Source organism: Drosophila novamexicana, unplaced genomic scaffold (genome assembly GCF_003285875.2).
Source record: "Drosophila novamexicana strain 15010-1031.04,08,12 unplaced genomic scaffold, DnovRS2.1 tig00001986-arrow-arrow-pilon, whole genome shotgun sequence".
Classification (NCBI taxonomy): domain Eukaryota; kingdom Metazoa; phylum Arthropoda; class Insecta; order Diptera; family Drosophilidae; genus Drosophila; species Drosophila novamexicana.
The window spans coordinates 1,226-145,404 of record NW_020824919.1 but is presented as its reverse complement, the minus strand read 5'-3'; the positions used below and the strand labels follow the sequence as shown (position 1 = coordinate 145,404).

The window sequence follows — 144,179 nt, the reverse complement described above, 5'->3', positions numbered from 1 at the left end:
CCCATCTCAAACCGCTCAACGGCCTAACAATACCTGCAAGAATAACGAATATCAGCAAAAACGTCCAGCCATCAAGCACACAGTCTCTGAATCAGAGCTGACGCCAAAAAAACCATGCAGGTACTTAGCTTCAACCTGGGATCTACAATTATCCCAACAGCGACTACAGCTCGGCAAACGGCACCATGTGGACCCCGCTTATGCTGATCCTCCCTCGCCAAAGAGAAGCCGAATGCAACAACAACGGCATGCCAATAAGCCAGCGTGCATACTTATCCACTACACTAGTGGCAAATGGGTAGTACAATGGCCAAAAATCTTGGGGGTATGGTTACTCCTATCCAGCATCGGCCTAAGGGCACAGCATCAATCCATCACCTGGAAGGCGCTCGTCACATCCGTGGCCACAGAGCGCATATGGCTGCAGGCTCAGCCTGCCAAGCGACGACCTGGTCTCCATGGGATCCAAATTACCCACTCCAGGGCAATAGCCAGGCGACCTGCGCACCGCAAAGCGGTGCGATACAAAGTAGATATAGAAATCAAATTAAACTAGCCAATAATTTTGTTAAAATTAATAATATTCAAATACTTACATGCGAGCAGCATGCTTCCTAATACACATGTACTTGCCAACACTGCGTCAGCATTGCCAACTGATCGCAAAAAATTTCCCCCATGTTAAACTGACCTACACTAAGAATGTTAATCGTACTCATTTTGGCACTGTTAATAAGTAGGTTAGTCGAGAATCCATGTTAAATGTATCTCAATGTTAATCAATGTCAATTGTCTCTGCCTCACAATCCAGAGAGTATATGTCTTGTAAATTATAAGAGTCACCCAATGTTGTCAAAATTTCTGATTTGTGACGCATAGTTTAAGTAGAAATGGACAACAATAAAGCATTTTGAAGTTCTTGTGGTTGGCTCGTCGTGGACGGACGTGCTTTCGCCGAGCTCCAGACAGCCGGCCGGCCAGCGCCCGCGCCCGCGCGCAACAAGAACACTCAAACTAAAAAAAATTTTTACAAGTGTTTTTAATATTTTCCAATAAAATAAAAATTAAATTAAATTAAAATCAAATAAAGGAAAATGCTTGGGTTAATAAATTAAATTAAAATCAGTTTAATAAATGAAAATTAAACGCCAATCAGCATTTTTAAATGCTTAAAACACCAAAGACAATTAAAATGGAAATTAAATGGAAAAATGACAGTCAATAAATTAATTAAATAATATTATTAAATAAATTAATAATGCCAATCAGCATTTTTAAATGCTAATAAATCAATAAATAATATTATATAAATAATAAAGTAATTAAATATTGTGACTTGTGCAAGTGCAGTAATCTTTTTTGTTAATAATATTAACAAGCCAACAATTTGAGGAGAGACGACCAGACGAGGAGACAGACAGAGGGAAATCTACGCCCAAAAAAAAAAAAAACATACATAAATTATACATATAACTACGTATATGCAAATTTTGGCAAGTATATAAGCAAAGTATATAAGCGAAAAAATGCGCGAAAAGGCGGCGTCTAAAGCGGAGGCGGCCATCGCTGCAGCGAAAGTTGCCCCCCATACCCCGGCACCTGTAGCCATTGGCACTCCAATACAGCTGAATCAGCATCCACACCAACACCAGCAACGGCAACCGCTACATCATCAGAAGCAGCAACAACATCAGCAGCAGAAGAAGAGAAAGCCGAAGCCGAAACATAAGCGAGCGACTCCGCTCTCTGCAGCTCAGTCGCTGTCGGCGCTTGCGTCGGCAGAGGCTCCACTTGATCGTTTGAGTGGCGGTGGCAGCGGCAGCAGAGCAGCAACTGAGCTGAGTGAATTCAACAGCGACAGCAATGGACTGAGTGAGAGCGAACATGGCAACATGTTCGATACGAACTCAGAGCCAAATGTTTGGAGCGAGAACATGGGGCGTCAGCAACATGTTGCTAGAGCGCAAGTACACGGCAACATGTATACTGACAGCCCAGCCAATACTGACACAGACTCGCACTGTGCCCATAAACATCTCATCCCACGGGATAACACAGCAACTTTAAAAAATAATGCTGAGATACAATCACTGGACATACTATGCCCAGCCACCTTAATGTTAGCTAGCATCATTGCTAGCTCATTCAATGCCGCCAATGACCTTAAAAATGTCTAACAGCCAATTCGTTAATATAAACAATACCAATGCCAACACATTAAATAATATTAATAATAATAACAATTTAGACACTACTACTATACAAACTAGTAATAATACCTTAGCCAATAACACTAGGAATCATGCCAGTAGCAGACAATGTGGCCACCCATTCAAAATGGCCTATTGGAACGCTGCTGGAGTATCCAACAAGTGCAGAGAAATGGAAGCCTTTATGTGCCATCACAATGTTGACATTATGATGGTCATTGAATTACGCCAAAGAGCCAGCCAGTCAGCATCTAACTCAGTCAGAGGACCATTTGCGAACAACGTCTCACCAAGCATAGATGGCTATCACACATATGTGGCAACACGTAAAGCACCAAATCAAAGATTTGGAGGTGTCGCCATACTCATCAGACATGGCATCAAGCATATTGCTCTGGAACCAATAATGCAAGATGCCTGCCAATGCGCACCAGTTGCCATCACCTTATCAACACAGGAAACCATTTTAGTCGCTCCGATATATTGCCCACCGCAATATAAATGGACGTCAGAAAACTTTGGCAAACTACTTAGCCACATTGATAGCCTGAGTCCGCAGGGATTCATAATATGTGGCGACTGGAATGCCAAAAGCACTTGGTGGGGCAATATGCGACACTGCCAACGAGGGAGGGAGCTATTGAGGACAATACACTCGAACAAAAAATATAACATATTAGCGACGGGCGGAACCACGCATTATCCCTACGCAAGAGGGAATCAACCATCCGCAATCGACTTCGCCATCTATGGAGGCATTGGAGACAGGCGTCTACGTACATATTCGATAAACGACCTAAACTCTGATCACCTGCCAATACTTATTGACCTGGCTATCGGTCAGGCACTGAATAGAAACAATGTAAAAAATAAAATTTTGCCAAGGAATGCAAATATCAAGAAATTTAAGAGAATACTTAATCAAAATCTACGATTAAACATCGAAATTAATTCGGGAACTGACATAGAGGATGCAATCGACATCCTGTATAGAAAAATAGAGAATGCAGCCTCAGCTGCAACTCCCCCCCTCCGCCGAAGATGGCAGCAATTAAGTCGCACGAGATATGGCCGAAATAAATTAAGCGCAAGCACTCTGAGGCAAATAATAATAAAAAGGCAACTAAAATCTTCATATATGCTGCTACGCACACCGTTAGCACGCAGCCAATACAGACAGGCTCAAAACCGTCTAAATAGATTACTGCGCCGTGATAAGAATGATAATCTTAACCGGCAAATAGCAAAGATAAACGAAACGGACACAAATCGGATACAACAATTATGGAGGACCACAAACTTCATAAAACGTCAGCCAGAGCCGAATCGCCCATTAAAAATTATCTCTGGCACCACTACGTCCAATGGCAATGGTATACAAAATCATAATAGAACTATTGAATGGACAAAAACGAATGAGCAGAAGGCAGAAGTCTTTGCAGCATACCTTGAGCAAAGATTCAGCCTAAACTTAACAAATACGGCTGAAGAGCGATCACAGACCAGCAATGAGGTGACTCAGTTTATGCAACTACAGCAACAACAGCAGCATGGGCAGATAAATACACCGCCATTCCGCCCAGTCACAGACAAGGAGGTATGTCAACTGATTGCCGCCTTGACATTAAAAAAGACGCCGGGCATTGATAACATTGACAATCATGTTATTAAGTCACTTCCGCATAAAGCGATACTATATCTCACTCACATTTACAACTGCATACTTAGACACGGACATTTTCCGCGCCAATGGAAATGTGCAGAGATTAAAATGATCCTAAAAACGGGTAAACCAACGGAAAAGGCTAGCTCCTACCGGCCAATAAGTCTGCTGGCAGGGTTCAGCAAGATATTCGAACGAATCCTTATGACGAGGATGTTTGAATGCAAAAACTTTGCCCAGTCAATACCGAACCACCAATTTGGATTCCGCAAGGAACATGGCACAGAACAACAATTGGCGAGAGTAACGCAATTCATACTGAATGCGTATGAAAAGAAACAATACTGCTCGGCTGTGTTCATCGACATCTGCGAAGCATTTGATCGTGTCTGGCACGAGGGTCTGCTAAGCAAACTGGCCAAATTACTACCTGCAGTTTTGTGGAATGTACTCAAAAGCTATCTCACTGACCGTACATTTATTGTAAATGGAAATGAGGGAACTAAATCGAGAATTGGACATATTAGCGCTGGAGTACCCCAGGGCAGTGTATTGGGACCGATACTGTACACAGTATACACATCGGACATGCCACTCCCCTCAACTGCGTTGAGGAATTTATGGGCCACAAATGAGCCTACAACAACAACATCTGCATCTGCAGATACAACACTAACTCCCAGTATGCTGCTCTCCACATTTGCCGACGACACGGTAGTAATGTGTGCAGCGCCATTTTCCGATATAGCTGTCAATAGAAATGATAGATATCTGCAAGCGTTTGAGAAATGGACAAAACGTTGGTGCATACAAGTAAATGTGAGCAAAACAGCACATGTCATGTTTACATTGCGCACGACACTACGACAAAGCCAGACAGTAACTTCACCAAGGCTAAACGGTCAGGAAATAGCCAACAAATCAAGACACCAATATTTGGGAGTTCAGCTGGACAAGAAGCTGAACATGAAACAACACGTCACTACGCTATGTGCACGCACTGGTGCACTGTGCAAAAAATTGGATTGGCTTATTGGTGCCAAGAGCCCGCTAAATATCGCATGCAAAATGACGATATATAAGCAAATGATTGCACCAATATGGCGCTATGCACTCCCAATTTGGGGTGCATTATTATCATCAACACAATTCAATCGCCTTGAAGTTGGTCAAAATAAAATTCTACGCAGAATAGCCAAGGCCACAAGATACACGCGCAATCAGACAATACGGGAATCCCACGGCATAGACACGGTGGATGAAATCTACCAACAGGCTAGCGAAAGGTTTGCTAGAGCCCTCAGCAACCATCCAAATATAAATGCTCGCAAACTAATAAGCGAACCATATACGCCAATACGCCTAAATAGGCCCTTATACTCGCTCCAGCTTGAACGTCACGTGCGCCCCTTGCAACAATTGCAGCAGCAGCACCTAACAACCGATGACCAAGAAATGGAGGACAGACTGCCAACACTCCTGCGACTTGAGCATGAGGAACAGGAGGCAAGGAGACAAGCCAATGCGCCCAGTCTAAATACAGATACATACGGACAGCGGCCAAGACCTACCATTCGATTCGGCGAGGGACAAATAAACACGCTTAGACGTCGCTACAGAAGTGGACTCATGTCAAGCGAAAATCTAATTGATTTCATCCGGGATCAACCAGCCATCATACAAAAACTAATCCTGTCTGATATACAAATAGCGCAAACACCACCACCAACTGGCCAACAGCAACAACAACAGGAACACCTAAACAACAACAATGATGAACAGCAACTAAGCCAACGTTTGGAACAAATCAGAATCCAAATTGAACGCGAAATAGATGAGATGCAGCAACAAAGCCACAATGAGCAACAGAGGATTCAAACAGCCCACCAATCAGCCCAACGGACAATATATGACCTGACGGCAGACGATTCCAACAATGATGATGATGATGACTCTGTCATTTGGATCAACAGCAGCCCCAGTGGCGTGGACAATAACACACATTCTTTTATTTCACAGATACCTACCTCTGGTAATCAGCTAATCCGGCTAAATGAGCAGCCTACCGGCCTGATGGCACCAATCCACGCAGATGACGACAATGAGCCGCCACAGCAGCAGCAGCCTACGCAGACAGCCCAGACGGTGCTTTCACAGCAGAAACTGCAACAATCAATTCAGCTGCTGGATACCCGGCAGCTACCAGCCACTCCGCAGCCGCAGCAACAGCAGCTCCAAGACACGTCGCCAGCCAATAGGCTGAAACGGAAGAGAATCCCATCTCAAACCGCTCAACGGCCTAACAATACCTGCAAGAATAACGAATATCAGCAAAAACGTCCAGCCATCAAGCACACAGTCTCTGAATCAGAGCTGACGCCAAAAAAACCATGCAGGTACTTAGCTTCAACCTGGGATCTACAATTATCCCAACAGCGACTACAGCTCGGCAAACGGCACCATGTGGACCCCGCTTATGCTGATCCTCCCTCGCCAAAGAGAAGCCGAATGCAACAACAACGGCATGCCAATAAGCCAGCGTGCATACTTATCCACTACACTAGTGGCAAATGGGTAGTACAATGGCCAAAAATCTTGGGGGTATGGTTACTCCTATCCAGCATCGGCCTAAGGGCACAGCATCAATCCATCACCTGGAAGGCGCTCGTCACATCCGTGGCCACAGAGCGCATATGGCTGCAGGCTCAGCCTGCCAAGCGACGACCTGGTCTCCATGGGATCCAAATTACCCACTCCAGGGCAATAGCCAGGCGACCTGCGCACCGCAAAGCGGTGCGATACAAAGTAGATATAGAAATCAAATTAAACTAGCCAATAATTTTGTTAAAATTAATAATATTCAAATACTTACATGCGAGCAGCATGCTTCCTAATACACATGTACTTGCCAACACTGCGTCAGCATTGCCAACTGATCGCAAAAAATTTCCCCCATGTTAAACTGACCTACACTAAGAATGTTAATCGTACTCATTTTGGCACTGTTAATAAGTAGGTTAGTCGAGAATCCATGTTAAATGTATCTCAATGTTAATCAATGTCAATTGTCTCTGCCTCACAATCCAGAGAGTATATGTCTTGTAAATTATAAGAGTCACCCAATGTTGTCAAAATTTCTGATTTGTGACGCATAGTTTAAGTAGAAATGGACAACAATAAAGCATTTTGAAGTTCTTGTGGTTGGCTCGTCGTGGACGGACGTGTTTTCGCCGAGCTCCAGACAGCCGGCCGGCCAGCGCCCGCGCCCGCGCGCAACAAGAACACTCAAACTAACGAAAAACGCCCGCGCCCGCGCGCAACAAGAACACTCAAACTAACGAAAATTTTTACAAGTGTTTTTAATATTTTCCAATAAAATAAAAATTAAATTAAATTAAAATCAAATAAAGGAAAATGCTTGGGTTAATAAATTAAATTAAAATCAGTTTAATAAATGAAAATTAAACGCCAATCAGCATTTTTAAATGCTTAAAACACTAAAGACAATTAAAATGGAAATTAAATGGAAAAATGACAGTCAATAAATTAATTAAATAATATTATTAAATAAATTAATAATGCCAATCAGCATTTTTAAATGCTAATAAATCAATAAATAATATTATATAAATAATAAAGTAATTAAATATTGTGACTTGTGCAAGTGCAGTAATCTTTTTTGTTAATAATATTAACAAGCCAACAATTTGAGGAGAGACGACCAGACGAGGAGACAGACAGAGGGAAATCTACGCCCAAAAAAAAAAAAAACATACATAAATTATACATATAACTACGTATATGCAAATTTTGGCAAGTATATAAGCAAAGTATATAAGCGAAAAAATGCGCGAAAAGGCGGCGTCTAAAGCGGAGGCGGCCATCGCTGCAGCGAAAGTTGCCCCCCATACCCCGGCACCTGTAGCCATTGGCACTCCAATACAGCTGAATCAGCATCCACACCAACACCAGCAACGGCAACCGCTACATCATCAGAAGCAGCAACAACATCAGCAGCAGAAGAAGAGAAAGCCGAAGCCGAAACATAAGCGAGCGACTCCGCTCTCTGCAGCTCAGTCGCTGTCGGCGCTTGCGTCGGCAGAGGCTCCACTTGATCGTTTGAGTGGCGGTGGCAGCGGCAGCAGAGCAGCAACTGAGCTGAGTGAATTCAACAGCGACAGCAATGGACTGAGTGAGAGCGAACATGGCAACATGTTCGATACGAACTCAGAGCCAAATGTTTGGAGCGAGAACATGGGGCGTCAGCAACATGTTGCTAGAGCGCAAGTACACGGCAACATGTATACTGACAGCCCAGCCAATACTGACACAGACTCGCACTGTGTTTTAACAAGCCAGGAAGCTGGAAATGAGTTAAACAATGCCGATTCCAACTTATCGGCTAGCCAATGCGTCCGCAATGAGGACATTATTGCAAATAATTATGCTGCAAATATGCCAACAAATTTAATGGAAATTTCTGGATTTGAAAATGAGGCGAGCGGACAGCCACCAATTGATATAATGGATATTATTTTGGGGTTCGAAATGCCTGAGCCAACAAATGACAATACGGCTGCCAAGCGGCCACAAAAACAAAAAATAGCGACTAAGCAAACACTTAATAAGCGCCCAGCTAAAAGTGGTGGCTCGAATGCTGGCAATATTAAGAATGCTACCTTCACAGCCACAGTCAACAACAACAACAACAACAACAACAACAGGGTCAGCGATAGTGAGAATGATGACATGGAAGTTGAAGAAACGGCCTCCAACTGTATGTCGAATACAGACTCCGGCCAGCCAATCCAGCAGACAACAGCTCATAGGGTCAGAGTGCCCACAATTTATCTGCCCAATGTGGATGATATTCAACAGTTAACTGCAAATATCACGAACAATTTGGGTGCCAATAAATTCGCCACCAAATGCACTCAGGCAGGTGGTGTGCGAGTACAATGTGCCGATATTGAGGCATACAATGCAGCAATCAAGCTGCTTGATGCATCAAATATATACCGGCATACCCATCAACTGCGCAATGAGCGCGGAGCACGGTATATTATACGCCACCTGCACTATTCAACGCCATGCGATTGGATTCGCATGGAGCTGAGAAGATTGGGACATGTGGTGAGATATGTGGACGTTTTAAAACAACGCTACACGGCCAAGCCAATAAATATTTTTGAAATAGAAATTGAGCCGAAAGCGGACACTAATAATAACATACTGGAAATAAAGCATCTTGGCAGCCAGGAAGTTAAAGTGGAGAGGCAGCGGAAGCGCACTGATCCTGTTCAGTGCCACCGTTGCCAGGCATATGGTCACAGCAAGAACTATTGCCGTCGACCGTTCATATGCCTCAAATGCGGGCTAGGACACCCCACAACAATGTGCACCAAGGCAAGAGGCGCGCCTTCTAGGTGCGCCAACTGCCAGGGTGAACATATTGCCAGCTATAAAGGATGCAAGGCCTTTAAGGATGAGCGAGCTAAGCTAGCTGCTAATAGATTACGTACATCAACTAATCAGCAGCAGCAGCAGAAGCATCAGCTAGCAGTCAATAAGCGCACTAAAGTAGCGCATAATGAGGCGTCCAGTCAACAACAAAAGCATAAAAATATGGTCAACTCCACTATGACATACAGTCAGGTGGCTAGAGGGCATGCCAATTCTGGCCGGGCACGTAATCCGGCCACTAAACATCTTCAACAATTCCAGCAGAGGCTCCAGCTGGAACACAAACAGCAGCAGAAGAAGCAGTCGGGCCAATCAGTGGCAGAGAGGGCTACAAATACATCAATATCTACCCATCAGCAGCAATACAAACGACAGCAACAACAACAACAACAACAACAAAAACAGCTAAATGGAGAAATTCCGGCCAATAATGCAGCTATAGAAGCTTTTACAAGCGATATGGCTGCAATGCATCAAATGGCCCAAAAATTGGATCAGGTAGTTGGCCTACTATTACAAATAGTAGCCAACTCAAATATTTCTATGCCTGCAACAAATTTGCACGGCTCAGCCACACGGACGCTATCTAGATCACAGATTGATAGCGCCCGTCAAGACGCCAATGATATACAAAATGTATAAAACAAGAAGAGACACTAAGAGAAACGGCCGTAGAGTTTGGGAGAACATAACAAACACTCGGAACGAACAAACTGCAATTAATGTATTAACATGTAAAGCCACTCCTTACTCATGCAGACAGGTAAATCGGCTATCAGCCTTCAATTTCGCTAGCATCAGCGATAATAATACAGATTTGGCAATCGACCAGACAACCAATAAGGCAACAGCCCTCAATTTCGCTAGCATCAGCGATAATAATACAGATTTGGCAATCGGCCAGACAACCAATAAGGCAAATAAACGCCATAAGCAATATATAGAAGCCGTCGATGAGCTTCAAAAATACATCTTAGATGATATACAAGCAGCCTTAGAATCAAATTTTGATTTTGATTCTGAGGATGCATTCGAATTCATGAATGATATATACAATCATGCAGAATATGTTTCTCCCCAACTCAGCCGTAGCCGAAAAGGTACCTCTATGTCTAAAAAGAAATATAGAGGGCACACGCTGCTACGTGCAACACTAGCGCGTAGTAAGATAAAATACAGCGTGCCCAAAACATGCACTCTATGGCATAATAATCAGATGGACAACCTAGAGTTGCCATCAGATAGCATTAATCAGGAATTTAATTTCTCTATCCAACAGCCATTAATGCACAATGTGCAACAAAAACAACAACAAGAACAACTACAGCTGACTGATGAAGAGCAACAGCTAGAAGACAACATCTATGAGGACATAATTGATGCTATGTTCTTTATAGTATGTACTGAGACCACTGATATTGATTTAGAAGAGCGTAATTATATAGATGATATATGGATGGAAATGATGCATATAGCACTTAAAGAAAAATTACCTCAGCCACTAACTAACAGATCAATTTATCCGCCACTAATAAAGAGACTAACAAAATCGGACCCCGATAAGAACAGAAAAATTAGAGAAATTTTAAGTCAATTTCAGTTCTCACTTACCGGTGATCGGCTCATCCGGTTGACAACACGGCAGCAACGAGGCATATGCGAACAGCTCCAGCCGACGGCATCCAATCCGGCCTCCTATGGCCTCCATGAACATCCGCAAATCCAGCAGCAAGCCCCCTGGGGGCAACAAAAGCAACAGCAACAGTCGATGGCAGCCAATCCGGCCTCCTATGGCCTCCATGAACAAGCAACAATCCACCAAGATGGGCAGCAGAGCCAACAACAACATCACCAACCGACGGTGGCCACGACGGCCTCCAATGGCATGGCACAACAGCAACCAATACGGCAGACGGACCAGAAGGATCACCAGGGACAGCATCAGCTGTCAATGGTGACCATAGAGGCTTCTCCTGACCAGCACCAGCATCTCCAAATTGAGTTGCCGGCCCATATGGGCCAGCAGCACAAAGCGAGTACAGTCACTACGGCCAAACAAGACCAGCATTCGGCCCAATGGGGGCAGCGGCTCCAGCAAGAATGGTCGATGGTTGTCAAATTGGCCTCCAGTGGACACCAGAAGCACCAGCCAATCCAGCAGCACCTGCTTGCAGGCGAGCAGCTACAGGAAAAGCGATTGACGGCGAGCATGACGGCCTTTCCTGACCGTCAAACGCATCCGCCAATCCAGCTGCCCGCTTACAAGCCGGAGCAGCTACAGAAGCTATGTTCAACGTCGGCCTCCACGGGCCAGCGGCAGCAGCAGCAACAGCAGACATACGCATCCAATCCGGCCTCCTATGGCGCACGTCAACACCAGCAAATCCAGCAGCACGCCCTATGGGAGCAGCAGTTTCAGCAACAAGGGCCAATGGCGGCCTCAAATCAGCAACAGCATCCACTAATTGAGCGGCAAATCCTCCGAGGACGACGGCGCTCAAATAACCGATCGACGGTGGCCACCACGGCATCCCAGGGTATGTCACAGCATCCACTAATACGGCAGACAGACCAGAAGGATCACCAGGGACAGCAACAGCTGTCAATGGTGACCATAGAGGCTTCTCCTGACCAGCACCAGCATCTCCAAATTGAGTTGCCGGCCCATATGGGCCAGCAGCATCAAGCGATGCCAGCCACTACGGCCTCTCAGGGCCAGCAACAGAAGCCGAAAATTGGTCAGCCTGTTGTTGAGGGACAGCAGGCGCGTATACAGAGATCGACGGTGGCCAAAATATCCATGGATGGCCACGGTACGCATCCGCAATTCCACCGACCTGCCTATACGGGAAGGCGATGTATGCAGAGGCGACTACCGATGGCAGCCCAGAGGCCATTAAAACAACGCAGAAGCTGCCACTACCTGAAAAAGAGCAATTTGAATCACCATGGCAAAAAGAAAACAAAGCCAATTGCGTACATACCTGCACAGCCGGACATGCGCGACAAACAGCGATCAGCGAAGGAGACTTGGCAACTCGTCAAGCGACACCCACTCGATGCTGAGTGGCCGGTGTCTGCTCCACCTGATCGCCCTATAATGATGCAGCGCAAGCTGCACGTCAATAAGCCTCCGGGCAATATTAAGCGTAGAAGGCGTGACAGCAAGGAGGCGATCAATTGGTCACGCATCCTGGGCGCGTGGCTTATGATGTCCACCATTGCTGGCCAGCAGATCCAGCAGCAACAGCAGCAGCACCAAAAAGCATCTAACACGATGCAGACTCCAGCGGCAGAAGCGGCGGCCAACAAGCAATTCAAATTGCAATGCAATTGCTCAACAAGCGTGCCAAGTCGACGATGGTGGAAGAATACCCACCGCAAGGCCAGAGGCAGGCGTCCAGCGCACCGAAAGGCGGTGCGTTATAAAATTTAATTATTTAATTTTATTTTTGCCACAAAATTATTAATTTAAATTCAAATTTTCACTTGCACGCTTCTAGCGTGCCGATAAGTATTTTTCCCATATGTATGTATGTGTATACTTGCCAACACTGCGTCAGCATTGCCAACTGATCGCAAAAAAAAAATTTCCCCCATGCTAACTGACCTACACTTAGAATGTTAATCGTACTCATTTTGGCACTGTTAATAAGTAGGTTAGTCGAGAATCCATGTTAAATGTATCTCAATGTTAATCAATGTCAATTGTCTCTGCCTCACAATCCAGAGAGTATATGTCTTGTAAATTATAAGAGTCACCCAATGTTGTCAAAATTTCTGATTTGTGACGTATAGTTTAAGTAGAAATGGACAACAATAAAGCATTTTGAAGTTCTTGTGGTTGGCTCGTCGTGGACGGACGTGCTTTCGCCGAGCTCCAGACAGCCGGCCGGCCAGCGCCCGCGCCCGCGCGCAACAAGAACACTCAAACTAAAAAAAATTTTTACAAGTGTTTTTAATATTTTCCAATAAAATAAAAATTAAATTAAATTAAAATCAAATAAAGGAAAATGCTTGGGTTAATAAATTAAATTAAAATCAGTTTATTAAATGAAAATTAAACGCCAATCAGCATTTTTAAATGCTTAAAACACTAAAGACAATTAAAATGGAAATTAAATGGAAAAATGACAGTCAATAAATTAATTAAATAATATTATTAAATAAATTAATAATGCCAATCAGCATTTTTAAATGCTAATAAATCAATAAATAATATTATATAAATAATAAAGTAATTAAATATTGTGACTTGTGCAAGTGCAGTAATCTTTTTTGTTAATAATATTAACAAGCCAACAATTTGAGGAGAGACGACCAGACGAGGAGACAGACAGAGGGAAATCTACGCCCAAAAAAAAAAACATACATAAATTATACATATAACTACGTATATGCAAATTTTGGCAAGTATATAAGCAAAGTATATAAGCGAAAAAATGCGCGAAAAGGCGGCGTCTAAAGCGGAGGCGGCCATCGCTGCAGCGAAAGTTGCCCCCCATACCCCGGCACCTGTAGCCATTGGCACTCCAATACAGCTGCATCAGCATCCACACCAACACCAGCAACGGCAACCGCTACATCATCAGAAGCAGCAACAACATCAGCAGCAGAAGAAGAGAAAGCCGAAGCCGAAACATAAGCGAGCGACTCCGCTCTCTGCAGCTCAGTCGCTGTCGGCGCTTGCGTCGGCAGAGGCTCCACTTGATCGTTTGAGTGGCGGCGGCAGCGGCAGCAGAGCAGCAACTGAGCTGAGTGAATTCAACAGCGACAGCAATGGACTGAGTGAGAGCGAACATGGCAACATGTTCGATACGAACTCAGAGCCAAATGTTTGGAGCGAGAACATGGGGCGTCAGCAACATGTTGCTAGAGCGCAAGTACACGGCAACATGTATACTGACAGCCCAGCCAATACTGACACAGACTCGCACTGTGTTTTATCAAGCCAGGAAGCTGGAAATGAGTTAAACAATGCCGATTCCAACTTATCGGCTAGCCAATGCGTCCGCAATGAGGACATTATTGCAAATAATTATGCTGCAAATATGCCAACAAATTTAATGGAAATTTCTGGATTTGAAAATGAGGCGAGCGGACAGCCACCAATTGATATAATGGATATTATTTTGGGGTTCGAAATGCCTGAGCCAACAAATGACAATACGGCTGCCAAGCGGCCACAAAAACGAAAAATAGCGACTAAGCAAACACTTAATAAGCGCCCAGCTAAAAGTGGTGGCTCGAATGCTGGCAATATTAATAATGCTACCTTCACAGCCACAGTCAACAACAACAACAACAACAACAACAACAACAGGGTCAGCGATAGTGAGAATGATGACATGGAAGTTGAAGAAACGGCCTCCAACTGTATGCCGAATACAGACTCCGGCCAGCCAATCCAGCAGACAACAGCTCATAGGGTCAGAGTGCCCACAATTTATCTGCCCAATGTGGATGATATTCAACAGTTAACTGCAAATATCACGAACAATTTGGGTTCCAATAAATTCGCCACCAAATGCACTCAGGCAGGTGGTGTGCGAGTACAATGTGCCGATATTGAGGCATACAATGCAGCAATCAAGCTGCTTGATGCATCAAATATATACCGGCATACCCATCAACTGCGCAATGAGCGCGGAGCACGGTATATTATACGCCACCTGCACTATTCAACGCCATGCGATTGGATTCGCATGGAGCTGAGAAGATTGGGACATGTGGTGAGATATGTGGACGTTTTAAAACAACGCTACACGGCCAAGCCAATAAATATTTTTGAAATAGAAATTGAGCCGAAAGCGGACACTAATAATAACATACTGGAAATAAAGCATCTTGGCAGCCAGGAAGTTAAAGTGGAGAGGCAGCGGAAGCGCACTGATCCTGTTCAGTGCCACCGTTGCCAGACATATGGTCACAGCAAGAACTATTGCCGTCGACCGTTCATATGCCTCAAATGCGGGCTAGGACACCCCACAACAATGTGCACCAAGGCAAGAGGCGCGCCTTCTAGGTGCGCCAATTGCCAGGGTGAACATATTGCCAGCTATAAAGGATGCAAGGCCTTTAAGGATGAGCGAGCTAAGCTAGCTGCTAATAGATTACGTACATCAACTAATCAGCAGCAGCAGCAGAAGCATCAGCTAGCAGTCAATAAGCGCACTAAAGTAGCGCATAATGAGGCGTCCAGTCAACAACAAAAGCATAAAAATATGGTCAACTCCACTATGACATACAGTCAGGTGGCTAGAGGGCATGCCAATTCTGGCCGGGTACGTAATCCGGCCACTAAACATCTTCAACAATTCCAGCAGAGGCTCCAGCTGGAACACAAACAGCAGCAGAAGAAGCAGTCGGGCCAATCAGTGGCAGAGAGGGCTACAAATACATCAATATCTACCCATCAGCAGCAATACAAACGACAGCAACAACAACAACAACAACAACAAAAACAGCTAAATGGAGAAATTCCGGCCAATAATGCAGCTATAGAAGCTTTTACAAGCGATATGGCTGCAATGCATCAAATGGCCCAAAAATTGGATCAGGTAGTTGGCCTACTATTACAAATAGTAGCCAACTCAAATATTTCTATGCCTGCAACAAATTTGCACGGCTCAGCCACACGGACGCTATCTAGATCACAGATTGATAGCGCCCGTCAAGACGCCAATGATATACAAAATGTATAAAACAAGAAGAGACACTAAGAGAAACGGCCGTAGAGTTTGGGAGAACATAACAAACACTCGGAACGAACAAACTGCAATTAATGTATTAACATGTAAAGCCACTCCTTACTCATGCAGACAGGTAAATCGGCTATCAGCCTTCAATTTCGCTAGCATCAGCGATAATAATACAGATTTGGCAATCGACCAGACAACCAATAAGGCAACAGCCCTCAATTTCGCTAGCATCAGCGATAATAATACAGATTTGGCAATCGGCCAGACAACCAATAAGGCAAATAAACGCCATAAGCAATATATAGAAGCCGTCGATGAGCTTCAAAAATACATCTTAGATGATATACAAGCAGCCTTAGAATCAAATTTTGATTTTGATTCTGAGGATGCATTCGAATTCATGAATGATATATACAATCATGCAGAATATGTTTCTCCCCAACTCAGCCGTAGCCGAAAAGGTACCTCTATGTCTAAAAAGAAATATAGAGGGCACACGCTGCTACGTGCAACACTAGCGCGTAGTAAGATAAAATACAGCGTGCCCAAAACATGCACTCTATGGCATAATAATCAGATGGACAACCTAGAGTTGCCATCAGATAGCATTAATCAGGAATTTAATTTCTCTATCCAACAGCCATTAATGCACAATGTGCAACAAAAACAACAACAAGAACAACTACAGCTGACTGATGAAGAGCAACAGCTAGAAGACAACATCTATGAGGACATAATTGATGCTATGTTCTTTATAGTATGTACTGAGACCACTGATATTGATTTAGAAGAGCGTAATTATATAGATGATATATGGATGGAAATGATGCATATAGCACTTAAAGAAAAATTACCTCAGCCACTAACTAACAGATCAATTTATCCGCCACTAATAAAGAGACTAACAAAATCGGACCCCGATAAGAACAGAAAAATTAGAGAAATTTTAAGTCAATTTCAGTTCTCACTTACCGGTGATCGGCTCATCCGGTTGACAACACGGCAGCAACGAGGCATATGCGAACAGCTCCAGCCGACGGCATCCAATCCGGCCTCCTATGGCCTCCATGAACATCCGCAAATCCAGCAGCAAGCCCCCTGGGGGCAACAAAAGCAACAGCAACAGTCGATGGCAGCCAATCCGGCCTCCTATGGCCTCCATGAACATCCGCAAATCCAGCAGCAAGCCCCCTGGGGGCAACAAAAGCAACAGCAACAGTCGATGGCAGCCAATCCGGCCTCCTATGGCCTCCATGAACAAGCAACAATCCACCAAGATGGGCAGCAGAGCCAACAACACCATCACCAATCGACGGTGGCCACGACGGCCTCCAATGGCATGGCACAGCAGCAACCAATGCGGCAGACGGACCAGAAGGATCACCAGGGACAGCATCAGCTGTCAATGGTGACCATAGAGGCTTCTCCTGACCAGCACCAGCATCTCCAAATTGAGTTGCCGGCCCATATGGGCCAGCAGCACAAAGCGAGTACAGTCACTATGGCCAAGCAAGACCAGCATTCGGCCCAATGGGGGCAGCGGCTTCAGCAAGAATGGTCGATGGTTGTCAAATTGGCCTCCAGTGGACACCAGAAGCACCAGCCAATCCAGCAGCACCTGCTTGCAGGCGAGCAGCTACAGGAAAAGCGATTGACGGCGAGCATGACGGCCTCTCCTGACCGTCAAACGCATCCGCCAATCCAGCTGCCCGCTTGCAATCCGGAGCAACTACAGAAGCCATGTTCAACGTCGGCCTCCAAAGGCCAGCGGCAGCAGCAGCAACAGCAGACATACGCATCCAATCCGGCCTCCTATGGCGCACGTCAACACCAGCAAATCCAGCAGCACGCCCTATGGGAGCAGCAGTTTCAGCAACAAGGGCCAATGGCGGCCTCAAATCAGCAACAGCATCCACTAATTGAGCGGCAAATCCTCCGAGGACGACGGCGCTCAAATAACCGATCGACGGTGGCCACCACGGCATCCCAGGGTATGTCACAGCATCCACTAATACGGCAGACAGACCAGAAGGATCACCAGGGACAGCAACAGCTGTCAATGGTGACCATAGAGGCTTCTCCTGACCAGCACCAGCATCTCCAAATTGAGTTGCCGGCCCATATGGGCCAGCAGCATCAAGCGATGCCAGCCACTACGGCCTCTCAGGGCCAGCAACAGAAGCCGAAAATTGGTCAGCCTGTTGTTGAGGGACAGCAGGCGCATATACAGAGATCGACGGTGGCCAAAATATCCATGGATGGCCACGGTACGCATCCGCAATTCCACCGACCTGCTTATACGGGAAGGCGATGTATGCAGAGGCGACGACCGATGGCAGCCCAGAGGCCATTAAAACAACGCAGAAGCTGCCACTACCTGAAAAAGAGCAATTTGAATCACCATGGCAAAAAGAAAACAAAGCCAATTGTGTACATACCTGCACAGCCGGACATGCGCGACAAACAGCGATCAGCGAAGGAGACTTGGCAACTCGTCAAGCGACACCCACTCGATGCTGAGTGGCCGGTGTCTGCTCCACCTGATCGCCCTATAATGATGCAGCGCAAGCTGCACGTCAATAAGCCTCCGGGCAATATTAAGCGTAGAAGGCGTGACAGCAAGGAGGCGATCAATTGGTCACGCATCCTGGGCGCGTGGCTTATGATGTCCACCATTGCTGGCCAGCAGATCCAGCAGCAACAGCAGCAGCACCAAAAAGCATCTAACACGATGCAGACTCCAGCGGCAGAAGCGGCGGCCAACAAGCAATTCAAATTGCAATGCAATTGCTCAACAAGCGTGCCAAGTCGACGATGGTGGAAGAATACCCACCGCAAGGCCAGAGGCAGGCGTCCAGCGCACCGAAAGGCGGTGCGTTATAGAATTTAATTACTTTTTAATTTTATTTTGGCCAACAAATTGTTAATTTAAATTCAAATTTTCACTTGCACGCTTCTAGCGTGCCGATAAGTATTTTTCCCATATGTATGTATGTGTATACTTGCCAACACTGCGTCAGCATTGCCAACTGATCGCAAAAAAAAAATTTCCCCCATGCTAACTGACCTACACTTAGAATGTTAATCGTACTCATTTTGGCACTGTTAATAAGTAGGTTAGTCGAGAATCCATGTTAAATGTATCTCAATGTTAATCAATGTCAATTGTCTCTGCCTCACAATCCAGAGAGTATATGTCTTGTAAATTATAAGAGTCACCCAATGTTGTCAAAATTTCTGATTTGTGACGTATAGTTTAAGTAGAAATGGACAACAATAAAGCATTTTGAAGTTCTTGTGGTTGGCTCGTCGTGGACGGACGTGTTTTCGCCGAGCTCCAGACAGCCGGCCGGCCAGCGCCCGCGCCCGCGCGCAACAAGAACACTCAAACTAACGAAAAACGCCCGCGCCCGCGCGCAACAAGAACACTCAAACTAACGAAAATTTTTACAAGTGTTTTTAATATTTTCCAATAAAATAAAAATTAAATTAAATTAAAATCAAATAAAGGAAAATGCTTGGGTTAATAAATTAAATTAAAATCAGTTTATTAAATGAAAATTAAACGCCAATCAGCATTTTTAAATGCTTAAAACACTAAAGACAATTAAAATGGAAATTAAATGGAAAAATGACAGTCAATAAATTAATTAAATAATATTATTAAATAAATTAATAATGCCAATCAGCATTTTTAAATGCTAATAAATCAATAAATAATATTATATAAATAATAAAGTAATTAAATATTGTGACTTGTGCAAGTGCAGTAATCTTTTTTGTTAATAATATTAACAAGCCAACAATTTGAGGAGAGACGACCAGACGAGGAGACAGACAGAGGGAAATCTACGCCCAAAAAAAAAAAAAACATACATAAATTATACATATAACTACGTATATGCAAATTTTGGCAAGTATATAAGCAAAGTATATAAGCGAAAAAATGCGCGAAAAGGCGGCGTCTAAAGCGGAGGCGGCCATCGCTGCAGCGAAAGTTGCCCCCCATACCCCGGCACCTGTAGCCATTGGCACTCCAATACAGCTGAATCAGCATCCACACCAACACCAGCAACGGCAACCGCTACATCATCAGAAGCAGCAACAACATCAGCAGCAGAAGAAGAGAAAGCCGAAGCCGAAACATAAGCGAGCGACTCCGCTCTCTGCAGCTCAGTCGCTGTCGGCGCTTGCGTCGGCAGAGGCTCCACTTGATCGTTTGAGTGGCGGCGGCAGCGGCAGCAGAGCAGCAACTGAGCTGAGTGAATTCAACAGCGACAGCAATGGACTGAGTGAGAGCGAACATGGCAACATGTTCGATACGAACTCAGAGCCAAATGTTTGGAGCGAGAACATGGGGCGTCAGCAACATGTTGCTAGAGCGCAAGTACACGGCAACATGTATACTGACAGCCCAGCCAATACTGACACAGACTCGCACTGTGTTTTATCAAGCCAGGAAGCTGGAAATGAGTTAAACAATGCCGATTCCAACTTATCGGCTAGCCAATGCGTCCGCAATGAGGACATTATTGCAAATAATTATGCTGCAAATATGCCAACAAATTTAATGGAAATTTCTGGATTTGAAAATGAGGCGAGCGGACAGCCACCAATTGATATAATGGATATTATTTTGGGGTTCGAAATGCCTGAGCCAACAAATGACAATACGGCTGCCAAGCGGCCACAAAAACGAAAAATAGCGACTAAGCAAACACTTAATAAGCGCCCAGCTAAAAGTGGTGGCTCGAATGCTGGCAATATTAATAATGCTACCTTCACAGCCACAGTCAACAACAACAACAACAACAACAACAACAGGGTCAGCGATAGTGAGAATGATGACATGGAAGTTGAAGAAACGGCCTCCAACTGTATGTCGAATACAGACTCCGGCCAGCCAATCCAGCAGACAACAGCTCATAGGGTCAGAGTGCCCACAATTTATCTGCCCAATGTGGATGATATTCAACAGTTAACTGCAAATATCACGAACAATTTGGGTGCCAATAAATTCGCCACCAAATGCACTCAGGCAGGTGGTGTGCGAGTACAATGTGCCGATATTGAGGCATACAATGCAGCAATCAAGCTGCTTGATGCATCAAATATATACCGGCATACCCATCAACTGCGCAATGAGCGCGGAGCACGGTATATTATACGCCACCTGCACTATTCAACGCCATGCGATTGGATTCGCATGGAGCTGAGAAGATTGGGACATGTGGTGAGATATGTGGACGTTTTAAAACAACGCTACACGGCCAAGCCAATAAATATTTTTGAAATAGAAATTGAGCCGAAAGCGGACACTAATAATAACATACTGGAAATAAAGCATCTTGGCAGCCAGGAAGTTAAAGTGGAGAGGCAGCGGAAGCGCACTGATCCTGTTCAGTGCCACCGTTGCCAGGCATATGGTCACAGCAAGAACTATTGCCGTCGACCGTTCATATGCCTCAAATGCGGGCTAGGACACCCCACAACAATGTGCACCAAGGCAAGAGGCGCGCCTTCTAGGTGCGCCAATTGCCAGGGTGAACATATTGCCAGCTATAAAGGATGCAAGGCCTTTAAGGATGAGCGAGCGAAGCTAGCTGCTAATAGATTACGTACATCAACTAATCAGCAGCAGCAGCAGAAGCATCAGCTAGCAGTCAATAAGCGCACTAAAGTAGCGCATAATGAGGCGTCCAGTCAACAACAAAAGCATAAAAATATGGTCAACTCCACTATGACATACAGTCAGGTGGCTAGAGGGCATGCCAATTCTGGCCGGGTACGTAATCCGGCCACTAAACATCTTCAACAATTCCAGCAGAGGCTCCAGCTGGAACACAAACAGCAGCAGAAGAAGCAGTCGGGCCAATTAGTGGCAGAGAGGGCTACAAATACATCAATATCTACCCATCAGCAGCAATACAAACGACAGCAACAACAACAACAACAACAACAAAAACAGCTAAATGGAGAAATTCCGGCCAATAATGCAGCTATAGAAGCTTTTACAAGCGATATGGCTGCAATGCATCAAATGGCCCAAAAATTGGATCAGGTAGTTGGCCTACTATTACAAATAGTAGCCAACTCAAATATTTCTATGCCTGCAACAAATTTGCACGGCTCAGCCACACGGACGCTATCTAGATCACAGATTGATAGCGCCCGTCAAGACGCCAATGATATACAAAATGTATAAAACAAGAAGAGACACTAAGAGAAACGGCCGTAGAGTTTGGGAGAACATAACAAACACTCGGAACGAACAAACTGCAATTAATGTATTAACATGTAAAGCCACTCCTTACTCATGCAGACAGGTAAATCGGCTATCAGCCTTCAATTTCGCTAGCATCAGCGATAATAATACAGATTTGGCAATCGACCAGACAACCAATAAGGCAACAGCCCTCAATTTCGCTAGCATCAGCGATAATAATACAGATTTGGCAATCGGCCAGACAACCAATAAGGCAAATAAACGCCATAAGCAATATATAGAAGCCGTCGATGAGCTTCAAAAATACATCTTAGATGATATACAAGCAGCCTTAGAATCAAATTTTGATTTTGATTCTGAGGATGCATTCGAATTCATGAATGATATATACAATCATGCAGAATATGTTTCTCCCCAACTCAGCCGTAGCCGAAAAGGTACCTCTATGTCTAAAAAGAAATATAGAGGGCACACGCTGCTACGTGCAACACTAGCGCGTAGTAAGATAAAATACAGCGTGCCCAAAACATGCACTCTATGGCATAATAATCAGATGGACAACCTAGAGTTGCCATCAGATAGCATTAATCAGGAATTTAATTTCTCTATCCAACAGCCATTAATGCACAATGTGCAACAAAAACAACAACAAGAACAACTACAGCTGACTGATGAAGAGCAACAGCTAGAAGACAACATCTATGAGGACATAATTGATGCTATGTTCTTTATAGTATGTACTGAGACCACTGATATTGATTTAGAAGAGCGTAATTATATAGATGATATATGGATGGAAATGATGCATATAGCACTTAAAGAAAAATTACCTCAGCCACTAACTAACAGATCAATTTATCCGCCACTAATAAAGAGACTAACAAAATCGGACCCCGATAAGAACAGAAAAATTAGAGAAATTTTAAGTCAATTTCAGTTCTCACTTACCGGTGATCGGCTCATCCGGTTGACAACACGGCAGCAACGAGGCATATGCGAACAGCTCCAGCCGACGGCATCCAATCCGGCCTCCTATGGCCTCCATGAACATCCGCAAATCCAGCAGCAAGCCCCCTGGGGGCAACAAAAGCAACAGCAACAGTCGATGGCAGCCAATCCGGCCTCCTATGGCCTCCATGAACAAGCAACAATCCACCAAGATGGGCAGCAGAGCCAACAACACCATCACCAATCGACGGTAGCCACCACGGCCTCCAATGGCATGGCACAGCAGCAACCAATGCGGCAGACGGACCAGAAGGATCACCAGGGACAGCATCAGCTGTCAATGGTGACCATAGAGGCTCCTCCTGGCCAACACCAGCATCTCCAAATTGAGTTGCCGGCCCATATGGGCCAGCAGCACAAAGCGAGTACAGTCACTATGGCCAAGCAAGACCAGCATTCGGCCCAATGGGGGCAGCGGCTCCAGCAAGAATGGTCGATGGTTGTCAAATTGGCCTCCAGTGGACACCAGAAGCACCAGCCAATCCAGCAGCACCTGCTTGCAGGCGAGCAGCTACAGGAAAAGCGATTGACGGCGAGCATGACGGCCTTTCCTGACCGTCAAACGCATCCGCCAATCCAGCTGCCCGCTTACAAGCCGGAGCAGCTACAGAAGCTATGTTCAACGTCGGCCTCCACGGCCAGCGGCAGCAGCAGCAACAGCAGACATACGCATCCAATCCGGCCTCCTATGGCGCACGTCAACACCAGCAAATCCAGCAGCACGCCCTATGGGAGCAGCAGTTTCAGCAACAAGGGCCAATGGCGGCCTCAAATCAGCAACAGCATCCACTAATTGAGCGGCAAATCCTCCGAGGACGACGGCGCTCAAATAACCGATCGACGGTGGCCACCACGGCATTCCAGGCTATGTCACAGCATCCACTAATACGGCAGACAGACCAGAAGGATCACCAGGGACAGCAACAGCTGTCAATGGTGACCATAGAGGCTTCTCCTGACCAGCACCAGCATCTCCAAATTGAGTTGCCGGCCCATATGGGCCAGCAGCATCAAGCGATGCCAGCCACTACGGCCTCTCAGGGCCAGCAACAGAAGCCGAAAATTGGTCAGCCTGTTGTTGAGGGACAGCAGGCGCATATACAGAGATCGACGGTGGCCAAAATATCCATGGATGGCCACGGTACGCATCCGCAATTCCACCGACCTGCCTATACGGGAAGGCGATGTATGCAGAGGCGACGACCGATGGCAGCCCAGAGGCCATTAAAACAACGCAGAAGCTGCCACTACCTGAAAAAGAGCAATTTGAATCACCATGGCAAAAAGAAAACAAAGCCAATTGTGTACATACCTGCACAGCCGGACATGCGCGACAAACAGCGATCAGCGAAGGAGACTTGGCAACTCGTCAAGCGACACCCACTCGATGCTGAGTGGCCGGTGTCTGCTCCACCTGATCGCCCTATAATGATGCAGCGCAAGCTGCACGTCAATAAGCCTCCGGGCAATATTAAGCGTAGAAGGCGTGACAGCAAGGAGGCGATCAATTGGTCACGCATCCTGGGCGCGTGGCTTATGATGTCCACCATTGCTGGCCAGCAGATCCAGCAGCAACAGCAGCAGCACCAAAAAGCATCTAACACGATGCAGACTCCAGCGGCAGAAGCGGCGGCCAACAAGCAATTCAAATTGCAATGCAATTGCTCAACAAGCGTGCCAAGTCGACGATGGTGGAAGAATACCCACCGCAAGGCCAGAGGCAGGCGTCCAGCGCACCGAAAGGCGGTGCGTTATAGAATTTAATTACTTTTTAATTTTATTTTGGCCAACAAATTGTTAATTTAAATTCAAATTTTCACTTGCACGCTTCTAGCGTGCCGATAAGTATTTTTCCCATATGTATGTATGTGTATACTTGCCAACACTGCGTCAGCATTGCCAACTGATCGCAAAAAAAAAATTTCCCCCATGCTAACTGACCTACACTTAGAATGTTAATCGTACTCATTTTGGCACTGTTAATAAGTAGGTTAGTCGAGAATCCATGTTAAATGTATCTCAATGTTAATCAATGTCAATTGTCTCTGCCTCACAATCCAGAGAGTATATGTCTTGTAAATTATAAGAGTCACCCAATGTTGTCAAAATTTCTGATTTGTGACGTATAGTTTAAGTAGAAATGGACAACAATAAAGCATTTTGAAGTTCTTGTGGTTGGCTCGTCGTGGACGGACGTGCTTTCGCCGAGCTCCAGACAGCCGGCCGGCCAGCGCCCACGCCCGCGCGCAACAAGAACACTCAAACTAACGAAAAAAATTTTTACAAGTGTTTTTAATATTTTCCAATAAAATAAAAATTAAATTAAATTAAAATCAAATAAAGGAAAATGCTTGGGTTAATAAATTAAATTAAAATCAGTTTAATAAATGAAAATTAAACGCCAATCAGCATTTTTAAATGCTTAAAACACTAAAGACAATTAAAATGGAAATTAAATGGAAAAATGACAGTCAATAAATTAATTAAATAATATTATTAAATAAATTAATAATGCCAATCAGCATTTTTAAATGCTAATAAATCAATAAATAATATTATATAAATAATAAAGTAATTAAATATTGTGACTTGTGCAAGTGCAGTAATCTTTTTTGTTAATAATATTAACAAGCCAACAATTTGAGGAGAGACGACCAGACGAGGAGACAGACAGAGGGAAATCTACGCCCAAAAAAAAAAAAAACATACATAAATTATACATATAACTACGTATATGCAAATTTTGGCAAGTATATAAGCAAAGTATATAAGCGAAAAAATGCGCGAAAAGGCGGCGTCTAAAGCGGAGGCGGCCATCGCTGCAGCGAAAGTTGCCCCCCATACCCCGGCACCTGTAGCCATTGGCACTCCAATACAGCTGAATCAGCATCCACACCAACACCAGCAACGGCAACCGCTACATCATCAGAAGCAGCAACAACATCAGCAGCAGAAGAAGAGAAAGCCGAAGCCGAAACATAAGCGAGCGACTCCGCTCTCTGCAGCTCAGTCGCTGTCGGCGCTTGCGTCGGCAGAGGCTCCACTTGATCGTTTGAGTGGCGGCGGCAGCGGCAGCAGAGCAGCAACTGAGCTGAGTGAATTCAACAGCGACAGCAATGGACTGAGTGAGAGCGAACATGGCAACATGTTCGATACGAACTCAGAGCCAAATGTTTGGAGCGAGAACATGGGGCGTCAGCAACATGTTGCTAGAGCGCAAGTACACGGCAACATGTATACTGACAGCCCAGCCAATACTGACACAGACTCGCACTGTGTTTTATCAAGCCAGGAAGCTGGAAATGAGTTAAACAATGCCGATTCCAACTTATCGGCTAGCCAATGCGTCCGCAATGAGGACATTATTGCAAATAATTATGCTGCAAATATGCCAACAAATTTAATGGAAATTTCTGGATTTGAAAATGAGGCGAGCGGACAGCCACCAATTGATATAATGGATATTATTTTGGGGTTCGAAATGCCTGAGCCAACAAATGACAATACGGCTGCCAAGCGGCCACAAAAACGAAAAATAGCGACTAAGCAAACACTTAATAAGCGCCCAGCTAAAAGTGGTGGCTCGAATGCTGGCAATATTAATAATGCTACCTTCACAGCCACAGTCAACAACAACAACAACAACAACAACAACAGGGTCAGCGATAGTGAGAATGATGACATGGAAGTTGAAGAAACGGCCTCCAACTGTATGTCGAATACAGACTCCGGCCAGCCAATCCAGCAGACAACAGCTCATAGGGTCAGAGTGCCCACAATTTATCTGCCCAATGTGGATGATATTCAACAGTTAACTGCAAATATCACGAACAATTTGGGTTCCAATAAATTCGCCACCAAATGCACTCAGGCAGGTGGTGTGCGAGTACAATGTGCCGATATTGAGGCATACAATGCAGCAATCAAGCTGCTTGATGCATCAAATATATACCGGCATACCCATCAACTGCGCAATGAGCGCGGAGCACGGTATATTATACGCCACCTGCACTATTCAACGCCATGCGATTGGATTCGCATGGAGCTGAGAAGATTGGGACATGTGGTGAGATATGTGGACGTTTTAAAACAACGCTACACGGCCAAGCCAATAAATATTTTTGAAATAGAAATTGAGCCGAAAGCGGACACTAATAATAACATACTGGAAATAAAGCATCTTGGCAGCCAGGAAGTTAAAGTGGAGAGGCAGCGGAAGCGCACTGATCCTGTTCAGTGCCACCGTTGCCAGGCATATGGTCACAGCAAGAACTATTGCCGTCGACCGTTCATATGCCTCAAATGCGGGCTAGGACACCCCACAACAATGTGCACCAAGGCAAGAGGCGCGCCTTCTAGGTGCGCCAATTGCCAGGGTGAACATATTGCCAGCTATAAAGGATGCAAGGCCTTTAAGGATGAGCGAGCGAAGCTAGCTGCTAATAGATTACGTACATCAACTAATCAGCAGCAGCAGCAGAAGCATCAGCTAGCGGTCAATAAGCGCACTAAAGTAGCGCATAATGAGGCGTCCAGTCAACAACAAAAGCATAAAAATATGGTCAACTCCACTATGACATACAGTCAGGTGGCTAGAGGGCATGCCAATTCTGGCCGGGTACGTAATCCGGCCACTAAACATCTTCAACAATTCCAGCAGAGGCTCCAGCTGGAACACAAACAGCAGCAGAAGAAGCAGTCGGGCCAATTAGTGGCAGAGAGGGCTACAAATACATCAATATCTACCCATCAGCAGCAATACAAACGACAGCAACAACAACAACAACAACAACAAAAACAGCTAAATGGAGAAATTCCGGCCAATAATGCAGCTATAGAAGCTTTTACAAGCGATATGGCTGCAATGCATCAAATGGCCCAAAAATTGGATCAGGTAGTTGGCCTACTATTACAAATAGTAGCCAACTCAAATATTTCTATGCCTGCAACAAATTTGCACGGCTCAGCCACACGGACGCTATCTAGATCACAGATTGATAGCGCCCGTCAAGACGCCAATGATATACAAAATGTATAAAACAAGAAGAGACACTAAGAGAAACGGCCGTAGAGTTTGGGAGAACATAACAAACACTCGGAACGAACAAACTGCAATTAATGTATTAACATGTAAAGCCACTCCTTACTCATGCAGACAGGTAAATCGGCTATCAGCCTTCAATTTCGCTAGCATCAGCGATAATAATACAGATTTGGCAATCGACCAGACAACCAATAAGGCAACAGCCCTCAATTTCGCTAGCATCAGCGATAATAATACAGATTTGGCAATCGGCCAGACAACCAATAAGGCAAATAAACGCCATAAGCAATATATAGAAGCCGTCGATGAGCTTCAAAAATACATCTTAGATGATATACAAGCAGCCTTAGAATCAAATTTTGATTTTGATTCTGAGGATGCATTCGAATTCCTGAATGATATATACAATCATGCAGAATATGTTTCTCCCCAACTCAGCCGTAGCCGAAAAGGTACCTCTATGTCTAAAAAGAAATATAGAGGGCACACGCTGCTACGTGCAACACTAGCGCGTAGTAAGATAAAATACAGCGTGCCCAAAACATGCACTCTATGGCATAATAATCAGATGGACAACCTAGAGTTGCCATCAGATAGCATTAATCAGGAATTTAATTTCTCTATCCAACAGCCATTAATGCACAATGTGCAACAAAAACAACAACAAGAACAACTACAGCTGACTGATGAAGAGCAACAGCTAGAAGACAACATCTATGAGGACATAATTGATGCTATGTTCTTTATAGTATGTACTGAGACCACTGATATTGATTTAGAAGAGCGTAATTATATAGATGATATATGGATGGAAATGATGCATATAGCACTTAAAGAAAAATTACCTCAGCCACTAACTAACAGATCAATTTATCCGCCACTAATAAAGAGACTAACAAAATCGGACCCCGATAAGAACAGAAAAATTAGAGAAATTTTAAGTCAATTTCAGTTCTCACTTACCGGTGATCGGCTCATCCGGTTGACAACACGGCAGCAACGAGGCATATGCGAACAGCTCCAGCCGACGGCATCCAATCCGGCCTCCTATGGCCTCCATGAACATCCGCAAATCCAGCAGCAAGCCCCCTGGGGGCAACAAAAGCAACAGCAACAGTCGATGGCAGCCAATCCGGCCTCCTATGGCCTCCATGAACATCCGCAAATCCAGCAGCAAGCCCCTTGGGGGCAACAAAAGCAACAGCAACAGTCGATGGCAGCCAATCCGGCCTCCTATGGCCTCCATGAACAAGCAACAATCCACCAAGATGGGCAGCAGAGCCAACAACAACATCACCAATCGACGGTGGCCACGACGGCCTCCAATGGCATGGCACAACAGCAACCAATACGGCAGACGGACCAGAAGGATCACCAGGGACAGCATCAGCTGTCAATGGTGACCATAGAGGCTTCTCCTGACCAGCACCAGCATCTCCAAATTGAGTTGCCGGCCCATATGGGCCAGCAGCACAAAGCGAGTACAGTCACTATGGCCAAGCAAGACCAGCATTCGGCCCAATGGGGGCAGCGGCTTCAGCAAGAATGGTCGATGGTTGTCAAATTGGCCTCCAGTGGACACCAGAAGCACCAGCCAATCCAGCAGCACCTGCTTGCAGGCGAGCAGCTACAGGAAAAGCGATTGACGGCGAGCATGACGGCCTCTCCTGACCGTCAAACGCATCCGCCAATCCAGCTGCCCGCTTGCAATCCGGAGCAACTACAGAAGCCATGTTCAACGTCGGCCTCCAAAGGCCAGCGGCAGCAGCAGCAACAGCAGACATACGCATCCAATCCGGCCTCCTATGGCGCACGTCAACACCAGCAAATCCAGCAGCACGCCCTATGGGAGCAGCAGTTTCAGCAACAAGGGCCAATGGCGGCCTCAAATCAGCAACAGCATCCACTAATTGAGCGGCAAATCCTCCGAGGACGACGGCGCTCAAATAACCGATCGACGGTGGCCACCACGGCATCCCAGGGTATGTCACAGCATCCACTAATACGGCAGACAGACCAGAAGGATCACCAGGGACAGCAACAGCTGTCAATGGTGACCATAGAGGCTTCTCCTGACCAGCACCAGCATCTCCAAATTGAGTTGCCGGCCCATATGGGCCAGCAGCATCAAGCGATGCCAGCCACTACGGCCTCTCAGGGCCAGCAACAGAAGCCGAAAATTGGTCAGCCTGTTGTTGAGGGACAGCAGGCGCATATACAGAGATCGACGGTGGCCAAAATATCCATGGATGGCCACGGTACGCATCCGCAATTCCACCGACCTGCTTATACGGGAAGGCGATGTATGCAGAGGCGACTACCGATGGCAGCCCAGAGGCCATTAAAACAACGCAGAAGCTGCCACTACCTGAAAAAGAGCAATTTGAATCACCATGGCAAAAAGAAAACAAAGCCAATTGCGTACATACCTGCACAGCCGGACATGCGCGACAAACAGCGATCAGCGAAGGAGACTTGGCAACTCGTCAAGCGACACCCACTCGATGCTGAGTGGCCGGTGTCTGCTCCACCTGATCGCCCTATAATGATGCAGCGCAAGCTGCACGTCAATAAGCCTCCGGGCAATATTAAGCGTAGAAGGCGTGGCAGCAAGGAGACGATCAATTGGTCACGCATCCTGGGCGCGTTGCTTATGATGTCCACCATTGCTGGCCAGCAGATCCAGCAGCAACAGCAGCAGCACCAAAAAGCATCTAACACGATGCAGACTCCAGCGGCAGAAGCGGCGGCCAACAAGCAATTCAAATTGCAATGCAATTGCTCAACAAGCGTGCCAAGTCGACGATGGTGGAAGAATACCCACCGCAAGGCCAGAGGCAGGCGTCCAGCGCACCGAAAGGCGGTGCGTTATAAAATTTAATTATTTAATTTTATTTTTGCCACAAAATTATTAATTTAAATTCAAATTTTCACTTGCACGCTTCTAGCGTGCCGATAAGTATTTTTCCCATATGTATGTATGTGTATACTTGCCAACACTGCGTCAGCATTGCCAACTGATCGCAAAAAATTTCCCCCATGTTAAACTGACCTACACTAAGAATGTTAATCGTACTCATTTTGGCACTGTTAATAAGTAGGTTAGTCGAGAATCCATGTTAAATGTATCTCAATGTTAATCAATGTCAATTGTCTCTGCCTCACAATCCAGAGAGTATATGTCTTGTAAATTATAAGAGTCACCCAATGTTGTCAAAATTTCTGATTTGTGACGCATAGTTTAAGTAGAAATGGACAACAATAAAGCATTTTGAAGTTCTTGTGGTTGGCTCGTCGTGGACGGACGTGTTTTCGCCGAGCTCCAGACAGCCGGCCGGCCAGCGCCCGCGCCCGCGCGCAACAAGAACACTCAAACTAACGAAAAAAATTTTTACAAGTGTTTTTAATATTTTCCAATAAAATAAAAATTAAATTAAATTAAAATCAAATAAAGGAAAATGCTTGGGTTAATAAATTAAATTAAAATCAGTTTAATAAATGAAAATTAAACGCCAATCAGCATTTTTAAATGCTTAAAACACCAAAGACAATTAAAATGGAAATTAAATGGAAAAATGACAGTCAATAAATTAATTAAATAATATTATTAAATAAATTAATAATGCCAATCAGCATTTTTAAATGCTAATAAATCAATAAATAATATTATATAAATAATAAAGTAATTAAATATTGTGACTTGTGCAAGTGCAGTAATCTTTTTTTGTTAATAATATTAACAAGCCAACAATTTGAGGAGAGACGACCAGACGAGGAGACAGACAGAGGGAAATCTACGCCCAAAAAAAAAAAAAACATACATAAATTATACATATAACTACGTATATGCAAATTTTGGCAAGTATATAAGCAAAGTATATAAGCGAAAAAATGCGCGAAAAGGCGGCGTCTAAAGCGGAGGCGGCCATCGCTGCAGCGAAAGTTGCCCCCCATACCCCGGCACCTGTAGCCATTGGCACTCCAATACAGCTGCATCAGCATCCACACCAACACCAGCAACGGCAACCGCTACATCATCAGAAGCAGCAACAACAACAGCAGCAGAAGAAGAGAAAGCCGAAGCCGAAACATAAGCGAGCGACTCCGCTCTCTGCAGCTCAGTCGCTGTCGGCGCTTGCGTCGGCAGAGGCTCCACTTGATCGTTTGAGTGGCGGCGGCAGCGGCAGCAGAGCAGCAACGGAGCTGAGTGAATTCAACAGCGACAGCAATGGACTGAGTGAGAGCGAACATGGCAACATGTTCGATACGAACTCAGAGCCAAATGTTTGGAGCGAGAACATGGGGCGTCAGCAACATGTTGCTAGAGCGCAAGTACACGGCAACATGTATACTGACAGCCCAGCCAATACTGACACAGACTCGCACTGTGTTTTATCAAGCCAGGAAGCTGGAAATGAGTTAAACAATGCCGATTCCAACTTATCGGCTAGCCAATGCGTCCGCAATGAGGACATTATTGCAAATAATTATGCTGCAAATATGCCAACAAATTTAATGGAAATTTCTGGATTTGAAAATGAGGCGAGCGGACAGCCACCAATTGATATAATGGATATTATTTTGGGGTTCGAAATGCCTGAGCCAACAAATGACAATACGGCTGCCAAGCGGCCACAAAAACGAAAAATAGCGACTAAGCAAACACTTAATAAGCGCCCAGCTAAAAGTGGTGGCTCGAATGCTGGCAATATTAAGAATGCTACCTTCACAGCCACAGTCAACAACAACAACAACAACAACAACAACAGGGTCAGCGATAGTGAGAATGATGACATGGAAGTTGAAGAAACGGCCTCCAACTGTATGTCGAATACAGACTCCGGCCAGCCAATCCAGCAGACAACAGCTCATAGGGTCAGAGTGCCCACAATTTATCTGCCCAATGTGGATGATATTCAACAGTTAACTGCAAATATCACGAACAATTTGGGTGCCAATAAATTCGCCACCAAATGCACTCAGGCAGGTGGTGTGCGAGTACAATGTGCCGATATTGAGGCATACAATGCAGCAATCAAGCTGCTTGATGCATCAAATATATACCGGCATACCCATCAACTGCGCAATGAGCGCGGAGCACGGTATATTATACGCCACCTGCACTATTCAACGCCATGCGATTGGATTCGCATGGAGCTGAGAAGATTGGGACATGTGGTGAGATATGTGGACGTTTTAAAACAACGCTACACGGCCAAGCCAATAAATATTTTTGAAATAGAAATTGAGCCGAAAGCGGACACTAATAATAACATACTGGAAATAAAGCATCTTGGCAGCCAGGAAGTTAAAGTGGAGAGGCAGCGGAAGCGCACTGATCCTGTTCAGTGCCACCGTTGCCAGACATATGGTCACAGCAAGAACTATTGCCGTCGACCGTTCATATGCCTCAAATGCGGGCTAGGACACCCCACAACAATGTGCACCAAGGCAAGAGGCGCGCCTTCTAGGTGCGCCAATTGCCAGGGTGAACATATTGCCAGCTATAAAGGATGCAAGGCCTTTAAGGATGAGCGAGCTAAGCTAGCTGCTAATAGATTACGTACATCAACTAATCAGCAGCAGCAGCAGAAGCATCAGCTAGCAGTCAATAAGCGCACTAAAGTAGCGCATAATGAGGCGTCCAGTCAACAACAAAAGCATAAAAATATGGTCAACTCCACTATGACATACAGTCAGGTGGCTAGAGGGCATGCCAATTCTGGCCGGGTACGTAATCCGGCCACTAAACATCTTCAACAATTCCAGCAGAGGCTCCAGCTGGAACACAAACAGCAGCAGAAGAAGCAGTCGGGCCAATTAGTGGCAGAGAGGGCTACAAATACATCAATATCTACCCATCAGCAGCAATACAAACGACAGCAACAACAACAACAACAACAACAAAAACAGCTAAATGGAGAAATTCCGGCCAATAATGCAGCTATAGAAGCTTTTACAAGCGATATGGCTGCAATGCATCAAATGGCCCAAAAATTGGATCAGGTAGTTGGCCTACTATTACAAATAGTAGCCAACTCAAATATTTCTATGCCTGCAACAAATTTGCACGGCTCAGCCACACGGACGCTATCTAGATCACAGATTGATAGCGCCCGTCAAGACGCCAATGATATACAAAATGTATAAAACAAGAAGAGACACTAAGAGAAACGGCCGTAGAGTTTGGGAGAACATAACAAACACTCGGAACGAACAAACTGCAATTAATGTATTAACATGTAAAGCCACTCCTTACTCATGCAGACAGGTAAATCGGCTATCAGCCTTCAATTTCGCTAGCATCAGCGATAATAATACAGATTTGGCAATCGACCAGACAACCAATAAGGCAACAGCCCTCAATTTCGCTAGCATCAGCGATAATAATACAGATTTGGCAATCGGCCAGACAACCAATAAGGCAAATAAACGCCATAAGCAATATATAGAAGCCGTCGATGAGCTTCAAAAATACATCTTAGATGATATACAAGCAGCCTTAGAATCAAATTTTGATTTTGATTCTGAGGATGCATTCGAATTCATGAATGATATATACAATCATGCAGAATATGTTTCTCCCCAACTCAGCCGTAGCCGAAAAGGTACCTCTATGTCTAAAAAGAAATATAGAGGGCACACGCTGCTACGTGCAACACTAGCGCGTAGTAAGATAAAATACAGCGTGCCCAAAACATGCACTCTATGGCATAATAATCAGATGGACAACCTAGAGTTGCCATCAGATAGCATTAATCAGGAATTTAATTTCTCTATCCAACAGCCATTAATGCACAATGTGCAACAAAAACAACAACAAGAACAACTACAGCTGACTGATGAAGAGCAACAGCTAGAAGACAACATCTATGAGGACATAATTGATGCTATGTTCTTTATAGTATGTACTGAGACCACTGATATTGATTTAGAAGAGCGTAATTATATAGATGATATATGGATGGAAATGATGCATATAGCACTTAAAGAAAAATTACCTCAGCCACTAACTAACAGATCAATTTATCCGCCACTAATAAAGAGACTAACAAAATCGGACCCCGATAAGAACAGAAAAATTAGAGAAATTTTAAGTCAATTTCAGTTCTCACTTACCGGTGATCGGCTCATCCGGTTGACAACACGGCAGCAACGAGGCATATGCGAACAGCTCCAGCCGACGGCATCCAATCCGGCCTCCTATGGCCTCCATGAACATCCGCAAATCCAGCAGCAAGCCCCCTGGGGGCAACAAAAGCAACAGCAACAGTCGATGGCAGCCAATCCGGCCTCCTATGGCCTCCATGAACAAGCAACAATCCACCAAGATGGGCAGCAGAGCCAACAACACCATCACCAATCGACGGTAGCCACCACGGCCTCCAATGGCATGGCACAGCAGCAACCAATGCGGCAGACGGACCAGAAGGATCACCAGGGACAGCATCAGCTGTCAAAGGTGACCATAGAGGCTCCTCCTGGCCAACACCAGCATCTCCAAATTGAGTTGCCGGCCCATATGGGCCAGCAGCACAAAGCGAGTACAGTCACTATGGCCAAGCAAGACCAGCATTCGGCCCAATGGGGGCAGCGGCTCCAGCAAGAATGGTCGATGGTTGTCAAATTGGCCTCCAGTGGACACCAGAAGCACCAGCCAATCCAGCAGCACCTGCTTGCAGGCGAGCAGCTACAGGAAAAGCGATTGACGGCGAGCATGACGGCCTTTCCTGACCGTCAAACGCATCCGCCAATCCAGCTGCCCGCTTACAAGCCGGAGCAGCTACAGAAGCTATGTTCAACGTCGGCCTCCACGGGCCAGCGGCAGCAGCAGCAACAGCAGACATACGCATCCAATCCGGCCTCCTATGGCGCACGTCAACACCAGCAAATCCAGCAGCACGCCCTATGGGAGCAGCAGTTTCAGCAACAAGGGCCAATGGCGGCCTCAAATCAGCAACAGCATCCACTAATTGAGCGGCAAATCCTCCGAGGACGACGGCGCTCAAATAACCGATCGACGGTGGCCACCACGGCATTCCAGGCTATGTCACAGCATCCACTAATACGGCAGACAGACCAGAAGGATCACCAGGGACAGCAACAGCTGTCAATGGTGACCATAGAGGCTTCTCCTGACCAGCACCAGCATCTCCAAATTGAGTTGCCGGCCCATATGGGCCAGCAGCATCAAGCGATGCCAGCCACTACGGCCTCTCAGGGCCAGCAACAGAAGCCGAAAATTGGTCAGCCTGTTGTTGAGGGACAGCAGGCGCATATACAGAGATCGACGGTGGCCAAAATATCCATGGATGGCCACGGTACGCATCCGCAATTCCACCGACCTGCCTATACGGGAAGGCGATGTATGCAGAGGCGACGACCGATGGCAGCCCAGAGGCCATTAAAACAACGCAGAAGCTGCCACTACCTGAAAAAGAGCAATTTGAATCACCATGGCAAAAAGAAAACAAAGCCAATTGTGTACATACCTGCACAGCCGGACATGCGCGACAAACAGCGATCAGCGAAGGAGACTTGGCAACTCGTCAAGCGACACCCACTCGATGCTGAGTGGCCGGTGTCTGCTCCACCTGATCGCCCTATAATGATGCAGCGCAAGCTGCACGTCAATAAGCCTCCGGGCAATATTAAGCGTAGAAGGCGTGACAGCAAGGAGGCGATCAATTGGTCACGCATCCTGGGCGCGTGGCTTATGATGTCCACCATTGCTGGCCAGCAGATCCAGCAGCAACAGCAGCAGCACCAAAAAGCATCTAACACGATGCAGACTCCAGCGGCAGAAGCGGCGGCCAACAAGCAATTCAAATTGCAATGCAATTGCTCAACAAGCGTGCCAAGTCGACGATGGTGGAAGAATACCCACCGCAAGGCCAGAGGCAGGCGTCCAGCGCACCGAAAGGCGGTGCGTTATAGAATTTAATTACTTTTTAATTTTATTTTGGCCAACAAATTGTTAATTTAAATTCAAATTTTCACTTGCACGCTTCTAGCGTGCCGATAAGTATTTTTCCCATATGTATGTATGTGTATACTTGCCAACACTGCGTCAGCATTGCCAACTGATCGCAAAAAAAAAATTTCCCCCATGCTAACTGACCTACACTTAGAATGTTAATCGTACTCATTTTGGCACTGTTAATAAGTAGGTTAGTCGAGAATCCATGTTAAATGTATCTCAATGTTAATCAATGTCAATTGTCTCTGCCTCACAATCCAGAGAGTATATGTCTTGTAAATTATAAGAGTCACCCAATGTTGTCAAAATTTCTGATTTGTGACGTATAGTTTAAGTAGAAATGGACAACAATAAAGCATTTTGAAGTTCTTGTGGTTGGCTCGTCGTGGACGGACGTGTTTTCGCCGAGCTCCAGACAGCCGGCCGGCCAGCGCCCGCGCCCGCGCGCAACAAGAACACTCAAACTAACGAAAAAAAATTATCAAGTGTTTTTAATATTTTCCAATAAAATAAAAATTAAATTAAAATCAAATAAAGGAAAATGCTTGGGTTAATAAATTAAATTAAAATCAGTTTAATAAATGAAAATTAAACGCCAATCAGCATTTTTAAATGCTTAAAACACCAAAGACAATTAAAATGGAAATTAAATGGAAAAATGACAGTCAATAAATTAATTAAATAATATTATTAAATAAATTAATAATGCCAATCAGCATTTTTAAATGCTAATAAATCAATAAATAATATTATATAAATAATAAAGTAATTAAATATTGTGACTTGTGCAAGTGCAGTAATCTTTTTTGTTAATAATATTAACAAGCCAACAATTTGAGGAGAGACGACCAGACGAGGAGACAGACAGAGGGAAATCTACGCCCAAAAAAAAAAAAAACATACATAAATTATACATATAACTACGTATATGCAAATTTTGGCAAGTATATAAGCAAAGTATATAAGCGAAAAAATGCGCGAAAAGGCGGCGTCTAAAGCGGAGGCGGCCATCGCTGCAGCGAAAGTTGCCCCCCATACCCCGGCACCTGTAGCCATTGGCACTCCAATACAGCTGAATCAGCATCCACACCAACACCAGCAACGGCAACCGCTACATCATCAGAAGCAGCAACAACATCAGCAGCAGAAGAAGAGAAAGCCGAAGCCGAAACATAAGCGAGCGACTCCGCTCTCTGCAGCTCAGTCGCTGTCGGCGCTTGCGTCGGCAGAGGCTCCACTTGATCGTTTGAGTGGCGGTGGCAGCGGCAGCAGAGCAGCAACTGAGCTGAGTGAATTCAACAGCGACAGCAATGGACTGAGTGAGAGCGAACATGGCAACATGTTCGATACGAACTCAGAGCCAAATGTTTGGAGCGAGAACATGGGGCGTCAGCAACATGTTGCTAGAGCGCAAGTACACGGCAACATGTATACTGACAGCCCAGCCAATACTGACACAGACTCGCACTGTGCCCATAAACATCTCATCCCACGGGATAACACAGCAACTTTAAAAAATAATGCTGAGATACAATCACTGGACATACTATGCCCAGCCACCTTAATGTTAGCTAGCATCATTGCTAGCTCATTCAATGCCGCCAATGACCTTAAAAATGTCTAACAGCCAATTCGTTAATATAAACAATACCAATGCCAACACATTAAATAATATTAATAATAATAACAATTTAGACACTACTACTATACAAACTAGTAATAATACCTTAGCCAATAACACTAGGAATCATGCCAGTAGCAGACAATGTGGCCACCCATTCAAAATGGCCTATTGGAACGCTGCTGGAGTATCCAACAAGTGCAGAGAAATGGAAGCCTTTATGTGCCATCACAATGTTGACATTATGATGGTCATTGAATTACGCCAAAGAGCCAGCCAGTCAGCATCTAACTCAGTCAGAGGACCATTTGCGAACAACGTCTCACCAAGCATAGATGGCTATCACACATATGTGGCAACACGTAAAGCACCAAATCAAAGATTTGGAGGTGTCGCCATACTCATCAGACATGGCATCAAGCATATTGCTCTGGAACCAATAATGCAAGATGCCTGCCAATGCGCACCAGTTGCCATCACCTTATCAACACAGGAAACCATTTTAGTCGCTCCGATATATTGCCCACCGCAATATAAATGGACGTCAGAAAACTTTGGCAAACTACTTAGCCACATTGATAGCCTGAGTCCGCAGGGATTCATAATATGTGGCGACTGGAATGCCAAAAGCACTTGGTGGGGCAATATGCGACACTGCCAACGAGGGAGGGAGCTATTGAGGACAATACACTCGAACAAAAAATATAACATATTAGCGACGGGCGGAACCACGCATTATCCCTACGCAAGAGGGAATCAACCATCCGCAATCGACTTCGCCATCTATGGAGGCATTGGAGACAGGCGTCTACGTACATATTCGATAAACGACCTAAACTCTGATCACCTGCCAATACTTATTGACCTGGCTATCGGTCAGGCACTGAATAGAAACAATGTAAAAAATAAAATTTTGCCAAGGAATGCAAATATCAAGAAATTTAAGAGAATACTTAATCAAAATCTACGATTAAACATCGAAATTAATTCGGGAACTGACATAGAGGATGCAATCGACATCCTGTATAGAAAAATAGAGAATGCAGCCTCAGCTGCAACTCCCCCCCTCCGCCGAAGATGGCAGCAATTAAGTCGCACGAGATATGGCCGAAATAAATTAAGCGCAAGCACTCTGAGGCAAATAATAATAAAAAGGCAACTAAAATCTTCATATATGCTGCTACGCACACCGTTAGCACGCAGCCAATACAGACAGGCTCAAAACCGTCTAAATAGATTACTGCGCCGTGATAAGAATGATAATCTTAACCGGCAAATAGCAAAGATAAACGAAACGGACACAAATCGGATACAACAATTATGGAGGACCACAAACTTCATAAAACGTCAGCCAGAGCCGAATCGCCCATTAAAAATTATCTCTGGCACCACTACGTCCAATGGCAATGGTATACAAAATCATAATAGAACTATTGAATGGACAAAAACGAATGAGCAGAAGGCAGAAGTCTTTGCAGCATACCTTGAGCAAAGATTCAGCCTAAACTTAACAAATACGGCTGAAGAGCGATCACAGACCAGCAATGAGGTGACTCAGTTTATGCAACTACAGCAACAACAGCAGCATGGGCAGATAAATACACCGCCATTCCGCCCAGTCACAGACAAGGAGGTATGTCAACTGATTGCCGCCTTGACATTAAAAAAGACGCCGGGCATTGATAACATTGACAATCATGTTATTAAGTCACTTCCGCATAAAGCGATACTATATCTCACTCACATTTACAACTGCATACTTAGACACGGACATTTTCCGCGCCAATGGAAATGTGCAGAGATTAAAATGATCCTAAAAACGGGTAAACCAACGGAAAAGGCTAGCTCCTACCGGCCAATAAGTCTGCTGGCAGGGTTCAGCAAGATATTCGAACGAATCCTTATGACGAGGATGTTTGAATGCAAAAACTTTGCCCAGTCAATACCGAACCACCAATTTGGATTCCGCAAGGAACATGGCACAGAACAACAATTGGCGAGAGTAACGCAATTCATACTGAATGCGTATGAAAAGAAACAATACTGCTCGGCTGTGTTCATCGACATCTGCGAAGCATTTGATCGTGTCTGGCACGAGGGTCTGCTAAGCAAACTGGCCAAATTACTACCTGCAGTTTTGTGGAATGTACTCAAAAGCTATCTCACTGACCGTACATTTATTGTAAATGGAAATGAGGGAACTAAATCGAGAATTGGACATATTAGCGCTGGAGTACCCCAGGGCAGTGTATTGGGACCGATACTGTACACAGTATACACATCGGACATGCCACTCCCCTCAACTGCGTTGAGGAATTTATGGGCCACAAATGAGCCTACAACAACAACATCTGCATCTGCAGATACAACACTAACTCCCAGTATGCTGCTCTCCACATTTGCCGACGACACGGTAGTAATGTGTGCAGCGCCATTTTCCGATATAGCTGTCAATAGAAATGATAGATATCTGCAAGCGTTTGAGAAATGGACAAAACGTTGGTGCATACAAGTAAATGTGAGCAAAACAGCACATGTCATGTTTACATTGCGCACGACACTACGACAAAGCCAGACAGTAACTTCACCAAGGCTAAACGGTCAGGAAATAGCCAACAAATCAAGACACCAATATTTGGGAGTTCAGCTGGACAAGAAGCTGAACATGAAACAACACGTCACTACGCTATGTGCACGCACTGGTGCACTGTGCAAAAAATTGGATTGGCTTATTGGTGCCAAGAGCCCGCTAAATATCGCATGCAAAATGACGATATATAAGCAAATGATTGCACCAATATGGCGCTATGCACTCCCAATTTGGGGTGCATTATTATCATCAACACAATTCAATCGCCTTGAAGTTGGTCAAAATAAAATTCTACGCAGAATAGCCAAGGCCACAAGATACACGCGCAATCAGACAATACGGGAATCCCACGGCATAGACACGGTGGATGAAATCTACCAACAGGCTAGCGAAAGGTTTGCTAGAGCCCTCAGCAACCATCCAAATATAAATGCTCGCAAACTAATAAGCGAACCATATACGCCAATACGCCTAAATAGGCCCTTATACTCGCTCCAGCTTGAACGTCACGTGCGCCCCTTGCAACAATTGCAGCAGCAGCACCTAACAACCGATGACCAAGAAATGGAGGACAGACTGCCAACACTCCTGCGACTTGAGCATGAGGAACAGGAGGCAAGGAGACAAGCCAATGCGCCCAGTCTAAATACAGATACATACGGACAGCGGCCAAGACCTACCATTCGATTCGGCGAGGGACAAATAAACACGCTTAGACGTCGCTACAGAAGTGGACTCATGTCAAGCGAAAATCTAATTGATTTCATCCGGGATCAACCAGCCATCATACAAAAACTAATCCTGTCTGATATACAAATAGCGCAAACACCACCACCAACTGGCCAACAGCAACAACAACAGGAACACCTAAACAACAACAATGATGAACAGCAACTAAGCCAACGTTTGGAACAAATCAGAATCCAAATTGAACGCGAAATAGATGAGATGCAGCAACAAAGCCACAATGAGCAACAGAGGATTCAAACAGCCCACCAATCAGCCCAACGGACAATATATGACCTGACGGCAGACGATTCCAACAATGATGATGATGATGACTCTGTCATTTGGATCAACAGCAGCCCCAGTGGCGTGGACAATAACACACATTCTTTTATTTCACAGATACCTACCTCTGGTAATCAGCTAATCCGGCTAAATGAGCAGCCTACCGGCCTGATGGCACCAATCCACGCAGATGACGACAATGAGCCGCCACAGCAGCAGCAGCCTACGCAGACAGCCCAGACGGTGCTTTCACAGCAGAAACTGCAACAATCAATTCAGCTGCTGGATACCCGGCAGCTACCAGCCACTCCGCAGCCGCAGCAACAGCAGCTCCAAGACACGTCGCCAGCCAATAGGCTGAAACGGAAGAGAATCCCATCTCAAACCGCTCAACGGCCTAACAATACCTGCAAGAATAACGAATATCAGCAAAAACGTCCAGCCATCAAGCACACAGTCTCTGAATCAGAGCTGACGCCAAAAAAACCATGCAGGTACTTAGCTTCAACCTGGGATCTACAATTATCCCAACAGCGACTACAGCTCGGCAAACGGCACCATGTGGACCCCGCTTATGCTGATCCTCCCTCGCCAAAGAGAAGCCGAATGCAACAACAACGGCATGCCAATAAGCCAGCGTGCATACTTATCCACTACACTAGTGGCAAATGGGTAGTACAATGGCCAAAAATCTTGGGGGTATGGTTACTCCTATCCAGCATCGGCCTAAGGGCACAGCATCAATCCATCACCTGGAAGGCGCTCGTCACATCCGTGGCCACAGAGCGCATATGGCTGCAGGCTCAGCCTGCCAAGCGACGACCTGGTCTCCATGGGATCCAAATTACCCACTCCAGGGCAATAGCCAGGCGACCTGCGCACCGCAAAGCGGTGCGATACAAAGTAGATATAGAAATCAAATTAAACTAGCCAATAATTTTGTTAAAATTAATAATATTCAAATACTTACATGCGAGCAGCATGCTTCCTAATACACATGTACTTGCCAACACTGCGTCAGCATTGCCAACTGATCGCAAAAAATTTCCCCCATGTTAAACTGACCTACACTAAGAATGTTAATCGTACTCATTTTGGCACTGTTAATAAGTAGGTTAGTCGAGAATCCATGTTAAATGTATCTCAATGTTAATCAATGTCAATTGTCTCTGCCTCACAATCCAGAGAGTATATGTCTTGTAAATTATAAGAGTCACCCAATGTTGTCAAAATTTCTGATTTGTGACGCATAGTTTAAGTAGAAATGGACAACAATAAAGCATTTTGAAGTTCTTGTGGTTGGCTCGTCGTGGACGGACGTGTTTTCGCCGAGCTCCAGACAGCCGGCCGGCCAGCGCCCGCGCCCGCGCGCAACAAGAACACTCAAACTAAAAAAAAAATTTTTACAAGTGTTTTTAATATTTTCCAATAAAATAAAAATTAAATTAAATTAAAATCAAATAAAGGAAAATGCTTGGGTTAATAAATTAAATTAAAATCAGTTTAATAAATGAAAATTAAACGCCAATCAGCATTTTTAAATGCTTAAAACACTAAAGACAATTAAAATGGAAATTAAATGGAAAAATGACAGTCAATAAATTAATTAAATAATATTATTAAATAAATTAATAATGCCAATCAGCATTTTTAAATGCTAATAAATCAATAAATAATATTATATAAATAATAAAGTAATTAAATATTGTGACTTGTGCAAGTGCAGTAATCTTTTTTTGTTAATAATATTAACAAGCCAACAATTTGAGGAGAGACGACCAGACGAGGAGACAGACAGAGGGAAATCTACGCCCAAAAAAAAAAAAAACATACATAAATTATACATATAACTACGTATATGCAAATTTTGGCAAGTATATAAGCAAAGTATATAAGCAAAAAAATGCGCGAAAAGGCGGCGTCTAAAGCGGAGGCGGCCATCGCTGCAGCGAAAGTTGCCCCCCATACCCCGGCACCTGTAGCCATTGGCACTCCAATACAGCTGCATCAGCATCCACACCAACACCAGCAACGGCAACCGCTACATCATCAGAAGCAGCAACAACAACAGCAGCAGAAGAAGAGAAAGCCGAAGCCGAAACATAAGCGAGCGACTCCGCTCTCTGCAGCTCAGTCGCTGTCGGCGCTTGCGTCGGCAGAGGCTCCACTTGATCGTTTGAGTGGCGGCGGCAGCGGCAGCAGAGCAGCAACGGAGCTGAGTGAATTCAACAGCGACAGCAATGGACTGAGTGAGAGCGAACATGGCAACATGTTCGATACGAACTCAGAGCCAAATGTTTGGAGCGAGAACATGGGGCGTCAGCAACATGTTGCTAGAGCGCAAGTACACGGCAACATGTATACTGACAGCCCAGCCAATACTGACACAGACTCGCACTGTGCCCATAAACATCTCATCCCACGGGATAACACAGCAACTTTAAAAAATAATGCTGAGATACAATCACTGGACATACTATGCCCAGCCACCTTAATGTTAGCTAGCATCATTGCTAGCTCATTCAATGCCGCCAATGACCTTAAAAATGTCTAACAGCCAATTCGTTAATATAAACAATACCAATGCCAACACATTAAATAATATTAATAATAATAACAATTTAGACACTACTACTATACAAACTAGTAATAATACCTTAGCCAATAACACTAGGAATCATGCCAGTAGCAGACAATGTGGCCACCCATTCAAAATGGCCTATTGGAACGCTGCTGGAGTATCCAACAAGTGCAGAGAAATGGAAGCCTTTATGTGCCATCACAATGTTGACATTATGATGGTCATTGAATTACGCCAAAGAGCCAGCCAGTCAGCATCTAACTCAGTCAGAGGACCATTTGCGAACAACGTCTCACCAAGCATAGATGGCTATCACACATATGTGGCAACACGTAAAGCACCAAATCAAAGATTTGGAGGTGTCGCCATACTCATCAGACATGGCATCAAGCATATTGCTCTGGAACCAATAATGCAAGATGCCTGCCAATGCGCACCAGTTGCCATCACCTTATCAACACAGGAAACCATTTTAGTCGCTCCGATATATTGCCCACCGCAATATAAATGGACGTCAGAAAACTTTGGCAAACTACTTAGCCACATTGATAGCCTGAGTCCGCAGGGATTCATAATATGTGGCGACTGGAATGCCAAAAGCACTTGGTGGGGCAATATGCGACACTGCCAACGAGGGAGGGAGCTATTGAGGACAATACACTCGAACAAAAAATATAACATATTAGCGACGGGCGGAACCACGCATTATCCCTACGCAAGAGGGAATCAACCATCCGCAATCGACTTCGCCATCTATGGAGGCATTGGAGACAGGCGTCTACGTACATATTCGATAAACGACCTAAACTCTGATCACCTGCCAATACTTATTGACCTGGCTATCGGTCAGGCACTGAATAGAAACAATGTAAAAAATAAAATTTTGCCAAGGAATGCAAATATCAAGAAATTTAAGAGAATACTTAATCAAAATCTACGATTAAACATCGAAATTAATTCGGGAACTGACATAGAGGATGCAATCGACATCCTGTATAGAAAAATAGAGAATGCAGCCTCAGCTGCAACTCCCCCCCTCCGCCGAAGATGGCAGCAATTAAGTCGCACGAGATATGGCCGAAATAAATTAAGCGCAAGCACTCTGAGGCAAATAATAATAAAAAGGCAACTAAAATCTTCATATATGCTGCTACGCACACCGTTAGCACGCAGCCAATACAGACAGGCTCAAAACCGTCTAAATAGATTACTGCGCCGTGATAAGAATGATAATCTTAACCGGCAAATAGCAAAGATAAACGAAACGGACACAAATCGGATACAACAATTATGGAGGACCACAAACTTCATAAAACGTCAGCCAGAGCCGAATCGCCCATTAAAAATTATCTCTGGCACCACTACGTCCAATGGCAATGGTATACAAAATCATAATAGAACTATTGAATGGACAAAAACGAATGAGCAGAAGGCAGAAGTCTTTGCAGCATACCTTGAGCAAAGATTCAGCCTAAACTTAACAAATACGGCTGAAGAGCGATCACAGACCAGCAATGAGGTGACTCAGTTTATGCAACTACAGCAACAACAGCAGCATGGGCAGATAAATACACCGCCATTCCGCCCAGTCACAGACAAGGAGGTATGTCAACTGATTGCCGCCTTGACATTAAAAAAGACGCCGGGCATTGATAACATTGACAATCATGTTATTAAGTCACTTCCGCATAAAGCGATACTATATCTCACTCACATTTACAACTGCATACTTAGACACGGACATTTTCCGCGCCAATGGAAATGTGCAGAGATTAAAATGATCCTAAAAACGGGTAAACCAACGGAAAAGGCTAGCTCCTACCGGCCAATAAGTCTGCTGGCAGGGTTCAGCAAGATATTCGAACGAATCCTTATGACGAGGATGTTTGAATGCAAAAACTTTGCCCAGTCAATACCGAACCACCAATTTGGATTCCGCAAGGAACATGGCACAGAACAACAATTGGCGAGAGTAACGCAATTCATACTGAATGCGTATGAAAAGAAACAATACTGCTCGGCTGTGTTCATCGACATCTGCGAAGCATTTGATCGTGTCTGGCACGAGGGTCTGCTAAGCAAACTGGCCAAATTACTACCTGCAGTTTTGTGGAATGTACTCAAAAGCTATCTCACTGACCGTACATTTATTGTAAATGGAAATGAGGGAACTAAATCGAGAATTGGACATATTAGCGCTGGAGTACCCCAGGGCAGTGTATTGGGACCGATACTGTACACAGTATACACATCGGACATGCCACTCCCCTCAACTGCGTTGAGGAATTTATGGGCCACAAATGAGCCTACAACAACAACATCTGCATCTGCAGATACAACACTAACTCCCAGTATGCTGCTCTCCACATTTGCCGACGACACGGTAGTAATGTGTGCAGCGCCATTTTCCGATATAGCTGTCAATAGAAATGATAGATATCTGCAAGCGTTTGAGAAATGGACAAAACGTTGGTGCATACAAGTAAATGTGAGCAAAACAGCACATGTCATGTTTACATTGCGCACGACACTACGACAAAGCCAGACAGTAACTTCACCAAGGCTAAACGGTCAGGAAATAGCCAACAAATCAAGACACCAATATTTGGGAGTTCAGCTGGACAAGAAGCTGAACATGAAACAACACGTCACTACGCTATGTGCACGCACTGGTGCACTGTGCAAAAAATTGGATTGGCTTATTGGTGCCAAGAGCCCGCTAAATATCGCATGCAAAATGACGATATATAAGCAAATGATTGCACCAATATGGCGCTATGCACTCCCAATTTGGGGTGCATTATTATCATCAACACAATTCAATCGCCTTGAAGTTGGTCAAAATAAAATTCTACGCAGAATAGCCAAGGCCACAAGATACACGCGCAATCAGACAATACGGGAATCCCACGGCATAGACACGGTGGATGAAATCTACCAACAGGCTAGCGAAAGGTTTGCTAGAGCCCTCAGCAACCATCCAAATATAAATGCTCGCAAACTAATAAGCGAACCATATACGCCAATACGCCTAAATAGGCCCTTATACTCGCTCCAGCTTGAACGTCACGTGCGCCCCTTGCAACAATTGCAGCAGCAGCACCTAACAACCGATGACCAAGAAATGGAGGACAGACTGCCAACACTCCTGCGACTTGAGCATGAGGAACAGGAGGCAAGGAGACAAGCCAATGCGCCCAGTCTAAATACAGATACATACGGACAGCGGCCAAGACCTACCATTCGATTCGGCGAGGGACAAATAAACACGCTTAGACGTCGCTACAGAAGTGGACTCATGTCAAGCGAAAATCTAATTGATTTCATCCGGGATCAACCAGCCATCATACAAAAACTAATCCTGTCTGATATACAAATAGCGCAAACACCACCACCAACTGGCCAACAGCAACAACAACAGGAACACCTAAACAACAACAATGATGAACAGCAACTAAGCCAACGTTTGGAACAAATCAGAATCCAAATTGAACGCGAAATAGATGAGATGCAGCAACAAAGCCACAATGAGCAACAGAGGATTCAAACAGCCCACCAATCAGCCCAACGGACAATATATGACCTGACGGCAGACGATTCCAACAATGATGATGATGATGACTCTGTCATTTGGATCAACAGCAGCCCCAGTGGCGTGGACAATAACACACATTCTTTTATTTCACAGATACCTACCTCTGGTAATCAGCTAATCCGGCTAAATGAGCAGCCTACCGGCCTGATGGCACCAATCCACGCAGATGACGACAATGAGCCGCCACAGCAGCAGCAGCCTACGCAGACAGCCCAGACGGTGCTTTCACAGCAGAAACTGCAACAATCAATTCAGCTGCTGGATACCCGGCAGCTACCAGCCACTCCGCAGCCGCAGCAACAGCAGCTCCAAGACACGTCGCCAGCCAATAGGCTGAAACGGAAGAGAATCCCATCTCAAACCGCTCAACGGCCTAACAATACCTGCAAGAATAACGAATATCAGCAAAAACGTCCAGCCATCAAGCACACAGTCTCTGAATCAGAGCTGACGCCAAAAAAACCATGCAGGTACTTAGCTTCAACCTGGGATCTACAATTATCCCAACAGCGACTACAGCTCGGCAAACGGCACCATGTGGACCCCGCTTATGCTGATCCTCCCTCGCCAAAGAGAAGCCGAATGCAACAACAACGGCATGCCAATAAGCCAGCGTGCATACTTATCCACTACACTAGTGGCAAATGGGTAGTACAATGGCCAAAAATCTTGGGGGTATGGTTACTCCTATCCAGCATCGGCCTAAGGGCACAGCATCAATCCATCACCTGGAAGGCGCTCGTCACATCCGTGGCCACAGAGCGCATATGGCTGCAGGCTCAGCCTGCCAAGCGACGACCTGGTCTCCATGGGATCCAAATTACCCACTCCAGGGCAATAGCCAGGCGACCTGCGCACCGCAAAGCGGTGCGATACAAAGTAGATATAGAAATCAAATTAAACTAGCCAATAATTTTGTTAAAATTAATAATATTCAAATACTTACATGCGAGCAGCATGCTTCCTAATACACATGTACTTGCCAACACTGCGTCAGCATTGCCAACTGATCGCAAAAAATTTCCCCCATGTTAAACTGACCTACACTAAGAATGTTAATCGTACTCATTTTGGCACTGTTAATAAGTAGGTTAGTCGAGAATCCATGTTAAATGTATCTCAATGTTAATCAATGTCAATTGTCTCTGCCTCACAATCCAGAGAGTATATGTCTTGTAAATTATAAGAGTCACCCAATGTTGTCAAAATTTCTGATTTGTGACGCATAGTTTAAGTAGAAATGGACAACAATAAAGCATTTTGAAGTTCTTGTGGTTGGCTCGTCGTGGACGGACGTGCTTTCGCCGAGCTCCAGACAGCCGGCCGGCCAGCGCCCGCGCCCGCGCGCAACAAGAACACTCAAACTAAAAAAAATTTTTACAAGTGTTTTTAATATTTTCCAATAAAATAAAAATTAAATTAAATTAAAATCAAATAAAGGAAAATGCTTGGGTTAATAAATTAAATTAAAATCAGTTTAATAAATGAAAATTAAACGCCAATCAGCATTTTTAAATGCTTAAAACACCAAAGACAATTAAAATGGAAATTAAATGGAAAAATGACAGTCAATAAATTAATTAAATAATATTATTAAATAAATTAATAATGCCAATCAGCATTTTTAAATGCTAATAAATCAATAAATAATATTATATAAATAATAAAGTAATTAAATATTGTGACTTGTGCAAGTGCAGTAATCTTTTTTGTTAATAATATTAACAAGCCAACAATTTGAGGAGAGACGACCAGACGAGGAGACAGACAGAGGGAAATCTACGCCCAAAAAAAAAAAAAACATACATAAATTATACATATAACTACGTATATGCAAATTTTGGCAAGTATATAAGCAAAGTATATAAGCGAAAAAATGCGCGAAAAGGCGGCGTCTAAAGCGGAGGCGGCCATCGCTGCAGCGAAAGTTGCCCCCCATACCCCGGCACCTGTAGCCATTGGCACTCCAATACAGCTGAATCAGCATCCACACCAACACCAGCAACGGCAACCGCTACATCATCAGAAGCAGCAACAACATCAGCAGCAGAAGAAGAGAAAGCCGAAGCCGAAACATAAGCGAGCGACTCCGCTCTCTGCAGCTCAGTCGCTGTCGGCGCTTGCGTCGGCAGAGGCTCCACTTGATCGTTTGAGTGGCGGTGGCAGCGGCAGCAGAGCAGCAACTGAGCTGAGTGAATTCAACAGCGACAGCAATGGACTGAGTGAGAGCGAACATGGCAACATGTTCGATACGAACTCAGAGCCAAATGTTTGGAGCGAGAACATGGGGCGTCAGCAACATGTTGCTAGAGCGCAAGTACACGGCAACATGTATACTGACAGCCCAGCCAATACTGACACAGACTCGCACTGTGTTTTAACAAGCCAGGAAGCTGGAAATGAGTTAAACAATGCCGATTCCAACTTATCGGCTAGCCAATGCGTCCGCAATGAGGACATTATTGCAAATAATTATGCTGCAAATATGCCAACAAATTTAATGGAAATTTCTGGATTTGAAAATGAGGCGAGCGGACAGCCACCAATTGATATAATGGATATTATTTTGGGGTTCGAAATGCCTGAGCCAACAAATGACAATACGGCTGCCAAGCGGCCACAAAAACAAAAAATAGCGACTAAGCAAACACTTAATAAGCGCCCAGCTAAAAGTGGTGGCTCGAATGCTGGCAATATTAAGAATGCTACCTTCACAGCCACAGTCAACAACAACAACAACAACAACAACAACAGGGTCAGCGATAGTGAGAATGATGACATGGAAGTTGAAGAAACGGCCTCCAACTGTATGTCGAATACAGACTCCGGCCAGCCAATCCAGCAGACAACAGCTCATAGGGTCAGAGTGCCCACAATTTATCTGCCCAATGTGGATGATATTCAACAGTTAACTGCAAATATCACGAACAATTTGGGTGCCAATAAATTCGCCACCAAATGCACTCAGGCAGGTGGTGTGCGAGTACAATGTGCCGATATTGAGGCATACAATGCAGCAATCAAGCTGCTTGATGCATCAAATATATACCGGCATACCCATCAACTGCGCAATGAGCGCGGAGCACGGTATATTATACGCCACCTGCACTATTCAACGCCATGCGATTGGATTCGCATGGAGCTGAGAAGATTGGGACATGTGGTGAGATATGTGGACGTTTTAAAACAACGCTACACGGCCAAGCCAATAAATATTTTTGAAATAGAAATTGAGCCGAAAGCGGACACTAATAATAACATACTGGAAATAAAGCATCTTGGCAGCCAGGAAGTTAAAGTGGAGAGGCAGCGGAAGCGCACTGATCCTGTTCAGTGCCACCGTTGCCAGGCATATGGTCACAGCAAGAACTATTGCCGTCGACCGTTCATATGCCTCAAATGCGGGCTAGGACACCCCACAACAATGTGCACCAAGGCAAGAGGCGCGCCTTCTAGGTGCGCCAATTGCCAGGGTGAACATATTGCCAGCTATAAAGGATGCAAGGCCTTTAAGGATGAGCGAGCTAAGCTAGCTGCTAATAGATTACGTACATCAACTAATCAGCAGCAGCAGCAGAAGCATCAGCTAGCAGTCAATAAGCGCACTAAAGTAGCGCATAATGAGGCGTCCAGTCAACAACAAAAGCATAAAAATATGGTCAACTCCACTATGACATACAGTCAGGTGGCTAGAGGGCATGCCAATTCTGGCCGGGCACGTAATCCGGCCACTAAACATCTTCAACAATTCCAGCAGAGGCTCCAGCTGGAACACAAACAGCAGCAGAAGAAGCAGTCGGGCCAATCAGTGGCAGAGAGGGCTACAAATACATCAATATCTACCCATCAGCAGCAATACAAACGACAGCAACAACAACAACAACAACAACAAAAACAGCTAAATGGAGAAATTCCGGCCAATAATGCAGCTATAGAAGCTTTTACAAGCGATATGGCTGCAATGCATCAAATGGCCCAAAAATTGGATCAGGTAGTTGGCCTACTATTACAAATAGTAGCCAACTCAAATATTTCTATGCCTGCAACAAATTTGCACGGCTCAGCCACACGGACGCTATCTAGATCACAGATTGATAGCGCCCGTCAAGACGCCAATGATATACAAAATGTATAAAACAAGAAGAGACACTAAGAGAAACGGCCGTAGAGTTTGGGAGAACATAACAAACACTCGGAACGAACAAACTGCAATTAATGTATTAACATGTAAAGCCACTCCTTACTCATGCAGACAGGTAAATCGGCTATCAGCCTTCAATTTCGCTAGCATCAGCGATAATAATACAGATTTGGCAATCGACCAGACAACCAATAAGGCAACAGCCCTCAATTTCGCTAGCATCAGCGATAATAATACAGATTTGGCAATCGGCCAGACAACCAATAAGGCAAATAAACGCCATAAGCAATATATAGAAGCCGTCGATGAGCTTCAAAAATACATCTTAGATGATATACAAGCAGCCTTAGAATCAAATTTTGATTTTGATTCTGAGGATGCATTCGAATTCATGAATGATATATACAATCATGCAGAATATGTTTCTCCCCAACTCAGCCGTAGCCGAAAAGGTACCTCTATGTCTAAAAAGAAATATAGAGGGCACACGCTGCTACGTGCAACACTAGCGCGTAGTAAGATAAAATACAGCGTGCCCAAAACATGCACTCTATGGCATAATAATCAGATGGACAACCTAGAGTTGCCATCAGATAGCATTAATCAGGAATTTAATTTCTCTATCCAACAGCCATTAATGCACAATGTGCAACAAAAACAACAACAAGAACAACTACAGCTGACTGATGAAGAGCAACAGCTAGAAGACAACATCTATGAGGACATAATTGATGCTATGTTCTTTATAGTATGTACTGAGACCACTGATATTGATTTAGAAGAGCGTAATTATATAGATGATATATGGATGGAAATGATGCATATAGCACTTAAAGAAAAATTACCTCAGCCACTAACTAACAGATCAATTTATCCGCCACTAATAAAGAGACTAACAAAATCGGACCCCGATAAGAACAGAAAAATTAGAGAAATTTTAAGTCAATTTCAGTTCTCACTTACCGGTGATCGGCTCATCCGGTTGACAACACGGCAGCAACGAGGCATATGCGAACAGCTCCAGCCGACGGCATCCAATCCGGCCTCCTATGGCCTCCATGAACATCCGCAAATCCAGCAGCAAGCCCCCTGGGGGCAACAAAAGCAACAGCAACAGTCGATGGCAGCCAATCCGGCCTCCTATGGCCTCCATGAACAAGCAACAATCCACCAAGATGGGCAGCAGAGCCAACAACAACATCACCAACCGACGGTGGCCACGACGGCCTCCAATGGCATGGCACAACAGCAACCAATACGGCAGACGGACCAGAAGGATCACCAGGGACAGCATCAGCTGTCAATGGTGACCATAGAGGCTTCTCCTGACCAGCACCAGCATCTCCAAATTGAGTTGCCGGCCCATATGGGCCAGCAGCACAAAGCGAGTACAGTCACTACGGCCAAACAAGACCAGCATTCGGCCCAATGGGGGCAGCGGCTCCAGCAAGAATGGTCGATGGTTGTCAAATTGGCCTCCAGTGGACACCAGAAGCACCAGCCAATCCAGCAGCACCTGCTTGCAGGCGAGCAGCTACAGGAAAAGCGATTGACGGCGAGCATGACGGCCTTTCCTGACCGTCAAACGCATCCGCCAATCCAGCTGCCCGCTTACAAGCCGGAGCAGCTACAGAAGCTATGTTCAACGTCGGCCTCCACGGGCCAGCGGCAGCAGCAGCAACAGCAGACATACGCATCCAATCCGGCCTCCTATGGCGCACGTCAACACCAGCAAATCCAGCAGCACGCCCTATGGGAGCAGCAGTTTCAGCAACAAGGGCCAATGGCGGCCTCAAATCAGCAACAGCATCCACTAATTGAGCGGCAAATCCTCCGAGGACGACGGCGCTCAAATAACCGATCGACGGTGGCCACCACGGCATCCCAGGGTATGTCACAGCATCCACTAATACGGCAGACAGACCAGAAGGATCACCAGGGACAGCAACAGCTGTCAATGGTGACCATAGAGGCTTCTCCTGACCAGCACCAGCATCTCCAAATTGAGTTGCCGGCCCATATGGGCCAGCAGCATCAAGCGATGCCAGCCACTACGGCCTCTCAGGGCCAGCAACAGAAGCCGAAAATTGGTCAGCCTGTTGTTGAGGGACAGCAGGCGCGTATACAGAGATCGACGGTGGCCAAAATATCCATGGATGGCCACGGTACGCATCCGCAATTCCACCGACCTGCCTATACGGGAAGGCGATGTATGCAGAGGCGACTACCGATGGCAGCCCAGAGGCCATTAAAACAACGCAGAAGCTGCCACTACCTGAAAAAGAGCAATTTGAATCACCATGGCAAAAAGAAAACAAAGCCAATTGCGTACATACCTGCACAGCCGGACATGCGCGACAAACAGCGATCAGCGAAGGAGACTTGGCAACTCGTCAAGCGACACCCACTCGATGCTGAGTGGCCGGTGTCTGCTCCACCTGATCGCCCTATAATGATGCAGCGCAAGCTGCACGTCAATAAGCCTCCGGGCAATATTAAGCGTAGAAGGCGTGACAGCAAGGAGGCGATCAATTGGTCACGCATCCTGGGCGCGTGGCTTATGATGTCCACCATTGCTGGCCAGCAGATCCAGCAGCAACAGCAGCAGCACCAAAAAGCATCTAACACGATGCAGACTCCAGCGGCAGAAGCGGCGGCCAACAAGCAATTCAAATTGCAATGCAATTGCTCAACAAGCGTGCCAAGTCGACGATGGTGGAAGAATACCCACCGCAAGGCCAGAGGCAGGCGTCCAGCGCACCGAAAGGCGGTGCGTTATAAAATTTAATTATTTAATTTTATTTTTGCCACAAAATTATTAATTTAAATTCAAATTTTCACTTGCACGCTTCTAGCGTGCCGATAAGTATTTTTCCCATATGTATGTATGTGTATACTTGCCAACACTGCGTCAGCATTGCCAACTGATCGCAAAAAAAAAATTTCCCCCATGCTAACTGACCTACACTTAGAATGTTAATCGTACTCATTTTGGCACTGTTAATAAGTAGGTTAGTCGAGAATCCATGTTAAATGTATCTCAATGTTAATCAATGTCAATTGTCTCTGCCTCACAATCCAGAGAGTATATGTCTTGTAAATTATAAGAGTCACCCAATGTTGTCAAAATTTCTGATTTGTGACGTATAGTTTAAGTAGAAATGGACAACAATAAAGCATTTTGAAGTTCTTGTGGTTGGCTCGTCGTGGACGGACGTGCTTTCGCCGAGCTCCAGACAGCCGGCCGGCCAGCGCCCACGCCTGCGCGCAACAAGAACACTCAAACTAACGAAAATTTTTACAAGTGTTTTTAATATTTTCCAATAAAATAAAAATTAAATTAAATTAAAATCAAATAAAGGAAAATGCTTGGGTTAATAAATTAAATTAAAATCAGTTTAATAAATGAAAATTAAACGCCAATCAGCATTTTTAAATGCTTAAAACACTAAAGACAATTAAAATGGAAATTAAATGGAAAAATGACAGTCAATAAATTAATTAAATAATATTATTAAATAAATTAATAATGCCAATCAGCATTTTTAAATGCTAATAAATCAATAAATAATATTATATAAATAATAAAGTAATTAAATATTGTGACTTGTGCAAGTGCAGTAATCTTTTTTGTTAATAATATTAACAAGCCAACAATTTGAGGAGAGACGACCAGACGAGGAGACAGACAGAGGGAAATCTACGCCCAAAAAAAAAAACATACATAAATTATACATATAACTACGTATATGCAAATTTTGGCAAGTATATAAGCAAAGTATATAAGCGAAAAAATGCGCGAAAAGGCGGCGTCTAAAGCGGAGGCGGCCATCGCTGCAGCGAAAGTTGCCCCCCATACCCCGGCACCTGTAGCCATTGGCACTCCAATACAGCTGCATCAGCATCCACACCAACACCAGCAACGGCAACCGCTACATCATCAGAAGCAGCAACAACATCAGCAGCAGAAGAAGAGAAAGCCGAAGCCGAAACATAAGCGAGCGACTCCGCTCTCTGCAGCTCAGTCGCTGTCGGCGCTTGCGTCGGCAGAGGCTCCACTTGATCGTTTGAGTGGCGGCGGCAGCGGCAGCAGAGCAGCAACTGAGCTGAGTGAATTCAACAGCGACAGCAATGGACTGAGTGAGAGCGAACATGGCAACATGTTCGATACGAACTCAGAGCCAAATGTTTGGAGCGAGAACATGGGGCGTCAGCAACATGTTGCTAGAGCGCAAGTACACGGCAACATGTATACTGACAGCCCAGCCAATACTGACACAGACTCGCACTGTGTTTTATCAAGCCAGGAAGCTGGAAATGAGTTAAACAATGCCGATTCCAACTTATCGGCTAGCCAATGCGTCCGCAATGAGGACATTATTGCAAATAATTATGCTGCAAATATGCCAACAAATTTAATGGAAATTTCTGGATTTGAAAATGAGGCGAGCGGACAGCCACCAATTGATATAATGGATATTATTTTGGGGTTCGAAATGCCTGAGCCATCAAATGACAATACGGCTGCCAAGCGGCCACAAAAACGAAAAATAGCGACTAAGCAAACACTTAATAAGCGCCCAGCTAAAAGTGGTGGCTCGAATGCTGGCAATATTAAGAATGCTACCTTCACAGCCACAGACAACAACAACAACAACAACAACAACAACAACAACAGGGTCAGCGATAGTGAGAATGATGACATGGAAGTTGAAGAAACGGCCTCCAACTGTATGTCGAATACAGACTCCGGCCAGCCAATCCAGCAGACAACAGCTCATAGGGTCAGAGTGCCCACAATTTATCTGCCCAATGTGGATGATATTCAACAGTTAACTGCAAATATCACGAACAATTTGGGTGCCAATAAATTCGCCACCAAATGCACTCAGGCAGGTGGTGTGCGAGTACAATGTGCCGATATTGAGGCATACAATGCAGCAATCAAGCTGCTTGATGCATCAAATATATACCGGCATACCCATCAACTGCGCAATGAGCGCGGAGCACGGTATATTATACGCCACCTGCACTATTCAACGCCATGCGATTGGATTCGCATGGAGCTGAGAAGATTGGGACATGTGGTGAGATATGTGGACGTTTTAAAACAACGCTACACGGCCAAGCCAATAAATATTTTTGAAATAGAAATTGAGCCGAAAGCGGACACTAATAATAACATACTGGAAATAAAGCATCTTGGCAGCCAGGAAGTTAAAGTGGAGAGGCAGCGGAAGCGCACTGATCCTGTTCAGTGCCACCGTTGCCAGGCATATGGTCACAGCAAGAACTATTGCCGTCGACCGTTCATATGCCTCAAATGCGGGCTAGGACACCCCACAACAATGTGCACCAAGGCAAGAGGCGCGCCTTCTAGGTGCGCCAATTGCCAGGGTGAACATATTGCCAGCTATAAAGGATGCAAGGCCTTTAAGGATGAGCGAGCTAAGCTAGCTGCTAATAGATTACGTACATCAACTAATCAGCAGCAGCAGCAGAAGCATCAGCTAGCAGTCAATAAGCGCACTAAAGTAGCGCATAATGAGGCGTCCAGTCAACAACAAAAGCATAAAAATATGGTCAACTCCACTATGACATACAGTCAGGTGGCTAGAGGGCATGCCAATTCTGGCCGGGTACGTAATCCGGCCACTAAACATCTTCAACAATTCCAGCAGAGGCTCCAGCTGGAACACAAACAGCAGCAGAAGAAGCAGTCGGGCCAATTAGTGGCAGAGAGGGCTACAAATACATCAATATCTACCCATCAGCAGCAATACAAACGACAGCAACAACAACAACAACAACAACAAAAACAGCTAAATGGAGAAATTCCGGCCAATAATGCAGCTATAGAAGCTTTTACAAGCGATATGGCTGCAATGCATCAAATGGCCCAAAAATTGGATCAGGTAGTTGGCCTACTATTACAAATAGTAGCCAACTCAAATATTTCTATGCCTGCAACAAATTTGCACGGCTCAGCCACACGGACGCTATCTAGATCACAGATTGATAGCGCCCGTCAAGACGCCAATGATATACAAAATGTATAAAACAAGAAGAGACACTAAGAGAAACGGCCGTAGAGTTTGGGAGAACATAACAAACACTCGGAACGAACAAACTGCAATTAATGTATTAACATGTAAAGCCACTCCTTACTCATGCAGACAGGTAAATCGGCTATCAGCCTTCAATTTCGCTAGCATCAGCGATAATAATACAGATTTGGCAATCGACCAGACAACCAATAAGGCAACAGCCCTCAATTTCGCTAGCATCAGCGATAATAATACAGATTTGGCAATCGGCCAGACAACCAATAAGGCAAATAAACGCCATAAGCAATATATAGAAGCCGTCGATGAGCTTCAAAAATACATCTTAGATGATATACAAGCAGCCTTAGAATCAAATTTTGATTTTGATTCTGAGGATGCATTCGAATTCATGAATGATATATACAATCATGCAGAATATGTTTCTCCCCAACTCAGCCGTAGCCGAAAAGGTACCTCTATGTCTAAAAGGAAATATAGAGGGCACACGCTGCTACGCGCAACACTAGCGTGTAGTAAGATAAAATACAGCGTGCCCAAAACATGCACTCTATGGCATAATAATCAGATGGACAACTTAGAGTTGCCATCAGATAGCATTAATCAGGAATTTAATTTCTCTATCCAACAGCCATTAATGCACAATGTGCAACAAAAACAACAACAAGAACAACTACAGCTGACTGATGAAGAGCAACAGCTAGAAGACAACATCTATGAGGACATAATTGATGCTATGTTCTTTATAGTATGTACTGAGACCACTGATATTGATTTAGAAGAGCGTAATTATATAGATGATATATGGATGGAAATGATGCATATAGCACTTAAAGAAAAATTACCTCAGCCACTAACTAACAGATCAATTTATCCGCCACTAATAAAGAGACTAACAAAATCGGACCCCGATAAGAACAGAAAAATTAGAGAAATTTTAAGTCAATTTCAGTTCTCACTTACCGGTGATCGGCTCATCCGGTTGACAACACGGCAGCAACGAGGCATATGCGAACAGCTCCAGCCGACGGCATCCAATCCGGCCTCCCATGGTATCCAACAACATCCGCAAATCCAGCAGCAAGCCCCCTGGGGGCAACAAAAGCAACAGCAACAGTCGATGGCAGCCAATCCGGCCTCCTATGGCCTCCACGAACATCCGCAAATACAGCAGCAAGCCCCTTGGGGGCAACAAAAGCAACAGCTCCAGCCGACGGCATCCAATCCGGCCTCCTATGGCCTCCATGAACATCCGCAAATCCAGCAGCAAGCCCCTTGGGGGCAACAAAAGCAACAGCAACAGTCGATGGCAGCCAATCCGGCCTCCTATGGCCTCCATGAACAAGCAACAATCCACCAAGATGGGCAGCAGAGCCAACAACACCATCACCAATCGACGGTAGCCACCACGGCCTCCAATGGCATGGCACAGCAGCAACCAATGCGGCAGACGGACCAGAAGGATCACCAGGGACAGCATCAGCTGTCAAAGGTGACCATAGAGGCTCCTCCTGGCCAACACCAGCATCTCCAAATTGAGTTGCCGGCCCATATGGGCCAGCAGCACAAAGCGAGTACAGTCACTATGGCCAAGCAAGACCAGCATTCGGCCCAATGGGGGCAGCGGCTCCAGCAAGAATGGTCGATGGTTGTCAAATTGGCCTCCAGTGGACACCAGAAGCACCAGCCAATCCAGCAGCACCTGCTTGCAGGCGAGCAGCTACAGGAAAAGCGATTGACGGCGAGCATGACGGCCTTTCCTGACCGTCAAACGCATCCGCCAATCCAGCTGCCCGCTTACAAGCCGGAGCAGCTACAGAAGCTATGTTCAACGTCGGCCTCCACGGGCCAGCGGCAGCAGCAGCAACAGCAGACATACGCATCCAATCCGGCCTCCTATGGCGCACGTCAACACCAGCAAATCCAGCAGCACGCCCTATGGGAGCAGCAGTTTCAGCAACAAGGGCCAATGGCGGCCTCAAATCAGCAACAGCATCCACTAATTGAGCGGCAAATCCTCCGAGGACGACGGCGCTCAAATAACCGATCGACGGTGGCCACCACGGCATCCCAGGGTATGTCACAGCATCCACTAATACGGCAGACAGACCAGAAGGATCACCAGGGACAGCAACAGCTGTCAATGGTGACCATAGAGGCTTCTCCTGACCAGCACCAGCATCTCCAAATTGAGTTGCCGGCCCATATGGGCCAGCAGCATCAAGCGATGCCAGCCACTACGGCCTCTCAGGGCCAGCAACAGAAGCCGAAAATTGGTCAGCCTGTTGTTGAGGGACAGCAGGCGCATATACAGAGATCGACGGTGGCCAAAATATCCATGGATGGCCACGGTACGCATCCGCAATTCCACCGACCTGCCTATACGGGAAGGCGATGTATGCAGAGGCGACGACCGATGGCAGCCCAGAGGCCATTAAAACAACGCAGAAGCTGCCACTACCTGATAAAGAGCAATTTGAATCACCATGGCAAAAAGAAAACAAAGCCAATTGTGTACATACCTGCACAGCCGGACATGCGCGACAAACAGCGATCAGCGAAGGAGACTTGGCAACTCGTCAAGCGACACCCACTCGATGCTGAGTGGCCGGTGTCTGCTCCACCTGATCGCCCTATAATGATGCAGCGCAAGCTGCACGTCAATAAGCCTCCGGGCAATATTAAGCGTAGAAGGCGTGGCAGCAAGGAGACGATCAATTGGTCACGCATCCTGGGCGCGTGGCTTATGATGTCCACCATTGCTGGCCAGCAGATCCAGCAGCAACAGCAGCAGCACCAAAAAGCATCTAACACGATGCAGACTCCAGCGGCAGAAGCGGCGGCCAACAAGCAATTCAAATTGCAATGCAATTGCTCAACAAGCGTGCCAAGTCGACGATGGTGGAAGAATACCCACCGCAAGGCCAGAGGCAGGCGTCCAGCGCACCGAAAGGCGGTGCGTTATAAAATTCAATTATTTAATTTTATTTTTGCCACAAAATTATTAATTTAAATTCAAATTTTCACTTGCACGCTTCTAGCGTGCCGATAAGTATTTTTTTTTTCCACACATACTTGCCAACACTGCGTCAGCATTGCCAACTGATCGCAAAAAATTTCCCCCATGTTAAACTGACCTACACTAAGAATGTTAATCGTACTCATTTTGGCACTGTTAATAAGTAGGTTAGTCGAGAATCCATGTTAAATGTATCTCAATGTTAATCAATGTCAATTGTCTCTGCCTCACAATCCAGAGAGTATATGTCTTGTAAATTATAAGAGTCACCCAATGTTGTCAAAATTTCTGATTTGTGACGTATAGTTTAAGTAGAAATGGACAACAATAAAGCATTTTGAAGTTCTTGTGGTTGGCTCGTCGTGGACGGACGTGCTTTCGCCGAGCTCCAGACAGCCGGCCGGCCAGCGCCCACGCCCGCGCGCAACAAGAACACTCAAACTAACGAAAAACGCCCGCGCCCGCGCGCAACAAGAACACTCAAACTAACGAAAATTTTTACAAGTGTTTTTAATATTTTCCAATAAAATAAAAATTAAATTAAATTAAAATCAAATAAAGGAAAATGCTTGGGTTAATAAATTAAATTAAAATCAGTTTAATAAATGAAAATTAAACGCCAATCAGCATTTTTAAATGCTTAAAACACTAAAGACAATTAAAATGGAAATTAAATGGAAAAATGACAGTCAATAAATTAATTAAATAATATTATTAAATAAATTAATAATGCCAATCAGCATTTTTAAATGCTAATAAATCAATAAATAATATTATATAAATAATAAAGTAATTAAATATTGTGACTTGTGCAAGTGCAGTAATCTTTTTTGTTAATAATATTAACAAGCCAACAATTTGAGGAGAGACGACCAGACGAGGAGACAGACAGAGGGAAATCTACGCCCAAAAAAAAAAAAAACATACATAAATTATACATATAACTACGTATATGCAAATTTTGGCAAGTATATAAGCAAAGTATATAAGCGAAAAAATGCGCGAAAAGGCGGCGTCTAAAGCGGAGGCGGCCATCGCTGCAGCGAAAGTTGCCCCCCATACCCCGGCACCTGTAGCCATTGGCACTCCAATACAGCTGAATCAGCATCCACACCAACACCAGCAACGGCAACCGCTACATCATCAGAAGCAGCAACAACATCAGCAGCAGAAGAAGAGAAAGCCGAAGCCGAAACATAAGCGAGCGACTCCGCTCTCTGCAGCTCAGTCGCTGTCGGCGCTTGCGTCGGCAGAGGCTCCACTTGATCGTTTGAGTGGCGGTGGCAGCGGCAGCAGAGCAGCAACTGAGCTGAGTGAATTCAACAGCGACAGCAATGGACTGAGTGAGAGCGAACATGGCAACATGTTCGATACGAACTCAGAGCCAAATGTTTGGAGCGAGAACATGGGGCGTCAGCAACATGTTGCTAGAGCGCAAGTACACGGCAACATGTATACTGACAGCCCAGCCAATACTGACACAGACTCGCACTGTGTTTTAACAAGCCAGGAAGCTGGAAATGAGTTAAACAATGCCGATTCCAACTTATCGGCTAGCCAATGCGTCCGCAATGAGGACATTATTGCAAATAATTATGCTGCAAATATGCCAACAAATTTAATGGAAATTTCTGGATTTGAAAATGAGGCGAGCGGACAGCCACCAATTGATATAATGGATATTATTTTGGGGTTCGAAATGCCTGAGCCAACAAATGACAATACGGCTGCCAAGCGGCCACAAAAACAAAAAATAGCGACTAAGCAAACACTTAATAAGCGCCCAGCTAAAAGTGGTGGCTCGAATGCTGGCAATATTAAGAATGCTACCTTCACAGCCACAGTCAACAACAACAACAACAACAACAACAACAGGGTCAGCGATAGTGAGAATGATGACATGGAAGTTGAAGAAACGGCCTCCAACTGTATGTCGAATACAGACTCCGGCCAGCCAATCCAGCAGACAACAGCTCATAGGGTCAGAGTGCCCACAATTTATCTGCCCAATGTGGATGATATTCAACAGTTAACTGCAAATATCACGAACAATTTGGGTGCCAATAAATTCGCCACCAAATGCACTCAGGCAGGTGGTGTGCGAGTACAATGTGCCGATATTGAGGCATACAATGCAGCAATCAAGCTGCTTGATGCATCAAATATATACCGGCATACCCATCAACTGCGCAATGAGCGCGGAGCACGGTATATTATACGCCACCTGCACTATTCAACGCCATGCGATTGGATTCGCATGGAGCTGAGAAGATTGGGACATGTGGTGAGATATGTGGACGTTTTAAAACAACGCTACACGGCCAAGCCAATAAATATTTTTGAAATAGAAATTGAGCCGAAAGCGGACACTAATAATAACATACTGGAAATAAAGCATCTTGGCAGCCAGGAAGTTAAAGTGGAGAGGCAGCGGAAGCGCACTGATCCTGTTCAGTGCCACCGTTGCCAGGCATATGGTCACAGCAAGAACTATTGCCGTCGACCGTTCATATGCCTCAAATGCGGGCTAGGACACCCCACAACAATGTGCACCAAGGCAAGAGGCGCGCCTTCTAGGTGCGCCAATTGCCAGGGTGAACATATTGCCAGCTATAAAGGATGCAAGGCCTTTAAGGATGAGCGAGCTAAGCTAGCTGCTAATAGATTACGTACATCAACTAATCAGCAGCAGCAGCAGAAGCATCAGCTAGCAGTCAATAAGCGCACTAAAGTAGCGCATAATGAGGCGTCCAGTCAACAACAAAAGCATAAAAATATGGTCAACTCCACTATGACATACAGTCAGGTGGCTAGAGGGCATGCCAATTCTGGCCGGGCACGTAATCCGGCCACTAAACATCTTCAACAATTCCAGCAGAGGCTCCAGCTGGAACACAAACAGCAGCAGAAGAAGCAGTCGGGCCAATCAGTGGCAGAGAGGGCTACAAATACATCAATATCTACCCATCAGCAGCAATACAAACGACAGCAACAACAACAACAACAACAACAAAAACAGCTAAATGGAGAAATTCCGGCCAATAATGCAGCTATAGAAGCTTTTACAAGCGATATGGCTGCAATGCATCAAATGGCCCAAAAATTGGATCAGGTAGTTGGCCTACTATTACAAATAGTAGCCAACTCAAATATTTCTATGCCTGCAACAAATTTGCACGGCTCAGCCACACGGACGCTATCTAGATCACAGATTGATAGCGCCCGTCAAGACGCCAATGATATACAAAATGTATAAAACAAGAAGAGACACTAAGAGAAACGGCCGTAGAGTTTGGGAGAACATAACAAACACTCGGAACGAACAAACTGCAATTAATGTATTAACATGTAAAGCCACTCCTTACTCATGCAGACAGGTAAATCGGCTATCAGCCTTCAATTTCGCTAGCATCAGCGATAATAATACAGATTTGGCAATCGACCAGACAACCAATAAGGCAACAGCCCTCAATTTCGCTAGCATCAGCGATAATAATACAGATTTGGCAATCGGCCAGACAACCAATAAGGCAAATAAACGCCATAAGCAATATATAGAAGCCGTCGATGAGCTTCAAAAATACATCTTAGATGATATACAAGCAGCCTTAGAATCAAATTTTGATTTTGATTCTGAGGATGCATTCGAATTCATGAATGATATATACAATCATGCAGAATATGTTTCTCCCCAACTCAGCCGTAGCCGAAAAGGTACCTCTATGTCTAAAAAGAAATATAGAGGGCACACGCTGCTACGTGCAACACTAGCGCGTAGTAAGATAAAATACAGCGTGCCCAAAACATGCACTCTATGGCATAATAATCAGATGGACAACCTAGAGTTGCCATCAGATAGCATTAATCAGGAATTTAATTTCTCTATCCAACAGCCATTAATGCACAATGTGCAACAAAAACAACAACAAGAACAACTACAGCTGACTGATGAAGAGCAACAGCTAGAAGACAACATCTATGAGGACATAATTGATGCTATGTTCTTTATAGTATGTACTGAGACCACTGATATTGATTTAGAAGAGCGTAATTATATAGATGATATATGGATGGAAATGATGCATATAGCACTTAAAGAAAAATTACCTCAGCCACTAACTAACAGATCAATTTATCCGCCACTAATAAAGAGACTAACAAAATCGGACCCCGATAAGAACAGAAAAATTAGAGAAATTTTAAGTCAATTTCAGTTCTCACTTACCGGTGATCGGCTCATCCGGTTGACAACACGGCAGCAACGAGGCATATGCGAACAGCTCCAGCCGACGGCATCCAATCCGGCCTCCTATGGCCTCCATGAACATCCGCAAATCCAGCAGCAAGCCCCCTGGGGGCAACAAAAGCAACAGCAACAGTCGATGGCAGCCAATCCGGCCTCCTATGGCCTCCATGAACAAGCAACAATCCACCAAGATGGGCAGCAGAGCCAACAACAACATCACCAACCGACGGTGGCCACGACGGCCTCCAATGGCATGGCACAACAGCAACCAATACGGCAGACGGACCAGAAGGATCACCAGGGACAGCATCAGCTGTCAATGGTGACCATAGAGGCTTCTCCTGACCAGCACCAGCATCTCCAAATTGAGTTGCCGGCCCATATGGGCCAGCAGCACAAAGCGAGTACAGTCACTACGGCCAAACAAGACCAGCATTCGGCCCAATGGGGGCAGCGGCTCCAGCAAGAATGGTCGATGGTTGTCAAATTGGCCTCCAGTGGACACCAGAAGCACCAGCCAATCCAGCAGCACCTGCTTGCAGGCGAGCAGCTACAGGAAAAGCGATTGACGGCGAGCATGACGGCCTTTCCTGACCGTCAAACGCATCCGCCAATCCAGCTGCCCGCTTACAAGCCGGAGCAGCTACAGAAGCTATGTTCAACGTCGGCCTCCACGGGCCAGCGGCAGCAGCAGCAACAGCAGACATACGCATCCAATCCGGCCTCCTATGGCGCACGTCAACACCAGCAAATCCAGCAGCACGCCCTATGGGAGCAGCAGTTTCAGCAACAAGGGCCAATGGCGGCCTCAAATCAGCAACAGCATCCACTAATTGAGCGGCAAATCCTCCGAGGACGACGGCGCTCAAATAACCGATCGACGGTGGCCACCACGGCATCCCAGGGTATGTCACAGCATCCACTAATACGGCAGACAGACCAGAAGGATCACCAGGGACAGCAACAGCTGTCAATGGTGACCATAGAGGCTTCTCCTGACCAGCACCAGCATCTCCAAATTGAGTTGCCGGCCCATATGGGCCAGCAGCATCAAGCGATGCCAGCCACTACGGCCTCTCAGGGCCAGCAACAGAAGCCGAAAATTGGTCAGCCTGTTGTTGAGGGACAGCAGGCGCGTATACAGAGATCGACGGTGGCCAAAATATCCATGGATGGCCACGGTACGCATCCGCAATTCCACCGACCTGCCTATACGGGAAGGCGATGTATGCAGAGGCGACTACCGATGGCAGCCCAGAGGCCATTAAAACAACGCAGAAGCTGCCACTACCTGAAAAAGAGCAATTTGAATCACCATGGCAAAAAGAAAACAAAGCCAATTGCGTACATACCTGCACAGCCGGACATGCGCGACAAACAGCGATCAGCGAAGGAGACTTGGCAACTCGTCAAGCGACACCCACTCGATGCTGAGTGGCCGGTGTCTGCTCCACCTGATCGCCCTATAATGATGCAGCGCAAGCTGCACGTCAATAAGCCTCCGGGCAATATTAAGCGTAGAAGGCGTGACAGCAAGGAGGCGATCAATTGGTCACGCATCCTGGGCGCGTGGCTTATGATGTCCACCATTGCTGGCCAGCAGATCCAGCAGCAACAGCAGCAGCACCAAAAAGCATCTAACACGATGCAGACTCCAGCGGCAGAAGCGGCGGCCAACAAGCAATTCAAATTGCAATGCAATTGCTCAACAAGCGTGCCAAGTCGACGATGGTGGAAGAATACCCACCGCAAGGCCAGAGGCAGGCGTCCAGCGCACCGAAAGGCGGTGCGTTATAAAATTTAATTATTTAATTTTATTTTTGCCACAAAATTATTAATTTAAATTCAAATTTTCACTTGCACGCTTCTAGCGTGCCGATAAGTATTTTTCCCATATGTATGTATGTGTATACTTGCCAACACTGCGTCAGCATTGCCAACTGATCGCAAAAAAAAAATTTCCCCCATGCTAACTGACCTACACTTAGAATGTTAATCGTACTCATTTTGGCACTGTTAATAAGTAGGTTAGTCGAGAATCCATGTTAAATGTATCTCAATGTTAATCAATGTCAATTGTCTCTGCCTCACAATCCAGAGAGTATATGTCTTGTAAATTATAAGAGTCACCCAATGTTGTCAAAATTTCTGATTTGTGACGTATAGTTTAAGTAGAAATGGACAACAATAAAGCATTTTGAAGTTCTTGTGGTTGGCTCGTCGTGGACGGACGTGCTTTCGCCGAGCTCCAGACAGCCGGCCGGCCAGCGCCCACGCCCGCGCGCAACAAGAACACTCAAACTAAAAAAAAAAAAAGCCATGGCAACAGCAACCACAAAGCCAACCAGTAAGTTTCTCTCAGTTGGGACAACAACGACAAGAGCAGCCGGGGAACACTGAGCAGCAGCAGCAGAGCCGGGCTGAAGCTACATCAACAACAACGCGGACAGCTAATTCTGAAAATGGAAAACAAATTGATGTATTGACTGAGCCAAGTATAGAATGCTCACAGTTAGCTACAAATCCAATTCGATCGCCCCTGCCACGACGTCAACAACGAAGGCAGCAAGTGATCATCGAGCGAACAACTGAGCAGCAGCAAATTCGGTCTGAAACCAACATGACACAGAAGTGGCCAGATCAGCACTGGGATACCGAGCGAGAAACTCTACAGCAATTGCCTGTTACTCAGCTTAAAAAATCTGGAAACAAATTCATAAAACAGGCTTCATTATCGGTGCCTAATAGTAAATGCACTCACTTACCTGAACAGACAATTCGATTTCCATTTCCACGGCAACGAGTTGGTCAACTTGGGATTTTAGACCAGCAGCAAATCCAGCCCTCAGCTAAACGACGGAGGCAACTTGGACCTGCAGAGCCGCCTTCGACTCACCTAGACCAATTGGCAAAAAAACGTAAGATGAGTGCAAACGAAAATCGACGACCAAGTTGCTCCTTCCTACCAGGACAACAAAGACAAGGGCAGCCGGAGAATATTAAACAGCAGCAGAGCCGGGCGGAAGCCTCATCAACAACAGCGCAGCGAGCTAATTCTGAAAATGGAAAACAAACATATGTATTGACCAAGCCAAGTATAGAATGCACATATTTACCTGCGCTACCAATTCAATCGCCTTTGCCACGGCATCAACGGCAAAAGCTGCAAGAGCAGCTCCTCCAGCCATGGCAACAGCAACATCAAAGCCAGCCAATGAGTTTCCCTCAGCCAGGACAACAACGACAAGAGCACCCGGGGAACACTGAGCAGCAGCAGCAGATCCGGGCGGATGGCCCACCATCAACGTCACAGCGAGTTATTTCTGCAAACGAATATCAAACATATGCATTACTTACCGAGCCAAGTAGAGAGTGCATACACTTACCTGTTCAATCTCTTCCGCCATGGCACCAACGACAAAGGCAGCAAGATATCATTAAACAGCAGCAATTGGCAGAGGGGCTCCTCCATTTATGCCAACAGCAACAACAAAGCCAGCGAATGAGTTTCTCTCTGCCAAGACACAAACGACAAAGGCAGCTGAGGAACACTGAGCAACAGCAACAGAGCCAGGCAGAAGGCCCACCAGCAAAAATGCAGCTAGTTAATTCTGTAAAGGAAGATCAAATACACGAATTATTAAATGAGCCAAGTATAAAATGCACACTGTTACCTGCAAATCCAATTCGGTCGCCCCTGCCACGACGTCAAAAACAAAGGCAGCAAGTGATTACTAAGCGAACAACTGTACGAAGTTTTGCACAGTTGCGGAGTATGGAGCGGCAGCAGCAGAGCCAGGCAGAAGCCTCATCAACAACGAAACAGCGAATCATCCCTGCAAGGAAAGATCAAATACACAAATTAATGAAAGAGCCAAGTGTGGAATGCATACATTTACCTGCACAACCAATTAAATCTCTTCCGCCACGCTATCAACGACAAAGGCAGCAAGAGATCATTGAACAGCAGCAACTAGTTTCAGCAGAGCAGCTCCGCAAACCACGACAAAAACAACAACAAAGTCTGCCAATGAGTTTCCCTCAGCCAGGGCAACAACGACAAGGGCAGCCGGGGATCATTCAGCAGCAGCCATCAATATCTGCAAATGGAGATAATACACATCTACCACTGACTGAGACAAGTGTGAAGTTCACATACTCACCTGCACAACCAACCCGATCACCTCCGCCACGGCATCACCGGCATAGGCAGCAAGGGTTCAGTGAGCACACTAAGCTACAACAACAAACTCCGACAGGCACCAAGCGCAAGCGATCCCCTCAGTTAGCACAGCAGCAACAACACAGGCATCTTCCAACCACAGACCAGGAACAGCTCCAAATTGGGCCGCATTCCTTGCAAAGTCCACTACGGCACGCGACATGTGGCCAACGGCAACGGACGCCGCAGCAGTATCCAGTTAGCGAGTGGCGACCCGGACATAACTGGAGGCAACTCGCACATCGAAAGGCACGCCCGCTTGCGAATTCACCAGAGTCCCCTGGAAAGATAAGAATAATTAATTAATTAGTAACTGGTGTTAAAAAAAAAAAAAAAAAAAAAAAAAAAAAAAAAAAAAAAAACAATGTATCATGTGTAACTTATTTGTAAGAAAATATTGCCAGACTGCAATACACTGCAGTCGATCACTTCCGATGCATGCGATGAATTCTCGTTCATCGCATGCGGAGTTGCCACTTTGTTTTAAGTATCGATATGTACGCTAATTATATTTGAATAAGTTGCTCGATAGTAACGCACAAATAAAATAGGTAAGCTGCCGATTGTCTCATTCGACAGCAAGCCCTCATCGTGTACAATAGTGCACAGCAACCTGAAAAAAAAGCAACCTGAAAAAAAAAACCTGAAAAAAAACCTGAAAAAAAAAGCAACCTGAAAAAAAAAAAAAAGCAACCTGAAAAAAAAGCAACCTGAAAAAAAGCAACCTGAAAAAAAAGCAACCTGAAAAAAATGAAAAAAAAAGCAACCTGAAAAAAAAACCTGAAAAAAAAAACCTGAAAAAAAAACCTGAAAAAAAAAAAAAAAAAAGAATTTTTCAATTCTACTCCGCTGCAAATAATTGCAATAATAGTTATTTCGAATAACTAATCTATTGCAAAATAAGTAATCGTGTGCGTGTTCTATGTCGTTTTGTCCTGACAAAACATATATGTGAACCCGACGTGCGCGAAAAAATTAGCGCGAGACCGCTGCGCTGCATGTACGTACATTAAACTGTACTTGCGGCTCCCAGCCTCTGTGTTAAGTGTAAAAATGCCTAAAAAGCGAAAAAATAGGTACAGCAACCTAGCCTATGAGTGGTCAGATGGAGACTCCGAGATTGCCAATGTGCTATCCCCGGAAAATTCCAACAGCTCAAAAAGTACAGATGCCGAGTGCACCGGCACTGTACCTGGGAACAAAATGGCCCCCAAAACCGACGCCAACACCAATACTAGCAAAATTGGTCAGCAACAACAACATAATGAAGACAGTGCACAGCAACTGCAAAAAACAAAATGGCCGACAGCGTCACCTCATAAAATTGGCGCGCGTGCCATTGATGTAACTTGTGATGTAAGCAACTATGTATACTGTGATGCAACTTGTGATGTCAACCGTGAAAACAATGTGATCATCTATGATTCAGATGACACTGCTAATTCGGAAGTCGTATCGGCCTGGGGCCTCTCACTTTCACCGACTGTATCCTCTCTGGATGCTACAATTGACAAAGCCGTAAATTCAAAACGCGAAAACAAAAACTCGCAACATCAGCAGCAAGTGTATAATTCGGCGCTGAATCTTCCAACAAATATCAATGCGCCAACTGCAGCTTCACTTGCTGCGCCAATACTGGAGCACTCGCCGCCTCAGGGGAGCGCACAACAACAACAACAGGTCAGAAATTTGGTGCCAGGCTTGCCGCCAAATGCAATCTCAGCTGAAGAAACACAGCATCAAATGCCTAAAGCTACTCCGGGCCATTCGCCTAATGCAAACTCAACACCTACAAACGTACTGTCACTACTAGAACAGTCGCCGACGGAAGCGAGGGCGCTCAATCAACATCAGCAGCAACAATATCAAAGTCAAAACTTGAGGCCAATTGTTCTGTCGAATCTCCTATTAAACTCAACAACCACTGCAATTGCAGCGCCAATTCGGGAACACTCTGTAAGCGAGGTGAATGCCCACCAAGAACAAACACTTAGTCAGATGCTAAATCTAGTGACAAAATCACCGGCTACGCTGTCTAAAACGGCTCTGCCGGCCTCAACAACAACAAGGCCACCAAACCCAAAACGCGCTGCACCGTATAAACATGCAACTGCAAATCAACTTAAACGCAAAGTTACCACGCCAATGCAGCACCACAACTTAAAACGCTCTGCATACTCTTTAAGCGATGCTTCACTAAGGAAAGCTATACATACAAGCGCACGGCCTATTGTCAAGCTATATGACTTTTCGAAATTAAAAACAAGATCGGCAGATAAATCAGCAAAGCCGACTAAGCCAGCAACAACAACTCGACTGAACAACTCTGAGGAATGTATGGACATCAGTGATGAATGCCTGGACCTTGATAGTCTGATGGTAGACAGCAACGACTCAAATGATTCCGGCACCTTTCCCACCATCATGCCTCTCAGCACCGATACACAGCAGAATCAGCAGCAACAACAGCAACAGCAACAACAACAGCCGCAGCCAACTCGGAGTGCCAAAATTCCATCTCTCTTCCTGCCCAACGTCCACGAGATTCAACCTTTGCTGGATAGACTCAATGGGACACCAGGCGTTAGTAAATTCACGACAAAGTGCACGCAGAACGACGGCATTCGAGTTCAGTGCAGCGATATTGCAACTTATAATGCCATACTGGCGACTCTTAACGCTGAGAATACGCACATGCACACCCATCAGCCTCGAAGGGAACGTGGATATAGAGTAATTATACGGAATCTACATCGCACCACTCCCTGTGACTGGCTACGTGCCCAACTAGCACAACTAGGGTATGCGACCAGGTACATCAACGTCTTGAAACATCGCTTCACCGGCAAGACTATGAATATTTTTGAAGTTGAGCTGAAGCCAAGAGCTGACGGCGAGCACGAGAAAATATGCAATCTAAAGGAGCTGGGTAACCAGCACATATCTGTCGAACGCCAACTAAGAAGAACAGACCCAGTGCAGTGCCACCGCTGCCAGGAGTTCGGCCACAGTAAGAATTACTGCCGTAGGCCGTTTGTTTGCTTAAAATGCGCAGGAGGCCACATGACAACTGAGTGTACCAAAGACAGGAACACAGAAGCCAAATGTGCCAACTGCCACGGAAAGCACATAGCCAGCTACAAGGGGTGCCCGGCATTTAAAAACGCGCAGAGCAAGCTTCTAGCAAATCGAGTTCGAGCCACAAGTGGGCGCCAGAAACATCAACAGCAGACCGGACCTGCAGCCAACAAGCAGCCAAACATAGGCAGCTCCTCACCTCCGCAGTGGCAGCAACAACAACAGCACACCGGCATGCAACAGCAACATCATGAACGCCAGACCAGTGAACGCCAACAAGGGGAACAAATGCAGCACCAGCATAGTGAACGCCAGCAACATAAGCAGCAGCTGCAACACCAGCACCAATACAAACAAAATAACAACAATCTTACTCTCACTTACAGTCAAGTTGCACGCAGCAAGGGCCCTTCTGCAGAAGGGCGCAACCCGGCTATGAGGCACCTGCAGAAAGTCCAGCAGCAGCTTCGACTGGAGCAGGAGAAACAGCAGCCAAGCAAGCAGAAGAAGCAACAGCAGCAACTCCATCTCCAGCAACTGACTAGCAGTCCTCGCCTACAGATAGATACGCAACAGCAGCATCAGCAAATACAGCCCAGTCATCGGCAGCAACATCAGCCACAGCAGCGACAGCTAAACAACAGCAGGGAATTCAACCCCACCCCAGGTCAACTGACTCCAGTAAAAAACACAGAGAGGAAAATACGCAACCCGGCAATGTTGCATCTACAAAACCTGCAGCAACAGCTTCGACTCAAGCAGTCACAACACCAGCACGGTGTACAACATCTGCAGCAGCAAGAAGAAGGCCCCCGCATGCATGAACAGCACCACAGTGAGCAACAACAGCAACAAGGACAGCGGCAACAGCATGATGGGCCTCTTATGTACGCACTGGAGCGAAACCTGCGCATTGTTAACGATATGGGTGAAAAGATTGACAAATTGCTAAGCATCTTGCATGCACTTGTTCTGCCCAGAATTAACAACCAGCCCATGGCAGTATTAAATCCACAAGTCTCAGCGCAAGAATATAGCGCTGCAGACCCAACTAATGACTGTCAAATGACTGATGATCATAATCCCAACACTGTCAATGACATGTCAAATGATGGATAGACTACAATCAAACTACCTTCCTGACGGCCAGATCAACATGACTGCAAATATATTAAATTATGATGATGCTAATAATATCAGAGCCACAGAGAATAGCCCCACAGTAGTTGCCGGCCAAGGCGGCGATCAATATGGCGACTCCTTTAAAATCGCCTATTGGAACGCCGCCGGTGTCGGCAACAAGCAATTGGAGCTGGAAATATTCATGCAACGAAACAAAATAGACATCATGATGGTAATTGAAACCCGCATCTCTCCAACAAGAACACTTCAGGTGAATGGATACTACACATACACTTCCTCGCATCCGCATAGTCACAGAAGTGGTGGAGTTGCAACATTAATAAAACACGGGATCAAGCATTCAGCTCTTCAGCCAATAGCAGCATCGTTCCTGCAATGTGCTCCAATTACCGTGACCACTGAAGAAAACAACAGAATAAACACGGTCATTATTGCGCCAATATATTGCCCTCCACAACATACCTGGTCTACAAATCACTTTAAGATGCTATTCAAACACTTCGACAGTCTCATCAAAGGTTCCAGTTTCATCCTTTGCGGCGACTGGAACGCAAAGCATCAGTGGTGGGGCAATACTCGTTCCTGTCGCCGTGGTAGAGCCATAATGGAGTGTATTCATAAATACAATCGCTACAATGTGCTCGCAACAGGAGGTGCAACGCACTTTCCTTACGACAAGAAGAAGAAACCGTCCGCCATTGATTTCGCCGTCTACGGTGGACTGAGTAAAGGATTACTCGCTACTCACTCCACAATCGATTTAGATTCCGACCACCTCCCAATCCACGTTGAACTTGGAGTCAGAGGTCCAATAACTAAAACGCAGTCTTCAAGACGTCGACTTCTGCCAAAAAAAGTAAATCTTAGAAAATTCCAAGAAGATTTAAACCAGCGAGTTCTGCTAAATACAGAAATCAAATCAGGCATCGACATCGAAGATGCGATCGATATACTCACCAATAATATCTACAACGCTGCCAAAGCTGCTACACCTTTACCTCGTCGTCCACACCAACAAGAACACCGGCATCGTCATATAAACTCTGGCAACTATGCTCTAAATAGCCAAACAAAAAAACTAATTCGGCTTAAGCACAAATGCAAGCGCGAATTTATGATCCTGAGAACACCGTGCTTGAAAAAACGATACAATAACGTCCAGAATCGTTTAAAGAAGGCTCTGCGCCTAGCCAACTCTGAGCACATAAACAAAATGTTCGATAAAATTGATGCGAACGATCGCTACAAAATGCAGAAGTTGTGGAAAATTACTAAAAACTTTAAACGGCAACCAGAGCCCAACTGGCCGCTCAAAACAAGCCCGGATAGCAACAGCAGCAGCAATAATTGGACAAGGAGCAGCAATGAAAAAGCTGAGGTCTTTGCATCACATCTGGAACAACGATTCAAGCCAATTCTTAGCAACACGGATGAAATGCGAAAAAATATAGCACATGAGTTGGCACAGCAGCAGCAACTAAAATTACAGCAGGAAAGCGGCGCAGCTAGTATTGTTAGTGGTACTAAATCTAACACATTACCATTCCGACCAGTAACCGTAAGCGAGACTATGCTGGTTATAAGCTCTCTAACGTTGAATAAATCACCTGGCCTCGACAACATAGATAACCAGACCATTAAATCGTTGCCACAGAAAGCAATTACTTACCTGGTACTTATTTATAACTGCATCTTCAGACTTGGGCATTTTCCTAAGCAGTGGAAGTGTGCTGCTATCACGATGATCTTGAAGCCTGGCAAAAGCACGGACAGCGTAACATCCTATCGTCCAATAAGCCTTCTGGCGGGTTTCTCGAAGATATTCGAAAGGCTCCTCATGCGCAGACTTTTCGAATGTGATGACTTCGCCAAAGCTGTACCCACCCACCAATTCGGTTTCAGGAAAGAACATGGCACAGAGCAGCAACTTGCTAGAGTAACCCAGTTTATTCTAGACGCGTATGAGAACCGCATGTTCTGCTCTGCAGTATTCATTGACATTAGCGAGGCCTTTGACAGAGTCTGGCATACTGGCCTCCTATGGAAGCTAATCAAGCTGATGCCAATCAAGTTATTCAATGTACTGCAAAGTTATCTCGAAAATCGAACATTCATCGTATGCTGCAATGATGGGACCAAGTCAAAGCTTGGTAAACTTGGTGCCGGAGTACCACAGGGTAGTGTTCTCGGCCCCATCTTGTACACCATATACTCGTCTGATATGCCACTCCCAGCGGATGCACAATACTTTTTCCACAGACACAACGACGACAGTATGCTTCTATCTACTTACGCGGATGACACCATTATAATGAGCAAGGCCGCCACAGCCCAAAGTGCAATCAATATTAACCAAGCGTACCTAAACTGCTTCAATAACTGGGCCAATCGCTGGTGTATAAGCATTAATACCAATAAAACGGCACACGTCATCTATACTGCAAATAGAATTGATCAAATGCATACTTTGCGTCCACCACGTTTGAACGAACAGTCAATTGTTACCAAAACATGCCACCAATATTTGGGATTCCACATGGATCGGAAGCTAAATTGCACAATCCACATCACACAACTTTGTAATCGTCTGCGAGCCACATATAAAAACCTGGAGTGGATGCTTGGATGGGATAGCAAGCTGTCAAACACCTGTAAAGCAGTCATTTATAAACAGCTCATAGTACCAATATGGCAATATGCCTTACCTATTTATGGAGCTTTGGCATCAAATGCGCAGCTAAAACGCCTTGAGGTACTACAGAACATCACTTTACGTAGGATCATGAGAGCCCCCTGGTTTACCAGAAACCAAGCAATCAGAGACACCTATAATATAAAGACAATTGAGGAAACATTTCAGCTTGCTAGTGGCAGGTTTGCCGCCTCACTCAGTATCCATCCGAATGTGGAAGCACGCAAATTAATTCTCCATCCACACGTGCCGCAACGTCTGCAACGGCCGAGATACAAGCAGCAATTAAACCAGCATGTTCTACCACTCCAAAAACGGCTACAGCAGAAACCGCAACAACAACAGCAGACACAGCACGACGGCTTGCCAACGTTGCTGAGGTTGGAGAAAGAGAAGCAGGATGCCTTGCGACTTGCAGACACTTCGCTCACCCGGCAACACCAGCAGTCAAAACCACCAAAGCGGTTCGGTGAATCATTGATAAACTCATTGAGGCGTAGCTACAGGGATGGAGAGATGACGCTAGAGCAGGTCCAGGACATGATCAAAGACCAGCCTTTAGTAATTCAACGTCTAATTCTACCAGCGCCACCTCCGACTGAGCAACAGAACGAGCCACAACAACAATTGCTCATTGACGATGAAGAGCAGCTTGCCACACGACTAAAGCTCCTCCAGCTGCACATGGAACGCGAACTCGACGAGGCGCCTAATGAAGATACAACAGCGCAACATCACCAATTGTCGGGGTCGACTGAATCACATGCGGATTCAATCCAGCACGAACTCTTCAGGCCACAGCAGATAAGGCAGCAATATACACTAGCAGGCGAGCAAACGCAGCACGAAGTTTGTCAGCAGAAGCGAGCCTTTGAGCTGACCATAGCCATGTTCGGCATGCCTCCAATCTGGCCCCATCAGCCATGGCAACAGCAACAACATAGCCTGCCAATTACTTTTCCTCTGCCAGGACACAAACGACAATGGCAGAAGGGGAACACTGAGCAACAGCATCAGAGCCGGGCTGATAGCCCACCCACAAAAACACAACGAGTTAATTCTGTAAATGAAGGCCAAATATACGGATTATTGACTGAGCCAAGTACAGAATGCACAAAGTCACCTGCAAATCCAATTCGATCGGCCCTGCCACGACATCAACAACAAAGGCAGCACGTAATTATCGAGCGAACAGCTGAGCAGCAGCAGCAGACCCGGGCGGATGGCCCATCATCAGCGTCACAGCGAGTTATTTCTGCAAATGAACACCAAACATATGCACTATTTACCGAGTCAAATACAGAATGCATACATCTACCTGCACAACCATTTCGATCTCTTCCGCCATGGCATCAACGACAAAGGCAGCAAGAGATCATAGAACAGCAACAACTAGTTTCAGCAGAACAGCTCCTCCAGCCATGGCAACAGCAACCACAAAGCCAGCCAGCAAGTTTCTCCCAGTCGGGACAACAGCGACAAGAGCAGCCGGGGAACACTGAGCAGCAGCAGCAGAGCCGGGCTGAAGCTACATCAACAACAACGCGGCCAGCTAATTCTGAAAATGGAAAACAAACTTATGTATTGACTGAGCCAAGTACAGAATGCACAAAGTCACCTGCAAATCCAATTCGATCGGCCCTGCCACGACATCAACAACAATGGCAGCACGTAATTATCGAGCGAACAGCTGAGCAGCAGCAGCAGACCCGGGCGGATGGCCCATCATCAGCGTCACAGCGAGTTATTTCTGCAAATGAACACCAAACATATGCACTATTTACCGAGTCAAATACAGAATGCATACATCTACCTGCACAACCATTTCGATCTCTTCCGCCATGGCATCAACGACAAAGGCAGCAAGAGATCATAGAACAGCAACAACTAGTTTCAGCAGAACAGCTCCTCCAGCCATGGCAACAGCAACCACAAAGCCAGCCAGCAAGTTTCTCCCAGTCGGGACAACAGCGACAAGAGCAGCCGGGGAACACTGAGCAGCAGCAGCAGAGCCGGGCTGAAGCTACATCAACAACAACGCGGCCAGCTAATTCTGAAAATGGAAAACAAACTTATGTATTGACTGAGCCAAGTACAGAATGCACAAAGTCACCTGCAAATCCAATTCGATCGGCCCTGCCACGACATCAACAACAATGGCAGCACTTAATTATCGAGCGATCAGCTGAGCAGCAGCAGCAGATCCGGGCGGATGGCCCATCATCAACGTCACAGCGAGTTATTTCTGCAAATGAATATAAAAAATATGCATTATTTACCGAACCAAGCATAGAATGCATACACTTACCTGTACAATCAATTCAATCTCTTCCGCCATGGCATCTACGACAAAGGCAGCAAGATACCATAGAACAGCAACAACTAGCTTCAGCAGAGCAGCTCCTCCAGCCATGGCAACACCAACAACTAAGCCAACCAGTAAGTTTCTCTCAGTTGGGACAACAACGACAAGAGCAGCCGGGGAACACTGAGCAGCAGCAGCAGAGCCGGGCTGAAGCTACATCAACAACAACGCGGACAGCTAATTCTGAAAATGGAAAACAAATTGATGTATTGACTGAGCCAAGTATAGAATGCTCACAGTTAGCTACAAATCCAATTCGATCGCCCCTGCCACGACGTCAACAACGAAGGCAGCAAGTGATCATCGAGCGAACAACTGAGCAGCAGCAAATTCGGTCTGAAACCAACATGACACAGAAGTGGCCAGATCAGCACTGGGATACCGAGCGAGAAACTCTACAGCAATTGCCTGTTACTCAGCTTAAAAAATCTGGAAACAAATTCATAAAACAGGCTTCATTATCGGTGCCTAATAGTAAATGCACTCACTTACCTGAACAGACAATTCGATTTCCATTTCCACGGCAACGAGTTGGTCAACTTGGGATTTTAGACCAGCAGCAAATCCAGCCCTCAGCTAAACGACGGAGGCAACTTGGACCTGCAGAGCCGCCTTCGACTCACCTAGACCAATTGGCAAAAAAACGTAAGATGAGTGCAAACGAAAATCGACGACCAAGTTGCTCCTTCCTACCAGGACAACAAAGACAAGGGCAGCCGGAGAATATTAAACAGCAGCAGAGCCGGGCGGAAGCCTCATCAACAACAGCGCAGCGAGCTAATTCTGAAAATGGAAAACAAACATATGTATTGACCAAGCCAAGTATAGAATGCACATATTTACCTGCGCTACCAATTCAATCGCCTTTGCCACGGCATCAACGGCAAAAGCTGCAAGAGCAGCTCCTCCAGCCATGGCAACAGCAACATCAAAGCCAGCCAATGAGTTTCCCTCAGCCAGGACAACAACGACAAGAGCACCCGGGGAACACTGAGCAGCAGCAGCAGATCCGGGCGGATGGCCCACCATCAACGTCACAGCGAGTTATTTCTGCAAACGAATATCAAACATATGCATTACTTACCGAGCCAAGTAGAGAGTGCATACACTTACCTGTTCAATCTCTTCCGCCATGGCACCAACGACAAAGGCAGCAAGATATCATTAAACAGCAGCAATTGGCAGAGGGGCTCCTCCATTTATGCCAACAGCAACAACAAAGCCAGCGAATGAGTTTCTCTCTGCCAAGACACAAACGACAAAGGCAGCTGAGGAACACTGAGCAACAGCAACAGAGCCAGGCAGAAGGCCCACCAGCAAAAATGCAGCTAGTTAATTCTGTAAAGGAAGATCAAATACACGAATTATTAAATGAGCCAAGTATAAAATGCACACTGTTACCTGCAAATCCAATTCGGTCGCCCCTGCCACGACGTCAAAAACAAAGGCAGCAAGTGATTACTAAGCGAACAACTGTACGAAGTTTTGCACAGTTGCGGAGTATGGAGCGGCAGCAGCAGAGCCAGGCAGAAGCCTCATCAACAACGAAACAGCGAATCATCCCTGCAAGGAAAGATCAAATACACAAATTAATGAAAGAGCCAAGTGTGGAATGCATACATTTACCTGCACAACCAATTAAATCTCTTCCGCCACGCTATCAACGACAAAGGCAGCAAGAGATCATTGAACAGCAGCAACTAGTTTCAGCAGAGCAGCTCCGCAAACCACGACAAAAACAACAACAAAGTCTGCCAATGAGTTTCCCTCAGCCAGGGCAACAACGACAAGGGCAGCCGGGGATCATTCAGCAGCAGCCATCAATATCTGCAAATGGAGATAATACACATCTACCACTGACTGAGACAAGTGTGAAGTTCACATACTCACCTGCACAACCAACCCGATCACCTCCGCCACGGCATCACCGGCATAGGCAGCAAGGGTTCAGTGAGCACACTAAGCTACAACAACAAACTCCGACAGGCACCAAGCGCAAGCGATCCCCTCAGTTAGCACAGCAGCAACAACACAGGCATCTTCCAACCACAGACCAGGAACAGCTCCAAATTGGGCCGCATTCCTTGCAAAGTCCACTACGGCACGCGACATGTGGCCAACGGCAACGGACGCCGCAGCAGTATCCAGTTAGCGAGTGGCGACCCGGACATAACTGGAGGCAACTCGCACATCGAAAGGCACGCCCGCTTGCGAATTCACCAGAGTCCCCTGGAAAGATAAGAATAATTAATTAATTAGTAACTGGTGTTAAAAAAAAAAAAAAAAAAAAAAAAAAAAAAAAAAAAAAACAATGTATCATGTGTAACTTATTTGTAAGAAAATATTGCCAGACTGCAATACACTGCAGTCGATCACTTCCGATGCATGCGATGAATTCTCGTTCATCGCATGCGGAGTTGCCACTTTGTTTTAAGTATCGATATGTACGCTAATTATATTTGAATAAGTTGCTCGATAGTAACGCACAAATAAAATAGGTAAGCTGCCGATTGTCTCATTCGACAGCAAGCCCTCATCGTGTACAATAGTGCACAGCAACCTGAAAAAAGCAACCTGAAAAAAAAAACCTGAAAAAAAACCTGAAAAAAAAAGCAACCTGAAAAAAAAAAAAAAGCAACCTGAAAAAAAAGCAACCTGAAAAAAAGCAACCTGAAAAAAAAGCAACCTGAAAAAAATGAAAAAAAAAGCAACCTGAAAAAAAAACCTGAAAAAAAAAACCTGAAAAAAAAACCTGAAAAAAAAAAAAAAAAAAAGAATTTTTCAATTCTACTCCGCTGCAAATAATTGCAATAATAGTTATTTCGAATAACTAATCTATTGCAAAATAAGTAATCGTGTGCGTGTTCTATGTCGTTTTGTCCTGACAAAACATATATGTGAACCCGACGTGCGCGAAAAAATTAGCGCGAGACCGCTGCGCTGCATGTACGTACATTAAACTGTACTTGCGGCTCCCAGCCTCTGTGTTAAGTGTAAAAATGCCTAAAAAGCGAAAAAATAGGTACAGCAACCTAGCCTATGAGTGGTCAGATGGAGACTCCGAGATTGCCAATGTGCTATCCCCGGAAAATTCCAACAGCTCAAAAAGTACAGATGCCGAGTGCACCGGCACTGTACCTGGGAACAAAATGGCCCCCAAAACCGACGCCAACACCAATACTAGCAAAATTGGTCAGCAACAACAACATAATGAAGACAGTGCACAGCAACTGCAAAAAACAAAATGGCCGACAGCGTCACCTCATAAAATTGGCGCGCGTGCCATTGATGTAACTTGTGATGTAAGCAACTATGTATACTGTGATGCAACTTGTGATGTCAACCGTGAAAACAATGTGATCATCTATGATTCAGATGACACTGCTAATTCGGAAGTCGTATCGGCCTGGGGCCTCTCACTTTCACCGACTGTATCCTCTCTGGATGCTACAATTGACAAAGCCGTAAATTCAAAACGCGAAAACAAAAACTCGCAACATCAGCAGCAAGTGTATAATTCGGCGCTGAATCTTCCAACAAATATCAATGCGCCAACTGCAGCTTCACTTGCTGCGCCAATACTGGAGCACTCGCCGCCTCAGGGGAGCGCACAACAACAACAACAGGTCAGAAATTTGGTGCCAGGCTTGCCGCCAAATGCAATCTCAGCTGAAGAAACACAGCATCAAATGCCTAAAGCTACTCCGGGCCATTCGCCTAATGCAAACTCAACACCTACAAACGTACTGTCACTACTAGAACAGTCGCCGACGGAAGCGAGGGCGCTCAATCAACATCAGCAGCAACAATATCAAAGTCAAAACTTGAGGCCAATTGTTCTGTCGAATCTCCTATTAAACTCAACAACCACTGCAATTGCAGCGCCAATTCGGGAACACTCTGTAAGCGAGGTGAATGCCCACCAAGAACAAACACTTAGTCAGATGCTAAATCTAGTGACAAAATCACCGGCTACGCTGTCTAAAACGGCTCTGCCGGCCTCAACAACAACAAGGCCACCAAACCCAAAACGCGCTGCACCGTATAAACATGCAACTGCAAATCAACTTAAACGCAAAGTTACCACGCCAATGCAGCACCACAACTTAAAACGCTCTGCATACTCTTTAAGCGATGCTTCACTAAGGAAAGCTATACATACAAGCGCACGGCCTATTGTCAAGCTATATGACTTTTCGAAATTAAAAACAAGATCGGCAGATAAATCAGCAAAGCCGACTAAGCCAGCAACAACAACTCGACTGAACAACTCTGAGGAATGTATGGACATCAGTGATGAATGCCTGGACCTTGATAGTCTGATGGTAGACAGCAACGACTCAAATGATTCCGGCACCTTTCCCACCATCATGCCTCTCAGCACCGATACACAGCAGAATCAGCAGCAACAACAGCAACAGCAACAACAACAGCCGCAGCCAACTCGGAGTGCCAAAATTCCATCTCTCTTCCTGCCCAACGTCCACGAGATTCAACCTTTGCTGGATAGACTCAATGGGACACCAGGCGTTAGTAAATTCACGACAAAGTGCACGCAGAACGACGGCATTCGAGTTCAGTGCAGCGATATTGCAACTTATAATGCCATACTGGCGACTCTTAACGCTGAGAATACGCACATGCACACCCATCAGCCTCGAAGGGAACGTGGATATAGAGTAATTATACGGAATCTACATCGCACCACTCCCTGTGACTGGCTACGTGCCCAACTAGCACAACTAGGGTATGCGACCAGGTACATCAACGTCTTGAAACATCGCTTCACCGGCAAGACTATGAATATTTTTGAAGTTGAGCTGAAGCCAAGAGCTGACGGCGAGCACGAGAAAATATGCAATCTAAAGGAGCTGGGTAACCAGCACATATCTGTCGAACGCCAACTAAGAAGAACAGACCCAGTGCAGTGCCACCGCTGCCAGGAGTTCGGCCACAGTAAGAATTACTGCCGTAGGCCGTTTGTTTGCTTAAAATGCGCAGGAGGCCACATGACAACTGAGTGTACCAAAGACAGGAACACAGAAGCCAAATGTGCCAACTGCCACGGAAAGCACATAGCCAGCTACAAGGGGTGCCCGGCATTTAAAAACGCGCAGAGCAAGCTTCTAGCAAATCGAGTTCGAGCCACAAGTGGGCGCCAGAAACATCAACAGCAGACCGGACCTGCAGCCAACAAGCAGCCAAACATAGGCAGCTCCTCACCTCCGCAGTGGCAGCAACAACAACAGCACACCGGCATGCAACAGCAACATCATGAACGCCAGACCAGTGAACGCCAACAAGGGGAACAAATGCAGCACCAGCATAGTGAACGCCAGCAACATAAGCAGCAGCTGCAACACCAGCACCAATACAAACAAAATAACAACAATCTTACTCTCACTTACAGTCAAGTTGCACGCAGCAAGGGCCCTTCTGCAGAAGGGCGCAACCCGGCTATGAGGCACCTGCAGAAAGTCCAGCAGCAGCTTCGACTGGAGCAGGAGAAACAGCAGCCAAGCAAGCAGAAGAAGCAACAGCAGCAACTCCATCTCCAGCAACTGACTAGCAGTCCTCGCCTACAGATAGATACGCAACAGCAGCATCAGCAAATACAGCCCAGTCATCGGCAGCAACATCAGCCACAGCAGCGACAGCTAAACAACAGCAGGGAATTCAACCCCACCCCAGGTCAACTGACTCCAGTAAAAAACACAGAGAGGAAAATACGCAACCCGGCAATGTTGCATCTACAAAACCTGCAGCAACAGCTTCGACTCAAGCAGTCACAACACCAGCACGGTGTACAACATCTGCAGCAGCAAGAAGAAGGCCCCCGCATGCATGAACAGCACCACAGTGAGCAACAACAGCAACAAGGACAGCGGCAACAGCATGATGGGCCTCTTATGTACGCACTGGAGCGAAACCTGCGCATTGTTAACGATATGGGTGAAAAGATTGACAAATTGCTAAGCATCTTGCATGCACTTGTTCTGCCCAGAATTAACAACCAGCCCATGGCAGTATTAAATCCACAAGTCTCAGCGCAAGAATATAGCGCTGCAGACCCAACTAATGACTGTCAAATGACTGATGATCATAATCCCAACACTGTCAATGACATGTCAAATGATGGATAGACTACAATCAAACTACCTTCCTGACGGCCAGATCAACATGACTGCAAATATATTAAATTATGATGATGCTAATAATATCAGAGCCACAGAGAATAGCCCCACAGTAGTTGCCGGCCAAGGCGGCGATCAATATGGCGACTCCTTTAAAATCGCCTATTGGAACGCCGCCGGTGTCGGCAACAAGCAATTGGAGCTGGAAATATTCATGCAACGAAACAAAATAGACATCATGATGGTAATTGAAACCCGCATCTCTCCAACAAGAACACTTCAGGTGAATGGATACTACACATACACTTCCTCGCATCCGCATAGTCACAGAAGTGGTGGAGTTGCAACATTAATAAAACACGGGATCAAGCATTCAGCTCTTCAGCCAATAGCAGCATCGTTCCTGCAATGTGCTCCAATTACCGTGACCACTGAAGAAAACAACAGAATAAACACGGTCATTATTGCGCCAATATATTGCCCTCCACAACATACCTGGTCTACAAATCACTTTAAGATGCTATTCAAACACTTCGACAGTCTCATCAAAGGTTCCAGTTTCATCCTTTGCGGCGACTGGAACGCAAAGCATCAGTGGTGGGGCAATACTCGTTCCTGTCGCCGTGGTAGAGCCATAATGGAGTGTATTCATAAATACAATCGCTACAATGTGCTCGCAACAGGAGGTGCAACGCACTTTCCTTACGACAAGAAGAAGAAACCGTCCGCCATTGATTTCGCCGTCTACGGTGGACTGAGTAAAGGATTACTCGCTACTCACTCCACAATCGATTTAGATTCCGACCACCTCCCAATCCACGTTGAACTTGGAGTCAGAGGTCCAATAACTAAAACGCAGTCTTCAAGACGTCGACTTCTGCCAAAAAAAGTAAATCTTAGAAAATTCCAAGAAGATTTAAACCAGCGAGTTCTGCTAAATACAGAAATCAAATCAGGCATCGACATCGAAGATGCGATCGATATACTCACCAATAATATCTACAACGCTGCCAAAGCTGCTACACCTTTACCTCGTCGTCCACACCAACAAGAACACCGGCATCGTCATATAAACTCTGGCAACTATGCTCTAAATAGCCAAACAAAAAAACTAATTCGGCTTAAGCACAAATGCAAGCGCGAATTTATGATCCTGAGAACACCGTGCTTGAAAAAACGATACAATAACGTCCAGAATCGTTTAAAGAAGGCTCTGCGCCTAGCCAACTCTGAGCACATAAACAAAATGTTCGATAAAATTGATGCGAACGATCGCTACAAAATGCAGAAGTTGTGGAAAATTACTAAAAACTTTAAACGGCAACCAGAGCCCAACTGGCCGCTCAAAACAAGCCCGGATAGCAACAGCAGCAGCAATAATTGGACAAGGAGCAGCAATGAAAAAGCTGAGGTCTTTGCATCACATCTGGAACAACGATTCAAGCCAATTCTTAGCAACACGGATGAAATGCGAAAAAATATAGCACATGAGTTGGCACAGCAGCAGCAACTAAAATTACAGCAGGAAAGCGGCGCAGCTAGTATTGTTAGTGGTACTAAATCTAACACATTACCATTCCGACCAGTAACCGTAAGCGAGACTATGCTGGTTATAAGCTCTCTAACGTTGAATAAATCACCTGGCCTCGACAACATAGATAACCAGACCATTAAATCGTTGCCACAGAAAGCAATTACTTACCTGGTACTTATTTATAACTGCATCTTCAGACTTGGGCATTTTCCTAAGCAGTGGAAGTGTGCTGCTATCACGATGATCTTGAAGCCTGGCAAAAGCACGGACAGCGTAACATCCTATCGTCCAATAAGCCTTCTGGCGGGTTTCTCGAAGATATTCGAAAGGCTCCTCATGCGCAGACTTTTCGAATGTGATGACTTCGCCAAAGCTGTACCCACCCACCAATTCGGTTTCAGGAAAGAACATGGCACAGAGCAGCAACTTGCTAGAGTAACCCAGTTTATTCTAGACGCGTATGAGAACCGCATGTTCTGCTCTGCAGTATTCATTGACATTAGCGAGGCCTTTGACAGAGTCTGGCATACTGGCCTCCTATGGAAGCTAATCAAGCTGATGCCAATCAAGTTATTCAATGTACTGCAAAGTTATCTCGAAAATCGAACATTCATCGTATGCTGCAATGATGGGACCAAGTCAAAGCTTGGTAAACTTGGTGCCGGAGTACCACAGGGTAGTGTTCTCGGCCCCATCTTGTACACCATATACTCGTCTGATATGCCACTCCCAGCGGATGCACAATACTTTTTCCACAGACACAACGACGACAGTATGCTTCTATCTACTTACGCGGATGACACCATTATAATGAGCAAGGCCGCCACAGCCCAAAGTGCAATCAATATTAACCAAGCGTACCTAAACTGCTTCAATAACTGGGCCAATCGCTGGTGTATAAGCATTAATACCAATAAAACGGCACACGTCATCTATACTGCAAATAGAATTGATCAAATGCATACTTTGCGTCCACCACGTTTGAACGAACAGTCAATTGTTACCAAAACATGCCACCAATATTTGGGATTCCACATGGATCGGAAGCTAAATTGCACAATCCACATCACACAACTTTGTAATCGTCTGCGAGCCACATATAAAAACCTGGAGTGGATGCTTGGATGGGATAGCAAGCTGTCAAACACCTGTAAAGCAGTCATTTATAAACAGCTCATAGTACCAATATGGCAATATGCCTTACCTATTTATGGAGCTTTGGCATCAAATGCGCAGCTAAAACGCCTTGAGGTACTACAGAACATCACTTTACGTAGGATCATGAGAGCCCCCTGGTTTACCAGAAACCAAGCAATCAGAGACACCTATAATATAAAGACAATTGAGGAAACATTTCAGCTTGCTAGTGGCAGGTTTGCCGCCTCACTCAGTATCCATCCGAATGTGGAAGCACGCAAATTAATTCTCCATCCACACGTGCCGCAACGTCTGCAACGGCCGAGATACAAGCAGCAATTAAACCAGCATGTTCTACCACTCCAAAAACGGCTACAGCAGAAACCGCAACAACAACAGCAGACACAGCACGACGGCTTGCCAACGTTGCTGAGGTTGGAGAAAGAGAAGCAGGATGCCTTGCGACTTGCAGACACTTCGCTCACCCGGCAACACCAGCAGTCAAAACCACCAAAGCGGTTCGGTGAATCATTGATAAACTCATTGAGGCGTAGCTACAGGGATGGAGAGATGACGCTAGAGCAGGTCCAGGACATGATCAAAGACCAGCCTTTAGTAATTCAACGTCTAATTCTACCAGCGCCACCTCCGACTGAGCAACAGAACGAGCCACAACAACAATTGCTCATTGACGATGAAGAGCAGCTTGCCACACGACTAAAGCTCCTCCAGCTGCACATGGAACGCGAACTCGACGAGGCGCCTAATGAAGATACAACAGCGCAACATCACCAATTGTCGGGGTCGACTGAATCACATGCGGATTCAATCCAGCACGAACTCTTCAGGCCACAGCAGATAAGGCAGCAATATACACTAGCAGGCGAGCAAACGCAGCACGAAGTTTGTCAGCAGAAGCGAGCCTTTGAGCTGACCATAGCCATGTTCGGCATGCCTCCAATCTGGCCCCATCAGCCATGGCAACAGCAACAACATAGCCTGCCAATTACTTTTCCTCTGCCAGGACACAAACGACAATGGCAGAAGGGGAACACTGAGCAACAGCATCAGAGCCGGGCTGATAGCCCACCCACAAAAACACAACGAGTTAATTCTGTAAATGAAGGCCAAATATACGGATTATTGACTGAGCCAAGTACAGAATGCACAAAGTCACCTGCAAATCCAATTCGATCGGCCCTGCCACGACATCAACAACAAAGGCAGCACGTAATTATCGAGCGAACAGCTGAGCAGCAGCAGCAGACCCGGGCGGATGGCCCATCATCAGCGTCACAGCGAGTTATTTCTGCAAATGAACACCAAACATATGCACTATTTACCGAGTCAAATACAGAATGCATACATCTACCTGCACAACCATTTCGATCTCTTCCGCCATGGCATCAACGACAAAGGCAGCAAGAGATCATAGAACAGCAACAACTAGTTTCAGCAGAACAGCTCCTCCAGCCATGGCAACAGCAACCACAAAGCCAGCCAGCAAGTTTCTCCCAGTCGGGACAACAGCGACAAGAGCAGCCGGGGAACACTGAGCAGCAGCAGCAGAGCCGGGCTGAAGCTACATCAACAACAACGCGGCCAGCTAATTCTGAAAATGGAAAACAAACTTATGTATTGACTGAGCCAAGTACAGAATGCACAAAGTCACCTGCAAATCCAATTCGATCGGCCCTGCCACGACATCAACAACAATGGCAGCACGTAATTATCGAGCGAACAGCTGAGCAGCAGCAGCAGACCCGGGCGGATGGCCCATCATCAGCGTCACAGCGAGTTATTTCTGCAAATGAACACCAAACATATGCACTATTTACCGAGTCAAATACAGAATGCATACATCTACCTGCACAACCATTTCGATCTCTTCCGCCATGGCATCAACGACAAAGGCAGCAAGAGATCATAGAACAGCAACAACTAGTTTCAGCAGAACAGCTCCTCCAGCCATGGCAACAGCAACCACAAAGCCAGCCAGCAAGTTTCTCCCAGTCGGGACAACAGCGACAAGAGCAGCCGGGGAACACTGAGCAGCAGCAGCAGAGCCGGGCTGAAGCTACATCAACAACAACGCGGCCAGCTAATTCTGAAAATGGAAAACAAACTTATGTATTGACTGAGCCAAGTACAGAATGCACAAAGTCACCTGCAAATCCAATTCGATCGGCCCTGCCACGACATCAACAACAATGGCAGCACGTAATTATCGAGCGAACAGCTGAGCAGCAGCAGCAGACCCGGGCGGATGGCCCATCATCAGCGTCACAGCGAGTTATTTCTGCAAATGAACACCAAACATATGCACTATTTACCGAGTCAAATACAGAATGCATACATCTACCTGCACAACCATTTCGATCTCTTCCGCCATGGCATCAACGACAAAGGCAGCAAGAGATCATAGAACAGCAACAACTAGTTTCAGCAGAACAGCTCCTCCAGCCATGGCAACAGCAACCACAAAGCCAGCCAGCAAGTTTCTCCCAGTCGGGACAACAGCGACAAGAGCAGCCGGGGAACACTGAGCAGCAGCAGCAGAGCCGGGCTGAAGCTACATCAACAACAACGCGGCCAGCTAATTCTGAAAATGGAAAACAAACTTATGTATTGACTGAGCCAAGTACAGAATGCACAAAGTCACCTGCAAATCCAATTCGATCGGCCCTGCCACGACATCAACAACAATGGCAGCACGTAATTATCGAGCGAACAGCTGAGCAGCAGCAGCAGACCCGGGCGGATGGCCCATCATCAGCGTCACAGCGAGTTATTTCTGCAAATGAACACCAAACATATGCACTATTTACCGAGTCAAATACAGAATGCATACATCTACCTGCACAACCATTTCGATCTCTTCCGCCATGGCATCAACGACAAAGGCAGCAAGAGATCATAGAACAGCAACAACTAGTTTCAGCAGAACAGCTCCTCCAGCCATGGCAACAGCAACCACAAAGCCAGCCAGCAAGTTTCTCCCAGTCGGGACAACAGCGACAAGAGCAGCCGGGGAACACTGAGCAGCAGCAGCAGAGCCGGGCTGAAGCTACATCAACAACAACGCGGCCAGCTAATTCTGAAAATGGAAAACAAACTTATGTATTGACTGAGCCAAGTACAGAATGCACAAAGTCACCTGCAAATCCAATTCGATCGGCCCTGCCACGACATCAACAACAATGGCAGCACTTAATTATCGAGCGATCAGCTGAGCAGCAGCAGCAGATCCGGGCGGATGGCCCATCATCAACGTCACAGCGAGTTATTTCTGCAAATGAATATAAAAAATATGCATTATTTACCGAACCAAGCATAGAATGCATACACTTACCTGTACAATCAATTCAATCTCTTCCGCCATGGCATCTACGACAAAGGCAGCAAGATACCATAGAACAGCAACAACTAGCTTCAGCAGAGCAGCTCCTCCAGCCATGGCAACACCAACAACTAAGCCAACCAGTAAGTTTCTCTCAGTTGGGACAACAACGACAAGAGCAGCCGGGGAACACTGAGCAGCAGCAGCAGAGCCGGGCTGAAGCTACATCAACAACAACGCGGACAGCTAATTCTGAAAATGGAAAACAAATTGATGTATTGACTGAGCCAAGTATAGAATGCTCACAGTTAGCTACAAATCCAATTCGATCGCCCCTGCCACGACGTCAACAACGAAGGCAGCAAGTGATCATCGAGCGAACAACTGAGCAGCAGCAAATTCGGTCTGAAACCAACATGACACAGAAGTGGCCAGATCAGCACTGGGATACCGAGCGAGAAACTCTACAGCAATTGCCTGTTACTCAGCTTAAAAAATCTGGAAACAAATTCATAAAACAGGCTTCATTATCGGTGCCTAATAGTAAATGCACTCACTTACCTGAACAGACAATTCGATTTCCATTTCCACGGCAACGAGTTGGTCAACTTGGGATTTTAGACCAGCAGCAAATCCAGCCCTCAGCTAAACGACGGAGGCAACTTGGACCTGCAGAGCCGCCTTCGACTCACCTAGACCAATTGGCAAAAAAACGTAAGATGAGTGCAAACGAAAATCGACGACCAAGTTGCTCCTTCCTACCAGGACAACAAAGACAAGGGCAGCCGGAGAATATTAAACAGCAGCAGAGCCGGGCGGAAGCCTCATCAACAACAGCGCAGCGAGCTAATTCTGAAAATGGAAAACAAACATATGTATTGACCAAGCCAAGTATAGAATGCACATATTTACCTGCGCTACCAATTCAATCGCCTTTGCCACGGCATCAACGGCAAAAGCTGCAAGAGCAGCTCCTCCAGCCATGGCAACAGCAACATCAAAGCCAGCCAATGAGTTTCCCTCAGCCAGGACAACAACGACAAGAGCACCCGGGGAACACTGAGCAGCAGCAGCAGATCCGGGCGGATGGCCCACCATCAACGTCACAGCGAGTTATTTCTGCAAACGAATATCAAACATATGCATTACTTACCGAGCCAAGTAGAGAGTGCATACACTTACCTGTTCAATCTCTTCCGCCATGGCACCAACGACAAAGGCAGCAAGATATCATTAAACAGCAGCAATTGGCAGAGGGGCTCCTCCATTTATGCCAACAGCAACAACAAAGCCAGCGAATGAGTTTCTCTCTGCCAAGACACAAACGACAAAGGCAGCTGAGGAACACTGAGCAACAGCAACAGAGCCAGGCAGAAGGCCCACCAGCAAAAATGCAGCTAGTTAATTCTGTAAAGGAAGATCAAATACACGAATTATTAAATGAGCCAAGTATAAAATGCACACTGTTACCTGCAAATCCAATTCGGTCGCCCCTGCCACGACGTCAAAAACAAAGGCAGCAAGTGATTACTAAGCGAACAACTGTACGAAGTTTTGCACAGTTGCGGAGTATGGAGCGGCAGCAGCAGAGCCAGGCAGAAGCCTCATCAACAACGAAACAGCGAATCATCCCTGCAAGGAAAGATCAAATACACAAATTAATGAAAGAGCCAAGTGTGGAATGCATACATTTACCTGCACAACCAATTAAATCTCTTCCGCCACGCTATCAACGACAAAGGCAGCAAGAGATCATTGAACAGCAGCAACTAGTTTCAGCAGAGCAGCTCCGCAAACCACGACAAAAACAACAACAAAGTCTGCCAATGAGTTTCCCTCAGCCAGGGCAACAACGACAAGGGCAGCCGGGGATCATTCAGCAGCAGCCATCAATATCTGCAAATGGAGATAATACACATCTACCACTGACTGAGACAAGTGTGAAGTTCACATACTCACCTGCACAACCAACCCGATCACCTCCGCCACGGCATCACCGGCATAGGCAGCAAGGGTTCAGTGAGCACACTAAGCTACAACAACAAACTCCGACAGGCACCAAGCGCAAGCGATCCCCTCAGTTAGCACAGCAGCAACAACACAGGCATCTTCCAACCACAGACCAGGAACAGCTCCAAATTGGGCCGCATTCCTTGCAAAGTCCACTACGGCACGCGACATGTGGCCAACGGCAACGGACGCCGCAGCAGTATCCAGTTAGCGAGTGGCGACCCGGACATAACTGGAGGCAACTCGCACATCGAAAGGCACGCCCGCTTGCGAATTCACCAGAGTCCCCTGGAAAGATAAGAATAATTAATTAATTAGTAACTGGTGTTAAAAAAAAAAAAAAAAAAAAAAAAAAAAAAAAAAAAAAAACAATGTATCATGTGTAACTTATTTGTAAGAAAATATTGCCAGACTGCAATACACTGCAGTCGATCACTTCCGATGCATGCGATGAATTCTCGTTCATCGCATGCGGAGTTGCCACTTTGTTTTAAGTATCGATATGTACGCTAATTATATTTGAATAAGTTGCTCGATAGTAACGCACAAATAAAATAGGTAAGCTGCCGATTGTCTCATTCGACAGCAAGCCCTCATCGTGTACAATAGTGCACAGCAACCTGAAAAAAGATGACGCTAGAGCAGGTCCAGGACATGATCAAAGACCAGCCTTTAGTAATTCAACGTCTAATTCTACCAGCGCCACCTCCGACTGAGCAACAGAACGAGCCACAACAACAATTGCTCATTGACGATGAAGAGCAGCTTGCCACACGACTAAAGCTCCTCCAGCTGCACATGGAACGCGAACTCGACGAGGCGCCTAATGAAGATACAACAGCGCAACATCACCAATTGTCGGGGTCGACTGAATCACATGCGGATTCAATCCAGCACGAACTCTTCAGGCCACAGCAGATAAGGCAGCAATATACACTAGCAGGCGAGCAAACGCAGCACGAAGTTTGTCAGCAGAAGCGAGCCTTTGAGCTGACCATAGCCATGTTCGGCATGCCTCCAATCTGGCCCCATCAGCCATGGCAACAGCAACAACATAGCCTGCCAATTACTTTTCCTCTGCCAGGACACAAACGACAATGGCAGAAGGGGAACACTGAGCAACAGCATCAGAGCCGGGCTGATAGCCCACCCACAAAAACACAACGAGTTAATTCTGTAAATGAAGGCCAAATATACGGATTATTGACTGAGCCAAGTACAGAATGCACAAAGTCACCTGCAAATCCAATTCGATCGGCCCTGCCACGACATCAACAACAAAGGCAGCACGTAATTATCGAGCGAACAGCTGAGCAGCAGCAGCAGACCCGGGCGGATGGCCCATCATCAGCGTCACAGCGAGTTATTTCTGCAAATGAACACCAAACATATGCACTATTTACCGAGTCAAATACAGAATGCATACATCTACCTGCACAACCATTTCGATCTCTTCCGCCATGGCATCAACGACAAAGGCAGCAAGAGATCATAGAACAGCAACAACTAGTTTCAGCAGAACAGCTCCTCCAGCCATGGCAACAGCAACCACAAAGCCAGCCAGCAAGTTTCTCCCAGTCGGGACAACAGCGACAAGAGCAGCCGGGGAACACTGAGCAGCAGCAGCAGAGCCGGGCTGAAGCTACATCAACAACAACGCGGCCAGCTAATTCTGAAAATGGAAAACAAACTTATGTATTGACTGAGCCAAGTACAGAATGCACAAAGTCACCTGCAAATCCAATTCGATCGGCCCTGCCACGACATCAACAACAATGGCAGCACGTAATTATCGAGCGAACAGCTGAGCAGCAGCAGCAGACCCGGGCGGATGGCCCATCATCAGCGTCACAGCGAGTTATTTCTGCAAATGAACACCAAACATATGCACTATTTACCGAGTCAAATACAGAATGCATACATCTACCTGCACAACCATTTCGATCTCTTCCGCCATGGCATCAACGACAAAGGCAGCAAGAGATCATAGAACAGCAACAACTAGTTTCAGCAGAACAGCTCCTCCAGCCATGGCAACAGCAACCACAAAGCCAGCCAGCAAGTTTCTCCCAGTCGGGACAACAGCGACAAGAGCAGCCGGGGAACACTGAGCAGCAGCAGCAGAGCCGGGCTGAAGCTACATCAACAACAACGCGGCCAGCTAATTCTGAAAATGGAAAACAAACTTATGTATTGACTGAGCCAAGTACAGAATGCACAAAGTCACCTGCAAATCCAATTCGATCGGCCCTGCCACGACATCAACAACAATGGCAGCACTTAATTATCGAGCGATCAGCTGAGCAGCAGCAGCAGATCCGGGCGGATGGCCCATCATCAACGTCACAGCGAGTTATTTCTGCAAATGAATATAAAAAATATGCATTATTTACCGAACCAAGCATAGAATGCATACACTTACCTGTACAATCAATTCAATCTCTTCCGCCATGGCATCTACGACAAAGGCAGCAAGATACCATAGAACAGCAACAACTAGCTTCAGCAGAGCAGCTCCTCCAGCCATGGCAACACCAACAACTAAGCCAACCAGTAAGTTTCTCTCAGTTGGGACAACAACGACAAGAGCAGCCGGGGAACACTGAGCAGCAGCAGCAGAGCCGGGCTGAAGCTACATCAACAACAACGCGGACAGCTAATTCTGAAAATGGAAAACAAATTGATGTATTGACTGAGCCAAGTATAGAATGCTCACAGTTAGCTACAAATCCAATTCGATCGCCCCTGCCACGACGTCAACAACGAAGGCAGCAAGTGATCATCGAGCGAACAACTGAGCAGCAGCAAATTCGGTCTGAAACCAACATGACACAGAAGTGGCCAGATCAGCACTGGGATACCGAGCGAGAAACTCTACAGCAATTGCCTGTTACTCAGCTTAAAAAATCTGGAAACAAATTCATAAAACAGGCTTCATTATCGGTGCCTAATAGTAAATGCACTCACTTACCTGAACAGACAATTCGATTTCCATTTCCACGGCAACGAGTTGGTCAACTTGGGATTTTAGACCAGCAGCAAATCCAGCCCTCAGCTAAACGACGGAGGCAACTTGGACCTGCAGAGCCGCCTTCGACTCACCTAGACCAATTGGCAAAAAAACGTAAGATGAGTGCAAACGAAAATCGACGACCAAGTTGCTCCTTCCTACCAGGACAACAAAGACAAGGGCAGCCGGAGAATATTAAACAGCAGCAGAGCCGGGCGGAAGCCTCATCAACAACAGCGCAGCGAGCTAATTCTGAAAATGGAAAACAAACATATGTATTGACCAAGCCAAGTATAGAATGCACATATTTACCTGCGCTACCAATTCAATCGCCTTTGCCACGGCATCAACGGCAAAAGCTGCAAGAGCAGCTCCTCCAGCCATGGCAACAGCAACATCAAAGCCAGCCAATGAGTTTCCCTCAGCCAGGACAACAACGACAAGAGCACCCGGGGAACACTGAGCAGCAGCAGCAGATCCGGGCGGATGGCCCACCATCAACGTCACAGCGAGTTATTTCTGCAAACGAATATCAAACATATGCATTACTTACCGAGCCAAGTAGAGAGTGCATACACTTACCTGTTCAATCTCTTCCGCCATGGCACCAACGACAAAGGCAGCAAGATATCATTAAACAGCAGCAATTGGCAGAGGGGCTCCTCCATTTATGCCAACAGCAACAACAAAGCCAGCGAATGAGTTTCTCTCTGCCAAGACACAAACGACAAAGGCAGCTGAGGAACACTGAGCAACAGCAACAGAGCCAGGCAGAAGGCCCACCAGCAAAAATGCAGCTAGTTAATTCTGTAAAGGAAGATCAAATACACGAATTATTAAATGAGCCAAGTATAAAATGCACACTGTTACCTGCAAATCCAATTCGGTCGCCCCTGCCACGACGTCAAAAACAAAGGCAGCAAGTGATTACTAAGCGAACAACTGTACGAAGTTTTGCACAGTTGCGGAGTATGGAGCGGCAGCAGCAGAGCCAGGCAGAAGCCTCATCAACAACGAAACAGCGAATCATCCCTGCAAGGAAAGATCAAATACACAAATTAATGAAAGAGCCAAGTGTGGAATGCATACATTTACCTGCACAACCAATTAAATCTCTTCCGCCACGCTATCAACGACAAAGGCAGCAAGAGATCATTGAACAGCAGCAACTAGTTTCAGCAGAGCAGCTCCGCAAACCACGACAAAAACAACAACAAAGTCTGCCAATGAGTTTCCCTCAGCCAGGGCAACAACGACAAGGGCAGCCGGGGATCATTCAGCAGCAGCCATCAATATCTGCAAATGGAGATAATACACATCTACCACTGACTGAGACAAGTGTGAAGTTCACATACTCACCTGCACAACCAACCCGATCACCTCCGCCACGGCATCACCGGCATAGGCAGCAAGGGTTCAGTGAGCACACTAAGCTACAACAACAAACTCCGACAGGCACCAAGCGCAAGCGATCCCCTCAGTTAGCACAGCAGCAACAACACAGGCATCTTCCAACCACAGACCAGGAACAGCTCCAAATTGGGCCGCATTCCTTGCAAAGTCCACTACGGCACGCGACATGTGGCCAACGGCAACGGACGCCGCAGCAGTATCCAGTTAGCGAGTGGCGACCCGGACATAACTGGAGGCAACTCGCACATCGAAAGGCACGCCCGCTTGCGAATTCACCAGAGTCCCCTGGAAAGATAAGAATAATTAATTAATTAGTAACTGGTGTTAAAAAAAAAAAAAAAAAAAAAAAAAAAAAAAAAAAAAAAACAATGTATCATGTGTAACTTATTTGTAAGAAAATATTGCCAGACTGCAATACACTGCAGTCGATCACTTCCGATGCATGCGATGAATTCTCGTTCATCGCATGCGGAGTTGCCACTTTGTTTTAAGTATCGATATGTACGCTAATTATATTTGAATAAGTTGCTCGATAGTAACGCACAAATAAAATAGGTAAGCTGCCGATTGTCTCATTCGACAGCAAGCCCTCATCGTGTACAATAGTGCACAGCAACCTGAAAAAAAAAAGCGGTTCGGTGAATCATTGATAAACTCATTGAGGCGTAGCTACAGGGATGGAGAGATGACGCTAGAGCAGGTCCAGGACATGATCAAAGACCAGCCTTTAGTAATTCAACGTCTAATTCTACCAGCGCCACCTCCGACTGAGCAACAGAACGAGCCACAACAACAATTGCTCATTGACGATGAAGAGCAGCTTGCCACACGACTAAAGCTCCTCCAGCTGCACATGGAACGCGAACTCGACGAGGCGCCTAATGAAGATACAACAGCGCAACATCACCAATTGTCGGGGTCGACTGAATCACATGCGGATTCAATCCAGCACGAACTCTTCAGGCCACAGCAGATAAGGCAGCAATATACACTAGCAGGCGAGCAAACGCAGCACGAAGTTTGTCAGCAGAAGCGAGCCTTTGAGCTGACCATAGCCATGTTCGGCATGCCTCCAATCTGGCCCCATCAGCCATGGCAACAGCAACAACATAGCCTGCCAATTACTTTTCCTCTGCCAGGACACAAACGACAATGGCAGAAGGGGAACACTGAGCAACAGCATCAGAGCCGGGCTGATAGCCCACCCACAAAAACACAACGAGTTAATTCTGTAAATGAAGGCCAAATATACGGATTATTGACTGAGCCAAGTACAGAATGCACAAAGTCACCTGCAAATCCAATTCGATCGGCCCTGCCACGACATCAACAACAAAGGCAGCACGTAATTATCGAGCGAACAGCTGAGCAGCAGCAGCAGACCCGGGCGGATGGCCCATCATCAGCGTCACAGCGAGTTATTTCTGCAAATGAACACCAAACATATGCACTATTTACCGAGTCAAATACAGAATGCATACATCTACCTGCACAACCATTTCGATCTCTTCCGCCATGGCATCAACGACAAAGGCAGCAAGAGATCATAGAACAGCAACAACTAGTTTCAGCAGAACAGCTCCTCCAGCCATGGCAACAGCAACCACAAAGCCAGCCAGCAAGTTTCTCCCAGTCGGGACAACAGCGACAAGAGCAGCCGGGGAACACTGAGCAGCAGCAGCAGAGCCGGGCTGAAGCTACATCAACAACAACGCGGCCAGCTAATTCTGAAAATGGAAAACAAACTTATGTATTGACTGAGCCAAGTACAGAATGCACAAAGTCACCTGCAAATCCAATTCGATCGGCCCTGCCACGACATCAACAACAATGGCAGCACGTAATTATCGAGCGAACAGCTGAGCAGCAGCAGCAGACCCGGGCGGATGGCCCATCATCAGCGTCACAGCGAGTTATTTCTGCAAATGAACACCAAACATATGCACTATTTACCGAGTCAAATACAGAATGCATACATCTACCTGCACAACCATTTCGATCTCTTCCGCCATGGCATCAACGACAAAGGCAGCAAGAGATCATAGAACAGCAACAACTAGTTTCAGCAGAACAGCTCCTCCAGCCATGGCAACAGCAACCACAAAGCCAGCCAGCAAGTTTCTCCCAGTCGGGACAACAGCGACAAGAGCAGCCGGGGAACACTGAGCAGCAGCAGCAGAGCCGGGCTGAAGCTACATCAACAACAACGCGGCCAGCTAATTCTGAAAATGGAAAACAAACTTATGTATTGACTGAGCCAAGTACAGAATGCACAAAGTCACCTGCAAATCCAATTCGATCGGCCCTGCCACGACATCAACAACAATGGCAGCACTTAATTATCGAGCGATCAGCTGAGCAGCAGCAGCAGATCCGGGCGGATGGCCCATCATCAACGTCACAGCGAGTTATTTCTGCAAATGAATATAAAAAATATGCATTATTTACCGAACCAAGCATAGAATGCATACACTTACCTGTACAATCAATTCAATCTCTTCCGCCATGGCATCTACGACAAAGGCAGCAAGATACCATAGAACAGCAACAACTAGCTTCAGCAGAGCAGCTCCTCCAGCCATGGCAACACCAACAACTAAGCCAACCAGTAAGTTTCTCTCAGTTGGGACAACAACGACAAGAGCAGCCGGGGAACACTGAGCAGCAGCAGCAGAGCCGGGCTGAAGCTACATCAACAACAACGCGGACAGCTAATTCTGAAAATGGAAAACAAATTGATGTATTGACTGAGCCAAGTATAGAATGCTCACAGTTAGCTACAAATCCAATTCGATCGCCCCTGCCACGACGTCAACAACGAAGGCAGCAAGTGATCATCGAGCGAACAACTGAGCAGCAGCAAATTCGGTCTGAAACCAACATGACACAGAAGTGGCCAGATCAGCACTGGGATACCGAGCGAGAAACTCTACAGCAATTGCCTGTTACTCAGCTTAAAAAATCTGGAAACAAATTCATAAAACAGGCTTCATTATCGGTGCCTAATAGTAAATGCACTCACTTACCTGAACAGACAATTCGATTTCCATTTCCACGGCAACGAGTTGGTCAACTTGGGATTTTAGACCAGCAGCAAATCCAGCCCTCAGCTAAACGACGGAGACAACTTGGACCTGCAGAGCCGCCTTCGACTCACCTAGACCAATTGGCAAAAAAACGTAAGATGAGTGCAAACGAAAATCGACGACCAAGTTGCTCCTTCCTACCAGGACAACAAAGACAAGGGCAGCCGGAGAATATTAAACAGCAGCAGAGCCGGGCGGAAGCCTCATCAACAACAGCGCAGCGAGCTAATTCTGAAAATGGAAAACAAACATATGTATTGACCAAGCCAAGTATAGAATGCACATATTTACCTGCGCTACCAATTCAATCGCCTTTGCCACGGCATCAACGGCAAAAGCTGCAAGAGCAGCTCCTCCAGCCATGGCAACAGCAACATCAAAGCCAGCCAATGAGTTTCCCTCAGCCAGGACAACAACGACAAGAGCACCCGGGGAACACTGAGCAGCAGCAGCAGATCCGGGCGGATGGCCCACCATCAACGTCACAGCGAGTTATTTCTGCAAACGAATATCAAACATATGCATTACTTACCGAGCCAAGTAGAGAGTGCATACACTTACCTGTTCAATCTCTTCCGCCATGGCACCAACGACAAAGGCAGCAAGATATCATTAAACAGCAGCAATTGGCAGAGGGGCTCCTCCATTTATGCCAACAGCAACAACAAAGCCAGCGAATGAGTTTCTCTCTGCCAAGACACAAACGACAAAGGCAGCTGAGGAACACTGAGCAACAGCAACAGAGCCAGGCAGAAGGCCCACCAGCAAAAATGCAGCTAGTTAATTCTGTAAAGGAAGATCAAATACACGAATTATTAAATGAGCCAAGTATAAAATGCACACTGTTACCTGCAAATCCAATTCGGTCGCCCCTGCCACGACGTCAAAAACAAAGGCAGCAAGTGATTACTAAGCGAACAACTGTACGAAGTTTTGCACAGTTGCGGAGTATGGAGCGGCAGCAGCAGAGCCAGGCAGAAGCCTCATCAACAACGAAACAGCGAATCATCCCTGCAAGGAAAGATCAAATACACAAATTAATGAAAGAGCCAAGTGTGGAATGCATACATTTACCTGCACAACCAATTAAATCTCTTCCGCCACGCTATCAACGACAAAGGCAGCAAGAGATCATTGAACAGCAGCAACTAGTTTCAGCAGAGCAGCTCCGCAAACCACGACAAAAACAACAACAAAGTCTGCCAATGAGTTTCCCTCAGCCAGGGCAACAACGACAAGGGCAGCCGGGGATCATTCAGCAGCAGCCATCAATATCTGCAAATGGAGATAATACACATCTACCACTGACTGAGACAAGTGTGAAGTTCACATACTCACCTGCACAACCAACCCGATCACCTCCGCCACGGCATCACCGGCATAGGCAGCAAGGGTTCAGTGAGCACACTAAGCTACAACAACAAACTCCGACAGGCACCAAGCGCAAGCGATCCCCTCAGTTAGCACAGCAGCAACAACACAGGCATCTTCCAACCACAGACCAGGAACAGCTCCAAATTGGGCCGCATTCCTTGCAAAGTCCACTACGGCACGCGACATGTGGCCAACGGCAACGGACGCCGCAGCAGTATCCAGTTAGCGAGTGGCGACCCGGACATAACTGGAGGCAACTCGCACATCGAAAGGCACGCCCGCTTGCGAATTCACCAGAGTCCCCTGGAAAGATAAGAATAATTAATTAATTAGTAACTGGTGTTAAAAAAAAAAAAAAAAAAAAAAAAAAAAAAAAAAAAAACAATGTATCATGTGTAACTTATTTGTAAGAAAATATTGCCAGACTGCAATACACTGCAGTCGATCACTTCCGATGCATGCGATGAATTCTCGTTCATCGCATGCGGAGTTGCCACTTTGTTTTAAGTATCGATATGTACGCTAATTATATTTGAATAAGTTGCTCGATAGTAACGCACAAATAAAATAGGTAAGCTGCCGATTGTCTCATTCGACAGCAAGCCCTCATCGTGTACAATAGTGCACAGCAACCTGAAAAAATATATTTGTGAAGTTATACTGTGTAATTGCTAAACAGGCATAGTGGCAAGCAAATACATTTAATATTTAAAAGGTGCTAAAAGTGGTAAAAGACAAACATAACTGCACCAGAAATAACATATAAAGTGCATAAATGCAAAAACCAACTGTGTCTAATAGCCCGCCTAAAATTCCGCATAACGCTTCTGAAATTACCGCAAACTCGGCTGTCCCCCCCCGCCGCGCAACCGAAGAATGCAGCATAAGTGAAATAGCGAAAAGTGAACTTTCACAGTTGCAGCAACAGCTCACAAAAAATCCGCAAAAGCAGCTCAGCCGAGAACACCGGCGGCAGCAGTTGCTAAGGCTATGCGAAGAGGAGGAAAGGGCAATGCCCGATGTCCCAGCGCAGCAGCCGACGCTTACGCTCAAGCATAAGCCGAAGCTGAAAACAGCTCCCGCCAACTCTTCACCGCCCAGCTCGGCACCGCTGAGAATGTCTTTGACGAAGTCGTTGAAAGCTAAGGCATGGAAAGAGAGCCAATTATCCGCCTGCAGAGAGAAAAGTTCAGAAGAGAACACCTATGTCAATGTGTTGGAGTCTGACGATGACAGCGACATAGCAGCCAATAAAAATTATGACCAGCCGCAACAGCAGACAACTATTGCACAGGTACATAATTTCAATACAAATACTAGCATAACTAGCACTCCCAAAGCAGCCTCTCACTGTGATCCATCGCCAAACGTATCGGCACACGAAGTTGAACTTCATAATGTTGATAACATAAGAGAAGCTAGCTATGTTAATAACATTGATGAGCTAACAGACGCACTCGACGACGAAGATGATGATGATGACTGTTACCGACCCGCTGCTGTTATTAACAGCTCAGTTGCTGACATGCTTAACAGAACTACTACTGTTGAGCATAACAGCACAGCCACTGCTAACAAGGGGGAAACTTCTGCAAATGTTAAAACATCTGATGCATTTGCTGCCAATAACATTAATAGTATTACTTTTGAAAAAATCGAACCAATCCCACAAGCAATAACGCCAATAGTAGCAAAAGGACCGAAATTCAACTGCTCTATGCTACCTACAACTTCCTTGTCTGCCAAGAAAAGTTTAAAACGTAAAAGTACTCTGCCGCAACAAAGCAAACAAAAGCGAGCACAGACACTGGCAGTACAAGGAAACTCACGACCAGGCATGAAGATACAGGACTTCCTGAAGTCATCAACAAGAGTAACTAAGGCAACAAATAAAGCAGCTATAAACAACAAATATAAAAAAAGCAATCGTAATTCTAAAAAAGCAAACCCTTCTAGCAGTACTAAACTCAACAACAGCAGTATGGATATTGACCTGGATAGCAGCGACATATCGGCACATAATATAAGTTCTGATGATGACATTGTTCAGATCCAAAGCAATGCGCAAGAAGTTACAAACCAGGCCACCAAAGTTATGAAACAACAACAGCAACAACAGCAGCAACAACAGCAGCAACAACAACAGCAACAACTTCGCCAACAGCAGCAACAACAACAGCAGCAGCAGCCAACTAAAAGCAAAAAAATTCCAACAATTTTTCTACCCAGCATAAGTGACATCCAACAAATAATTGATATGCTCAATAATACAGTGGGTGCAAATAAATATACAACAAAGTGCACACAAAACGATGGAGTCAGAGTGCAATGCAGCGACTTACTATCGTATAATGCAGCTATTGCACTTCTCGGCGCCAATACGGAAATTCAGATGCACACCCACCAGATGCGAAGCGAACGAGGATACCGTGTTTTACTAAAAAATGTCCACCACTCCACGCCATGCGAGCAAATCCGAGCAGAATTGGCGAAATATGGACACACGGTTCGCTTCGCTAGTGTCATTAAACATCGATTTGAGCGTCGGCCACTTAACATGTTTGAAGTTGAACTAGCACCAAATAGCGACACCAACGACAAAGTGCTGGAACTGAAAACCCTGGGAAACCAACACATTGAAGTAGAAAGACAGCTGAAGCGAGATGAGCCTGTTCAGTGTCATCGGTGCCAATCGTTCGGGCATAGCAAGAACTACTGTCGTAGGCCTTTTGCATGTCTCAAATGCGGCGAACAGCACCCGACTACAACGTGTACCAAGCCCAGAAACACACCTGCTAAGTGCGTTAACTGCAAGGCTGACCACATAGCCAGCTTTAAGGGATGCAGCGTGTACAAAATGGAGCGAGAAAAACTAGCAGCAAATCGTGTCCGGGCGGCAATTGATAGGCAACAGCAGCAGCAGCAACAGCAACAACAGAAGCAGCAACAACAGCAGCAGCAGCAACAGCAACAACAACAACAACAGCAGCAGCAACAGCAACAACAGAAGCAGCAACAACAGCAGCAGCAGCAGCAACAGCAGCAACACCAACAGCAACAGCAGCAGCAGCAGCAGCAACAACAACAACAACATCGGCAGCTACAACAACAACACCAGCAGCAGCAACAACAACAACATCAACACCAGCAACCACAATACCCAGCAATTAATACTTCAGCTCCTAGTGGAATTAAGCTGACTATGGAACGGAAGCAGCAGCAACAGCAACTCCGGCAACAACAGCAAAAGCAGCAGCAGCAACAACAGCAGCAACATCAACAGCTGAAGCCAAATAATCAACTGACTTATAGCCAAGTAGCCAGAGGACTAGCAAACACGAGTCGGACCCACAACCCAGCCATGCAACACCTCAAGAAGTACCAGCAACAGCTACAACTGGAGCAGCAACAGCAGCAGCGACAACAGCAACAACAACAACAGCAGCAACTACAGCCCGAGCAGCAGCAGCAACTTCAGAGGCAACAGCGACCGAGGCAACAACAACTACCTGAGCAGCAAAAACGGCAGCAATATCAACGACAGCAAGAGCAGCAATCACATGAGCAACAGCAACGACACCAGCAGCAATCGCAACAACAACAACATAGACAACAGGCGGACTTACCACTCCTGGAGGCGCTGCAGCAAAATGTGATAAGTATAAATGAGATGTCCAAGAAAATAGACATGCTAATTAGCCTGCTGCTCACAATGGCAGCAAGCAACACTAATATCAATAAACAAGGAGATCAACAAACAAACCCACTAACAACATCAATCTCTGAAACCTTGAATAATGTCAATAAAACAAACAATTTTCCTAATTTAATGAGTACATTGATTAGCACAGCACAGCCAATAAACAACAGCCAATTGGCAAACGCCAATTGTGAACACATGGCCACTGACAGCAGCCAGTATGTATAGAGCGAACAACACCAGCAATGCCAGCGTGGCTGCCACACTGAGTCACCTCGATGATGGCAGACACACCACTCACACTACTAGTGACACCACAACTACTACAACAACACATTTGTCCAACCTTAACAGTCCATTGCTTAACAGGAGAAGGCCAAACATTATTCCAAATACGAATCACAGCAGCGACCAATATGTCAACTCTTTTAAAATTGCATATTGGAACGCTGCTGGCATTAGAAACAAAGTAAATGAATTAGAGGTATTCATGCATCGACATAAAATCGATATTATGATGCTTGTTGAGCTACGTTTGGGCCCCAGCACTCTCAATCCAGGCCCCCCAATTACTATTAACGGCTACCATACATACGCGGCAACTCGCCCACCTCCACACCATAGATGCGGGGGCGTTGCCACTTTAATAAAACATGGAATCAAACATATTGCTCTGGAAGCAATTGTGTTTGAATCCATGCAATCTGCACCAGTAGCTGTGACCCTGGCAAAAAATGAGACCATTGTCCTAGCTCCAATCTATTGCCCACCGCAATATAATTGGAGCGCTGACATGTTTGCCAAACTTTTTCAACATTTTGAAAAGTTGAGCGGGTCCGGGTTCATTTTATGTGGCGACTGGAACGCCAAACATTCCTGGTGGGGCAACCAACGTGCTTGTCGACGAGGGGTAGAGCTGCTAAGAAGCATTCACAGCAACAAGAAGCTGAACATTCTTGCTACAGGTGGGGCTACGCACTTCCCATACACAAGTAGAAATAGGCCATCCGCTATCGATTTTGCGGTCTACAGTGGCATTAACAATGACCGACTACAAACACACTCTACAATCGATCTCGAATCGGATCATTTACCTATACATATAGGCCTCAGAGTAGGCCGATTCCCGTATAAACAAACAACGAAGCGACTGCTACCGATAAATGCAAACGTAAAAAAATTTCAAAATCATTTAGATAAAAATGTTCGTCTTAATACAGAAATAATATCGGGACCCGATATTGAAGACGCCATCGACATATTAAATAAAAACATATATAATGCCTCCTTAGCAGCAATACACCCAACTCGTAGACATCAACAGCAACAAAGACAAAGCACAAATACAAATCGCATGAACCATGGCCGTTTTAAATTAACAAACGAAACAATTAGACTGTTGGCAATAAAACGGCAGTGCAAGAGAGAACATATGGTCATGCGAACACCTCTAACACGAAGCCGACTTAGCCAGGCCCAAAACAAACTAAAAAAAGCGCTTCGTATGGACAAGAAGAAACAAACGAACAAAATGTTTGAACAAATAGACGCTTCTGATCGCTACAAGATGCAAAAACTTTGGCGCATCACAAACAACATCAAAAGGCAACCTGAGCCAAATTGGCCACTTAAAATTCAAGCGACTGACAACAACAATAGTAGCACCAACAGAACGCAATGGACTAAAACTAGTAGAGAAAAGGCAGAGGTTTTTGCTACATACTTGGAGCAACGTTTCAGCCCCATATTCTCAAATACGGCTGAATACAGACTCCAGGTAAATAATGAAATAAACACTAGACAGCAACTTAACGATTGCGACAGCGGCGCTGGCGTCGCTGGTGTTGTCCCTTTTCGCCCAATTACATATACTGAAGTGACAAAAGAGATTGACTGCTTGACAATAAAAAAGGCTGCAGGCATCGACAACATAGACAATAGAGTCATCAAAGCACTACCAAAGAAAGCAATATTGTACCTTGTCATGATATACAACTGCATACTCAGACATGGCCACTTCCCGCGTCAGTGGAAATGCGCTGCCATAAAAGCAATTTTAAAGCCTGGAAAACCCACAGAAGAGGCCGCCTCATATAGGCCAATAAGTCTTCTGGCAGGCTTCTCCAAAATCTTCGAAAGGCTTCTCATGTACAGGCTGTATGAATGCTCTGAATTTGCAAAGGCCGTGCCACTTCATCAATTTGGCTTTCGCAAAGATCATGGCACTGAGCAGCAACTAGCACGGGTAACCCAATTCATACTGGGTGCATTCGAAAAGAAACAATACTGCTCAGCAGTCTATATCGATATACGCGAAGCATTTGATAGAGTATGGCACGAAGGATTGCTCTTAAAACTAGGCAAGATACTGCCTAATAAGCTGTATAATGTCCTCAAGAGCTACCTACTTGATCGCACTTTCATTGTTCATGGAAACGAGGGCATTAAATCAAGAATAGGCAAAGTTAGCGCTGGAGTGCCCCAGGGGAGCGTACTTGGGCCAATTCTATATATCATCTACACATCTGACATGCCATTACCTCACCTTCCAACACCTCTCAATTCAACAACAATAGCAGCAACAAGAACAAATACAGAAACATCTGAAACTGATCCATTCAACTGCAGCATGCTGCTGTCAACATTTGCTGATGACACTGTCATAATGAGCGCTGCTGACAAACTGCATGCAGCATACTATGCCAACCAAAAGTATCTGCGCGAATTCACCAAATGGTCTAACCGATGGTGCATCCAAATCAATGACAGCAAATCAGCTCATGTTGTTCATACTCTACGATCTTTGAACAACAACCGAATGACTCACCTGACTCCACGACTCAATGGCCAAGAAATCCCCTCAAAACCAAGGCAAAAGTACCTAGGTGTCCACCTGGACCGAAAACTCCACATGCAACACCATGTCACGCAACTACGATGCCGCCTCAAAGCCCTCTATAGGAAACTAGAGTGGCTAATAGGAAACAAAAGCGTACTATCTGTAGAATGCAAAATCACCATCTACAAGCAGATGATTGCGCCGATATGGAGATATGCTTTGCCGATCTGGGGTGCCATGATCTCCGACACACAGCTACGCCGAATAGAAACCACACAGAACTGGATTCTAAGGAAGATAGTGAAGGCCTCCTGGTGGATCAGGAATAAAGACATACGTGATACTTACGACATTGGCACAGTGGATGAAATATTTCACATAACTAGCAAAAGATTTGCCAACTCACTTGCTATTCATCCTAATGCAAATGCTCGTAAGCTAATCGCAAGCCCGTATGTTCCAATTCGTCTTGATCGGCAAAGATACAGTCTGCAACTACAACAACATGTTCGCCCTCTACAGCAACTAGTGCAGCAATCGCAAGAACAACAACAGCTGCCAACTTTGCTTCGCATGGAGCTTGAAGAAGAAGAAGCAAACTCGCTCAGAATGCAACAGCAGCAGCAACAGCAGACTCCACAACAACAGCCAGCCAGATTTTGCGAAATGAGGATAAATTCTCTAAGAAGACACTACAGAGAGGGACGAATGTCATTAGATGAGCTAAAACTCGCTATTAGGGATCAGCCATTGGTTATACAGCAATTAGTACTGCCTCGCGAGCTTGCCATCCAAATATACCAGCAACAGCAACAATTGCAACAGCAACAACAACAGCAACTACAGCAGCAGCAGCAACAACAGCAGCAGCACCAGCAGCAGCAGCAGCAACAACAGCAGCAATCACAGCAGCAGCAGCAACAACAACAGCAGCAGCAGCAACAACAACAACAGCAGCAGCAGCAGCAACAACAACAGCAGCAGCAGCATCAGCAACAGCAACAGCAACAACAACAACAATTACAGCAGCAGCAGCAGCAGCAGCACCAGCAGCAGCAACAATCACAGCAGCAGCAGCAGCAGCATCAGCAACAGCAACAACAACAGCAACAACAGCAGCAGCAGCAACAACAGCAGCAGCAGCAACTACAGCAGCAGCACCAGCAGCAGCAGCACCAGCAGCAGCATCAGCAGCAGCAACAACAGCAGCAACCACAGCTGCAGCAGCAACAACAGCAGCAGCAGCAGCACCAACAGCAGCATTTGCAGCAGCAGCAGCAGCAGCAGCAGCAGCAACAACAACAACAGCAGCAGCAGCAGCAACAACAACAACAGCATCAGCAACAGCAACAACAACAGCAATTACAGCAGCAGCAGCAACAACAGCAACAGCAGCAGCAGCAGCAACAACAGCAACAGCAGCAGCAGCAGCAGCATCAGCAGCAGCAACAATCACAGCAGCAACAGCAGCAGCAGCAGCAGCATCAGCAACAGCAACAACAACAGCAACTACAGCAGCAGCATCAGCAGCAGCAAAAACAACAGCAGCAGCAGCAGCACCAGCAGCAACAGCAGCATCAGCAGCAGCAACAACAACAGCAACCACAGCAGCAGCAGCAACAACAACAACAACAGCAGCAACAGCAACAACTACAGTTTGTAGGACATCAACATCAGGCAACTCAGCCGCCAGACGTCGTAATAGTGCTAGATGCAGAGCAGCAGCAACCAGAACAACAACTAGAACGACCACTCTCGCAACCCAAGCAAGCCAACTTACAACAGCAACGGCTAACTGAGGATGAGCAGCAGCTTGATCAGCGACTAGAACTACTCAGGCGGCAACTGGAGCGAGAGATGGATGAGGATTCTTATAACGAGCCATCTCAGCACCAGTTACCTCCAGAGCAGCAGCAACACAACCTGCAACACAACATGCAACACCACTCAATAGCCCCACCTGAAAATAAAACAAAAACAAACACTAATACACTTAACCTAGTTTGTGCAATTAAAACTATTTCTTATACTCCACAGAGCATACAATTAAGCCTACATAGCCGTCCAAACAACGCCACAAGTCCCTCTTGGCACCATAGCCAGCTCCAGGCTGCACATCAGGCCCACCAGCAGCCCCTCCAGCAGCAACTTGATACGCGGGAGGTAGTCGAGGCACTCCTCAGCCACAATATGCACCCAACTCTCACGGCGGCTAAAAGGCTAAGAAGTGGTTCAATAAGCTATATTGAGCCCAAACGACGCTTACCTGCAGCTCCTGACAATCAGCAACAGCGGCCACTCCCCGCTACACTCGGCAAAAGACACTTTGCGGGACCAGCTCAACATAACTGTTGGCCCCCAAAGCGCCAGAAGCTCGTGCAACGACAGCAACAACGTCAAGTAGGCCTGCGCAGAACATGGCTGGGCACACGGCAGCTGCAAATGCCCCACAGGCTGGGAATATGGCTACTGCTCTCCAGCATTGGCATGCAAACACGCCATAAGGTGCCCCAGAAGCTCGTGTGGGCACCTCCAGCAGAGTACAGTCAATCCTCGACGAACGGCAGACATCTCCAAATTGCCAGAAGGCGCCCGTGGCACTCCTGGCAGCGGCTCCAAAGTCGATGGTCCAATTGCGGGCGGCAAACACACAGGAAGGCCAGGCCGTACAACATATTAATCCACGCGACCTGGAATATATAAATAATAAGTTAATTTGCACCAATATAGAATAATAATGTTCAACAAATCCTTAAATACGCCCTTCTGGCAAACACTGTTTACATTTAGAACTCAGCTTGTATTAATTCAACAGCTGAGCATGTTATCTCAGCTGTTCTGAATGTAATCGAAATCAGCCCTGATAACATTAACAGAGGTATGTTAATAACAGCAACAGTTGAGTAATTGCTCAACTGTTCTGAACGCAATCGAAAACAACCCTGATAATGTTAACAGAGGCACTGTTAATAACAGAAATTAATACCGCCAACTGCTAAAAATTCAAATAAGCCTGCTAAGCATAATATTAAGTAATGTTAAATGTAAAAATAATTGTTAAATATTTATATTTTTGTAATTCGTCACAATTTTGTCCTTATGTTGTGATATGCATGTAAATTTTGTTAAATTATTTCATACATGCCAGTAATTTGTCAGCTAGTCCGTTTCACAATTAGACCTATTTCGTTCCATTTCTGTCTCATATATTGCATTGTGAATTAGTATTAAGCAATGAAATAGACAATAAAATGCGACTGCTAGCTCAATCGTTAGCAGTTCGTCGTAGCGCACGCATGCGCAGCAATTTAAAAAAAAATATCCAGCCATAGCATATTGTGCACTTACAATTCGCACAAACTGCACTCCCAATTCTCAGTGCCAGAATTACCATATGACCAATTCAACTAACAATAATACTAACCCATTAATATGCAAGTCATTCAGTTTGTCAGAATAGAGACTGAGAAGAGACCCTAAAGTGTATGTTCTTAGACAAGCAGACGACAACCAAGTTGCATGTTAACGTTCATACCAGACAAACAAAAACAAACCCAATTTGCTCAATAGCAACAGGAGACCCATACACACCAAAAGTGACCCAAACAACAATCCAATATTCGGATATATCACACCCCTAATAAATCTGCACCGCCTAAATTCCAGTGCCTAGAACAGTCATATCAGACTTCTAAAAACTGCTTAGCTTGGGTACCTGGAGCTCTGTCCTTCCGGACATGTGTAAACCAGGTGAGTGAGCAGTTATAGATTAAAAACAGCACAACAATATCCCAGTGCCTAAACTGCTTTGCTTGGGTGCCTGGAGCTCTGCCCTTCTGGGTATGTGTAAACCAGGTGAGTGAGCAGTGATAAAGAATCAAATCTGCACAACCTCAGTGCCTTAACTGCTTTGCTTGGGTGCCTGGAGCTCTGCCCTTCTGGGTATGTGTAAACCAGGTGAGTGAGCAGTGACCATGAAACCCCAAGAAAACAATGCTAGCCGGCACAACTCCTATGCCAAACAGCTCAACAAACCTCAAAAACCTGAACTGTCCCACCAGACTTCAAAACTAATCCACAACTAACCACCAACCTGGCGCAAACACTAACCACAACTAACAACCTCAATATGCTCTACACTTCCAAGGCTAGCCACCAAAGCCACAATAGCGTATTGACCAACCACCAATAAAAACAATTCGTGCTTCACCCAGCACAACAAGCTCCAACCTGAGCAACACCTAAGCGCCAAAAACAAGAGCTATACCTAGCCATAATCTGCAATACCAACAATTGCCTCCCAAGAAAACGACCGATTCCGCGTGGTCCGCTAAGCGGCGCAGTGCGGTAAACTTGTCCAGATCCAGCCATTACACGGATCTGGGCCACCAGCCGTATGTACTGAGTAATAGACCAGTACATACTACAAAAAAAAAAAAAAAAGACAACCAAGTTGCATGTTAACGTTCATACCAGACAAACAAAAACAAACCCAATTTGCTCAATAGCAACAGGAGACCCATACACACCAAAAGTGACCCAAACAACAATCCAATATTCGGATATATCACACCCCTAATAAATCTGCACCGCCTAAATTCCAGTGCCTAGAACAGTCATATCAGACTTCTAAAAACTGCTTAGCTTGGGTACCTGGAGCTCTGTCCTTCCGGACATGTGTAAACCAGGTGAGTGAGCAGTTATAGATTAAAAACAGCACAACAATATCCCAGTGCCTAAACTGCTTTGCTTGGGTGCCTGGAGCTCTGCCCTTCTGGGTATGTGTAAACCAGGTGAGTGAGCAGTGATAAAGAATCAAATCTGCACAACCTCAGTGCCTTAACTGCTTTGCTTGGGTGCCTGGAGCTCTGCCCTTCTGGGTATGTGTAAACCAGGTGAGTGAGCAGTGACCATGAAACCCCAAGAAAACAATGCTAGCCGGCACAACTCCTATGCCAAACAGCTCAACAAACCTCAAAAACCTGAACTGTCCCACCAGACTTCAAAACTAATCCACAACTAACCACCAACCTGGCGCAAACACTAACCACAACTAACAACCTCAATATGCTCTACACTTCCAAGGCTAGCCACCAAAGCCACAATAGCGTATTGACCAACCACCAATAAAAACAATTCGTGCTTCACCCAGCACAACAAGCTCCAACCTGAGCAACACCTAAGCGCCAAAAACAAGAGCTATACCTAGCCATAATCTGCAATACCAACAATTGCCTCCCAAGAAAACGACCGATTCCGCGTGGTCCGCTAAGCGGCGCAGTGCGGTAAACTTGTCCAGATCCAGCCATTACACGGATCTGGGCCACCAGCCGTATGTACTGAGTAATAGACCAGTACATACTACAAAAAAAAAAAAAAAACCAGTTCGAATTGATTAATTTTCAAATCAATTAGTCTGAATTGGTTGAGGATTCACCATACCCGGTCCCATCGGCCTGTCAGCTGCCCAATAAATCACACTCACGCAACATACAACAGCCGCAGCAGCATTTAGCAGCTGCAGCAGCACCACCACCATTTAGCAGCCACAGCAGCAGCAGCAGCATTTAGCAGCAGCAGCAGCTTTTAGCAGCCGCAGCAGCAGCAGCAGCATTCAGCAGCCGCAGCAGCAGCGGCAGCATTTAGCAGCCGCAGCAGCAGCAGCAGCATTTAGCAGCCGCAGCAACAGCAGCACCAGTAACAGCAACAATAAGCAGCAACTTTAACAACAACCGCTGCAGCAGCAGCATCAACAACACCCGCCACTACAGCTACTGCAGCATCAGCAGCCGCAGCAGCAGCACAACACCATCAACAGCAACAACAGCAGCCGCAGCAGCAGCCTCAGCAGCAGCAGCAGCAGCAGCAGCAGCAGTAATTTGCAGCAGCCGCAGCAGCAGCAGCAGCAGCAACAGCAGCAGCAATTAACAGCTGCAGCACCAGCAGCAGCAGCAGCAACAGCAACAGCAGCAAATGCAGCAACATCAACAACAGCCGCCGTAACAGCCGTTGCAGCATCAGCAGCAGCAACAACAACAACAACATCAATATTAACAGCAATACAACTGCGCCATCAAATCGGTCAACACGACCAACATCTACTTATCAAATCAATAATTTATATTTAAATACACACACACACACACACACATGCACATATTCTATACTACACAAATACAATAACAAATAATCTAACATTAAAACTCACAAATATCCAAACATATTTAACACTACTCCATATATTAACAATCGAAAGAACTCAAAACAATATCATATACATGCACACATGCACACAATCCACACATGCGCACATGCACACATGCGCGCATGCATGCACGCTAACAAGCAACACTAGCATACATGCGCGCATGCATGCATACTTAGCCTAAAACCAAAACAAAACAAAGCAAAAACAATTACAAAACTCATAACAACTCTATTCTCAATGCCCCCCCCCTGCCCACTATCTACCTATCATAGATATTCAATGTTACCATTGTGCTCATTTTTAGATAGTCAGCCAGTGCTAAAAGTAATTTTTAATAATTAATCGAGAGAAGGCACTAGGCGAAAAACACCATCAAAATTAACTATCAAAAAAAAAAAAAAAAAAAAAAAAAAGAGCGAAATTTATCTAACTTTTAGATTGGATGTGGAGTAAATTAACTTCAGGATGGGGAATATCTATTTTCAAATAAGAAATATATATAAAATTGGGAATTCGAGAATTGCACATGACACCCAGCATTAATATGCTGGGTAATGATACTATTAATCCGGCATGGTCGACCGCTGTTGTGCCTTGTGGAGTGGCCCAACGGGTACACACACACACTTTGTGTCGATTTAACATGACCATGACCAACATGCACAAAGATGTCCTCATCTTGAAAAACATCCAGCAAAAACAACATAAAAACAATAAGAGAAAAAAAAAAAAAAAACGAAAAGTAAAATGATACCAATTTCCAAGCAAAATAAAAAAAAAAAAAAATAATAAGATGGAAATTATTAAAATCCATAAAATAAATTCTCTCACTAGTTATTAAAAATTGCATGGCTCTATGACAACTGCTGGCCTATGGCATAACATTAAAATGCTGATGCCGCACATACACTAATTGTACGTTTTTCAAAATATTCTATATATCTCTATTATTAGCACTTATCAATATCCTCATTGTTATAAAAACATATATGTACAACTTAACTTTAATTTAATTTAATCTAATTTAATTTAAATTACAAAAAAACATTTATCATACACATACACAATGTACACTAACATATATATGTACACACCAACACTCTTATCACACACATACTCAATGTACACCTACACATATGTACACACCTACACTTATCACACACATAAACATTTACATTTGTCAAAACACACACAATCAATTGTATAGACTATAAGACTAATTAAGAGAAACAATAAGAATATTGAAACGTATATCAATAAACAATTTCTGGAATTGGGAGTCGGATCGGTCGGTGGTTTGGACCGGGATGAGTTACATGCGGATCAGGATTTGTCTGAGTCTGTCTGTGCGAGTGGATGGGTGATCGGCTGAGGATACACTGGCAGTTTGGTGCCTTGCGTGAGACCAGTGTGTGTGACAGGGAGCATGGTTAGAGAGTAGTTAGATTTAAAATTGAGCGGACGCCATAATGCCGTCCCACTACTAACTCGCTTGCTCCCGCACTCGCACACACGCTCACCCTTGTACCATGCACTTATCCAGCCATTGTATGTCTCTCCCACTCACTCTCACTCACTCACTCACACACACACTCACTCTCTCGCCCACCGGCTCGCCCGCAAGAGCGGGCCAATGAGCGAGCGAGTGCTCAGCGTCCGCCATGTCCCATTTCTCATCCTGTCCCATCCTGACCCGGCTTCCCATTCAAAACCATACAACCAGAAAAAAATCAAATAAGCCTGCTAAGCATAATATTAAGTAATGTTAAATGTAAAAATAATTGTTAAATATTTATATTTTTGTAATTCGTCACAATTTTTGTCCTTATGTTGTGATATGCATGTAAAATTTGTTAAATTATCTCATACATGCCAGTAATTTGTCAGCTAGTCCGTTTCACAATTAGACCTATTTCGTTCCATTTCTGTCTCATATATTGCATTGTGAATTAGAATTAAGCAATGAAATAGACAATAAAATGCGACTGCTAGCTCAATCGTTAGCAGTTCGTCGTAGCGCACGCATGCGCAGCAATTTAAAAAATGGCGCAAACACTAACCACAACTAACAACCTCAATATGCTCTACACTTCCAAGGCTAGCCACCAAAGCCACAATAGCGTATTGACCAACCACCAATAAAAACAATTCGTGCTTCACCCAGCACAACAAGCTCCAACCTGAGCAACACCTAAGCGCCAAAAACAAGAGCTATACCTAGCCATAATCTGCAATACCAACAATTGCCTTCCAAGAAAACGACCGATTCCGCGTGGTCCGCTAAGCGGCGCAGTGCGGTAAACTTGTCCAGATCCAGCCATTACACGGATCTGGGCCACCAGCCGTATGTACTGAGTAATAGACCAGTACATACTACAAAAAAAAAAAAAAAAAAAAAATGGCCAATCCAATTACTCAATTTCAAATAACTAACTCAAACATTAACAATTATATAAATATTAACTGCCAAACCAAACAATGGCCAAATAAAGAACAATCAAACACACAACCAAATTACACTGTGTATTAATACCATAATCCAATAGTCTATGCAAACATGCAACAAACTTCAAATTGCTGAACAAACTTAACCACCAAAATATCCAGCCATAGCATATTGTGCACTTACAATTCGCACAAACTGCACTCCCAATTCTCAGTGCCAGAATTACCATATAACCAATTCCACTAACAATAATACTAACCCATTAATATGCAAGTCATTCAGTTTGTCAGAATAGAGACTAAGAAGAGACCCTAAAGTGTATGTTCTTAGACATGCAGACGACAACCAAGTTGCATATTAACGTTCATACCAGACAAACAAAAACAAACCCAATTTGCTCAATAGCAACAGGAGACCCATACACACCAAAAGTGACCCAAACAACAATCCAATATTCGGATACATCACACCCCTAATAAATCTGCACCGCCTAAATTCCAGTGCCTAGAACAGTCATATCAGACTTCTAAAAACTGCTTAGCTTGGGTACCTGGAGCTCTGTCCTTCCGGACATGTGTAAACCAGGTGAGTGAGCAGTTATAGATTAAAAACAGCACAACAATATCCCAGTGCCTAAACTGCTTTGCTTGGGTGCCTGGAGCTCTGCCCTTCTGGGTATGTGTAAACCAGGTGAGTGAGCAGTGATAAAGAATAAAATCTGCACAACCTCAGTGCCTTAACTGCTTTGCTTGGGTGCCTGGAGCTCTGCCCTTCTGGGTATGTGTAAACCAGGTGAGTGAGCAGTGATAAAGAATAAAATCTGCACAACCTCAGTGCCTTAACTGCTTTGCTTGGGTGCCTGGAGCTCTGCCCTTATGGGTATGGGTAAACCAGGTGAGTGAGCAGTGACCATGAAACCCCAAAAAAAAAAACAATGCTAGCCGGCACAACTCCTATGCCAAACAGCTCAACAAACCTCAAAAACCTGAACTGTCCCACCAGACTTCAAAACTAATCCACAACTAACCACCAACCTGGCGCAAACACTAACCACAACTAACAACCTCAATATGCTCTACACTTCCAAGGCTAGCCACCAAAGCCACAATAGCGTATTGACCAACCACCAATAAAAACAATTCGTGCTTCACCCAGCACAACAAGCTCCAACCTGAGCAACACCTAAGCGCCAAAAACAAGAGCTATACCTAGCCATAATCTGCAATACCAACAATTGCCTTCCAAGAAAACGACCGATTCCGCGTGGTCCGCTAAGCGGCGCAGTGCGGTAAACTTGTCCAGATCCAGCCATTACACGGATCTGGGCCACCAGCCGTATGTACTGAGTAATAGACCAGTACATACTACAAAAAAAAAAAAAAAAAAACTCCAGCAAATGCCTAACAACCCCACATTCAAACCAATTACACTAGCTGAAGTTAAAACCCAAATCAAGAAACTCCCAAATAACAAAGCCCCAGGACTAGACAGAATTGACAACTATACAATCAAAGCATTACCAGACTCTGCCTTAATATACCTTATATTAATTTTTAACAACTCACTTCGACTAGGCCATTTTCCACAACAATGGAAAATGGCTGTTGTCACAATGATACCCAAACCGGGTAAGCCGACCGAGCAACTCGCCTCATATAGACCTATTAGCCTACTTTCTGGCCTGTCAAAAATTCTAGAAAAACTTCTTCTAAGCCGCATGTTCAAATCCAAAACCTTCATATGCTATATACCAAGTCACCAATTCGGATTTCGCTACGAGCATAGCACTGAGCAACAATTGGCAAGAGTCACCCAATTTATACTCAGAGCTTATGAAAGAAATCAATTCTGTTCAGCTGTCTTTATTGACATACAAGAGGCCTTTGATCGTGTCTGGCATCCAGGACTATTTTTCAAACTCAAACCACTAATACCTCATGCGCTTTACGCAGTCATTAGACACTATCTTTCAAACAGAACTTTCATGGTTGAATGCCATGAGGGTGCCAGATCGACCCCAAAAACAATTTCGGCCGGAGTGCCACAAGGTAGCGTTCTGGGACCAATTCTGTACACCATCTACACAGCAGACATGCCTACCCCAGACAAAGTCTACACCAATATCCCACGCAACTCAGCATCCTTACTTGCAACCTATGCTGATGACACTGTCGTCATGTTTGCCAATGAATCGGCTATAACAGCCATTGAGCAAGTTAACATAATGCTGGAGACCCTAGAAAAATGGACCAATAAATGGTGTATAAAAATAAATGCCAGCAAAACGGCACACATACTATTCCATCTAAAAGAAAACTATGAACTCATACTACCCATAATTTCACCAAAAATCTTAGGCCAACCCATTATCACCAAAGACTCCCATCCCTATCTGGGTGTAAATTTAGATAAGAAATTAAATTTCTGCAAACATATTGCAGCCCTTACAACCAAACTCAAAGCCAGAAGAGCCCAACTCGACTGGCTGATAAATAACCAAAGCAAACTCACATTAAATTGCAAAACCCTTTTGTATAAACAATTAATAGCCCCAATATGGCATTACGCTCTGCCAGTCTGGGGTGCACTCACCAGTGAAACTCAGATCAATAAAGTCACTACATTTCAAAACATTACCCTACGAACCATCATGAACCCCCCACCATTAACCAGAAATAACACAATACACAACGACCTTAAGATACGCACAGTCGAAGACACATTTGACAAACTTTCTGCCAATTATGCCAAAAGACTTGGCAAACACTCAAACATTGAAGCAAAAAAGCTTGTTGCCACCCCATACGTCCCATTTCGTTTAGCCAGAAGTCGAGCCAGATATATGGATCAACTTAGCAAACACGTTAGACCAATACAACGTACCATAGCCCCATTACCAACAGTCAGAAAACCTGTACAGAATCTCCAACCAGAATATTTTGCCAAACTTCAGAGCAAGAAACATAGCCTACTCCAACAAATCAGTGAGCTACGCGCTAGACTACCATTTGACCCAGACACCACAGAACGATCCTTTACACTCCGCTTTCCAATGAGTGTCAACGAAATGAATAACATCAATCGAGAACTAATCGCTCTCAACAATAAACTCCAAGAAACAGAACGACTACTAGCATCCTTTCCCGCGCAAGCTGAGAGTGCACCCCAGCAGCAACAAAAACCACTTACACAGCCACAACAAATTTCTGTGCAACCAGCACTTAGCCCCCTAGATGATACACTACCACTAACACTATAATCTAACCAATCTAACCAACAATAACCATAAAACTGCATACACCATATAAGTATGCTATGCTTAATCTATATAAACACCAAGCCATACTCACCAGTAACACAGTTAAAACTGCCTAGCCTAATTAACAAATATATGGCAAACTAAAAAAAAAAAAACCAAAATAAAAACACATCATACTTACCAGTAGCACAATGATAACAAACCAAGAAAACTGCCTAACCAAGTGGGTCAGCATATAGTGATGAAATATAATGATAAGAGCATCTCACGCTATCACTATCATTATCTCTGACAATGCTGACCCATACCCCCCTGGCCTGTTCACCAATCAGAACCCCCCTAATAGCACCAACAAACCAATAACAACCCAATACCAATACCAACTGCTCGACCTAAGTAAGCTTAAACAAAACCTAGCCAAGTCATACTGTGAGCCAAATAAAAGTGCCACACATGAATAAGTTGCTTAGCCCACAGAAACCAAGCCATACTCACCAGTAAACACAGTTAAAACTGCCTAGCCTAATTAACAAATATATGGCAAACTAAAAACCAAAATAAAAACACATCATACTTACCAGTAGCACAATGATAACAAACCAAGAAAACTGCCTAACCAAGTGGGTCAGCATATAGTGATGAAATATAATGATAAGAGCATCTCACGCTATCACTATCATTATCTCTGACAATGCTGACCCATACCCCCCCTGGCTTGTTCACCAATCAGAACCCCCCCCTAATAGCACTAACAAACCAATAACAACCCAATACCAATACCAACTGCTCGACCTAAGTGAGCTTAAACAAAACCTAGCCAAGTCATACTGTGAGCCAAATAAAAGTGCCACATATGAATAAGTTGCTTAGCCCACAGAAACCAAGCCACACTCACCAAGAAACACATAAATATTAACTGCATACACCAACCACAAATGCCAATCACTAACACAACTAACACAACCAAGACAAGGCACCAATGCTTAGCACAAACAACAAATGCCAAGCTCTAAGCCACACTCACCAACGACACTACAGTCCCAACACCCCAACCCGGGAGACTGGCCAAAGAATGCAAATTCAAAAAAAAAAAAAATCCAAAATACTGCCTAGTCAAATGGATCAGCATAAAGTGAAGAAATATAATGATACAAGCACCTTGTGCTTCACTATCATTAACCCTGATCTTGCTGATCCAAACCCCATGGCCAATCCAATTACTCAATTTCAAATAACTAACTCAAACATTAACAATTATATAAATATTAACTGCCAAACCAAACAATGGCCAAATAAAGAACAATCAAACACACAACCAAATTACACTGTGTATTAATACCATAATCCAATAGTCTATGCAAACATGCAACAAACTTCAAATTGCTGAACAAACTTAACCACCAAAATATCCAGCCATAGCATATTGTGCACTTACAATTCGCACAAACTGCACTCCCAATTCTCAGTGCCAGAATTACCATATAACCAATTCCACTAACAATAATACTAACCCATTAATATGCAAGTCATTCAGTTTGTCAGAATAGAGACTAAGAAGAGACCCTAAAGTGTATGTTCTTAGACATGCAGACGACAACCAAGTTGCATATTAACGTTCATACCAGACAAACAAAAACAAACCCAATTTGCTCAATAGCAACAGGAGACCCATACACACCAAAAGTGACCCAAACAACAATCCAATATTCGGATACATCACACCCCTAATAAATCTGCACCGCCTAAATTCCAGTGCCTAGAACAGTCATATCAGACTTCTAAAAACTGCTTAGCTTGGGTACCTGGAGCTCTGTCCTTCCGGACATGTGTAAACCAGGTGAGTGAGCAGTTATAGATTAAAAACAGCACAACAATATCCCAGTGCCTAAACTGCTTTGCTTGGGTGCCTGGAGCTCTGCCCTTCTGGGTATGTGTAAACCAGGTGAGTGAGCAGTGATAAAGAATAAAATCTGCACAACCTCAGTGCCTTAACTGCTTTGCTTGGGTGCCTGGAGCTCTGCCCTTATGGGTATGGGTAAACCAGGTGAGTGAGCAGTGACCATGAAACCCCAAAAAAAAAAACAATGCTAGCCGGCACAACTCCTATGCCAAACAGCTCAACAAACCTCAAAAACCTGAACTGTCCCACCAGACTTCAAAACTAATCCACAACTAACCACCAACCTGGCGCAAACACTAACCACAACTAACAACCTCAATATGCTCTACACTTCCAAGGCTAGCCACCAAAGCCACAATAGCGTATTGACCAACCACCAATAAAAACAATTCGTGCTTCACCCAGCACAACAAGCTCCAACCTGAGCAACACCTAAGCGCCAAAAACAAGAGCTATACCTAGCCATAATCTGCAATACCAACAATTGCCTTCCAAGAAAACGACCGATTCCGCGTGGTCCGCTAAGCGGCGCAGTGCGGTAAACTTGTCCAGATCCAGCCATTACACGGATCTGGGCCACCAGCCGTATGTACTGAGTAATAGACCAGTACATACTACAAAAAAAAAAAAAAAAAAAAAAAAAAGAACCCCCCTAATAGCACCAACAAACCAATAACAACCCAACACCAATACCAACTGCTCGACCTAAGTGAGCTTAAACAAAACCTAGCCAAGTCATACTGTGAGCCAAATAAAAGTGCCACATATGAATAAGTTGCTTAGCCCACAGAAACCAAGCCACACTCACCAAGAAACACAGTTAAAACTGCCTAGCCTAATTAACAAATATATGGCAAACTAAAAACCAAAATAAAAACACATCATACTTACCAGTAGCACAATGATAACAAACCAAGAAAACTGCCTAGCCTAGTGGGTCAGCATATAGTGATGAAATATAATGATAAGAGCATCTCACGCTATCACTATCATTATCTCTGACAATGCTGACCCATACCCCCCTGGCCTGTTCACCAATCAGAACCCCCCTAATAGCACCAACAAACCAATAACAACCCAACACCAATACCAACTGCTCGACCTAAGTGAGCTTAAACAAAACCTAGCCAAGTCATACTGTGAGCCAAATAAAAGTGCCACATATGAATAAGTTGCTTAGCCCACAGAAACCAAGCCACACTCACCAAGAAACACATAAATATTAACTGCATACACCAACCACAAATGCCAATCACTAACACAACTAACACAACCAAGACAAGGCACCAATGCTTAGCACAAACAACAAATGCCAAGCTCTAAGCCACACTCACCAACGACACTACAGTCCCAACACCCCAACCCGGGAGACTGGCCAAAGAATGCAAATTCAAAAAAAAAAATCCAATATACTGCCTAGTCAAATGGATCAGCATAAAGTGAAGAAATATAATGATACAAGCACCTTGTGCTTCACTATCATTAACCCTGATCTTGCTGATCCAAACACCATGGCCAATCCAATTACTCAATTTAAAATAACTAACTCAAACCAAATAACAATTATATAAATATTAACTGCCAAACCAAACAATGGCCAAATAAAGAACAACCAAACACACAACCAAATTACACTGTGTATTAATACCATAATCCAATAGTCTATGCAAACATGCAACAAACTTCAAACTGCTGAACAAACTTAACCACCAAAATATCCAGCCATAGCATATTGTGCACTTACAATTCGCACAAACTGCACTCCCAATTCTCAGTGCCAGAATTACCATATGACCAATTCAACTAACAATAATACTAACCCATTAATATGCAAGTCATTCAGTTTGTCAGAATAGAGACTGAGAAGAGACCCTAAAGTGTATGTTCTTAGACAAGCAGACGACAACCAAGTTGCATGTTAACGTTCATACCAGACAAACAAAAACAAACCCAATTTGCTCAATAGCAACAGGAGACCCATACACACCAAAAGTGACCCAAACAACAATCCAATATTCGGATATATCACACCCCTAATAAATCTGCACCGCCTAAATTCCAGTGCCTAGAACAGTCATATCAGACTTCTAAAAACTGCTTAGCTTGGGTACCTGGAGCTCTGTCCTTCCGGACATGTGTAAACCAGGTGAGTGAGCAGTTATAGATTAAAAACAGCACAACAATATCCCAGTGCCTAAACTGCTTTGCTTGGGTGCCTGGAGCTCTGCCCTTCTGGGTATGTGTAAACCAGGTGAGTGAGCAGTGATAAAGAATCAAATCTGCACAACCTCAGTGCCTTAACTGCTTTGCTTGGGTGCCTGGAGCTCTGCCCTTCTGGGTATGTGTAAACCAGGTGAGTGAGCAGTGATAAAGAATCAAATCTGCACAACCTCAGTGCCTTAACTGCTTTGCTTGGGTGCCTGGAGCTCTGCCCTTCTGGGTATGTGTAAACCAGGTGAGTGAGCAGTGACCATGAAACCCCAAGAAAACAATGCTAGCCGGCACAACTCCTATGCCAAACAGCTCAACAAACCTCAAAAACCTGAACTGTCCCACCAGACTTCAAAACTAATCCACAACTAACCACCAACCTGGCGCAAACACTAACCACAACTAACAACCTCAATATGCTCTACACTTCCAAGGCTAGCCACCAAAGCCACAATAGCGTATTGACCAACCACCAATAAAAACAATTCGTGCTTCACCCAGCACAACAAGCTCCAACCTGAGCAACACCTAAGCGCCAAAAACAAGAGCTATACCTAGCCATAATCTGCAATACCAACAATTGCCTCCCAAGAAAACGACCGATTCCGCGTGGTCCGCTAAGCGGCGCAGTGCGGTAAACTTGTCCAGATCCAGCCATTACACGGATCTGGGCCACCAGCCGTATGTACTGAGTAATAGACCAGTACATACTACAAAAAAAAAAAAAAAAAAAAGAGACCCTAAAGTGTATGTTCTTAGACAAGCAGACGACAACCAAGTTGCATGTTAACGTTCATACCAGACAAACAAAAACAAACCCAATTTGCTCAATAGCAACAGGAGACCCATACACACCAAAAGTGACCCAAACAACAATCCAATATTCGGATATATCACACCCCTAATAAATCTGCACCGCCTAAATTCCAGTGCCTAGAACAGTCATATCAGACTTCTAAAAACTGCTTAGCTTGGGTACCTGGAGCTCTGTCCTTCCGGACATGTGTAAACCAGGTGAGTGAGCAGTTATAGATTAAAAACAGCACAACAATATCCCAGTGCCTAAACTGCTTTGCTTGGGTGCCTGGAGCTCTGCCCTTCTGGGTATGTGTAAACCAGGTGAGTGAGCAGTGATAAAGAATCAAATCTGCACAACCTCAGTGCCTTAACTGCTTTGCTTGGGTGCCTGGAGCTCTGCCCTTCTGGGTATGTGTAAACCAGGTGAGTGAGCAGTGATAAAGAATCAAATCTGCACAACCTCAGTGCCTTAACTGCTTTGCTTGGGTGCCTGGAGCTCTGCCCTTCTGGGTATGTGTAAACCAGGTGAGTGAGCAGTGACCATGAAACCCCAAGAAAACAATGCTAGCCGGCACAACTCCTATGCCAAACAGCTCAACAAACCTCAAAAACCTGAGCTGTCCCACCAGACTTCAAAACTAATCCACAACTAACCACCAACCTGGCGCAAACACTAACCACAACTAACAACCTCAATATGCTCTACACTTCCAAGGCTAGCCACCAAAGCCACAATAGCGTATTGACCAACCACCAATAAAAACAATTCGTGCTTCACCCAGCACAACAAGCTCCAACCTGAGCAACACCTAAGCGCCAAAAACAAGAGCTATACCTAGCCATAATCTGCAATACCAACAATTGCCTCCCAAGAAAACGACCGATTCCGCGTGGTCCGCTAAGCGGCGCAGTGCGGTAAACTTGTCCAGATCCAGCCATTACACGGATCTGGGCCACCAGCCGTATGTACTGAGTAATAGACCAGTACATACTACAAAAAAAAAAAAAAAAAAAGGTCACAGTGGCCAACAGTCCCATCATAGGACAAGCGGTGGCAGCAAATAATAATAATAATAATATTATCACCGCTGCCACTACAACAGCAACAGCAATGGCTACTAGTTCGGCTTCTGTTGATGCTGCTGTTAGCGCTGCTGCTGTCGCCGTCACCACCACCACCACCACCATTAATCCTCAACATCCCCTCAACCCCACTCCCCAACAACAACAACTTGATCAACAGCAAATTGATGATGGCATCATTGTGGCCCCAGTGGTCAAAAATGTCAAGCCACCACAAATTAATATAGAGTCTATAGCTGGCTCTGATCAAAATGGCATTGACGCACTTATTGCCAAATTAAATGGCCACAGTCCGCCCATAACAGATTATGGGCTAAAACTGGGTGGCCAGGGCTCAGTGCGTATTCTGCCAAAATCACTAAATTCATACCTGAGTATCATAAATGTCCTTGAAACGGACAGCACCTACCATTTCAATACATATCAGAGGCGCGAGGAGCGCTCATTCCGGGTTGTGGTGCGTGGCATTCATGCCACCACTAGCACCAACGCAATCCGGAATGAGCTATCTGGATTGGGTTATACGATTCGAAGCGTATATAACCCTAAATTCAAAAATCGCAGCGGCTCTGGTGTATACCACCCAAATATATTTTATATCGAATTGGCTCCTGATTCGATTAAAAATCGCACTATTTTCAATATACGCAGCCTATGCAAATTTGTGGTCCGTTTCGAGTGGCCCAAAAGCAATGGCAAGCGACTTCCACAGTGCCATCGTTGCCAGCGATTTAATCACACGGCTCGATATTGTCGGCATTCGCCGCGATGTGTCAAGTGTGGTGACACACACTATACACGTGACTGCACAAAATTGGCCAATTTGCCAGCTAAATGTGCCAATTGCGGCATGGATCATACCGCTAATTATAAGGGTTGTCCCTTATACCTAGACTTGCTCAATTCCAAACTGTTGGCCATGCCCATTAACAACAATAACAACAACAACAACAATCGCAATAGACTTACCAATATTCGGCAAATCTCACAGCCGAATATGCAGCGGCGGCAAAAGCAGCAAAAGCGTCAAGTACCAGTTCAGTTGCAAGCGCAAATACAGCAGCAACAGCAACATGAACAACAACAGGTACAGACGCCGCAGCAACAAATGCCAATGCAGCCAGTACAAAATCTGAAAAATAAAAAGAAAAAACAAAATCATAAACGCAAGCTCAATGCTGGACAAATGGTGCCGCAACCGATGCAGCAACAACTACAACAATTAGCTGTTAGCATACCAGTTGCAGCTCCAAATTCATTGGTTCCACCAAACATGGCAAATAACAGCAGCAACAACAACAACAATACGGCAAAAATTGCCAAAAAATCTAAACAGTCCAACACGTCCAATACAACTTCATCCAATATTTTGGATCCTCGCGCTAGATGGGCGAAAATCCAAAAAGCGCAACAACAACAACAACAACAACAGCAGCAACAGCGTCAATTTGAGCAATTTGGCTCTGCTCAAAGCAGAGAGCAAATTGTCTCAATGCAGCGCCAAATGCTGGAGAACATATCAAAACGGCAACAAGTTGCCACTGTCCAGCAATCAACCGTGCAGGAGCCGTCAGTGCCTATGCAGGTGGACGCTGGACAGCGGCAGCTACAGCCGACACAATCAAATCCGTTAACTATTCCGAATAACGACAATTCCAGTCAAATGCTCCTACAAATGGCGCAGAAGCAACAGGAGCTGCTTGATAGGCTGATGGGCTGGATGACGTTAATGCAGCAACAAATGCAGGGAGTTCTTCGCCATGGCGATAACTCAACACTGCCCGCTGCATCCTCATCCGGTTCCAATTGATTTATTTTACAAATTGATCAATTAATTGGATGCGGATTCATATGGCCCGGTCCCATTGGCCTATCAACTGTCCATGTCCCATCTATCAAATTATTTCGTATTTTGCAAATTAATAATTACCTGCATTTCTCAATGCAAAACATAATTTTATCCAAACAATGTAGGTTGCTCAACAGGTTGCTATGTGTGCGCGTGTGTCCGGCCAGTTTACGTATTTTTTGTGCATTTTTAAATACTCAAAACAAATGTAAACAAGCTCACATACACACACGCTCGCCCGCTCGCATATGCAACAAATTCCATGTTGCTCGACCATATGCTGGTGCATAATGCGCTCGCTCGCTGGCTTGCACACACACACACGCCTTCAACAACGCTGCCCGGCTGATCGCAATCCTAGCAGCAGCAGCAGCAACAACAACAACAACAACAACAACAAGAACAACTTTGCCCAAGCCATCATCTTGGCAACATATAGCCAACACTCTGGCGAGATTGGGTGGGTTCGGGCAAACTGCCTGATCGATCCAACATCAACCACAACAACAACAACAACAACAACAACATCATTGGGTACATTTTGCTCCACTCCTGTGGTGGCAATATATATACCCAATTGTCGTCAACAACAACAACAACAACAATAGCAGCACACACCTGAAAACAAAAAACAATAATTAATTTAACAATTAGCCAAAAATATATATCAATATCAAATACATACATATACGTATATATTGTTCAGCAAGCAAATAACATGCATGCATACATGTACGTTGACATGCACGCATGCACGCATGTACACATGCACACATGCAAAACTAGCATACACGCACGCATGCAAGCATAATTATACATACACATATTGCTACTCAATCATCCATCAATCTAACTTTGCATCCAATCTAATATTGCCAATCGGCTTTAATTTGATAGGCAGCCGGTGCTAAAATATATTTGATACATTCTATCAAATATAAAAAGAGAGAAGGCACTAGGCAACAAATTACATCCAGTTAGCTATCAAAAAAGCTGTATTAGTCTGATGTAGGGTTAAGATTATCAAGATGGGGTGAATCTTTTTTCCCAAAAAATGGGAGATACAAAAATCCTTGTATTGGGAAAACACATTTATTATAGACACCCAATTTTTTACACAGGATAGCAAATACCAATAGATTGGCATGCTCGTCCGATGTTGTGCACTTGTGGAGTGGCCCAGTGCTGCGTGACTCTGCTTAAAACAATTGTTTCAACAGCAAGCACGCACACTTATAAACGGGAACACACACACACTTCGTGTCGCTGCTCATGTCCAATCCCAGAAGTTGGAAACATTTGCCAAAAAAACTATCTATAGAAAAACAAAAAATCAATTATAAATGGAAAAAATATACTCCTCACCTTGATTCGCTTCTAAATCAATTCAAAACAGACTAATAAGTTAAATATTCAATAAATTAAATTCTCTCAACAAATTTTCTTTTTGCACGGCCCTTGTCAATTAATGCTGGCTTATGGCATATACATATAAATGCTGATGCCGCACAAACTTAAATTGTACGTATCTTTTAATATATAAAAATAAATAACTAATTCTAAACATTTTGGCCAACAACTTGTACATATATAAATAACAAGAGACAAATACTAATCATAAGAAAAAACGAATACATCTATCATACAAGTGCATATTTATTGTACAATTTAAATTATAAATTACTAAAGTATGTTTTAATTTTGGCAAAAATGCATACAAATTTATATATATTTATAATTGTAAAATTAATCTAAGCACAAACTACTCATACATGTTAAACATACACACACTAATCATACACATACAAAAATCATATGTAAGCTGAAAATTTAAGAATAATGTTTTTTATGAATATATATATACATACGTATATCAATAAAATTTCTGGGATGGTTAGTCGAGGTTTGATGGAACGGACTGTAATCGAGTCGGTAACATGCGCAACGCTGCCATAACAGATGTAAGTGAGATCAAATGGGAGTGTGTGCAGCGATTGGTTGGAGCAGGTAGCGAAGTATGCTGCTAGCAGGCACCCATCACAATGCTGCCTCGCCATACCTCGCCGCCCCCCCTCCGTCCACATTGCGAGCACTCTCCCACTCTCTCTCTCTCTCTCTGTCTGTTGGCGATGCGGGTGCTCGGCGTCCCAAGCATGTGCCGCCTCTCAGTTCGTCCCATCTGACCCGGCTTCCCATTCGATTCTCGAACCAGAAAAACCGAGTATGGCATGCTGGTTTTCTATTTAAACTACGAATGTACACTAGTGAACCTCTCTATAAAATACTGAAATCGTTTCTATCTGACCGATCCTTCTGTGTATGCAGTAATAACACAGAAAGCACAACTACCAATCGTAATACCCCAACTGCACAATCTGGGCCAATTCAATCGACTACCCGGCCCATACTAGCTGGTGTACCACAAGGCAGTGTATTGGCGCCACTACTCTTCAATATATATGTCTCTGACATGCCTTGCATTGCAACACGCATCCAATCTACGGAGCAACACCCTACCTCAAAAATCAATGGTCTAACAGCAACATATGCTGACGATACTGCTTTCTTATGCAGTGCCAACAATGCTGAAATTGCCTGCAACTACATGCAAGAACATATAAATCTGTTTGCTGAATGGGCCAAAAAATGGAACATTCAAGTAAACGGCAATAAATCGGCCCACATTCTCTTCACCTTACGCAACAACATCACAACTCCTATTATTAGTATAAATGACAATATCATACCAACTAAAAACATTGTAAAATATTTGGGGCTTCATCTAGACAAAAAACTAAATTGGTCACGCCATGTTCGCATAACCACACAGTCCATACGCACAAAACTATCCAAACACAAATGGCTCCTATCTGCTAACAGATCAAATCTATCACAAAAAAACAAACTACTAATTTATAAACAAATCATAGCCCCTGCCTGGTACTATGGCATTGAACTATATGGCTGTGCCGCCGACACACACTTACGCAAACTATGCAGCATCCAATCACAGGCTCTTCGTCTAATCTGCAACGCTCCTTATTACGTCAGAAACCGTACCCTTCATAACGACACCAAAGTCCCTACAGTATGGGAAGTAATAAATTCCCGTGCCAAACAATATAACGATCGGCTAGAAACCCACCCTAACAAACTGGCAAGACTGCTGCTAATATCTGGAAGTAATCGTGTCCAACGTCGGCTTAGGCGAATCTGGCCAGGTGCCCAGCTTATTCGACGCAGAGCTCCATCATACCTCACCTAATACTAACTGTCTGCATCAATTTTAGCAACACCTGAATCAGCCTCCTCGGCATAACGGTCAAATGATCACTTCTAAGTAAGTACCCACTGCCTAAACAGCATAACTAACTTTCTTTACTTTTGCATGTACCCTGCCACGCGTCCATCTATACCTGGCCCCCAATGCTCTTGTACACAGCAGCAGAGATGATGGTAATCTTTATCTGCATCGTGTCGAACGCTCTCGTCTCTTGTGTTTACGGACGGAATCCTGATACACCCACCTGATGTCCCCTGTTCTACTAAGTCCAATCCAGTGCCTTATATTGATTACTGCACTTGATACTTATGCCTTATGCCATGCCACTGATGAATTTATACTTGAAAATCCACAACACGAAGATTGATATTTGAGAGAATCTTATGCCATGCCACTGATGAATTTATACTTGAAAATCCACAACACGAAGATTGATATTTGAGAGAATCTCCACCGATGGCATAATGCTTGATAAACTAATCAATTCAGATTGCCTTAACTTGTAACATCCTCCATGACGATTATGCCCGACAAACTACGATGCACTTGATATCTGCCCTGAGACCCAAATACCGATGTAAACAGCCAGCGCTACCCATATAAATCGAGTTGACTCGCGCTGACTCCAAGCCTTCATGCCCATGTGCATGATCACCTGGCCGGCTATTCCGCCCCCATCCAAGCCTTCGTGCCCCTGTGCACGAATACCTGGCCGACTCTACCGTGACCAGCCCCACACTAACTCTCACACATTATGCACTGGTATACCGGCATGTCAATTTTCTCAACTATTAGCCTTCCTCCTAAATCCCAAATTGAAGTAGTACAACTCTTTCATGAGCATCTCTGCTGATATGCAATACAACGAACAGTACAAGTTTGTCTCGTATACCGGGAGCCCTGCCTAAAAAACATGTGCAGCCTAGGTGAGCAAACTGACCATACCACCCAAAACAACGGACAGGACACGTTTGCCTCGTATACCGGGGGCCCTGTTTTAAAACCATGTGCAGCCTAGGTGAGCAAACAGACTCGACTAAACTCATTATGCCTATCATGCAGAAGATCTTCATAATATACCACAAACTTTTATAAATGTCTTCAACAAAAATACTCCAAAGAAATCCCTTCATAACTATCCTAATGATCCCAATCTACAAACTCCCAAAGATACTGGAACCTCCAGTGTACTCCCAATAACATGCTCCCGTTAGAATACTGGAATAGAGACAATGCCAAGACCGCAACCGTGTATGTTCCCAGATATCCTTACGAGACATGTTCACATTGGAAACCCCCACTATCTTAATTTACTAACTTAGACTATTTCCATAAATTTTCCCAATACCTTATAAATCATTCAATATGTTCATACTTCCCGCTCTGCTAACTGGAATAGAGACAATGCCAAGACCGCAACCGTGTATGTTCCTGAAATGCTGACGGCAACTTGCTCATATTAAAAATTCCAATAATCTTAACTAACCGAATCAGGCTATCCGCACAAGCTTTGTCGGACACTACCTTTTATTCAATATGTCCATGCTTCCCGTTCAGCATACCAGAATAGAGACAATGCCAATACCGCAACCGTGTATGTTCTTATTATGCTGACGGCAACTTGTTCATATTACAACCGCCCACGCCCACTCCCACTAAACTTTTGCTTCATCAAATCGATGTCCAAGCCACTAATCCAGTTGCACAAGCACACAACATTACCCATAAATAAACTCACTCTATACATTAAAAATCCATGGCTGTCAGTCTCTATGAGAGGGGAGACACTCAAGCGACAAGCATGGTAACCAGTTTAACTACTTTATCATACCTGGCACAGTAGCAGCAGGGTATTTGATGTGTTTTTCATTCTGCCTTTTGTCTCAAGCAGATATGTTTCACCTAGCGTTGCCCTGCACTCTTGCCATTTACGTCACATCCTCTCCCTTACAGTACGTTATCAAAACAGCCGGCTTATGGCATGCCAAATACTAGTAATGCTGTCGTCGCTTTCAGTCCAAAGATGTTATGCTCAATTAATCACAACCAATTACAAAGAAGAAAAGAGACAAACAAAATTACACTTGCTATATCATATCGGGATAAAACCCTTAACTATATCATATCAAAACTTTGTGATTATATTAAGCTTCAAATTTTGTAAACTGGAATTTGTAAACATCTATCCTAAATAAATCCGGACAAAGCTTGGTTGCCTACATATGGATGTGGAGCGTGTATGATTGGAATATGCTGCTGCACCATGGTCAAGTGGGAACCAATTCCTCCTGTGTGTTCACTCATATTCCTTTTACCAACTCGCCTCCATCTGAATATAGGTATCTGTAAATGCTCTGTCAATATAAAGGAAAAAAAAAAAAAAAACTTACACAACTGAAACTCCACTAAGTGATGTCAGGGATTTGATTATTCAAACTGCGAAAACCCAAAAAAATTGTAAGAAACATTTTTGCTTATTTTGCAATAAGTTGCAAACAAAATTCGCTCGTCACTTGCAGCTTGTTCATAAAAATGAGCCGCAAGTACAAAAATTCATATGCCTGCCGAAAAATGACAAAACTCGGAGATTACTTATTGATGAAATTAGAAAAAATGGTGATTATATCCATAATATCGATGCATCGTTAAATAATGGAACTCTAATCGTGCCCCGTCAAAAGCGAGTTAATTCTAAAAATTAAGTTGTTGATTTCATATGTTGCAAGGGATGTTCTGGATTTTTTCCCAAAAGCACAATACGAAGTCATATTAATAATTGCAAAGGCAGCGATCATAAGAAAGGAACTCGTGACTTGCTTAAACAAGGTCGCTCCAAAACCGGCTTTATGCATAAAAGTGCAAACGACGTTGTGCGCACAAAAATAATGCCTGTTTTAAATGATGATCCAATTTATTATTCGCAAACGCAGAATCTATGAAGCACGGCGAACTTCAGTACGATATGATCAGAGCAAGCATGAGATTGCTAAGCAGACTATTATATGAAATAAAAAAATCTGAACCCAATGAGATACAGGAACTTAAAGACGCCATTAATCCCAAACATTTGGATTTAATGATATCTTGTATCAGAAAAGTGGCTCAGTGGGACTCTTCTTTGTTGTTTCTTAAAACACCTTCAGTCGCAACGAACCTTACAACTTTAATTAAAAAGTGCGCAAAAATATTATGGACTCATTGCATTAAAACACAAAATCATGAAAAAAAAAAAAATAATTAAAGATTTTCTTGTTCTATGGGAAACCGAAATCCCTCTTTTTATAAACAAAAAAGCTATAGAAGATCAGTCAAAGAAAAAAAGAGCTCTACCAACTATCTTACCATGTAAAGAAGACATCAAAAAACTTTTTGATTATGTGATAAAAAAGTCTGAAAATTCTCTTAGTGTGCTGAAAATTAAGTTTGATTTTTTGTCATGGACATCGTTAATACAAAGCACACTAATTGGCCTTCAAATTTTTAACCGCCGTAGAGCTGGTGAAATTGAAAGACTAACAATTGAGAACTATCTAACAGGCCACGCCATCGATGAAAATGTGGATAAAGAAAACTTCGACCGTCTCACGAAAGAAACTAGAGAAATTGCTCAAAAATACACAAGGTTGACTATCCGTGGAAAACTAAATCGAACTGTCCCAGTGCTGCTCACACCGTTTGACAAGTATTGTATTGAAACTATTCTTAAATATCGTAAAAGAGCTGGTGTTAAGAAAAATAATGATTACATATTTAGCGTGCCTAACGCCAAGCCTTTAGCAAAGCAGTATGTACGGGCTTGCCCCATTCTAAAAAGATTTGCCCTGGAGTGTGGGGCTCGCTGCCCAGGGGCCTTAAGGGGAACGATGCTTCGAAAGCATTTAGCTACCTATACATCGATGCTTAACGTCGAAGATGTCCAAATTGATAGGCTTGCCAATTTTATGGGTCATCATAAAGATATACACAAAGAAATCTACAGAATCCCTGTAACAGTAGCGGAGATTGCCGAAGTATCCCAGATGCTTATGGCAGCTCTTGGAAATAATGTTGAGGATGAAAACACAGTAGCCCTTGATCAGTTAAAAGAAAGTGAGTAAATATATTCATCAAGGTTGTGAGTGATACTAAGTGTAGTTATTGTGTAGAATATAATATTTTAACTTATCTAATAATTACTTATCCAATAAGCCCTATTGTCAATGTTTTTACATTATACTTAAAATGTATTTTGCAGATGATCCTTTAGAGGATTCGGAATCAGATTATTCTGAACAGCGATCAGAAAGCGAATTTAATATTTCCGATGATGAAATTGTAGAAAAATCCAATGCAAAAGGAAAGCGTCCAAGTAGTGAGTATTGAATTGCAACCTACATATTTTTGTCACGTGCTTACATGCATTGCGATTAGTCTGTCCTATTTATCCTCATTCGCAAAGTGAAAAAATATATCGTGCTTATTTTGCGGGCCCATTGAAGTTAGAAACTTTGGGCTTGAAATATATACACGTATATATCCACGATAGGTAAAGTGCTACAATTATATAATGACGACCACTGGGGGCGTTGTAAATCCTAAAAATCGTTTTAAATTGCACAATCGCAAATCTTACACAATCTTAGAGCTTGACTAACTTTTTCATGTATACTATTGATGGACTACTCTGAAGATCGATAAAAATTAGTTTGCCTACAATTGACTGGGTGCGTGGCGAATGTTTAAAATTGATATCACCTAATAAATTGTTCTGGTAGGCTGTATTAATCTGTTATTGGTCTATGATTGAGTATTGCGACGGTTGCAACCGACTGCAAAGTTTTTAATATTTTTCTATATTACTAAAACGTTATTCTTTTTCACACTAAATTGTATTAAACTCTATTATTTAACAGGATCATCATTTGGAAAAACGATAAGAAACCGGTGGTCGAATGAAGAGCGTGAAGAAATATACCAGGCTTTTGGCGACCTGTTGTCGCTTAAAGGATTGCCGTCACTTAATCAATGCAACACAGTTATAAATAATTCTACATATCTAAAATGTAGGACACCGGCGCAAGTAAAAACATGGATAGATAATCAGCGCAAGGCTAAATCAAGGAACTCCGCAAATAGATTAAATAATAAATATGTTGACCATATTTAAAATAAGTGGATTATACTTTTTCGTATATTAATATTAATTTATGTTAAAAAATTTTGGAATTAAAAAAAAATTCATTTTAAATGCATGTATTTAATAACGTCATTTATGTTAATTCACATTATTAATTTTACTTTAACCTAAAGTGATCCAAAACTACATTCAAAATAAATTTGACTCTTAATTTCAATTAAGCCAGTCTGCCACTAAATTTAAAATGTATAAATTTAATAAAATATTGCTGAGTCTTATGTGGTTTCGCGTTATATTTATTTAGTTTAGTGAGTTTTATCGAAATTCACTGTTCCCTAGTCCTCATAACCTCTATATATGAGTCTCTATATTTATATAAAATCAGTATGTTTTTGGGGACAGCTATTTGACTGTTATTTACTAAATTGAAGTGTGAACTGAACCAAATCTCATCGTTCCTGTGTCCTTATAATACACGTTGCGTTTTTGTCCCTAAAACTTACCTTATATATAAAGTACATTATAACGAACAATTTTTGTGTTATATACTGAGAGTATTTCGGGAACTGAGTCCTCATAAAACACGTTACCCTAAATGGAGTTTGTTTCATTTCATTTTCATTTCGTAGAGTTGCCACATCGACCAAATGAGGATATATACATATTAGTAAAAAACATATATTAAGGGAGAACTAGCGTACGAATTGTGTTTTGTTCTTTTTTAATGATCAAATGCATGCAAAATAAACCTAATCAGATTACATCATAGTTATGCAGATGTCAGCAAACGCATTTAAGATCTGTGTTCCCGAAAAATCTTCTCGCCATAAAGTGGACCAACTTTAAGATAATATAAATATTATAGTATTTGAGGTACAGGCAAAGTGCTGGTTGGATAATGTTAAGAAAAGGTATTGTTATTTTTATTAACCCTTAGGTTTCTTCTAAGAACTAAGAATTATGAAGAATTATGAAAAGTCCCCAAAAGAGACATTCCAGTCCTAAAAATTTTAAGGTCAGTCCCCAAAAGAGCGAATTGTCCCCATAACCAACGCAGCATACAAAAAATGTCCTTATTATCGATGCTCCACATATATATATATATATATATATATATGTATATATGTATATGTAATATGTATGCAAGAGTATGCGTAAGTGAAAATATATAATTAATATATAAGATATGTAAGTGAAAATATATAAAGAATGTGTAGGGAAAAATTGTTAAAAAATGAAATACGTATATGCATATATATATATATATATATTTGCAATCTTTTAAAAAAATTACCCAAGCCACAAAAGAAAAAAGCAAAAAGGAAAGGGTTAATTATGAGTATTGAGTATTATTCCCCCCATTCACTCTGTCCATTTCCTTCCCCTCTGCTTGAGCAATAAACACGTGGGACAAACGTCAAACGCAATCACAAAATCCTTCTAGCTAAGTCTAGAAACAGACAATAAGACAAATAGCAATAGCAACAACATCAAGCAACAACAAGACGAACAAAGCATTCTCAGACAATTCCGCAGGCGCAACTCATTTCTGGTGTATCCTGGACACACTCCATTTCCTTGTGCCTGGCGCGAGCTTTAGCTTTTGTCCGTTTTCCTTTCTCCGTCTTTTCACACCAAATCATCAGAAAATCCTTAGTCTGGACAACAACCCGTAACTCAACCATTTGTCTCGCTAAACTTATAAGTGAACCTCTGGTCACTCAATGTGTCCATCTCCCTCTCTCACTCGTAAAGGACATTAAGAAAAGCACACACAAGAGGGCGACCTACCACAATAGTCACAGTAGTAGTAGTAATTCAATTTTATTTTTAACACTATCATTGCTGCTCTCCTTCACCGTCTCATCTACACTCTTCTTTAGAATATAAGAAGACTTTTCTCTCACCTGCATACATATATATATATACACTTATATATGAAATTATTCTCTCACATACATCAAATCGCAAGTGGCATAACTTTTAACTTTCAGCATATTTTCTTATTATTGTCACCTGCGCAATCAAATAACCCTGGCGTGTCGTCGCCATCTAATAAATAAAAACTAACAAGCAAATAAATTCATTATCTCTATCTCTACTTCATTCTCAAACAGTTTGTCCAGCGTGTTGTCGCTTCTAACTTTGTCTTGAGGAATTAATCTAATATTGACCTGGTGTGTCGTCACCGAGAACAAACTCGATCCTACCAACAACAACAACAATAACAACATTGCACAACTACAAGAGCGCAGAATAAAAAATTGTCCCATAACGGCGTGCCGTCGCCAATTCTTCATTTGAATATACACATATATATATACTTGCATTGGCGTGCCGTCGCCTTCATATTTTATAATTACACTTGTCGTGCCGTTGGCAAAATCAAACTTATACATACACATATACATATATTTTGCTCTGCATTGTGCGCGTGGCGTCGTCACCGAATGCAAAACATCTAAAACCTATATTAATTCTATAGCATTTAATAACCACTATCGCTTAGGGCGTGTCGTCCAGCTTATAATAATATACACATACAACATTCAAAAGAAAAACTATATTTTGCCGTGCCGTCGGCTTTCCTGGATTTTTCCTAAATTCACATACACAATCTTACCTTGCCGTTCTGTCAGCAATCTTACACATTGCCAATTCATAAATCGGCGCGCCGTCGCCGCTCATATTTACAATCTCATCCCGCTGTGCCGTCAGCAATCTTACTCTTTGTCTACTCATAAATCGGAGTACTGTCGCCATTCATATTTTCAATTTTATCCCGCTGTGCCGACGGCCCTTTTACATCTACACCTAATCATCTTTTTGATATCTCATATATTTAACTAATCCAATCGTCAATTAATTAAAAACATGTCCCAGCCGAATCATATACTTGGACCATTGGCACTGCCGGCACTATCGCCAGGCCTCATATCAGATTTGTCCGATATGTCGCTGTCGCCAATGTCGCCGCCTAACACAATAATTGCCGCATCAAATGCCGCTGCAGACGTGTCGGCGCCGTCAACGACAACGACCTTGCCATCAGCCCCCTCACCCCTTGCCCATGCACCGGCATCAACAACATCGCTGCACGCCAGGCAGACGCAAGCGGGACAGTCATATAGTCTAAAAAGCAAAGAACGTGGTGCGAGCGAGACAAATATTTTATTTACCAGCGCACCATCAACTCCGCCATTTGCGGCGAATTCGCTCACCACAACAAAGTCAAACCAAAACAATAACAATAACAGAACTCTAACAGCTGATCAATTGACGCAACTGGTGCGTTATAAAAAACTGATTGCGCAGCTAGAGTCAGGCAGCTCTAGAGTTGCGCAAAACTTATCGCTTGACTTAAATATAACTGGCCCAGCCAGCTATAATCCTAACAACAATAGTATCGATAAAAATGACAATGATGGCATGGAACACACATCCAGTGATCCAACTATTGACATCGATACCATTGATCGAAGCCCATCAACTTCTGCAGCAGCAAAACTACTAATGATTGTTGTACCGCATCAAACATCCCATACTTCCGCGCCAGCAACGGCAGCACCAGCAGCTGATATTTCAGTTGCCTCAACAGCGGCTCAAATAACAGCACTAGCAAAAACAACAACAGCAACATCTGCTAACCCATTACCATATCCATCATATGCAGCCGCTCTGGTGGGAAATGATGCGTATTTAAGCAAACCAATTACAATCAGTAGTGGCAACAGTAGCAACACCTCTAGCAGCTATGACGATCACAATAATGGCAATTCACTAAATTCTAGCAACAATAAATTTGCCAATGCTCATACCAATCCTGTCGCTCTGCCTTACAAACAACCTCACAACTCTGTAAAAGACATTAGCCAAACAAGACGTAAAAATACACGCCTTGCAAGCAGAAAAACCTCAATAAAATCTCGTCTGTCACAGCAAGACGCCTCTCGCAACACGCGACTAGCTAAACGATTCATTCTGCTATCTGAGTCTGATTTTGATCATTCAGATCATCAGCTGTCGCAACAGTCACAGCAGACGGATAAGCAACCACGACAACTTAGCAATCAGCTGCCTACCACAACAACGATAACGGCAACTTTAGCCACAAACAGTTTCGCTGCAGCTGTTCAATCAGCTTTGGACGCGGACTCCTCAGCAGCGCCATCAGCTGCAACAGCTCCAGCGAACACAACAACCCTAGCAACAACAACAACTTTAATGACATCTCCCCAAAATATACCGACAGCAACAACACCAACAATAGCAACAATCCCCTCATCATCTACCATCCATCAGATCCCAATCTCTACTCACAATGCCCCCATCCAAGAACAACAACAACAACCCCAAAACTTAGCCAGCACTGTCATTAAACATTTTAAGCCACCCCAGATCTGTGTTCAACATAATGAAACCGATGGAAATGGTATCAATACTCTATTAGCCAAATTTAACGAGCATAACCCACCCATAGTTAACTATGGCCTAAAGCTGGGTGGCCCTGGCTTACTGCGTGTTATACCAAAATCTCCTGAAGTCCACAATCAAATCATCCGCCTACTTGCAACGGATAACTCTTTTAACTATAACACATACCAGAGTCGCGAGGAGCGCTCATTTCGGGTGGTTGTACGAGGCATTCACGCCCATACCAGCACAACTAGCATCCGAAATGAGTTGTCCAGTATGGGTTATATAACGCGCAGTATATATAACCCGATCTACAAGAACCGCAACGGCCCTGGTACTTTCCGTCCGAATATATTTTTTATCGAATTGGCTCCGAATTCGATAAAGAATCAAACAATATTCGAGGTCAAACAACTATGCAAATTCATTGTCCGTTTTGAGTGGCCAAAAATTGATGGTAAAAAACTGCCACAATGCCACAGATGCCAAAGATTTAATCACACAGCACGTTATTGCCGACACAGTCCACGTTGTGTGAAATGTGGCCAAACTCACCTCTCGCAAACATGCGATAAGCCACCTCATCTGCCAGCCAATTGCGCCAATTGTGCTCAATCGCACACGGCAAATTATAAGGGTTGCCCCCTATATCTGGACTTAATAAAGTCCAAACTATTGGCCATGTCCAATAGAGCACAACCCAACTATAACACTCGGAACGGTCAGCCAAAACAGCAGCGACAGCAGCAGCCGAGGCAACCAATCCTTAAAAATCTGCGGCGGCAACGGCAGACACAGCGCCTGCAGACCCGACAGCAACAACACCAAGGCCAATTAAATGCGCCATTGCAGCGCCAGCAACAACAAGAACAGCGCCAGCAGCCGTCACAACTGCCACTGCCAAAGCAAAAACAAAACAAATCCAAATTGCGCAAGCTAAAACAAAAATCAAATCGGGGTCAGATGGTTAATACGCAAATATTAACACGGCAATGGCAACAGTCAAATGTTAGCACTGCCGCCAACTCTCCCATCAACAATAATGATAACGCAAACTGCAATCTCACTATCATTCCCGATCACTACATCAACACGGCTACAAATGCCAATCCCAACTCAAACTCTGTCAAAACAGCCAAAACAGCTTCCAGCTCGAATTTGGATCCACGTCTAAGATGGGCCAAAACTCAACAGCAAATGCAACGTCAATCTGAACAATTTGGTTCCGCTCTTAGCCGAGACCAAGCTGTCCAGATGCAGCGCCAGCAGCTGGACGCGCTAACTATACGTGAAAATGTTGACTCTGCTCAGCACACGAATCGGCAAAAACTTCTGCAGACTGGTGTTGAGCAGCAGCCGATCCATCCGCCACAACAACAACAGCAAACGACAGCCACAAAAGAAAGCTCCCCAACAGAGCTATTACTCCAGCTTGCCCAACGCCAGCAGGAGCAGCTTGATAAGCTGACGGGCTCCATGAGCATCGTCCAGCAGCAAATGCAGGGATTCCTCCGACATGAAGTCGACTCCACGCTGCTGGCGACACCATCCTCATCAAGTATAAGCAGAGGCTCTGTTTAGTTTTCTCGTTGAAGCCCGTCAGCTTTCCCAATCCAAACCAAAATAGAACTCCCTTAAAACTTTGTTCAATCCTTGAAAACTGGAAAATAACAATATTAACGATCAAAGACACCCATTATTTACTCACCTGTCTTCCAATTACCTACCTTTCGTTTGTTATTTTCTCACACACCTCTCCATTAATACTGTCTTTTTAATTAAAAACTCTACCTGCTTATAAAAATCAAATGATACTCATTCCCAAAACAAATATCTATCTGCTACATTAAGCACATACTCGTGTGCATACAACCCAAAACGTCCGCTATACATTTATATATTTTCTGCATTTATTAATTGCGAGACATCAAGTTGCACGCACACGAATTCGCATGCTTGCGCATACACACACACACACACCATTGCCAACGCCCATGTGCAGGCATACTCACAAATTCGCCAGACAGCGACAACATCAAAACAAACTCACACTTCCCAGACAGGCCGTCGCCAGCCTATCTCGCTGTTCGCCCAAATTCGTCGGTCGTATACACTTCTTGCGCACACGACCTAACGACGGCGCAGCAAACTCACCACAAAACAACAGATGAAGACGACGATGACTGTGCAACTTACAGCCAGCCCAAATGAGCCCAGCTGACTCCAGACGACCATCATCATCACCACCACCATCATTGTTGTCTTCATCATCATTATCATCACCATCACCTTCTTCATCATTATTGTTTGCATCACTATCGCACATATAGCAGCGGCAACAGCAACAATAGCCACCGTTGAAACAATCT

The 144,179-nt window shown here is 44.7% G+C and overlaps 2 protein-coding genes and 16 long non-coding RNA genes across 23 annotated transcripts in view; 2 read left to right on the top strand and 16 right to left on the bottom strand.

Moving 5' to 3' along the window:
- The window catches only part of LOC115768717 (heat shock protein DDB_G0288861-like), a 49,782-nt gene extending 437 nt beyond the window's left edge, over nucleotides 1-49,345 (top strand). The window contains exons 1-5 of the mRNA XM_030713417.1: nucleotides 1-120; nucleotides 5,685-6,269; nucleotides 42,427-43,011; nucleotides 48,579-49,163; nucleotides 49,204-49,345. The exon at nucleotides 1-120 is cut by the window's left edge and continues 437 nt beyond it. Coding sequence (XP_030569277.1) covers nucleotides 1-120; nucleotides 5,685-6,269; nucleotides 42,427-43,011; nucleotides 48,579-49,163; nucleotides 49,204-49,345 — 2,017 coding nt within the window. The remainder of the gene's footprint in view (nucleotides 121-5,684; nucleotides 6,270-42,426; nucleotides 43,012-48,578; nucleotides 49,164-49,203) is intronic.
- Nucleotides 49,346-68,586: 19,241 nt separating this feature from the next.
- On the bottom strand, nucleotides 68,587-69,681 carry LOC115768722. Of its 2 annotated transcripts, none has more exons than XR_004018603.1 (6): nucleotides 69,551-69,681; nucleotides 69,281-69,487; nucleotides 69,131-69,220; nucleotides 68,930-69,060; nucleotides 68,685-68,866; nucleotides 68,587-68,620 (listed from the first exon to the last, which is right to left on the bottom strand). It is a non-coding gene; the product is annotated as an uncharacterized LOC115768722 (long non-coding RNA). The 2 variants fall into 2 exon arrangements; XR_004018602.1 differs by having other exon boundaries at nucleotides 68,589-68,620; nucleotides 68,675-68,866.
- A 26-nt stretch (nucleotides 69,682-69,707) lies between these two features.
- On the bottom strand, nucleotides 69,708-70,697 carry LOC115768730. The gene is made up of 4 exons (XR_004018611.1): nucleotides 70,328-70,697; nucleotides 70,064-70,264; nucleotides 69,839-70,000; nucleotides 69,708-69,775 (listed from the first exon to the last, which is right to left on the bottom strand). It is a non-coding gene; the product is annotated as an uncharacterized LOC115768730 (long non-coding RNA).
- Nucleotides 70,698-78,822: 8,125 nt separating this feature from the next.
- LOC115768727 lies at nucleotides 78,823-79,332 on the bottom strand. The gene is made up of 3 exons (XR_004018608.1): nucleotides 79,113-79,332; nucleotides 78,918-79,049; nucleotides 78,823-78,857 (listed from the first exon to the last, which is right to left on the bottom strand). It is a non-coding gene; the product is annotated as an uncharacterized LOC115768727 (long non-coding RNA).
- A 481-nt stretch (nucleotides 79,333-79,813) lies between these two features.
- LOC115768721 lies at nucleotides 79,814-80,908 on the bottom strand. Of its 2 annotated transcripts, none has more exons than XR_004018601.1 (6): nucleotides 80,778-80,908; nucleotides 80,508-80,714; nucleotides 80,358-80,447; nucleotides 80,157-80,287; nucleotides 79,912-80,093; nucleotides 79,814-79,847 (listed from the first exon to the last, which is right to left on the bottom strand). It is a non-coding gene; the product is annotated as an uncharacterized LOC115768721 (long non-coding RNA). The 2 variants fall into 2 exon arrangements; XR_004018600.1 differs by having other exon boundaries at nucleotides 79,816-79,847; nucleotides 79,902-80,093.
- Nucleotides 80,909-80,934: 26 nt separating this feature from the next.
- Nucleotides 80,935-81,924, bottom strand: LOC115768729. Its single transcript, XR_004018610.1, has 4 exons — nucleotides 81,555-81,924; nucleotides 81,291-81,491; nucleotides 81,066-81,227; nucleotides 80,935-81,002 (listed from the first exon to the last, which is right to left on the bottom strand). It is a non-coding gene; the product is annotated as an uncharacterized LOC115768729 (long non-coding RNA).
- Nucleotides 81,925-90,046: 8,122 nt separating this feature from the next.
- Nucleotides 90,047-90,556, bottom strand: LOC115768726. The gene is made up of 3 exons (XR_004018607.1): nucleotides 90,337-90,556; nucleotides 90,142-90,273; nucleotides 90,047-90,081 (listed from the first exon to the last, which is right to left on the bottom strand). It is a non-coding gene; the product is annotated as an uncharacterized LOC115768726 (long non-coding RNA).
- A 480-nt stretch (nucleotides 90,557-91,036) lies between these two features.
- Nucleotides 91,037-91,546, bottom strand: LOC115768725. The gene is made up of 3 exons (XR_004018606.1): nucleotides 91,327-91,546; nucleotides 91,132-91,263; nucleotides 91,037-91,071 (listed from the first exon to the last, which is right to left on the bottom strand). It is a non-coding gene; the product is annotated as an uncharacterized LOC115768725 (long non-coding RNA).
- A 481-nt stretch (nucleotides 91,547-92,027) lies between these two features.
- LOC115768720 lies at nucleotides 92,028-93,122 on the bottom strand. 2 transcript variants are annotated; one of them, XR_004018599.1, is made up of 6 exons: nucleotides 92,992-93,122; nucleotides 92,722-92,928; nucleotides 92,572-92,661; nucleotides 92,371-92,501; nucleotides 92,126-92,307; nucleotides 92,028-92,061 (listed from the first exon to the last, which is right to left on the bottom strand). It is a non-coding gene; the product is annotated as an uncharacterized LOC115768720 (long non-coding RNA). The 2 variants fall into 2 exon arrangements; XR_004018598.1 differs by having other exon boundaries at nucleotides 92,030-92,061; nucleotides 92,116-92,307.
- Nucleotides 93,123-93,148: 26 nt separating this feature from the next.
- LOC115768734 lies at nucleotides 93,149-94,138 on the bottom strand. Its single transcript, XR_004018614.1, has 4 exons — nucleotides 93,769-94,138; nucleotides 93,505-93,705; nucleotides 93,280-93,441; nucleotides 93,149-93,216 (listed from the first exon to the last, which is right to left on the bottom strand). It is a non-coding gene; the product is annotated as an uncharacterized LOC115768734 (long non-coding RNA).
- A 1,318-nt stretch (nucleotides 94,139-95,456) lies between these two features.
- On the bottom strand, nucleotides 95,457-95,966 carry LOC115768724. The gene is made up of 3 exons (XR_004018605.1): nucleotides 95,747-95,966; nucleotides 95,552-95,683; nucleotides 95,457-95,491 (listed from the first exon to the last, which is right to left on the bottom strand). It is a non-coding gene; the product is annotated as an uncharacterized LOC115768724 (long non-coding RNA).
- Nucleotides 95,967-96,447: 481 nt separating this feature from the next.
- On the bottom strand, nucleotides 96,448-97,542 carry LOC115768718. Of its 2 annotated transcripts, none has more exons than XR_004018597.1 (6): nucleotides 97,412-97,542; nucleotides 97,142-97,348; nucleotides 96,992-97,081; nucleotides 96,791-96,921; nucleotides 96,546-96,727; nucleotides 96,448-96,481 (listed from the first exon to the last, which is right to left on the bottom strand). It is a non-coding gene; the product is annotated as an uncharacterized LOC115768718 (long non-coding RNA). The 2 variants fall into 2 exon arrangements; XR_004018596.1 differs by having other exon boundaries at nucleotides 96,450-96,481; nucleotides 96,536-96,727.
- A 26-nt stretch (nucleotides 97,543-97,568) lies between these two features.
- Nucleotides 97,569-98,558, bottom strand: LOC115768732. The gene is made up of 4 exons (XR_004018613.1): nucleotides 98,189-98,558; nucleotides 97,925-98,125; nucleotides 97,700-97,861; nucleotides 97,569-97,636 (listed from the first exon to the last, which is right to left on the bottom strand). It is a non-coding gene; the product is annotated as an uncharacterized LOC115768732 (long non-coding RNA).
- A 1,376-nt stretch (nucleotides 98,559-99,934) lies between these two features.
- Nucleotides 99,935-100,444, bottom strand: LOC115768723. The gene is made up of 3 exons (XR_004018604.1): nucleotides 100,225-100,444; nucleotides 100,030-100,161; nucleotides 99,935-99,969 (listed from the first exon to the last, which is right to left on the bottom strand). It is a non-coding gene; the product is annotated as an uncharacterized LOC115768723 (long non-coding RNA).
- Nucleotides 100,445-100,925: 481 nt separating this feature from the next.
- Nucleotides 100,926-101,367, bottom strand: LOC115768735. 2 transcript variants are annotated; one of them, XR_004018616.1, is made up of 3 exons: nucleotides 101,269-101,366; nucleotides 101,024-101,205; nucleotides 100,926-100,959 (listed from the first exon to the last, which is right to left on the bottom strand). It is a non-coding gene; the product is annotated as an uncharacterized LOC115768735 (long non-coding RNA). The 2 variants fall into 2 exon arrangements; XR_004018615.1 differs by having other exon boundaries at nucleotides 100,928-100,959; nucleotides 101,014-101,205; nucleotides 101,269-101,367.
- On the bottom strand, nucleotides 101,367-102,020 carry LOC115768731. The gene is made up of 4 exons (XR_004018612.1): nucleotides 101,890-102,020; nucleotides 101,620-101,826; nucleotides 101,470-101,559; nucleotides 101,367-101,399 (listed from the first exon to the last, which is right to left on the bottom strand). It is a non-coding gene; the product is annotated as an uncharacterized LOC115768731 (long non-coding RNA).
- Nucleotides 102,021-102,046: 26 nt separating this feature from the next.
- Nucleotides 102,047-103,036, bottom strand: LOC115768728. Its single transcript, XR_004018609.1, has 4 exons — nucleotides 102,667-103,036; nucleotides 102,403-102,603; nucleotides 102,178-102,339; nucleotides 102,047-102,114 (listed from the first exon to the last, which is right to left on the bottom strand). It is a non-coding gene; the product is annotated as an uncharacterized LOC115768728 (long non-coding RNA).
- Nucleotides 103,037-105,592: 2,556 nt separating this feature from the next.
- Nucleotides 105,593-115,277, top strand: LOC115768716 (putative uncharacterized protein DDB_G0271606; the record flags this gene model as incomplete). Its single annotated transcript, XM_030713416.1, is given in 5 exon segments — nucleotides 105,593-106,213; nucleotides 109,857-109,892; nucleotides 110,046-110,894; nucleotides 115,060-115,147; nucleotides 115,150-115,277. Coding segments are annotated over 5 exon segments (1,722 nt in total), but the record flags the coding sequence as incomplete, so codon positions are not given.
- Between the last annotated feature and the right edge of the window lie 28,902 nt (nucleotides 115,278-144,179).